This window comes from Prionailurus bengalensis, chromosome E3 (assembly GCF_016509475.1).
Source record: "Prionailurus bengalensis isolate Pbe53 chromosome E3, Fcat_Pben_1.1_paternal_pri, whole genome shotgun sequence".
Classification (NCBI taxonomy): domain Eukaryota; kingdom Metazoa; phylum Chordata; class Mammalia; order Carnivora; family Felidae; genus Prionailurus; species Prionailurus bengalensis.
In genome coordinates this window covers 18830204-18940037 of record NC_057357.1, presented here as the reverse complement: position 1 = coordinate 18940037, position 109834 = coordinate 18830204, and the positions used below count along the sequence as shown (strand labels likewise).

At 48.7% G+C, this 109834-nt stretch overlaps 7 protein-coding genes across 26 annotated transcripts; 3 read left to right on the top strand and 4 right to left on the bottom strand.

Annotated features, from left to right (window-relative positions):
- The first annotated feature begins 9403 nt into the window (after positions 1–9403).
- On the top strand, positions 9404–15799 carry TLCD3B (TLC domain containing 3B). The gene is made up of 5 exons (XM_043560136.1): positions 9404–10214; positions 11121–11204; positions 13749–13983; positions 14416–14511; positions 14675–15799. Exons 1-5 carry the CDS (start codon positions 10090–10092, stop codon positions 14960–14962), a joined length of 828 nt encoding a protein of 275 aa, XP_043416071.1. The 5' UTR covers positions 9404–10089; the 3' UTR covers positions 14963–15799.
- A 116-nt stretch (positions 15800–15915) lies between these two features.
- Positions 15916–16907, bottom strand: CE3H16orf92 (chromosome E3 C16orf92 homolog). Its single transcript, XM_043560137.1, has 4 exons — positions 16820–16907; positions 16361–16519; positions 16158–16245; positions 15916–16030 (listed from the first exon to the last, which is right to left on the bottom strand). The coding sequence occupies exons 1-4, from the start codon at positions 16881–16883 to the stop codon at positions 16009–16011; spliced, it is 333 nt and encodes a 110-aa protein (XP_043416072.1). The 5' UTR covers positions 16884–16907; the 3' UTR covers positions 15916–16008.
- Positions 16908–22571: 5664 nt separating this feature from the next.
- DOC2A (double C2 domain alpha) lies at positions 22572–28123 on the top strand. The gene is made up of 11 exons (XM_043560117.1): positions 22572–22776; positions 23492–23769; positions 24137–24216; positions 24440–24514; positions 24637–24746; positions 26280–26406; positions 26491–26550; positions 26627–26790; positions 26898–26979; positions 27070–27166; positions 27267–28123. Exons 2-11 carry the CDS (start codon positions 23505–23507, stop codon positions 27410–27412), a joined length of 1206 nt encoding a protein of 401 aa, XP_043416052.1. The 5' UTR covers positions 22572–22776; positions 23492–23504; the 3' UTR covers positions 27413–28123.
- INO80E (INO80 complex subunit E) lies at positions 27802–36183 on the bottom strand. 11 transcript variants are annotated; one of them, XM_043560134.1, is made up of 8 exons: positions 36073–36183; positions 35845–35915; positions 35563–35615; positions 32916–32994; positions 32703–32838; positions 32203–32319; positions 29002–29094; positions 28302–28413 (listed from the first exon to the last, which is right to left on the bottom strand). In XM_043560134.1, exons 1-7 carry the CDS (start codon positions 36151–36153, stop codon positions 29023–29025), a joined length of 609 nt encoding a protein of 202 aa, XP_043416069.1. In that variant the 5' UTR covers positions 36154–36183; the 3' UTR covers positions 28302–28413; positions 29002–29022. The 11 variants fall into 11 exon arrangements, with proteins under 11 accessions (XP_043416061.1, XP_043416065.1, XP_043416064.1 ...); XM_043560135.1 differs by having other exon boundaries at positions 32703–32814; XM_043560126.1 differs by lacking the exon at positions 29002–29094 and having other exon boundaries at positions 27802–28413.
- Positions 36184–36820: 637 nt separating this feature from the next.
- HIRIP3 (HIRA interacting protein 3) lies at positions 36821–39520 on the top strand. The gene is made up of 7 exons (XM_043560116.1): positions 36821–36931; positions 37009–37129; positions 37245–37359; positions 37594–38603; positions 38704–38872; positions 38955–39053; positions 39141–39520. Exons 1-7 carry the CDS (start codon positions 36867–36869, stop codon positions 39302–39304), a joined length of 1743 nt encoding a protein of 580 aa, XP_043416051.1. The 5' UTR covers positions 36821–36866; the 3' UTR covers positions 39305–39520.
- Positions 39521–40548: 1028 nt separating this feature from the next.
- TAOK2 (TAO kinase 2) lies at positions 40549–58854 on the bottom strand. Of its 6 annotated transcripts, none has more exons than XM_043560113.1 (19): positions 58064–58854; positions 54855–55021; positions 54593–54664; positions 54393–54494; positions 53852–53897; positions 53623–53719; positions 53360–53473; positions 53163–53254; positions 51031–51124; positions 50851–50932; positions 49881–50048; positions 49444–49704; positions 49115–49276; positions 47246–47611; positions 46960–47163; positions 46432–46671; positions 43078–43290; positions 41919–42101; positions 40549–41826 (listed from the first exon to the last, which is right to left on the bottom strand). In XM_043560113.1, the coding sequence occupies exons 2-19, from the start codon at positions 54984–54986 to the stop codon at positions 41365–41367; spliced, it is 3090 nt and encodes a 1029-aa protein (XP_043416048.1). In that variant the 5' UTR covers positions 54987–55021; positions 58064–58854; the 3' UTR covers positions 40549–41364. The 6 variants fall into 6 exon arrangements, with proteins under 6 accessions (XP_043416048.1, XP_043416047.1, XP_043416050.1 ...); XM_043560112.1 differs by having other exon boundaries at positions 49444–49722; positions 58064–58832; XM_043560115.1 differs by lacking the exon at positions 40549–41826 and adding an exon at positions 42239–42346 and having other exon boundaries at positions 42010–42101; positions 49444–49722; positions 58064–58832.
- An 805-nt stretch (positions 58855–59659) lies between these two features.
- On the bottom strand, positions 59660–70879 carry TMEM219 (transmembrane protein 219). 5 transcript variants are annotated; one of them, XM_043560121.1, is made up of 6 exons: positions 70752–70879; positions 69479–69680; positions 69212–69401; positions 62376–62605; positions 60798–60967; positions 59660–59759 (listed from the first exon to the last, which is right to left on the bottom strand). In XM_043560121.1, the coding sequence occupies exons 2-5, from the start codon at positions 69641–69643 to the stop codon at positions 60830–60832; spliced, it is 723 nt and encodes a 240-aa protein (XP_043416056.1). In that variant the 5' UTR covers positions 69644–69680; positions 70752–70879; the 3' UTR covers positions 59660–59759; positions 60798–60829. The 5 variants fall into 5 exon arrangements, with proteins under 5 accessions (XP_043416056.1, XP_043416057.1, XP_043416058.1 ...); XM_043560122.1 differs by having other exon boundaries at positions 69479–69677; XM_043560123.1 differs by having other exon boundaries at positions 69479–69677; positions 70706–70817.
- Positions 70880–109834: the final 38955 nt, after the last annotated feature.

Sequence of the window (109834 nt, the reverse complement as noted above, 5' to 3'; positions counted from 1 at the left end):
TCTCCTGACAGCTTGGAGCCTGCTTTGGGTTCTGTCTCAGGGTCTCTTTCTCTCTCTGCCCCTCCCCTGCCTGTGCTCTCTCTCTCTCTCACTCTCTCAAATATAAAAATAAACATTAAAAAAAATTAAAAAAAAAGGTCTTTTGTCTCTTTTTTAAAGTTTATTTATTCTGAGAAAGAGGGAGAGAGAGAATGAGTGGAGGAGGGACAAAGAGAGAGGGGACAGGATCCCAGCCGGGCTCCGTGCTAACAACAGAGAGCCTGATGCGTGGCTCAAACTCATGAGCGGTGACATCTTGACCTGCAGGGAAATCAACAGTTGGACGCTTAACTGACTGAGACACCCAGGCACCCCAGACCATGTCCCTTTTCTATTTTAAACCTCCGGAGGCTCCCCAGCCGACTCCAGGATAAAGCCCAAGTGCTTAGCTGACAACATCATCCACCCTGGGCCCCTTTTGTCTTCCGTTTGTTCATTCACAGCATATCTAGGCTCTGGGACTCTAGCAGAGAATAAAGCTGACAAATTTCCTGCCCTCATGTTGCTTACATTCTACTAGGGGAGGGGAATCAGATAATCTGTAAAACCATAACTAAATAACAATATGTAATCATTCTTCCAAATTTCTACCGTAGGACCTGTTCAAGTTTCCTGAACCAGTGCAGAGGGTCTCACAGCTCCACACATTTGCAGATGCTGTTCCCTCTGCCTAGAACACCCTTCCCCCGTTTCCCTCTGAAGAGTTCCCTCATCCTTCCAGCCTCTGCCTCAGGGAGGTCTTCTTGCCAACCTCACGGGGAGGTGGCTGCTTATAGCACCATATATAGACCGCTGTCCCAGCACTGATGACAAGCTATTTGAATTCTCCACTTTGCTCCCCGGTTAGACGGCGAGTGCCTGGGTCTGATTCATCCCCATATCCCAAGCCCTGGCAGTTCCTGTGGTCTTGGGGGCCTCGAGTGAGTACTCACTGATTCTGTGAATGAATCAAATCCAATGCCATCCACCAATGAAGTGTTGTTATCCAGATGCCCTACCTCCTTTGGCTCTCAAGCCACTCGGGCCTCCTACTTTTCATTCCCGACCTTTCTGGTTCTACGCAAACAATGCTTGCGCTCGTGGACACTCACGGAAGCACGCCTCCCCCATGGAGGCCACAGACTTCCTCCATGATTACTGTATCTGGGCATGTTCCCCTGAAAGCAGTGCCACCGTGTACCTACTTTTGTCCACGTTGTCCACCCCGAAGTACCTTGCCACACTGCTGCCCCTGGGGATCTCCTGCACCACAAGACAGCCACAGAAATCACCAGGGTCTGTGTCCCTGGTTCCCAAATCTCCCTTCTCACCTTCAACCACACTGACAGAGTCCCGCCCAGCACCACCCTCCCCCCCCCCCCGCCCTCCCCAGTCCTCTCAGTGGGAGCTTCAAGCCCAGAAGACAGGGGGTTAGCTGTCCCCAATGTCACATTGCTGATTCTAAGTCAGGGGCAGATTGCCTTCTTGGGACTGTCTTCTTGTCTGCCCCATCTTCTTTGCAAAACCCCAAGGCCCAAGATGAGGCCCGTCCCCACCCCAGCCCCAGGAAAGGTCTCAGGTGACACCCACTCCCGCCCTCTGTTCATTTCCTGCCAAGAGAGACGTCAGCCTTGGCAAGGCCTCTGGACACGTCCGTGGCCTGCAGTGGTCAGACTCACTGCCGATGGTATTCTGTTCCTACCGGGGGCTCATACATTATGCAGGATGGTGGACAGTGCACCGGGCCTGCTCGCCGTAAGACCAACCAATAAGATGGGTGATGTAGGCACCCCACTCTGCCAAGGCCACCTCTGCCCTCCCTATTGGAGGCAGGGAGAAAATGACTTCAGAATAGTCAAATAGCCATAAGGTCTCCTTCTCCCTGAAGTTCAAAGCTGGGGGTGTCAGATATGATCGCATGGAGTTTTGCTCTGCCCCTGGGAAGGAGACAAAAAGACGATGTACTCTCAGTGGTCATGGGCTGGGCGGGAGACCTGAGACCCACTGAACACCCAGGAGATGAAGGAAGCCTGGGCGGGCCTGGGCTCGGGCGTGGGAACGGAATCTGGCAGCTCTGATTCTGATCTTGGACTTTCAGCCCCTCCTATGGACATCAGGCAATATTGCCTCGCAGAGACTAAGAGGAGGTCCTCAGCCTCCTTCTCAGGAAAATTGAAGGCCTTTGCTCAAGTAGGTACCCTGGGGGAATAAGAAGTTGAGGTAACCAGAGCGAGAGCAGCCATTAGTCAAGGCCTCTTCCCAGACTTTATCTTCCTGAATCCTAACAGCAGACCTGAGTGGCAGCAATCATTATTTCCATTGTAGAGATAGAAAAGAATCCTGACCTGGTTGGAAAAGAATTTTAGGCCAGGCAAGATCTAGGTTTGAATTCTAGGTCTGCCACCGTGTGTCTCAGTGACCCTGGGCAAGTCAGTCGACCTCATTGTGCCTCAGTCTTCCTCATCTGGAAAGCGGGGATCACCTAACAGCCTCAGAGGGTTTGTGATGGTCGAAGGAAAGGTATGTAGACTACCTGGCATAGAATAAGGGCTCATGAGGGGTGCCTGAGTGGCTCAGTCAGTTAGGCCTCCGAACCCTTTGTGTGTGTACAACTGAGGCTCAGAGAGGTTCTGACACTTGACCACGGTCACACAGCCCATCTATGGGAGGAAAAAAAAAAAAAAAGCCTGGCTAGACTCTTGGTTTTCTCACTCCCAATGCCCCTGTTGTGCCCCTCAGCTTTTTCTATCGCACAGATAAAGGGGGGGGACTGGACTTGCTCAGAGCAGTACCTAGCCTGGGACAGGCACAATAAAAGCACTAAATAATAAATGTTCTGGCCCGCTGGGCGGGACTCTTTCCAGAGCACGGGTAGGGGGAATTGGACCCTTCCCTGGGTATCATGTGGGAAACAGGCCACTTCTGGCTGCTTATTGTTTACTTATTCACAGCCTTCGATGATATCACACCTGCACAGCTCCCAGGGCCGTCGCGGGAGCCTGAAGTAGCAGGAAACGGTAAACTCCAGGCCCCGGGTGAATTGTGTGACGGGTGTGTGAGGACCGCGCGGGGGCGAGAGACTCACCTGAGGAAGCACGCTGGGCCGGGAGAGCGGGTCCCGCGAGCCTGGCACCCGGGGAGCGCCACCCACGCCGTCCCTCTCGGCAGGCGCTGTCCGAGGAGGCGCGTGGGCAGGGGCCGCACCCCTGCGCGGAACTGGCGGGCGCTGTCCTCCTCGGGGAAGTTCAGGCACTCCTAGAAGGCCCAGGCGAAGGACCACGGTGTGTGGAATGCGTCCCATCTCGGGTTTACTTCCCACGCTGCACCCCTCGGCAAGAGAGCGAGCGCGCGAGCTCTTCTCTTTCCAACTCCTTTTCAACGCTTCTGATTATTCCAGGAGCAAGTCTCGTTTTGCTGCCAGAAGCCCTTTAACACCTCTCTCTCCGGGCTTATCTCGCCATGTCTTGTCTTTAACAGAGAGAGAGGGGTAGGCCTCCGGCTCAGAATTCCGAGCAGGTGAAAATATCGAGCTAGAAGGTTAGAATGAGTTTGTTTGTTTTTCATTTCATTTATTTTTTGTTACCTTCTATTTACAAGTGATATTGGTTTTCTATTTTCGGTAGTGAGAAGACGTTTCCCTTTAAAGTACATGGTTAAAAGCAGGTCCTCTGGAAATTAGACTAACTAGGTTCAAATCCCAGCTATGCCACTTAACTGCCGATGTGACCTTGAGCAAGTCTTGCAACCTCTCTGTGCCTCACTCAACTCCCTCCTCTGTAAAAGGAAGTGATAATGGCATCTCCTCCTTATGTTATTGCAAGGATTATATTAGTGTATGTAAAGGGCACCGATGGGTGCCTGATATGTAGGCTGTGTAAATGTTTGCTGTTAGGTTAAATAGGGCATAAACAAACAAACAGACAAACCGACAAAACCCCCAGGTTTAGACAAAATTTCTTTGCACCGACCCCACCATTTTCCATGTGAGGAAGCAAAGTTTTGGAGAAGATAATTAAGTGGCTAAGCTAGGATCTCCGCAGGTCTCTGGATTCCCCATCCACTTACCAGCCATTTCAAACTTCGATAATTAATATAGCTTCTCGCAGTATTCAGGTGTGCAATGAGACTAATACTATTTCACTGATGTTGAGATGGTGTGTGTAAAGGTGGCTCAGAACACGAGTTGGTGTGATGGCCCTAATGCATTTCAACAGGGGTAATATCGCCCCCAAGGGGACAGCAATAGGTTCTTGAGGGGGAAAAAAAAAAATTCTTAACTTTTTTTTTTTTAAGGGTTTTATTTTTAAGTAATCTCTACACCCACCGTGGGGCTCCAATTTACAACCCCCAGATCAGGAGTTGTACACTCCACCGACGGAGTAGCTAAGGAAGCAAGAACCATTAACAGAGATAAGTTCTGAAACTGTGACTGGCGTGAAGTTATTTTTTTTTAATCTTGCGGTTCCTTTAGGAAAATGAGTTTATGGGTTTTCTATATCGGCTTACCATTATAGAGACCAATGCATTCAGAAAATAAGGTTTTAAAAATCCTACTTTGTTCACGTCCTGTGTAACTCTGGACAAGGTACCAAACCTGTCTGTGCCTCTGTAAAGTAGACACAATAGAAAACAACTCATAAAGCTGTTCCTTTGTTAATGAGGAAATGAGCTGATATTTTTAAGAGCCCAGATCAGTGTCTGGCCCATAGTAAATGCCATATAAGTAGCATTTAACAAACTGGAATTATTATTATCCCACAAATGAAGAATTGACCCACAGAAATTGACCCACAATCATTCAGGGAATGGGAGAGCCTAAATTTGTTTAGCATTTTTAAAATTCCAGGGACGACTGGGTGGCTTGGTCAGTTAAGCGTGGAACTCTTGATTTCGGCTCAGGTCATAATCCCAGGGGCATGGGATCAAGCCCCGAGTCAGGGAGACTGCTTGGGGAGACTGCTTGGGATTCTCTCTCTTTTTCTCCCTCTCTCTCTCTCTCTCTCTCTCTCTCTCCCTCTACTCCTCTCCCTCTCACACGTGCTTGCACACACTCAAAATAAAAAAATAAAATAAAATAAAATAAAATAAAATAAAATAAAATAAAATAAAATTCCAGCTTAATTTAAATAAAGCGCACACCATTTTAAGGGTATGCCTTGGACGTGTTTATCCATGTATACACTCGTGATCAACATAAGGGTATTCCTAATCTCTCAGAAGGCCCGCTGGGGTCCCCTCTCATCAATACCTCCCACCAAGTTAAGTGCTGTTCTGATTTTTCACTGAAGATATTCTGCCTGTTTTGAATTTCATCCAAGTGGATTCATACAGTATGTTTCTTTTATTATACACGGAGCCTGAATGTGAAGCCCAGATGGTCCCAGCCTAGAAATTGCCATCTTAACTCTTATCCTATACTGTACTGCCTTTTAAAGCCACGACTACTTAGGGTGTTATCTTCTCCCTCCCCTTTCCTTACTTCTCTTTTAGCTCTGGGGGAAATGTAGCTGTCCACTGAGCCATGGCCAGTTCTAATTGGTCAGTTCTGCCTTAGAAGGCCCCACAGTCCACCCGCTGCCAGCAAGCATCTGATAGGGCACAGGTGTCAAGAGTGGGCCAATGGGAGGATAGCATGGTCTAAACCGCCCACCAGTCCACCAATGGGAGGGAAGTTCCCGCCCTCTGCAACTGACTCCCCAGAGCAGAGCCGCCTCAGCCTCGTGCCCTTGCAGTTTGACACTTTCCTTGTATCCTAAAAGAAGGTCCCCTCACTGCTGCCTAAGGGATGCAGGATGGCGGCCCCAACTCCCTGCATCCCCCCTGGGCTTTCTCCACCCCTCCCCTCCCTGGAGTGGACGGGAGGGGAGGCTTTTCCAGACAAAAATAACATATATGTAAATACGTCTGTTTTCAGGGATTCTGTTGTTTCTTGATTTTTTTCCCCCTTTGTCAATGGGATAATGCTTTGGCCTTCCTCTTTCTTTTTTTTTTAAAAGGTTAGTTTTAAAATTCCAATATCTTTACGATGTGAACACCCTCTTTCCTTTTTCTGAATTCCGGGCGCTGATGAGAATCATCAGCCTTCCTCCGTAGCCTCCACCTCGTCCCCTCAGAGGTGAGGACCTAGGAGAAGGGAGAGGTGACCCGAAGAGCTTGGGGATGGGGCAGAAGATGGGACGGGGTAGAGTTAAGAAAGAGCAGGCACATCCTTAGGGTTGAGGATGAAGAGAAGAAATTTTAAGGTGTGAGATGGACTGGGAGGTATAGACCAGCTTCGAGGGTGACAGGGAAACTGCTTGAAATTGTTGGAACAGGTTGATTAAAAAAAAAAAAAAATTAGGAAAAAAGGATGTCCAATTGTCCTGGATGAGGGACATTTAAAGAGCAGTAAAGGTCCCAAAGAGATTAGGGAAGAGAGATGCCTGGTGGTTTTTGGTGCTTACAGATGGGTGGATCCCATGGGCTGTTGAGTGATTGGGGTGAAAGGGGGGTCTGGGGCTGAGGGACGCCAACCGTGCTGAGGCGTTCTCATGGTCACCTTTTCTCACCTTCTCTACCCCCTCCCCCACAGGCATGCCCCTGCTCTTTGTACTGGGCTGCATTTTCTTCCCACTGAGCTTCACTGTCCTCTGCTGGGGCCTGCAGAACCACTCCCACCTGCGGATGGAGAGACCAGAGGCTGTTTTGGTGGCGTCCAAGTAAGAGGACAGAGTGAGGGCACCCTTCCTGGGGCCAGGGCTGGTGGAGCTGATCCCCTGCTTTCAGGAAGAGTCAGTGGTGAGAGCAGAAGCCCAGTATGCACGCGTGCGCACGTGCGTGTGCGTGCGTGTGCGTGTGCGTGCGTGCGTGTGCGCGTGCACGTGCACCAGGGGAGATGAGTCAAAAAAAAAAAAAAAACTGGCTCTGGGATCTTTTGCAAGTCATTTCACCTCTCTGAACTTCAGAGCCCTCACTTGTAAACGGGCTTACTAAGAACACCCACCATCCAGTCCTTGTGGAGATGTTGGGTTGAGTTGAGTCGGTTGAGTTCATATCTCCGAAGTCGGGGCTGCAGACTCCTGCAAATCACACGAAGGCCACAGGCTCCGTGAGGACTGGTGAGCTCATCAAATGGGGCAGCGGCTGCTCAGCTCCAGCCAGATAGTATGGACCTAGAACGTGGGCTCCATGTCGTCTGGCCTTTGGATTCTTTCCTAAAGGAAGTTGAGCTTTGGTGGGAAATCTCCTAATTTTCAAACACTGACACATAACTTGGAATTTCAGAAAATTCTGTATTGGCAACTCTATACTAGCTGAACAAAGCATGCCTGTGGGCTGGATTGGGGCCCTTACACTGCAAATTTATGACCTGTTTGCCACAGCTTAATGTACATGTGACCTATCATGGAAACTTAGGTAGGAGAGAGAGCCGGCAGAAGGCAGAATTCACTTGGGTGTCTAGGTGAATTCTTGGAGGACAGAAAAGTGTCTCTGCCTGCTGTAATTCATGTCATCTGCAGAGAAGCCACAACTTGGCCAAGTTTGCCGTGCTCAATCCAGTAGTTATGGTGCCCTACCATCCCCCAGGATGGTGCCCATCCTCCCCCAGACTCAGTGGCTTTACTCTTTGCCTTTGGAGCTATCCAGTTTTGCCAGTTTTCGTAGCTGTGTTATCTTGCTCAGGTTTTTTTGTCTTTTGTTTCTTAAATCTCTAAACCTGTTTCTTGTCTATCAAACATAAGAATGAACATAAATCACCTTGCCTCATGCCCAGCACACAGTGAACACTCAAGAAGTTGGGTTCTGGGGCATCTGGGTGGCTCGGTCGGTTAAGCCTCCGACCCTTGATTTCAGCTCAGGTCATGATCTCGCAGTTCATGGGATCGAGCCCCACATCTGTCTCTGTGCTGATAGTGCTGAGCCTGCTTAGGAATCTCTCTTCCCCTCTCTCTGACCCTCCCCCTGCTCTCTTTCCCTCTCTCAAGATAAATAAATAAACTTAAAAAAAAAGTTGGGTTCTTTTCCCCCTGAAGGGAAGCCCTGGAGTCAGGAAGCTGGGTCCACTATTGTCTCTAAATTGTCCCCAACTTCTGCCTAAGGCCAGAGACCTCTCAGGATCTGTTCCTTCCTCGTGCCACTAGAGGGCAGCATAAAATTGCAAATCCAGCCCTTTGCCTCTCTTTTGGGGAGGAAATGGAATGGTCTGAGGACAGGCAAAAGCAAATCGTAGGGCTGCTAATTGAGGTGCACCTTAGGGCAGGCCTGGAAACGAAAGTATGGTGTGGGTACAGGCCCCACATCGTGCAGAAGTCCGTAGGACAGTTGGGTGCAGGCCAGGAAGGCCAACTTCCAGGAAGGCAGCACGAAAGGGTGAGCAGCCGCTCAGAGGGTTCCAGCTGGGCTTTGGACACACAAACCACTGGGCTAATCCTTGAGGTCCTTTCCTGGGAAACTGGGCTGTTCTGTGAAGTCGCAGACGAAGGGGAGCCAGGAAGATGATAAACCTGAAGAAAAAGCACAGTGACCAGTGCTTAGGGGAGGCCAGGAGAGGCCAGGCAGCCTGAAGGACAGGGGCAGGGCGTCCTTGTGCTCCAGGTGGGTTTTCAGAGAGGCAGGTGTTCTTCTTCAAACCCTGCAGCCACTCTGACACCCAGCACGAGAAGGTTGCTGCCTCTTCTTAGCTATGGGACCTTGGGGAGGGCCACTGAAGGCTTCAGGACCATTTTTTGACCTGTAAAAAGGGGATAAGTGCTGTCACCTCGGTGCTATTACGATAGTTAGACAAGATTACAGGGCAGTCTTGCAGCAGTCAGGAGACACCTCATGTATACCTAGAATTTTCTTCTTCCCATTGGAATGAAGGATGTGTTGTTGGCGGGCGGGGGGGGGGGGTCTCAGAGCCTGAAAGGATGCTGTGTTGAGGTGTTTTTATTCCCATGCGTCCTTAAACTCATCCTTCAGAGACAGCAAGATGCACCACTTTGTCTTGCTCCCTCCTCCAGGGAATCCTCTTTTTCTCTTTGCTGGAGGGACACCCCTAAACTGGGACCCCAGGTGGTCACTGAGGGACAAGTGTCGGGAGGCATTGGCAGTGGAAGAAATGGTAGGCATTTGCAAATGTACTGGTGGGAAACAGTGTCGAGCCCCCATCTGACGGCTCAGAGCCCCCTCCCAGCTAGCCAGGGAGCCCAGGGCCACCTTCCTCCCCAAGAGGAGAGCTGACCCTCCCCTGGCCCTTGTCCCCAGCAGCCCCCTGCGCCGCAGCTGCTGTCTCTTTAAGGGCCTCCCCCTCCCTCTTTCTCTGCTCCCCCCATCTCTGTCGCAGCCGCTGCTGTGGCTCAGAGCTGCATGGGAGACGCGCTGCAGGTCCGGTTTCTTGGTGTCTGGTCGGTGCCATCATTCCCCACCCCTCCCCCGCCCTCCCCAAGCTGGTGACTCCCCCTCCCCCTCCCCCTCCCCTCCGAGGGGGCAGGGGGCTGGGCACGAACTCTCTATAATGCCCCGTGCAGCCTCCGGGGCCGGGCAGCGGGGACCGTGGCAGCAGCGAGAGGCGGGAGAGCAGTGCTGACCGCTGACCACTTGCCCGGCCACTCCTCTGTCTCCCTCCCTCCCACCTCCCTCCCTCCCTCCCTCTCCCTCCCTCTCAGGGCTGGCACCACAGTCCCACCCCGCCTTCTCGGGTCCTCCCAGCCTCTCCACGTAAGCCCCCCCTCCCCACCTGCCTCTTCTCTCCCTCCCCTCCCCCACCCGCATCCTCCTCCTCCGGTACCCTCTCCCTCTCTGTCCTCTGACCAAGTCCTCTCCTCCCGTCTCGCTTCCAGCCCTCTGGCCAGCTTCCTCCCGCTCCCTTTCCCAGATCCTCCTTCTCCCCAGCCTCTCCCCATTTCCCCAGTCTCATCTAACTCCCATTCTCCCTTCCTCTGGTCTGACTCGCCTGCCCCATCCCGTCCCCGCCCTGTCCCCTTTGTGCCCCTTTTTCTTTTTCTCTCTCCTTCCCTGGTTTGGTGTCCCTTCTCCACCTCGAACTCCCTTCAGCTCGGCCTCCCTGCCCCCTCACGGCCTCTCGCTTCCCTGCCTGAGGCCTGAGCCACCATGCTGACCCCAATGGTGGCTGGGGGGGTGGTGTTCCCCGGTCTCTTCCTCCTCTCCAAGAACACGCTCCAGCGGCTGCCCCAGCTGCGCTGGGAGGAGGCCGACGCGGTCATTGTCTCAGCCAGGTAAACTGCCTCCCTTCGTCTCAGCCCCTCTCCCCTCCTCAAGCATTATGGGGGTGGAAGGGATCCCATCCTTCCCTGGACCCTTGGCTCATGGGGGATTGGGGGTTCCTGAAGTGATTGGTGGGCTTTATCTCCAAGCTTCCTTCCTCCCTCACTGCCTTACTCGCCGTCCCAGGAGACCTCGTCCAAACCCAGCCATCTGGTCTACTAGTATCCAGACTGCTTTTCCTTCCTTTCCCCCACTCACCCTCCCAGCCTCCAAAACAGGGCCAGCGTGTGACTGAAACATTCCTCTAAGATATAGGGAAGGCGGCAAGGGGCAGAGAGCTGTGTATTTGTTGTTCAGGGCATATGTTTGAGGGCACAAGGGACAGAGGAGTGAATGGTTCAACTCAGTACAACCCCAGAATAAGGGCCCGAGTTGAGGAGGGGAGCACGGGGGCACTCAAAGAGTGAGTGGGAAAGTGGCCAGGGGGAACTTGAGGTCACTGAGGGGCCAGGTGATGAGTGGCATGACTGGGTGGCTGAATGTTGCAAGAACAGGCCCAGGGCTCCCCCTTGCCATCCAGTGCTGTCCCTTTCCTGCCTCTCCCTGGGAAGAGACCTTGTTATCAGCACCGTCTCACCTCAAGATGACCTCCCTGGTCATGAGAAGAGGGCGACTCAGTGTCCACAACTGAGGGAAGGAAGATGGCAGTGAGGAGTTGGGTGGACTGAGGAGTAGCAGCTGGGCAAGTCCCCTAGCCTGAGGCTGGGGGAAGCCCTGGGCAAGCCAGCCTCAGGCAGAGATGGGCAGAGAGTGGCCCGAGAGGTGACCTGAGTCCAAAGCGCAGTAAGTGGACAGTAAAGAGGAGAAACTGAGATCTGCGTCTCCTTTGTCTACCACGGCTCCCTCTTTCGCCCTAGGCTAGTGTCCTCTGTCCAAGCCGTCATGGCCTCCACAGCTGGCTACATCGTCTCCACCTCCTGCAAGCACATCATTGATGACCAGTAAGTGCCATGAGACCGCCTTTGCCCAAGTTTCCAGCAGCCTGTGTGTGTGTGTGACTCCCGAGTACCCCAGGTCTTCTACGGGACTCATTCAATGGTCCCCGAGCCCTTCACTTGGGACTGAGCAAGTTAACTGCGTTAGCTGCAACTCAACACCCAGGGATAAATTTATCCTTGTCCTGTCCTTAAAGGTCAGAACTAGGAGGAGAAGGAGTGGCGATCAGAAAGGATTGTCAAAGCAGCCCCTAGGCTTCCCGGCCTCTCATACCCTCATACTAGTAGGTCCTGTGTGTCCTTCCCTCCCGACTTCTTCCCACCCTTACATCCCTCAGACCCCTTTTCTAACCAGCACCCACATGGGGTGCCTTCCTCCTCATGCTGGGCTCACCCCTCACCTCCTCCCAGAACCCAGGTGTCCAGTCCAGAGGAGAGAGATGACAGAGACAAGGCCACTAATGGTTAGGCAGTGGGGGAGGGGGAGGAGAAGGGTGAAGAGGCCCAAATTTGGCACTGGTAGCTGCTGCAGTGCCCGGTGCTTGCCAAAAAAGCCCAGGCCTGAGGAGGTGGGGCGGCCAGAGGAAGGAGAGGGGCCCTGTCCGTGGTGCTGACGGGCCGGCTCCAGGCGACCCACGGGCTGCTGCAGAATTGCCTGGGAGGGCGCTGAAGACCCCCCACGCCTGACTTCTGGCCCTGACCCCCTTCTCTGGTGACTCTGGGGCCACAGGAACGTTGTCTGGATGACCCTGACCTGGCGTGCCCCTCTTTCTCTACAGACGAGTTCCCTTATCTGTGGGGTGAGGTACATCCCTTCCGGGAAGCGCTGCCATGAGGAGGAACTGAGCTGTGTGTCAAATGCCTAGAGCAATTCTGGCTGCCGCACAGTGGGTGCTTAACTCTTCCTTCACATCTTGGTGACTTGGGTTCCTCTTGCCCTCTTCGCTTCTTCCCCACCCCTGGGTCTAAGATGAGCCTGGATTCCCAGGCTTATCCTGCTCTCGCCTCCTCACACAGAGGTCACCTTTCGGCTCTTACGTTTCCTTCCCCCAACTCAGGTCTGTTCTCGTCCCTCCCCCTTTAATCCTCAGGTGGGTGTCCAAGATCAGGGTTAATGCAGGGACAACAGCTGTTCCTACTTCTGAGCACCTAACTGCTGAGAGGGTGGGGATGGGCTTAACTCTTCAGGGTGCAGCGCGGGTCCTGGCCCTCCCTCCCCACAAGCCACTCAGCTCCTGGGGCCAGCTCTCCCAGCCACTCCCACTGTAACTTCTCTTGGGACAGTTTGGGCTGCCTGTCCTCCTGCAGGCCAGTCTGGCCCAGGGCTTGCATTCTGTTTTCTGTTTTCATCTCACCCCATCCTTCGCTGCGCTACCGCCCCCCGTTCCCCGCCCCCCCCCCCCCCAGGCCTCATTCCCCTTCTCCCTTCAGCAGCTCTTCATATTTTGTCTCCACTCTCGTTCTGCATCACTCTGGCTGACTTTGCTTTCATCCCTCTGCCTTGCTGGGCGAGTTCCCAGGGCCCTACCTCCCTGATCTCCCACTCCCACCTCAGAGCTGCCACAGGGCTACAGGATTGAAGAGACAGTGTCCAACATGCTGAGTCAAGAAGAAAAATGCAATGTTGCACATTCATGCACTTTTCATTTTTGTTTACTCCCAAAGTACACAGAACTTTCTCTGCTCTTGGCTCCTTTCGCTCAGCGTGTTCGCCTTAGTGCTTGGCTGTACCTGAAAAAACAAGAGGTTGGACCACATTCAGGCGGAACAACCAGCACTGAAAGCACCACCAAATCCCTAGCAAAGGCCCGTCTGTGACACCTGTCTCGAATCTTCTAGAGACAGTGGGGCTGTAGGTGAAGGCTGTGAAACCAGACTTCTCTCATGGTTATTCCTTGGCCAAGTTACCTAATCTCTCAGTTTCGTCGTCTTTGAAATGGGGGTGATAACCATACCTACTTTGTATGAAGTTTTTTGTGGGGAGGGAGTAAGTCTGTGTATGTGAAGGGTTTTAGCTATTAGGACAGCGCCTGCTTGTAATAAGCAGTCAATGGATGTCGGCCACTATGATCCCTCTCCACTGCTCTTGCCTCTTCTGCCGTTATTCGTCCTAACCTCAGCTGTCTCTCATATCTTGCCGGAACTTGCTTTCTCACTCTCACACTGCCCTATGGTCTGTGGCTGTCTTTGGGTATCTTTTCCCTTTTCTTGCCTACCATATTGCAGAAAGAGAGAGAGAAGAATGAATGAATGAATGAATGAATGAATATGAAAAATGGGTGGGCTCTGAGATCAGACAGTCTGGGTTTGAATTCCAGCACTACTACCTACCAGCGGTGTGACGGTGTGACCTTGGGCCAGTTTCTTGCCCTCTACCCTTGGGTTCCGTCATGTAACTCGAGAGTCCACTCTCGCCTCAGGGTTGTTGTGAATATCACTTGAGATCTGACTCATGTGGCACGTCCAGTGCTGACTGTGGCACCTGGTGGCTGCTCTGTCCCTCTCCTTTCCTCTTTGATCTCTCTCTCTCTCTCTCTCTCTGCCCAACAGACACTGGCTTTCCTCTGCCTACACGCAATTTGCAGTGCCCTACTTCATCTATGACATCTACGCCATGTTCCTCTGTCACTGGCACAAGCACCAGGTCAAGGGGCACGGAGGGGACGAAGGGGGGGCCAGAGCCCCAGGCAGCACCTGGGCCGTGGCACGCGGCTACCTGCACAAGGAGTTCCTCATGGTGCTCCACCACGCCGTCATGGTGCTCGTATGCTTCCCGCTGTCGGTGGTGAGTCGGGGTGTAGAAAGCCAGGGTCTCCTGTCCTGCTCATGCCAGCGGGAACCGGGGAAGCCCTGTGGCCGGGTCTCAATAGCAGGACAGGTTCGGGAGAGTCTCCACAGAGGGTTTCCCGAGCACCAGACCGGCCCCAAACGGCGTGAGGGTATGGGGTCAGCCTGGCCTGGGCTGGACATGCCCAGCCGTGGTGCTTGGGACCTGTGGCTGCATGTCTATGAGCCTCAGTTTCCTTATCTGTGATATAAGGGTGAGCGATCTCACCTGCAGGATGACGGTTGGAGGGATACAGTGAGTGATGCTCGCAGCTTTGCCGCTATACGCACGTGTTCAGACTTTCAGGGTCAAGCATCTCCGCAAGTGGCCAAGAGGAGACAGGGAGGGAGTCTAGGGTGAGGCCAAGCTATTTCCTTCCTCTCCTCGCAGGTGTGGCGTCAGGGCAAGGGAGATTTCTTTCTAGGCTGCTTGCTGATGGCTGAGGTCAGCACCCCCTTCGTCTGCCTTGGCAAGATCCTCATCCAGGTGAGAGGGTACCTGAGGGTGTAGCGGGCCCCACGGGAGGGCAAACCTGGGAGGGGCTACAGGCTGGGGTCGGGGGAGGCAGGGCTCTGGGGAGCTGAGTGGGGGCAGTGGGCCGAGGGTGGAGCCCCTCGCCCCGCTCACTCTGCCCCCTGCCCGCCCGCAGTACAAGCGGCAGCACACTCTGCTGCACAAGGTGAACGGGGCCCTGATGCTGATCAGCTTTCTCTGCTGCCGGGTGCTGCTCTTCCCCTACCTGTACTGGGCCTACGGGCGGCACGCCGGCCTGCCGCTGCTCGCCGTGCCCCTCGCCATCCCAGCCCACGTCAACCTGGGCGCCGCGCTGCTGCTGGCCCCCCAGCTCTACTGGTTCTTCCTCATCTGCCGCGGGGCCTGCCGCCTCTTCAGGCCCCGGGGCTCCCCTCCGCCCTCCCCTTGTCAGACCCAAGACTGAGGGTGGGGCCGGGGGACCCTCCCCATCCCACCCCTTGGGGACGGGGCTCTGGGGCCGCTGGGCAAGGGGTGGGAGCCAGGGGCCTCTTGCCCTGACAGCCCGGGGACTGACAGATGGACTCTGAAGGGGCCGAGGGGCGGGACATCAGCCCTCAGGGGCAGAGGGTCAGGGACCAGGTGAAAAGGAAGGCAGGGAGGGGGACCTCTTCTCCCAGCAGTGCCTGAGCTGAGGGTAGCAAGCCCCTTCCTGCGCGGCCCCCCTTCTCCCGTCACCAACCCTGGGGCTCCGGGGGGAGCAAAGGACCAGAGGAAGGGGGCATCACTTCCTATCCACTGAGGGCTAGAGGGCCGTGGGGAGACTGACTCAAGGGGACCAGGACTCGGAGAATGTGGGGGAGGCCCTGCTGTCAAGGCCATCCCAGCCCCCCTGCTGCAGACTCCTCTCGGTTCCCCACCATCTGGGAGGGAGGGGACACCCTAACTATCCCCCCCACCCCCACCCCAGGCCTCGCTTGGGGCTAGCTGCCTCCACTGCTCCTCCCTAGGGAAGGCCAGCCTAAGGAAACTTATTTATTTTATTTATTCGCCCAAATTCATACTAGTTTGTAGGGATGGGGGGAGGGAGGTGGCTGCTACCCCCCAACCTTCCCAGTGCTGAGCAACCCCGGGGGCGGGCGAGGGGCACCCAGTCCCTTCCCCATTAGGCTGCACATCTTGCCCTCGGGCCCTGGCATGTCCCTGGTGCTACAGACCTCTCAAGGCTTCCTCCAGTCTGGGGTCAGGGGACCCTGGGAGGTGCTTTACAGACCGCTAATAAAGACGATCTGCGTGAACGCCACCAAGGCCCTCTTCACCCAGTTCTTTGGTGCTGGGAAGGGTGGGGGAGGGGTCTGGGGACAGAAAGCACAGATGACCACAGGACGGGGCAGGACCCCCTGGATGGCTACCGAGCAGTCAGGGAAGAAAAAAGCAGACTTTTATTCATCAGCGGGAAAGGAGGGCAGGTTTGGGCACTCAGGGCAGAGTGCAAGGCCCTTGTCCGGCTCCTTAGGCCCCTTTTTGGCAGCTCCTATGGGGTATGAGATCAGAAGTGGGAGGCCACGCCCTGCCTCCCTAGGCTTTGGGGTCCTTCAGCCTCTCCCAAGGAAAGCTGGGGTGGGGCGGGAGGCCGGTAGGGGCCGGGGGGGGGGGCTTACATGTGTGTGCAGAACTGGAAAAGGAGGAAGAGGAAGGCCACTACCAGAGCACCCACTAGGATGTGATAGAAGAACTCAGAGTTGTATCCTGTTAGACAAGAAGGGGGAGATGGGGACCCTGGACTCACCTCCAATTGGAGGGCCAAGGGCAGCTCTTCTCCAGACCCCGGCAAGGAAGGAGGCCGTCTCAAGCTGGTTCATACCTGAGTTAACAAAGATGACGGGTTTCTCTCCAATAAACCGGGCCACGGCCAGGAGCCTGGCTTGGTCTGAGTCCGGGTAATCAAAGAAGTCAGGTCTGTCCAGGAAGAGCACAGACTCTGCTCCCCGGGTCAAGGTGTTGGCCCTCTGTGGGCTGGGTGCTAGGGAGCAAAGTCTACCTCAAGAATCCAGCAGACCCATGCCCTCTACCCCAAGAAGCTGAAGCCAACCCAGGACCCTGTCAGGCCACACGGCCTTAGTGTGGCTATGGAGGGGCTTGATTTTGTTCCAGGAATCTCTCAAGGATCAACTGAGCTCTCCATGAGAAGGCCCATGCTGGATGGAGAGAAATGTGGAGGGCAAGAGGAAGGCCCAGCCTTGGCCACCCAGCTCCTCGGGCAGACTGGCCCTTTAACCCCCAAGACTTTCTCCTTCCCGCGGCTCCCGGGACAGCTTCCCACCTGTTTCTATGGCCCCCAGCCCCAGCAGCCACACCCACACCCAAGCCCACAGCCACAGCCTCATGACTCCTCTCCTCCTGTGACAGGGGTGGGGGCTCTGTGATGTCACAGCCTGGAGCCATTCTGATCAGGAACTCCGGGTTGAGGGGAGAAAGTACTGGAAGCTGGGACGAAGAAGAGGTGCATTTGTGTGTGGCAGCCAGTTCTTCCTGGAGGGAGGGCAGGGATAAACACCTCCAGTTACCCCTGGATCCACCGCTTAACACAGATGACTTACTTACCCATCACAGCAAGCCTGCCTGCATTATACAGAAAAGGGACAAAGAGGAGCAAAGAAAGCAATGTAGGCAATGCACACTTCCCGGGGGTGTGCATCTTTCTCTCGGACGCTCCCCTTTGCCTTGTGTCACCAAATTCAAGGGCCTAGGGATCTCTTAGGGGTCCGTTGAGGAAGACCCTGGGGTTGGCAGCCAAGAGAAATAACAGGCTTGTACCACTAGGTGGCAGCGGCGTCCACGTTTGTCTGTTTCCCTCCCACCCGGGATGGCCCGGCTCCAGCCCTTCCAAGCCCTCCTCCCGCCTCTTCCCGCAGGTGCTGCAGGAAAAGGTACTGCAGGCGCGAGGTTTGTCAGAGGAACCCCCCCGCCCCCCCTCCCCCCGCCCATCTCGACGCGGGTCTCTTGGTCACCCACAGAGCCCTCGCAGGCTCCGCTCTCTGGGTGGGCTCCCCCAAGGGCCCTCCCATTTCCCATTTCCAGTCCCTGCTTTTTATTTGTCACTTCCCAACAGCCACTTTCCGTCCTGCAGGCCCGTCTCAGCCTCTAAGAGTTAGCTCCCCTCGGATTGGCAGGTGGGCCTGTCTATCACAGATGTGTCCCGCCCCACCCAAGCCCAAGGACACTTCAGGGTCTCCTCAGTTCCGACTACACAATTGCCTGTTCAACAATCTCTGACAGTGGCAGTTCCAGGACTTACCCCCACACCAGGCATGGGTCTCTGGTGGGTTGGGACGTCCTCTGCCCTACGATGGAGGCACCCCCCTCCACTGGATCCCCACCCCTCATCTTTCTTGCCCTCAGGGTCTACCCATCTATTCTCCTCCCCTTAGTCTTGGGAGGTCCTTGCCGTGCTCAACTTCTATTTCCTAAACCATAAAGCCCAGAGAGAAGAAAATGGGGGGGGGGGGGGGGAGGGGGAAGAGGCAGACTAACATCTATGGGACCTCCTGTGGGACTGTTTCCCCTTCACTTCTCTCCCCAAAGTCACAAGCATGGGAGGAGCAGGGGGATGGCTGGGGGGAGGAGTGGGGGGGTGGAGCAGGGTTCCCACCCCAGGCCTGTGTGCAACTGCTCCCCATCCTTTCCCTCGTTTAGCTGGGAGAAGGGGTCCAGAGCCTTTGGCCATTGGCGTGGATCTTACAGTTTTCTCAATTGCCCCAAAAGGATACAGCTGTCCTCTCTACCAGGAAAGGCCCTTTAGACACAGGCAGTGAATTATCCGTTCATTTATTCATCCAGTCATTAGGTACATGTATTGAGCTCCTGCTATGTGCTGGGCTCCATGTATGGCTTCAATAGAAATCGCCAGGGGACGGTCTCTGACCTCAGGGATCACAGGGGCGAGAACTCAGAGTATAGACGGACAACCCCTCGGGGCTGTCTACACTCGCTGTCTCCATTCCCTCACCTTTAATGTATTCTTCAACCCCTCCCAACCTGGTTTGGTCCCCAACACTCCACTGAGGCCACTTTTGCCAAGTCTACAAATGACCCTTTAACTTGCCAAATCTAAAGGTTACTTCCTCTGTCCATTCTGTCTGTCTCTCAGCAGGGTGCACCTGTCCCTGCCTCACCAGTTTTCAGGGTTCCTCCTTCTCCAGCCAGCTCAGCCTTGGACCTTCTCCTTTCTGTCTATATTCTCTCTCCCTAGGTGATCTCATTCAGTCTCATGGCTTTAAATACCATCTATATGCTGGTGACTCACAAATGTATATTTCCAGCCTAGTCCTCTCCTCTGGGCTCCAGCCTCCTCTACCCAACTTCCTGCTTCGTGTCTCTGTACGTCCAAAACCATCTCGAACTCAATAGATCCCAAGTGGAGTTCTTGGTTCTCCTATCACAAACTGGCTCCTGTTTTCCAACGCTGTGAATGGTCTCATTGTTCATCTAGATGCTCTGCTCCACACAAACACCCAGGAGTCAGGTCAACCCCTCCCTCCCTCCCTCCCTCCCCCCCCCCCCACCTCCTGACAAAGCCATCATCAGGACCTGTTGGCTCAATTTTCCAACATGAATCTCAAGTTCGCCCACTTCCCTCCCCCTCCGCTGCTGCCCACTGTCAACCCCATGCCTCCTCTGGTATTTCAACAGCCTGTAGACTGGTTGACTTCTCTCTGTTCACTCTTCCCTCAGGGAGAACAAACCAGAACACTCAGACCCACCACTTAAAACCCTCCAATGGCTTCCCGTGATGCCTAGTGAATTATGAACTTCTTACCCTGACCTGCAAGGCTCTTGCCCAGCCCTGTCCACCTCCCCACCTCAGCTCTTGCCGCGACCTCCCTCCCTTGGCACATGCCACCCTTTGCACACGCCTGTGCCTACGACACGCTTGCCCTTGCACTTGAACCGGCCGACTTCTCCTATCTCCCGGGTCTCAGCTGAGAAAACACTTCCCCTGGGAAGGGAACTCCCACGGCCTTTTGACCATCTCCCGTCACCGCATCAATCTCACTGCACTGGAGGTGTCTCTTTGTCTGCCTCCCCTACAAGGCCGTGAAGCTAGAGATCATTGATCTTGGTCACAGTTGTCACCAGAGTATACAGTAGGTGTTCCATAAATATTTATTGGCTAAATGGATGGAAGAGAACCTTTCCACCTGTGAACATGCCGGGGCTCAGCACTGTCTGCCATTTCCCCTGCTATTGGCTTGAGCTCCAGCTTTATCCCTGTTTCCTCCAATAAGGCTTTGTGTAGCTGGGCTTCTGGGCCTGAGCTAAGCTGTGAAAAGGGGCCACAGTGGAGGAGGCAGGACCGCTGGCTTCTTGTCCAGCTTGCCCCTCCTCTCACGCAGACCCAGATCTGCCTCGCTCCAAACCTGCCGGCTCTGGTCCTGGACAGGGTCTCCGAGTCCTACTTCCTCTCTGATCCTGGACATCCCTGAAGGAAGCCTGATGGTTGCCTTTAAATACATATTATTTTAATATTTTTTTAACGTTTATTTATTTTTGAGACAGAGAGAGACAGAGCATGAATGGGGGAGGGTCAGAGAGAGGGAGACACAGAATCTGAAACAGGCTCCAGGCTCTGAGCTGTCAGCACAGAGCCCGACGCGGGGCTCGAACTCACGGAGTGTGAAATCATGACCTGAGCCGAAGTCGGCCGCTCAACCGACTGAGCCACCCAGGCGCCCCTAAATACATATTATTTTAATGTATTCTTTTGAATAGGCAGGATATGTGCACGGTACAAAATTCAAAAGGTACAAAGGATGGAAAGTAAGTCTTTCCTATTCCTGCCCAAACCTCCCTCGCAGCAATCTCAGAGGTCAATGTAGTTACCACTTTCTTGGGCAGCCTTCCAGAGATAAGTTAGGCACACATAAACAAACATATATGAACTCTCTTCTCCTCATTCTGTACGTGCTGCCTTGCACCTTACTTTAAGTTAACTTGAGACCGCATGATGACTCTACAAGTACAAGCACAGGGGCCTCTTTCTTTGTCCTGGCTGCATACTATTTCATCGTATGAAATTGTGTCATCCCTGATTGAATGAATCCCCTGCCTGTGGACACTTAGGTTGCTTCCAGTCTTTTGCTGTTGTAAACGCGCTGTGGTTAATAATCCTGAACTCCAACGGTTTTGCTCATGGGCCAGCATGAGGATAAATTCTAGGATTTATCTATAGGATAAAATTCTAGAAGCGGAATCTCTGGGTGGAAGAGTCTGTGTATTCGTCATCTTGGTATCCACCGTCAGAATGGCCTCCGCAGAGGGGGGTGCCCATTTACCCACAGCGTTGCACACGTTGTGTGTTAACAGATGCTTTGAGTTTTGTCATCTGGTAGGTGCTAAGTGCTATCTCAGTGTGGTTTGACTTTGCTTTTCTCTCATTAAAAAAAAAATCGTGCGTTAAAAAAATACACATAACGGTATTTCTTTCTTTCTTTCTTTCTTTTTTGAAGTAGACTCCATGCGCAGCATGGGGCTCAATCTCACGACCCCGAGATCAAGAGTTAGATGACCTACCGAGCCAGCCAGGCACCCCAACAATATTTCCGTCTTAAGCATTTGCAGGCATACGGTTGAGTACTGTTGAGTATATTCACATGACTGTGCAGCCACGTTTCTCTTACTTTAAAATCACAATACTTACGGAGGCCAATTTAGTGCTAGGCCTGCTTGGGGCGGCCTCCATGGCATTCCCTGGTGGGGGGTGGGGGAGACATGACAAACCAGGGTGGTGAGAACTGAGTCTAAGATAGCACATTGGGAGCTAGGGGGTGTGGTGGGGATGCTCCAGAAAGGCTCCAAGGAAGAGGTGACCCAGGGTGACCCCTGAAGGAAGGGAAGGTCTTCCAGGCAGTGGAGGTCCTGTGAGCAAAGGTCGAGAGACCTCAGGGATCCAGGTGTGTTCTAGGAACTGCAAGAACATTCCTGCCAGCCAGTCAAAGGTCATGGAGGTGACAAGATGGGAGAAGCCAGGGTCTTGGGCTGGAAGGCCTTGACGGCCACTGTGAGAACTCTGAGGACTCAGTCTTGGGCAGGGATGGCGCGGGTGGGGTTGGGGGATGGCGAGTTCAGGGCAAAGAAGAGCAAAGATCTCAGGCTGGAGTTTGACAGGCAGATGGCAGGGTTCAGGTGGGAAATGGCAGGCTGGTGTGGAGCTGAACTGCAAGGCTCAGGGGCATTCAGAGCGAAGCCGGACGGCCCTTCCCGCCTGACGGACAGAATCGGAGATGGCAGGGGGTGGGGTGAGGGAGGGTGGATCCCCAAGGGAGATGCCATCCCTGAGAAGGGGACCCCGGCCCTCAGAGGCTAGGGTGGGCCACAAGGAGAGACGCCTGAACGGCAACAGAGAAGAGGCTCGGACCTGTTTCCTCCCTCAGACGGTGAGGCTCCCCAAGCCTGGCTCGGGGACCCCCAGATCCCAGGCCAGAGACCGCGGGCGGATCAGATCCCCTCCCCCTGCCCACCCCTGGGTCACTGCGGAACTGTAAGCCCCGCCCCTACGGGTCTGGGGATGGGGAGGGCCTGATTACCTACTCCCTCCCCGACACGCTCTCCGTGGGGGAGGGGCGTGAAGCTACTGGGGGGGGGGGGAAGGGGGAGGAGGAGCGGGCGTCGCCATGGCAACCAGGCGGGTGGTCGGGCCCCGCAGACCCGGCCTGGAAACGAGGAGACCACAGGGCAGAGAGGGCCGCGGGCCCGGCGCGGGGGCGGGGGCGGGGGCGGAGGCCCGGGTCCCCGGGGAGTTGGGGAACACCGGGCAATTCTCGCTGCCGGTTCCCGGTGGCGCAGGGAGCCCGTGTGTCTCCGAGTGTGTGCATGCGAAGTTCTCCGGGGTGGGTTTGTGCATGTGTGCGAGCGTGCACACGTGGGCGCAGGCGTGTGCGCGGGAGTGCCCGTGTGTGTGTGTGTGTGTGTGTGTGTGTGTGCACTCGCGTGCTCCCCTAAGTGTGCCCGGCGGACGCCGGCGGGAGAGTCCCGCCCCCTCCCCAGCCTCCGGCCGCCCCTCCCCGCCCCCCGCCGCCTGCGCCGGCTGCTTCCTCGCCTCCACCTCGCTCACCCCCTCCTCCTCGCACTTTCTCCTGCTCTCCCTCCCTCCCTCTCGGCTCTCACCACCGGACTCCGCGCTCTTCTCGCTGGCCGCCCCGGGAATCGCCCGCTGCCACCGCCCAGCCTGTACCCGCCATCCCCCCAGTGCTTGGGCACCTGTTGGAGGCAGAGACACAGGTGCAGAGGGCTGGGCCGCCGGGGGGCGTGAGGGTGACAGCGAGCGTGTGTGTTAGCTTCTGTGCCGACGGGGTGTTTAGCTCCCCGGAGGCTGCAATTTCTGGCTCCTCTTTGGAGAGCCAGTCTCAGGAGGAGGCATCGGAGGCAGGGGTCCCGGGGTTGGGCTGCAGGGTTGGGGGGGGGGGGTGGTACCAAGCAGGCAGGCAGGCAGGTCCTGGGGCTGAATGAAGGGGCAGTGGGCAATGAAAGCCTAGAGGGAAGGTGACACCCGGTCCAGAGGAGCGCCTGGTGCAGAGGGATGGACAGAGCTTAAGAGAGATAGAGGAGGGGGCCTGTGGGGCTGCTTCCCAGCAGGCAGAGCCCAGGGGTGGGGTGGGGGGGCAGACGGCCGACCAGGAGGAGGGGCAGGAGCTGGGAAGATGACATAGGGACAATCCAAAGGCATGTGGGCATGGCTGAGGTGGCGCCAGGACTTATGGGGTGGGGGGGAGGGCTGGCAGGCCAGCCCCTGAAGAGCAAAGCTTGGGGTCTGGAGGGTCCAGGCCTCCTGCCTGCCCACCAGCTGGCACAGGCCACCCTCTCCCTGGACACCTGGGAAGGGAGGCCGGTGAGGGCCCCACCAACTGGGGAGGTTGCCGCCTGGCCCTCAGCCAGCAGCCAGCAGGTATGAGGAGTCCGTCTTGGGCTCATGCTCTCCTGGACCTCCCTCCCGCAGCCAAGGGTGCTGCATGAGGGGCCGCAGGGGCGACCGCATGACCATCAACATCCAGGAGCACATGGCCATCAACGTGTGCCCCGGGCCCATCCGGCCCATCCGGCAGATCTCTGACTACTTCCCCCGCCGGGGACCAGGACCCGAAGGCGGGGGCAGGGATTTCAGGGAGGCCCCTGCTCGTCTGGCCCCCCTGGCCCTGGCCCCCCCTGCAGCCCTCCTTGGGGCCACCACGCCCGAGGAGGGAGCCGAGGTGGACAGCTACGACTCGGATGATACCAGTGAGTCTGGGGGCTTGAAGGGCCCTGGGGCTAACGGGGGGTGGGGTGGGGTGGGGTGGGGGACCACCTCAGGGCTGTGGAAAGGGGCTGGGGCCCTGCTGGGCGCGTTGGGGGAGGCGGGCCCACCACGGCTGCAGTCAGTGTGGAGGCTACAGTTTCAGCAAGGCTCAATATTCAATATTTCTGCTGAGACACTCAACCACCCACACAGCCCCAGTCACGGCCCAGCCAGGGACCCAGATGCGCGCACACACTCGCAGGCTGACAGACACAGCCGGGCACACACCTTCACCGCCAGCACAACAGCCCGTCTGCCCACCGGTCTCACACACCTGTCTTCACACACTGACTCTTCCCTCTTCTGCAGCCGCCCTGGGCATGCTGGAGTTTGACCTTCTCTACGACCAGGCCTCCTGCGCTCTGCACTGTAGTATCCTCAGGGCCAGGGTGGGTTCTCCCCGCCCCCAAGCCCTGGCCCTGTTTGCCTCGCACCCTGGGAGGGGTGACTTTCCACCTTTCCTTCCCTGGGCTGGACCCCTTCTCCTTCCCCCTCCCCCTATCCCCCAGCACCCTTCTTCTTGACTCTCCACAACCACTCTGCAGAGGGAGGGAGGGAGGGAGAGAGGGAGGGCTGGGAGCCTACAGCCCTCTTCCCTCCGCCCCCCTGCAGGGCCTCAAGCCCATGGATTTCAATGGCCTGGCCGACCCCTACGTCAAGCTGCACCTGCTGCCTGGAGCCTGCAAGGTAACGTCCTCCTTCCTCCCCTAGCCTGACTCGGCCTGTGGGTCTGCCCCCAACCTTCCCCTACCTTCAGCCTCCACGGGTCAGGGGGACATGTCCTGAGAACATTTGCCCCCACACCTCAGGCCAATAAGCTAAAAACTAAGACTCAGAGGAACACGCTGAATCCCGTGTGGAATGAAGATCTGACGTACAGTGGGATCACGGATGATGACATCACCCACAAGGTGCTCAGGTGAGCGCTCCATTCTCCCTGTTACCAAGGATTCCATCTCAGTTGTCCTCTGGGACAGCTGTCATTGGCACCTTCTTTGGTTGATCTGCCTCCCATTAAGTGCCTCTCAGATGCTCAAGAACAATCACGGGCTCCCCATCCCCTTTGGCAGTAGGTCAGAGGTTTCCCTGGCATTCCTGTTCCCCAAATATCTCCTCCTACTGCTGCTCCAACAGAGGACTGCTGTCTTCGGAGTGGTCAGGTTCTATGCTCCTGACCTTTGCCTGTTGTGTCTCTTCCATGGAAAGTGCTCCCTGCTTCCTCTCTCTTGGCCAGACTAAATCCCACTCAAAATGTAGGCTGTGCCTCTTCCTGGAAGCTTTCTCTGGTCACCGAGACCCCTCCTCCTCCGAGCCCCTGACAAGTCAGACCTGTGTAGCAACCATGCTGTTGCCTGTGTCTCCCTAACATCCATCAGGACAGGAAACCTGCTCCATCAGCCCAGGAGAGGGAGCTGTGGGGGGTGTAGTCCCCGGCCTGAGTGAAGGGCAGCAAAACCCAGGCTTGGGAGACCTTTATCGGCGCTCTTGGCAAATTGGGAAACCAGGGAAAGGTTTGTACTGGGTCAGGCGCACAGTCAGGGTTGTGTTTTGGAGATCGCCCTGATGTTGGCTGTGAGGCAGACTGGAGTGAAGGACAGACCTGACTCCAGGAAGGCTGGCCCATCTTTCAGATGGGAGAGAATTAGGCCCAATAACTGAGTGCTCACTAGTGCTCCCAGCCCTGGGCTATGCGTCTTTACATTTATTTCCCTTGATCCCAATAGTTCTGGGAGGTAGGTACTCATTATGGGAGTGGGAATTGAGGTAGAGGGAGCTTAAGTGACTTGTCCAAAGTCACATAGGTGGCCAGCAAGTGGCAGAGCTGGGGTATAAATATCCCTACGTGACATAGCTCCTCAAGAGCATCAGGACAAAAGAAAGTGCAGGGGGCTGCAGAAGGGGACGCATGGAACTAAAAGCAACCATTGCTTCATGGCTGGGCTCCCGTATTCCTCCCAGGCTGGTTCCCCGGCTCCATGCAGAAAAGGACAGGAGCGTCAGAGGAGGTGTGGGATCCTTGTCCCGCTGCGCAAGGCTGCTCAAGGCCCTTCTAGCCCTCACATACTGAACCTGTGACCCACATCCACCAGTGCATGCCCTGGGCACATTCAGTTGGATCCTGTCCCCAGGCTCTTGAGTGGAGGCAGTGGAGGGTAGTGGGCCTCAAGATCCGGGAGGGCTTCCTACAGTGGCGGCGCAGGTCCTGATGGACCGGGGATGGCCTGGGCAGCTGGAAAGGGAGGGGTGGAGGAACAGGGCAAATCAAAGCACCCTTCTCAAGCTCCAGGCCTGGTGCTCACCACACGGCCCGTGAGACAGGCGAGGCGCAGAGTATTTAGGGTACAGCTAGCATTGGCTTCAGGTGCTCAGAGTTTGGTCGGAGGACCCTTCTCCCCACACTGGAGCAGGTTCAGGTATGCCAGGGGGCCCTGACCCTGCAGTTCCCTGCCAGGATCTCCGTCTGTGACGAGGACAAGCTGAGCCACAATGAATTCATTGGGGAGATCAGAGTACCCCTCCGCCGCCTCAAGCCTTCACAGAAGAAACATTTTAACATCTGCCTTGAGCGCCAGGTCCCGGTCTGTGTGGGGCTGTGGGGTGCCGGGTGGGGGGAGCGGGCCCTGGGGAGGCCGGTTTCCAGAACCTTCTCTCTGCCCCCTCAGCTGGCTTCACCCTCCTCCATGTCAGCAGCGCTGAGGGGCATCTCCTGTTACCTGAAGGAGGTGAGGCACCTCACAGGGACCACACCTGGGTGGGGGGTGGTGAGGATGCAGGCTGACCCCTGCGTCTGCCCCACAGCTGGAACAGGCAGAGCAGGGCCCCGGGCTGCTGGAAGAGCGTGGGCGCATCCTGCTGAGTCTCAGCTACAGCTCTCGGCGCCGGGGGCTGCTGGTGGGCATCGTGCGCTGCGCCCACTTGGCCGCCATGGACGTCAACGGCTACTCCGACCCCTACGTCAAGACGTGAGCCCACCCCTCCCTCCCCAGGGAGCCTGACCTCTGCCCCATCCTCCCCCGGGGCCTCACCTGCCCCTGACCTCCCCACTCCTCCGCCACCCCCTCCTCGGCAGGTACCTGAGGCCTGACGTGGATAAAAAATCCAAGCATAAAACGTGTGTGAAGAAGAAGACTCTCAATCCAGAATTTAACGAGGTAAGTGGGGCAGGGCTCAGAAATCAAGGGGGGCTGGGGCTCGGGACAGGGGCCAGGGCCTCAGGGAAGATGTGGCCTGCTCTGCCCCAGGACTTCTTCTACGAGATGGAGCTCTCTGCTCTGGCCAGCAAGACTCTGGAAGTCACAGTCTGGGACTATGACATCGGCAAATCCAACGACTTCATCGGTGAGGAGGGAAGCCTGCCGGGTGGCGCTGATGGGGGTGCGGGGGCGCAGACCCGCAGTGAGATGGGCCCTGCTTTTGCCTGCCTCTCCCTGCTTCCCAGGTGGCGTGTCCCTGGGGCCTGGGGCTCGGGGAGAGGCCCGGAAGCACTGGCGTGACTGTCTGCAGCAGCCGGACGCAGCCCTGGAACGCTGGCACACCCTCACCAGCGAGCTGCCCCCTGCGGCCGGGGCTCTGCCCTCGGCCTGAGCGGGACCACACCTGCCCAGCACAGGGCCCCCCCCTCCCCCGGGGCCAGGTCCAGTACCCAACCTTCGCACGAGTGTGTTGCACGTTTACACGGGGTGGAAGCCCCGCCCCCCACTACCTGTCTTATTTTGTGAGAGTCTGCGTGACTGTGGGTCTGTCTTCTCGTGAGGGACCGTGGAGATCTATATTCACATATGCAAACTTCCTCCTGCCTGACTCGCTACTACGCAAATATGCAAACACCCATCCTGTGCACACCTGCAGGGGGCTGCGCTCCTCTCTCCTGCCTCTCCAGGCTGCCCCGTCCCCCTCGGCCCGCAGGCAGGAGGTCGGATTAGGGGGGGGTTTGGAGGAGGAGAATGTTTCCAAAAAAGAGGACGAAAAACAAAAAAGAGCCACTCCTTTAATACAGAATCTTCATTAAAAACCAACCAACCAACCAACCAACCAACCAACCAACCTAGCCCTGTACAGCTGCCCTTTTAAGTGGGGGGCCACCGCAGGGTCTCTGCCTCTCGGAGAGGTGGCAGTGCTCCTGGCCACTCATTTAAATAACTGTCCCCTGGATGGGGCTGGGATGTGAGGGCAGGGCCTGTGCCCTCCCCAGTGGGGACCCACCTTCCAGGGGACGTTCGTGCATGTTTACGCCTTTTCTGATTGTGTCAGTGGCCGCAGCATGGCAACTGGGCGTCAATAAACGTCTCTGCGGAAGCCGGGGGCTCGTGTGTGCTGGCATTGGGCACGGGGCAAGGGCTTGGCCGGGGGTGGGGGTGGGGGTGTCACTCCGGGATGTCGATCACCAGGTCATCATCCCCGTCCAGGGCATCGTCCCCGCTGCCCGTGTCGCTGAACATCTGCCGAGGGACGGCGCTGAGGATCGTGGGGGGAGGCATCTTGGGGGGCGGCAGTGGGGCCAGGGCTGCCCCCACCCCAGCCCCAGAACCCCGGCCTGGGAAAGTCAGCGGCCCTCCCACAGGGCAGTCAGGGGGTCCCACGGCCATCTGCAGCAGGGGGAAGAAACACAGGGTGGGCTTGTCAGGGAGGCACTGGAATCCAGGGGGCTGGCAGTGCCTCCTAAGGCAGTTCTGGGGGATGGGGAAGGGGGCAAAGATTCATCCAAGGGGTAGTGGACACAGCCGGGCCAGCCAATGCTGGAATCAGGGGCCTGCCCCACCTCAGCCCCTTGAGCCTCGAACCAGCAAGTGCCTGGAGGTGAGGGGTGGTGATGGAGGCGGTGATGAGGGTGGTGGTGGTGAGGGGTCTTACAGAAACCAGGAGGGGAAGGCCTGGCCCTGCCCTCTCCAGGGAGGCACCTTGGCTGTCCCTGTGTCGGCACTCACAGCCGGTCAGAGTCAGCCTCCGGTACCTGCCTGCCCGCCCACCTCTGGGCACCCCAGACCCCACTTTGCCAGCACTGGCCTCCTCTCCTCCCTCTTACTTCGGGACTCACTGGTTAGGTGGAGGGTGTCCGAGGTCTCTGCACCCCCCCGCCCCCAGCGGGAGGTTTCTACCTCTTATATCTTGGATGGGCCCCTCCTTGGGATACCCGCAGCCGCTGGCCCAGGCCAGGCCCTCCTCTCACAGCTCACCTGGGCTACGGTCCCAGCCTCCTAACTGGACTCCCTGCCTTCAGCCTCTCCCAGAGCCAGCTCTTCCTCCACACTGCAGCCAGAGTGAGCTCTCTAAAACACAAACCTGAGCACGTCACTCCTCCACACAAGGGAAAGGCTCCTCGCTGCCCTTGGGACAGGTGGTAAGGTGTGCCTGAGAACAGGCCGGTCCCTCCACCTGGAGTGCCTTTTTCTATTTACCAAAAGTCCTGCTTTGTCCTCTGAGACTGAGAAGTGGCCTCTGTCCTGCCCGACCCTCCAGCCTCACCGTCGCCGGATGTCCTCCCCACAGAGAGCTCTGGGGCGGGGGGGGGGGGGGGGGGGGGGGGGGGGGAGGTGTCTCACCCTTTTCCTGTGGGCACAAACTGAGCACCTGCTCTGTGCCAGGTGATTTCCATTAACAGTCTCTGACCACTCCGAACACCCTCGAAGGGAGGGGAGGTCATGGGCCAGAGGAGGAATCTGAGACTTGCAAAGGGAGACTTTTAAGGCACAGGGCTCCTGGGACCCCAGTGGGCAGTGTGTCCCATCTGGCCCCAGGTCGGGGTGGCAAGAAGCGCTTATATGTGTCTTTACGGTGGTCCCTGGGATTGCTTTCACACCTTCAGCCCTCAGGCTGCTGTCCTTGGGGTGGCGGTGGCTTTTACCTCCTGGTCGGTGCCTCCAGGTACAAGAGTCTGCTGGGACCAGTGATAGACAGGAGGCCCAGCTCCATGAGGAAGCCTCCCTCCTCTGGCTGCCACCACTGGATCCCCACCCTCGTCCCCACAGCCCACACCTGCTTGGCCTTACTCAACGGCTGCCTCTGTGTGACCGAGAGCACTCCTGTTTACCCACAGCTTACCAGGGACCACGCACTGGGCTATGTGTTTTCTCTTCTTTAACTCATTTTATCCTACACTAACCCCACTGAACAGAGAAGAAAGTCGAGGCTCAGAGGGGCAAATGACTTGCTCAATGTCACAAGGTGGGTGCTTGGAGGACCTGGGACTCAAACCCACTCTGTCTGACTGAGGCCCAGGCTCCTAACTAACCTGTTCCTGTCTTTGTGCCTGTCTCTTGTCTCCTCAGACGAAGTCACCAGAAAGTTCAGTGACCCCCACCCCTTAATAGGACATCCTGGCTCTGGATACCCAGGCCTTCTGCGGCCCCACCTCACCCTGTCTTTCCTTCCGACGTCCTTCTCTCTTCTCACTCCTGCGTCAGCCCAAACAATATTTTCACCATGTCTCTCGTCTTCCTTCCACTCCTGCTCAGCCTGGAAATTTCCAAATCTCACTTTCCCTGGGCCCAAATATGACCTCTTCTTGGAGGCCTTCCCCGACTTATCCCTTCCTCCACCACAGCAACAGATCCCAGCCCCTCTCTCAACCAACCTTCTCGTGCTGGTATGATCAGAACTTAGCTCTTCAGGACCCAGCACTTTAGAAAGCGTCAAACCGCCATGCCACACCCCTACCCATCCGCTCCAGGCTTCGCTGATCCCTGCTTTCTCCACCATCCTGCCCTACAGACGAGAAGCAAAATCCCTGCCAAGGAGATCGAAGGGCCAGCATTATCACGCATTATCTACCCATTTCTCAGGCTCAAGACCCAAGGTCACCGAAGGAGTAAGAGACACAGCTGAGATGTGAACTCCAAAACCCACACTCCTAATCGCCACAAAGCGACCTTTCAGTTTGCTCCTGGCTCCAGGGCCTTGTGTCTACAGTCTACCCACTTTGAAAGCTGTCCTGCCCAGTCTGAATTCCACTTGGATTCAGAGCTGGGAGGGCACTGTGTCCTCTGTGCCCCATCTCTCCTGGGGCTCAGTGCTCAGGCCTCTTCTGTTCTCCATCCACGTTCTCACCCAATAATCGCGCCCGCCTCCACGCTGATGACTTCAAAACGCGCACCCACGAGCCCCAGGCTCACGTTCCTCTGTTGTCTGGCTGGCATTTCCAGCCAACATCTTGATGCATCCACAACCAAACTCGTTTTCCCTCCCAAAGCTGCTCCTCCCAGATCTCCTGGTCCCAGAGAAAGGCTAGCCCACTTCTTCCCTGGCTCGGGACCCACACCCTGGACTCGCCCTTGCCTTTGCTCTCTCCCACAGGCCGTGCTGGTCTTCCCATGGCTCAATCTTTGAAATCGATCCAGCAGCCACTTCTCAGCGGCTCTACCCGCTTCCCCGCAGGAGCCTCCCCGGAGGTCTCCCCACATCCATCCTGACCCAGCCCCTCCCCAGTCCACTCTCCACACAGCAGCGAACCACGTAAACTGGAGCAGATTCCTCTCTGCCCGACCTTCTACCATGGCTCCCCGCTTTATTCGCAGCACAAGTAAAATCTTTACGATACCCGGAAAGCTCTCCACAATCCTGCCCCTTGGTTATTTCTCTGATCTACTCACTCTCCCACCTACCCCTCCTTTGCCTCCGACCACACCGACCTCCTTCCTGGTCCCTGAACAAGCCAAACACCCACCCTCCACGGGGCCTTCGCGCTGCCTGTTCTCCCTGGAACACTTTCCCAGAGAGCTGCATGGCTGGTTCTCCTTTCTTTTAAGCCTCTGACCGAATACCGTCCCAGACCAGACCCCCATAAGTATCAGCTCCTATCTACCCTGGAGTTTCCCATGCTCTTCACCTGGGTCCATGTCTTAGCACTGGCACCGATTTATCGGGTCCATTTTCCCCCGCTCTTGCTAGAACAGGGATTTCTTGTCTCTTTTGTTTACTACTGTATCTGCAGCACCTAAGACAGTACCTGGTACATAGCTGGTGCTCCAGAAACCCTTGTTCATCACTCATTCATTTACAGACGCAAAACTGGAGATCTAGAGGGTCAGAGAGACCTGCTCACGGTCACGTGGTTTTTAACTGGTGCAGCCTTGACTTTGCCTGTCCCCTGGGACTGCCTGGCATCACAGAACAGCTATGAAAAACGAGACTGGCCTCCAGGAGTCTTCACTCTGAGTCCCACAAGGCTGGTCCTACCCCTCATTTTTCTCCTCACCAAGCCTATGGGCCAGCACTTCTCTGACCTGGCCCTCGGCGCCTGGCCCTGGGTTGGGCCCCCAGCAGCCCTAAATCAATCCCTGGAAGTTTTTGGACAGGCCCCAGCCCCTGTCTTGAGCCTCCCTCAGCTGGCTGTCCTGCTGCCATCCTGGCCCCTCCCTAACATTCCCCAATCAGGGTACCTTGAGTTTCCGGGGCAGGCGGGGCCGTTTCTCCCGCTTGGGCCTCAGGGGGCTGGGCTCGGGCAGCTGCAGGGCCAGGTAGTCGGAAGGGAATGGGGGGTAGGGGGGGGAAGCCAGCTGCAGGCAGGAGTCAGGGGGATGGAGATGGGAAATGGAGTGGATGGGGTGGGGGGTGAAGGGAAGAAACGCAAACAGGAGGAAGAATGGAAAAACAAGAGATGGTGATGAGTGTGGCTCCTGAGAACAGAAGGGGAGGGGACAGCAGCAGGACTTTGTCCTGAGCTCTGCTCTCCTCAGTCACGTCTGTCCCCCATTCCTACGCCAGAGAGAAGCGGGCAGCCCCGACTCACACCCCTCCAAGGAACGCTTGCTGGTCACACCCAGACAGACGCCCCCAGGGCTGGGCCGGCCTCACCCCTCATGAAGCCCATCTGCCCAAACGATGCCCACCTTCTTCCCAGGCATCTCACTTATACTTCCCACCCTTGACCCCAACTCACCGAGCTCAGGTATGGGGAGGGGGCCCCCGAGGCCTGAAGGGGAAACCCTGTTGAAGGAGGCAGGGAGAGGCTGGAGGGGGAGGGGACACCCCCCAGTGGAGGGCTTCTCTTCCTGGAGAAAGGACAGGGGAGGGGGCTGGTCAGAAGCAGCTAGGAAGCCCAGGAACCCCCCCTACCCTCCACCCCCAGAGAAGAACGATGGCTTCTTCTCACCTCTTGGGGGCTGGCGTGTCCGACAACTTGGGTGTTCCCTCTGTCTCGCTGTTATCTGAAGATGCAGTGGCATCTGAGTCTGTGAGGGGGGAGGGCTGATCAGTGGGGCAGCGGGGGGAGGGGGGTTCCAGTCTACCTCAGAGAGGTGTAATCTCAACTCTATGGAAGGGCCCCAGGGAACCTGACTCCCCAGATGGCACATACATGCTATGCTGGGAGGCCCACAGCCTCTCCAGCTTCCTGAAACGTCCTTGACAATGGACTTCCTGCCTGGACTCCATCATAACACATCTGTCAAGCACTTAACTGTGTGCCAGGCTCTGAAAGAGTGTTCTGGGTCACTGTTACTCCCTGTCTTCATAACCAACCAAGGAGGAAGTTGAGGGCATCACATCCATTTTCCATAGGAGGCCACTGTGGCTCAGAGAGCAAAGTGTAGAGCTGGGACTTGAACCCACATCTCTGACTCCTTGACCACTTTAGACCACTGGCCTTTATTAGGTCGGGCCACCATCAAAATCACCTCTAAGCGATCTCACCTCTCCCTCCACCCACTGAGTACTTCAATTCCAGAATGATCTAAAGGTAAAGTCGATCACGGCCTTCCTGGTGACGTTCCCCACTGCCTGCAAGCACTCGGAGTGCTTCTTAATCTGGTATCAACCTACCTTTCTGGTCTCCCAACCAAACTGTACTATCCACATCATGCCCACCTATGTTCTCAAAAAGAAATTCATCTCTCGGTTCTGTACTTCACCTCGAAGGCCCATGGTTCATTTCCAAATAACTGACAGGGGCACCTGTGTGGCTCAGTTGGTTAGGCGGACAACTTCAGCTTGGGTCATGATCTCAGTCTGTGAGTTCGAGCCCCCACATTGGGCTCTGCGCTAACAGTGTGGAACCTGCTTGGGGTTCTCTCTCTGTCCCTCCCCACCTCTCACACGAAATAAACTTAAGAAACAAAAAAACCCGAGGCCAGTGATCATATGCTGTTCCCAATTTCCCTGCTCAGAGAGATCCTTTAGGAAGCGGATTAAATGCTACCTCTCTGGGAAGAATCCTTCTGGAATCCTTCAGGCTCAGTTAATTGCGGGCTCTCCCACAACTCGCTACTCTCACTTGTCATGGTTTTCCTCACACTGTGCTAAGATGTGTCGTGTGTGGGTGTCTCCCTGACCAGACTGTGGGCTTTTCCCGGATAGGAGTGGTGGCTGACAGCTGTGGCTGTCACCCCTCAGATTCACTCCACTGTGACCGTGAACTTGCTGGTTTTCTCATAGCTCCTGTCCCGAAGTCCCCCCTCAAACAGCAAACTAACTGGAAGATCTCAGGAAAGGAGTAGATAGACAATGAGAAACAATAAAAAGCCAAACGTTTTGCCTTGACCTACACGAGCTGGCTCCTGCCTGTTTCTCTGATCTCACGCATCATCCGCCATCCTATCATACATAAACAAATGGGCGTCGTGTGTTCCAATAAAACGTTACTTAGAAAAGCAAACAGCCTCGTTGACTGTTGCTTGACCACCCCTGCTCCAGACCAGTGTTTAAAGGCACCATGGGGAAGAGGTGACCGTATTTCAAATGAGTTACATGGACCGGACCCTGGAACGGGACCACAAATGCCCACCTTTGTACTTTTTCAAACTGTGGGTCTCAATCCATTAGTGGGGTCATCAAGTCAATTGATTGGTTTGCAACCAGCATTAAGTTTTTAAAAAGAAAGAAAGAAAGAAAGAAAGAAAGAAAGAAAGAAAGAAAGAAAAAAGTCTACACACCAACAGAACAAATTGTATACAATGATCTTAACATTGTTTTTTCATTAAATTGTTTTATAAGTAAGTATGCACGGAGGGACCTGGTCTGATGTAATGAGTCCCACGCTCAAAACAAAGTCTGGAAACACTACATGCTTCAGCCCTGCTGCTCTCCAGACAGCCTGGTCTGTTCTTCCCTCTGCCTTTGTCATTTCTTCCACCTGAAAATCTCTCCCTTCTATCTTTCCAAGATTGATTTCTGCTTCTTATCTCGGTCTCAGCTCAAATATTACTTCCTGAAAAAGGCTTTTCTTGAGCACTGTTGACGCTCCCTGTCACCTGCTTTTACACGGTCTGCAAACTAAGAATGGCTTTTACATTTTCAAATGGCTGGGGGCAGGGATAAAAAAAATGCTATTTATGACATGTGAAAATTACATGAAATTCAAATTTCAGTGTCCATAAATACAGTTTTATTGAAACACATCCAAGCTCATTTATTTACAGATCACCTCTGGCTATTTTTGCACCAACACAGCAGAACTGGGTAGCTGCAACAGCTCTGCAAAACGTGAACTATTTATTACCTGGTCCTTTACAGAAAAAGCTTATCAACCCCTGCTCTGCTCCAATCACTACCATACAACCCTGATTTTATTCCTTTCACATCTGAGACCCTAGCTGCTTTGCTTTCCTATCACCCTCAACCAGAATGCGAATTCCACTGTATCCCCTGTGCAAAGCAATAAATGCTTGAGTGAAGGATAACCGATAGATTTAAGAACCACCGGAGGTTTTTACCAGCCTCCGCAGCCTAAAAGGAGGGGCCCAGGAGGCTTGCTGAAGTGCCAGGAGCCATGTCCTCCAACAATTTTTCATGACCTTGCTCACCAGAAGAATCTTCATCCACGTTCTCGTACTGCAGAAGTCGGTCTAGGAGGAAACTAAGGGAAGAGGCGGGGAGAACAAGAGTGTTTGTTGCCATCCCAGTAACATTCTCCCGGAACCCTGTCCTGTCCAGTCGGCCCGTTGGATCCTTGCAACAGCCCCAAGGAAGGCGCCATGCATTTGTGGCCTAATTCCATGGACAGGGTCCGAATGTAGATCCACAGGAGCCATATCACCCGCAGGCATTCCCCTTCCCCCCACTCCCCCACCCCCACCGTGTCCCACCTCTTATCCCGGGACACCTTCAGCAACTTCCTCTGCGCCTTCCTCAGTTCCTCCTGGAAGCACTCGTGTTCCTGTATCACAGGCAAGGTGGGGCGCTGAGCCAACGGCCACCCGTAAAGACGCCCGGGACCTGGGGACAGCTCACTCCACTCCCCTTTACACGTGGGTAAACTGAGGTCCTACAGACTCCAGGCCTCACCCCCCACAACCTCTCACGCCAGCACTCACGTAGATGAGGAACTTGAGCTTCCGCTTCAGGTTCCGGTACTTCTTCTTGTAGTCCACTTCGCCGTCCGCCGGCCCGTTCATGACCTGCCCCGGGAGCAGTGCCCCAGCAGTAGTCGGGCGTCCCGCTACCCGGAGCCTGCTCAGCCCGGCTTCTCACGCCTCCACTTCCGGAGACTCCGCAAGGCTGTGTCCGCTGGGACTACAACTCCCGGCGTACCCTGCGCCCAGGGATCTTAAACACAGGGGCTGCCCTCTTAGGGAACACCGGGAAAGGAACGTTGCTTCCAGGGACTACGCTGAAGATGGCGTCGCAGCGACGCGATGAGGTCATAAAGATGGCGGACGACGGAGGCACGTTTACTGGTTCCAGATGTGCTTAGCAATCAGAAGCCGCAAGACTTGCCTCCAGGGATTCTTAGTTTTCAGGCGAGGATATCCTTTTCCATCTGTCTTTCGAAATCACAGTCGCCTAGCTAGGGCCTGTGACCACGAGAGGAGGCAGTGTCGCAGGTTGATTACGTTACACCCAAAGGTTGCGGGCGCCCAGTCGGTTTCTAACGAGAACTTGAAAAAACGATTGGTCCTAAGAAAAGGAGCCGCGAGACCCTCCAACTACCCGAGGAAAACAAGTTTTGTCTGGCAAAGTTCTCGGTCCAAGCGACCCGCCACCGACCCCCAACCGTCCCTCCCCTCACCGCGTCACGACCCTCCCGAGTGCGCAAGCTCCTGTCAAACGCGGTGACGGAGGCCGAGAAGAAAAAAAGGCGGGAGCCACCAATCCCAGGTGGAGCAAAATGGCGCGGGAGAACGAGATGCAGGAGTTCATCCGTAGCTTCTTCCGAGGCCGCCCGGACCTCAGGTGCACTAGAGACTGGAATTGGGGTTGGAAAGGGCAGGGGCGGGACGGGGACTCCGTCTTGACACATGTCTCCGCAGCACGCTCACGCACTCCATAGTGCGGCGGAGGTTCTTGGCTCACGCGGGCCGCGACCACCTGGAACCCGACGAGAAGCAAGCACTAAAGCGGCTGGTGGAGAAGGAGCTGCTGAAAGTGCAGGTGTGGGCGCGAGCCTGGGCCGCGGGAGGCGGGGTTTGTTGCTGAGGAGGAGGGGCCTGGGATGGCGTAGGGAACACAACCTTCCTACACGTTTTGACCTCTTGCGCCCACGCAGGTGGATGAAGCAGGTGCCAGAGAAGAGAGGCCAGATCTTGCCAAGAAGGCTAAGAGGCCTCCCACCCCCAGCAGTGGCCCTGGGAGAAAAAGGTTCCGTTTCGATTCGGAGTCAGGTTAGTGACTTTTGTATAGTTGGTTCATTCAAAAAGTATCGTGCATGCATTATATCCCAAAGCATTAGATGAGGGTACGAGGCCAGTGAGTCAGGAACCAGGAATAGGGTGGACCGATTGATAGCTGTGTTTTCTGTTGCCCTTCCCTCCATCTGTCAGAGGTAACCAATCCCAAGTGGAGGGAGAAGGGACAGGAGGAACCCATCCCAACCTTCTTTTCTCTCCATATTCCAGAGCCCAGCTCTGCAGCCTCCAGTCCAGACTGTTTTGGCCTCTCAGCAAAGAATGGGATGGCAGCAGAAGTCAGTTCAGCAGAGGAGGAGAGTCCAAAGCGAGCCTCAAGGAAAGCAGTTGAGGAGAGCAGTGATGAGGAACAACAGAGGGACCTGGCTGCAAAGACTGGATTAGAGAGGGAGGTGAAGGAGAGCAGTGGGGAGGAGGAAGAGGGCTCTGCCAGAACAAGTAAGGTCTCAAAGGAAGAGAGCAGTGAGGAAGATGAGGAAGGGGACGAGGAGGAGTCCAGAGGCAGGATTGGGAAGAAACCTGTGACAAAGAATAAGCAGGCACCGGGCAAAACCTCAGCCAGTAGGAAGCTGGCCAGGGAAGAGAGTGAGGACAGTGAGGAGGAACCTGCCCAGAGGACAAGAAAGAAGGCGGAGGGAAAGAAAGTTGCTGAAAGCCACCAGGAAAGTGCAAAGGACAGTGAGGAGGAAGACACCATAGCCAAGAAGAAAGAGAACAGAGAGAAAGAGGAAAAGGATTGGAAAACTGGAGCCCGGGGCAGTGGAGGGAAAAAGTCAGCTTGGGAGGAGAGGAGCTGCGAGCAGAAAAGCAGGGCAGCCAGGCTACTAGGAGACTTGGGGGAAACAGAGGAAGAAGAGGAAAAAGCAGCAGCAGGCAGTGGGGATAACAGCGGGGGAGATGAAGAGCCCCTGGTGCAGAGAAAGAGCAAGGACAGGACCCCGCAGAAAGGTGGGAAAAGGCAGAGTGGAAGCAGCGAGGATGGGGAAGACAGTTGGAGAAAGGTGAAACCAACTGCTGAAGGTGCTGGAAAGACAGCCAAAGCGGGCGGTATCAGTGGTGAGGCGAGTGACTCAGAGAGGGAGGTGAGTGACAGTGAGGCAGAGGATAGCCCTAAGGGGGAGAGGGGGAACCGCTCTTCCAAGAAAAGCTCCAGGAAAGGCCGGGCACGAAGCTCCTCCTCCTCTTCCACAGATGGCAGTCCGCAGTCCAAAGGCAGGAAGGTGAGGGTGAAGATGGGCTGGGAGGCCACCTTTAGGGAAGACGGAGACCTCGTCTCAAACTCTGAAGGTTTGGCCTTCAGCTGCTGTTTTTCCTTGCCAGGCTGGCTCCGGTCGCCGTGGTGAGGACCACCCAGCCGTGATGAGGCTAAAGCGCTACATTCGGGCCTGTGGTGCCCATCGAAACTACAAGAAGCTTCTGGGCCCCTGCCGCTCACACAAGGAGCGCCTCAGCGTCCTCCGGGCAGAGCTGGAAGCCCTGGGCATGAAGGGTGAGGCCGGGTGTGCCCTGGAGGCTGTGGGAGAGGGCCTTGGCTGCTGGGGAAGAGAGGATCATGAGCCTCTTCTGCCCAGGCAATCCTTCCTTAGAGAAGTGTCGGGCCCTGAAGGAGCAGCGGGAGGAGGCGGCTGAGGTAGCCTCCTTGGACATTACCAACATCATCAGTGGTTCAGGTGAGGGATTGCCTCCCACTCCCCAAGAGGTGGGGCTAGGGTTTTCTCAGACAACTGATCTCCTGCTTTTCCTGCCCCCCAATCTAGGTCGGCCACGCAGACGCACAGCTTGGAACCCTTCAGGAGAAGCAGATCCCCCAGGGGAGCTATACCGCCGGACTTTGGGCTCAGAGGATGAACAGCCCCGCCCCCCACCCCCAGATTGGTCACATATGCGTGGCATCATCAGCAGTGATGGGGAGAGTAACTGAGCTCACCTTCCCCAGGAGGCTTTCCACTTGTAGAAAGCAGATATGCTGCCCGCCAACCCCCCACTCCAATCTGTGCCTGCAGAGCAGAAGCCGCTTTCTTCAGAGGACTTTCTTCAAGGACACAAATTGTTGGGATCCTACTTCTCAGCTTCACGTTCTCAGTTTAAGGTGTTTACAGGGATTATTTTTTAAGACTCAATAAAGGAGTTGTTTGAATCACTTGGTCAAAACTGGTCCCCACTCGGGGGGTGCCTGGCTTAGTTGGGAGGAGCAACTCTTGATCTCGGGGTCATTGAGTTCGAAGTGTAGAGATTACTTAAATAAGATTAAGTGACTAACTCTCGGTTTGGGCTCAGGTCATGATCTCATGATTCATGGGATTGAGCCCCATGTAGGGCTCTGTGCTGACAGAACAAAGCCTGCTTTAGATTCTTTCTCTCAAAATGAATAAATAAACTTAAAAAATAGTGAAACAAAAAACCGGTCCCCTCTCTTACCCCTATACCATGGGCCAGGAAGATGAGTAGCCATTGCCTCCCTACCCCACCCCATTCCCTTTCATTTCCCTCAGGTTCTCCAAAGGAAGTCCCAGCCTCCAGACCCTGCCATCCAATCTGCCACCAGGCTCTATCAGAGAAGAGGGTGGCTCCTACGCTTCTTCCTCCAGCCTGACCAGCAGGGCCCTCATTATCATCACGCTTTTAGCTATCAAACCTAATGCCTACTTGGGAGGAAGGTCTGAGTAACTGGCCTTAAGAAGAATGTGAGGAACATAATTTTAGAACTTGGGGACAGCTGGTGTATACGTCTTCCTTTTCCCCCTGGAAACAGCCATTTAGTCCCTGAGCCAATTCTTTTAGCCTTTAAGGGGTGGGTACAGGGCGTAGACCTGGTCAGGAGTACCCCAGGCCTCTGGCTACAGACTGAGCCAATGAAGTCACTTTAGGACTTTGGTGGCATTCTTGCTGTTGAGATTGCTATGAAGATACAGGCTTGGAGCTGCCAGGAGCCTGGTGTGAAGCGAACCTTTTGAAATCTTTGAAGTCAAAACAAAGGGAAGCAGAAGTCAGGAGATGGATGACCTCCTTTAAAGTTGTGGATCCAGTCCTACCCGAAGTCATTAAAATCACTGAAATTTTTAGTTACACATCCCAATAAATTCTCTTTTTAAATACAAATGACACTATCACCTCCCACGAACGGTCCTTAATACACACTTTAGACAGAAAGGGTGAGTCCCGGGGTCTGTTAGAATAACCAACAGTTTATTAAAAGCTTGCTGTGGGGCTCTGTGCCAACCCCATAGCTGGGAGGGGTTCCCACGACTGCCCCCAGGTCTGGAAGCAGCCCCTTCCAAGGTCCTTCCCTTGTTCCCCTGCCCCAGCTCTGATCTCAATAAAAAAAAAAAAAAAAAAAAAGAAAGAAAGAAAAAAAAGAAAAAGAAAAAAGATAAAGGACAAAACGGCACAGGACGTCAGACAGCAACAGGGGAATGGAGAGACCAGGCATCCTGACCCCAAGACAACATCCTGATCCTTTCCTAGGAAGGCCTTTTCCTTCTGTTCTCCCCACCCAGACCTGCTCTGCCACACCTCAGGTCTGGGGGGCCTGGCATCCCCAGTCCATGGCCCCATTACAGGGGGTAGTATAGTTCTCTGAATATAATATATCTAGACCCACCCTTCCCCTCCCCCAGGGGACCAGATGAATATTTGACACGCACATCTCCCTCCTTTCCCAAGGCTGTGATGGAGAGAGACCCTGGCACCATGGTGGGGAGGCAAGGGCTCCTGGTCAGCCTTGAGGCACCGAGGCCCAAGCTGGCCCTGGGCCACTGGCCAGCCCAAGAAGCTCATGAGATGAGGAGGTCTAAGGGGAGCTGGAGCCAACATCCTGTCCCCCACCTGTGGGTGGACCTCAAGCTTACAGCCCTCCAGGAACCGGCTCCACCCACCCCTGCCCCTGCCCCTGCCCCATTCATCTGCTCATCCACCCTGCACTTCAGGAATAGAAGTGGGAGGAACCATTGAGGATGTGGGAAGCGACACTGGTGCTACGGCTCAGAGGCCCAGGCACTGCAGCAGCAGGTGGGCCCACGTTGTCACTGCCACTGCCCCTGAGGCTGCCCGCCGCAGGGGCTGAGGGCTGTTTCTTAGCAGCAGCAGGGCTCCACCACGAGGTGTCCCACTCTGTGTGGGGGGCCCCAGCCAGTTTGGGGGACCCGGAGGAGCCAGCAGAGAGGGCTGACGCCAGGCTGGGGGGGGCATGCCCGGTGGAGGAGGGCCATGGCTCCAGTGTGCCCCTGACCGGGGAACAGGACGGGAGGGCCAGGCAGGGGCAGGAGGTGGAGCAGGATAGCCCTGTGCAGCAGCCTCGGCTGGGATGCCCCCCAGAGCCATACTGGAGAAGCCCAGCCTCATGCTCTCAGCATCGAAAGCCTCGATCTCACGGGCCTGCCGCTCGAGCAAACTCCGGATTCGCTCGGAGCGCCCTGTCTGCAAGGCCAGCAGCTCCTCTTCCACCTGGGACACCCAGAAAAGAGGTTAGCGCATCCGGGGGCAGGAGGTGGGGAGCCTGCCCTCCCCAGCGCCTCTTGGTGCCGGAGCCCCCTTACCCGCTGCTCCAGCAGCGCCCGCCTCAGAGCCACCCTCTGCTCCAGCTCCCGCAGCTCCCGCTCATGCTGGCTCTCGGTGCGGATCTTGATCTTGCTCTGGTAGGCGTTTAGCAGCTCCAGCTCCTGCTGCAGCTGCTGCCGAAGGGCCTGGAATTCTGCCTCCTGGGTCTCATCAAGCCGTAGCTGGCAAACAGGGAGAACTAATTTTAGGGGCCTCCTCCCCCACCCCCGCAATCCTCCCCTGCCCCAGGTAGGCCTGGGCCCTAAGGTTTCAAGAAGCAGCCAGTCTCAACATCTATCAAAATGAAAGGTCGCCATACCCTGTGACACAGCAATTACACTTCCAGGAATTTATCCCCCAGGTATACTTGCACATGTGCTCGAAGGTGTTCACTGAAGCGTTGTGATAGCAAAATACTGGAAACAACCTAAATGTCCACCAATAAGGGATGGGTTAAATAAATTATGGTACGTCCATACCATGGAAAATTCTACACTGTTTAAAAAATGAGATAGGTGTACTGACATGGAAAAATGTCCAAGAAATACTAGGTGGAAAAAGAAGAGAGCAGTATGTACAACACAATCCTACTTTTGTTTATAATTTTGTGTAATCTTTCAAATATGCATAGGGAAAAAACCTAAAATACAATTATTAACAGTTAACTGAGATTGGGTCAGAGAATGGGATTGGGTGAGAGAATGGCAATGAATAGGGGCACTGTCACTTTTTACGCTATGGGTATTTTTTAATTGGCCCATTCCAGTGTTGTTGTGTGATCACTTTTAGAACAGCAATCTTCAAAATCCTCAGAAGTCTGGGTAAATCGGCCCAAGGGCCACGATCATTTTGATTTGCTCCCTGTTCACACATTAAACTAACTCAGGCCCAGGAAACAATTATAGCCACTCTTTCCTTGGTGGTTCTTGGTAGAGTAGTCAGGCTGGCTTTGTCAAGACCTTAAGAAAATACTCAAGAGAGATAAAAAAAAAAAAAAACCATTGTGGAGAATACTAACAGTGGGAGAGTATCCAAGTTTCCCCCAAGAACAAAAGCCCCATCTTTCCCCGCACTCCCCCACTTCCAACTTCCCATAACCAAGGCGGGAGTACAAAGGCCAGCCTCCACCACGCTCCCTCCCTGGACCCCAGGCCTCACCGCCTGCGAGCTGAGCATCTCTGAGATGGACTGGTCATACTGCTCGGCTAGAATCGCCAGCTTGCGGGTCTGTTCTTCCTTGAGCCGCTTAAGGAGGCTCTTGTGCTGAGCTTTGGGTGTGGTCTCCAGCAAGTGTGCCCGCAGGGCCTTGTACTGCCGAGTCTGGATCTTACACGTCTCCTGGAACTGCTTCTTGATCTGCAGCTCCTTAGACTATGCAGTGGACGGACCAAGGGGAGATGGGGGCAAGGGAGAGGAGGAGGAGGAGGAGGAGGAGGAGGAGGAGGAGGAACAACCAGGGGAGAAGGGGAGAAGAGAGAGAGGAGGAGAGGAGACAGAAGCAGAGACAGGGAGAGGGAGAGAAACAGAAAACATGTTAGACAGAGGGGGCGGGGGGAGCTGTATACAGACAGACATGGAGAGATGGGATTGTGCTGAAGAGAGATCAGGAAGAGTCTCAATGGGCAAGAGATACAAGTAAACAAGAGCATGTTCCAAGAGCATGTTCAGGGTTGGGTAGAAAACACAAGAAACAGCAGGAGAATTCGTGGACAGAGAACTGAGAATCTTTAGGGTACGGAGTACACACAAGAAGCTCTGACCATGCAAAGACAGAGGAAATACAACCCAGAGACAGAAACCAAGTGAGCAGATACAGAACGTGCACAAGAGTGAGAAAACCAAGTCACATAACACACCCATGGAAGAGAGCGACACAGCTAAGGAAAGACAGAGAAAGTCCCAGGTTCAACACCTTAGGGTGGGAGGGAGGGAAGGAGGATAAGCTCCGAGCTGAGAAATGGATAAGATGGGGTAGCCCCATCTAGGGCCACGTAAGGGAAAGGGGCAAAGGAGGTGGCCAGAAAGGGCCTGACAGGTTCAATGGGCCAGCAGCTGCTACCCTGACCAGATCTCCAGGTCCCAGCCCAGCCCCTTAGACACTCAGCTCCCACTCCAAGCCCACAACCAACCCCATTTCCATGCCCCCACTCTCTGCCTGGCCCCCCAAACTCACCACCCCCTACTGTAGTTTGCAGTCCCTTCCCCAAGCCCTCTAGGGTAAAGCCTAATTAATGCCAGGGGAGATATTCAGTTCCCAGAAGGGAACCACATAGGGAAGGGGCTGGGACAAAAGGCAGGTTATAAGGACAAAAGGCCCCGGAACCTAAGGACACTCTCTGGAAAAGAACCCACCAACAGGGGAGCTGTGGGGCCAAGAAGTTCTGTGGAAGCTCAACAGGGGCCCAGACCTCTGAGCTGGTGGTGGTCATGGTGCAACGAAGCTATGAAGGCAGAGAGGATGAGGCTGAGGAGTGAAAGGGGTTAAGATAACGTAGATGGGGGTGAAGAGGTCATGGAACTGGGGGCCAAGGGTCCAGACTGGGGGCATACCGGGGAGGCTAGGCGGCAGGACAAAGCAGACAGAGGCAGCCTGGGCCAAAGGTACAGTTCCGCTCAGATATTTTATTTGTGTTTGTCTTTTTCTTTTTTTGGTGGGGGAAAGGGGACAGGTTGGAAGGGAGACAGAAAAACAAAATCAAAGAGAGAAAAAAAAAACATGACTTCCCACCCACTGCCACCCCTGGCCCCAGGCCTGAGTTGATGAGGGTGAGGATGAGCACACACACAGTGGGAGAACAGCAATAACTTAGGGTGGGGAGGAGTGTCAGGAGAACACAAAGTGTAACTTCCGGACTCCTGGTGGAGGAGGCTGCCTGTCTAGAGGTCCAAAGGACTGGGCTGAGGTGGGGAAGTGTACTAAGGAGGGAGGGGTGAAAGGGAGGAGAGGACTGGAACTGGAGAAACATCACTGAGTAGTGGGAAATAAAGTGCTCGATGCTCTAAGATTCAGGCAGGGGAAGAGCTAGTCGGTTACCTCCAAGGAGGCAGGGCCCGGGACTGGCGGGGTCGGGATCGCCGCCCAATTAGAGTCCCGGGCGCTGATTGGCGAGAGGCAGAGGGCACTAGCCGGCGTTGGCTACGGGGCAGCAGCCGGGGGATACGGCTGGGCCTCTCACCTCGGAGCAGGCCCCAGCTGGCCAGTGTGTGGATAGCCCAAGGGGGCAAGTGGGAGGCTAAACCCTGGCTGGCCCGTGCCAGGCGCCAGTTCCAGCCCTTGCACAGGGTCCAAAACCTCGCCAACAGGGCTAGCGGGTGTCGGGCAGTGCGGGGATTACCCCGCCGGGGCCCAGGAACGGGCAGACGGCTGCGGAAGCCATCCTTGTTGGTCTTGGGGTAGAGTGCAAATAGGCCTCGGTCCCCCACAGCTCCACAGCCCTGTAGGGCACAAAAGGCCACAGGCGACAGGCGCAGCAGAGCCCGCAGCCAGAGTCGAGAGATGCCCCGGCGCATCCGGGGGCCCTGCTGCCGCACCCATTTGCCCCCAGCTGCCAGAGCTGCCAGAGGTAGAGCCAGGCCTGGCCAGGCTAGGAGCCAGGCAGCCCCAAGGCCCAGAGGGACACCCATAAGGCCACGGCGCCAGCTCAAACCCAGGACAGCCCCCAGTGCAGTGCCCTGGGCCAGGAGGAGGAACAGACTGGGGGGCAGGTGCAGAGCTGTACAAAGAAGTAGGTAGGAGGCCCCCAGGCCCACCAGCCCGACCTCAAGGGCCAGGAGCGCTGCCTGCAGGCCACCCCCACCCTGGGCTGCCAGCAGTGGGAGCAGCAGCAGAAGTAGCAGGGGCAGGAGGCCAGAGGAGGATCCCACTGCAAAGGAGAGGCCAGCCAGGAGGCCATGGGACAGGAGTCCAGGGAGCTGGCTAATAGGGCCATGCCTCAGACGTGTTGGAGGGGGTTCAGGGGGGATGTCTGGTGAGGGACAGCCATCTCCAGGATCCCTCGGGGTCCTAATTGGCGCCCCCTCTTCCTCCTCCTCATCTTCCTCGGGGACTGGGGTCAGCGCTGGGCCCGGGATCCAGCCAAGCTCAAATTCCTCATCCAGGAGGCTCCCGTCCTGCTTCTCCCATAACCTCCATTCCCCAGCTGCCTCCTGGCCCACAATGCTCCTCTCTTGGGGCGCCAGGGATGGGACCCTAAGCTCTTCTATCTCCTCCTCAGGCAGACCCCAACCTTCCTCATCAATCAAACTATGTTTTTGTGGGTTGGGAATAGGGGTTCCTGATTCTTCCCCCAATATCCTCTGTTCCTCTGGCTCCAGGGTAGCCCCTTCCTTTCCCAGAATCCTTCTCTCTGGAACTGCTTCCTCCTCCTCCTCCTCTCCCAGAATTCTTTGGTTCAGGACTGCCTCCTGGCCAGATGAGCAGGGCTGCTCTTCTCTAGGGGTGCCTGTGCTGGGTGGTCCCAGAGCCCCAGGAATGGGGAGCGGGAGGCCCGGGGGACGCTGGCCTGCACGTACTTTGAGGCTCTTGGGCTGCTGGCGAACCTGGGCTGCATGCTTCTGCCGCAACTCTTGCTCACGCCGCTTGTTGTACTCCAGCTGGTTGCCCAGCTCTGTCTGGTGCTGCAGGCGGGTGAGTTCGGCCCGTGTGCGCTGGACAGCCTGGAGCTGCCGTAGCTCCAGCTCTCGCGTGGCCTCATGCTGCCGCAGCAGCAACGCACACTCCAAGTCCTTCTGGGTCTGCTTCTTGTTCAAATCCTGAGGCAGAAGGGAGGCAGGGCCCAGAGCTCAGTCAGGAAGCCTTGTTGGTGTCAAGAGAGCCCCAGAACTCCCTGGCAGAGGGAGCTGAGCATGGGGAGCTGAGGGGTGTAAAGGAGCCAAGCTGCTGGCTGGCCTGGGAATGGAAGCCCAGGGAGCTCTAGCAGGGTGACAGGCACGAGGAAACAAGGGGTGTGGAAGAGAAGCCAAACCACAGCACGAAAGAGGGTAGAGGGAAAAATAGGTGCCTGTGCTGTGGGGAGGGGGATGGAGGGTGGGGTGGCCTACCTCCCGCAGCAGGTCCTGGTCCAGGCTGTGACGGGCCAGCAGCATCTTGCGCTTATACTGGCGACACTGAAGCTCAAAGTACTGACGCTGTCGCCGCAGCAGCCCCGCCTCCTCCTCTGCCTGGCACTGCTGGAGTTGCTCCTTCTGCCGCAGAAGCCACTCGGCCTTCTCCCGCTTGGGTGTGCTGGGGTTCTCCTGGAGCTCCTGGGCAAGGCCATGGGGAGGGCAGGGAGTCAGGGCACCTCACCCACCACAGGCCCTGTCCGTTGCTGCAGCCCCACCTCACCTCCTTTAGCTGCTCCTTCCGAAGTTTGTAGGTTCGCTTCTGTGCCTCCAGCAGGGCCGCTAGCTCTTTCTTCTGCTGCCCAAGGATGTGCTGCTGGAACTTTCGCTCCTCGGCCTGGGCGGCTCGTGCTTCCTTCTCACCAATGGCCTGGTGCCGCCGGGACAGTTTTTCTGCCTCAGCCCCAAAGCCGGCCCGCTGTGCCTCAAGCTCCCGCTGTAGCCGTGCGCTATGCTCCTCACGTTCACCCCTCAGCCGTGACTCCAAGGCCAGCAGCTGTTTCTGGTGCTGTCGTCGCATCCGCTTATAGCCACTCAGCTGCTCCCGCAGGGCTGAGTCCTGCTCATGCTCCTGGATCTGACGGCTGACCTGGGGCAGGACAGAGGATGAGAAGTGGGGCTCAGTCCTGGCCTCATCTCATTACTCACACGGTTTTCATGCTCTATTGGTGAACACGGATTTCAGACTCATGGGTTCGGTTCTCATTTGGTGCCTTCATCACACGTAGCCCCTCTGAGTCTGCCACCTCCACTGGATGATGGAGATACAGTCTATTTCACACGCTGATATCACTGAATGAGTCGATAAAAGGTGCCGCGCGCAGGGCCCGATGCAAAAGTGGCAACAATTCAGGTTAGTTCAAAGTCAAACATACCTGGGCCCAACCCCCAGCTTGGTCACTTACTAACCAGGTAACCTCAAGCAAGTTAATGACACTAGCCTCAGTTCCCTTATCTGCTAAGGTGGGACAATACCACCTCCTTATAGAAAGCTGTGGAGATTACGCCTGATACATGCATAATAGCGTCTAGAACACTCTGAACTAACAAACACTGTTTTTCTTCCCCTTCAGCAAACACTGAGGACTCATTACAGCCCAGGTATGCAGCTGGGATCTGGGCCCTGAGATGTTGGGAGTATCAAGAACACTGGGCCTGGATGTCCACATCTGAGGTTTGGAGCTCAGGTCCCATTGTCAAGTGAGCACAACTCCAACTAGTCCAGGTGGCCAAGTCCCTGGAAATCAGGGACCGGAAATCAGGTCCAGGAAACCCTGGACCTCTCTACACAGTACAACAAAGCACTAAGCATCACAGGATCTGAAGAGCTGTCCCATAAGAATATACTAGACCAATCACTGGCCCATAACGGAATTAATGTTGGTGTTTGCAACTAAGCAAGAATGAAATCTAAAGGTTTACTCAAAGTATGGATGAAAGACTGTGTTTTATGAAAAGTCTACCCATCTTTTCCTGTGAACTGAGAAAAACATTACCATGACTTGATCTTAGGAAAACCAGTCTTGCTTAATTTGAGAATCTGAAAACCACCAAAGGTGTTTCGGCAAGTGCCTTGGACAAGCAGAATGTCTGAGTCACCACTGCCTCATCTCTCAACTGGGATCATACCCTCTCTCTCCAGAGGAGCTGGAAGGATGAAATACTCAGGCATGTGTGTGAGCCTGAGAGCCAATCATGGTATGAGGCAGACACTGGCCACTATTCCTGCCCTCCAGGAGCATAAAATCCAGCACACCTATCATAATGTCATTTAGAAGCACCACAGCACAGGGATGTGATACACCTGGCTGGTCAAGGGCCTGGGAAGGCACCCCAGGACATGCTACTTAAGCCTAGCCATGAAAATGGAGGAAGAGTTTATCAAACTAGGAATACCCACATCGGGCAATGTGACCAAAACAGTCCGTTGGGAGAAGAGAATGGAGAGGGTCAAGGAGAGGAGTAAGTGAAAGACGGCAACAAAAAGTGAGAGCGGAATCTGAACTTAATCCAGTGCCAGAGGGGAAAAACAAATCATCTCTGGACTTAAGAGTTTGGGGCATCCAGGCTGAGGGAGGATGGCTACACTTACCAGGGAGGCAGTACGGATGGTGGCAAAGTGATCCCTGTTGCGGCAGTAGGCCCGGCGGCGGGCAGAAGAGGTGGTAGAGGTGGGAGCTGGGGCTGCGGGTGGCTGGAGAGGACCTGGGGTCATCTCCGGCTGGTAGGGGTCATCATACAAGTTGTCAGAACCCTAGAGGAAGGGAAGGTGAAAGGGATGCCCAAGGTTCAGAGGCCACTGGGCCCAAGAGGAGATCCCTGGAGACCCAGTCTGACTTAGAGGAGGAGCAATCACACTTGGGAGGGAGAGCTGGGGCTCGGCCTTGTCACCATCAGGCCTCCTGAGGGTGAGCTGCGTACCGGCAGTCGGTGGATGATGGAACTATGGGAGGTAACTGTATGCTCCCCTTCTTGCATCATGGCCATCTCTCGGGCTTCAGGGCCTTCCTCTTCCTCCTCTTCCTCTTCCTCCTCCTCTTCTTCCTCCTCGTTGTCCGAGGCATCAGCTAGGCTATTGACTGAACTGCTCTGGCTGGAGGCGCTGATGGACATGCTTGGCACTGAGTGGCTACTCTCTAGACTGGTCAGCGTCCCAGCCCGGTGCATGTAGGGCTCGGCCTCCTGTGGACAGGGCGCAGGCTGTTGGGCAGGGAAGGGGAAGGATAAGGGGTATGTATATGGAGATAGCACAGGGAGACAGAGGGCAGGAGGAAGGAGAAGGAAGGTGAGCCAAGCAGCTGCTAGGAGGCAAGCAAAACACAGTGGGGAAAAAAGGGTGGCAGGGTAAGCTGGGTCACCTCCTCCTCCTCTGGGGCTTCAGCACCAGGGCCATTGGGTGCTTCTTGGAACAGTATCTTCTTCATCTTTCGGTACTGCAAATTGTCCAGCTCCCGCACGGCATCCTTGGTCCTCTGGATCAGGTCCATAATGACTGTGGGTGGCCGCTCCCGGAGCACAAAGCGGTGCTGAGGGGAGAGAACACTGAGGCCTGCTGCAGAGCACCTACCCCCACCCCAAATATCCCATGGGCCCTGACACTCCCTCTGGCCTGAGGAACTTCCCTGGGGCCCATGCCCACCAGGAGCTGATGCTGGCCTTGTGCTAGGTAAGCCCTGCCCCCACATTTTCACCACCCAATCACCCCTCCCCAGACAGGCTCCTGTTCCTCCAAGCACAGCTGACAGACAAGAACAGTCAGGAGATCTGGATTCTAGTCCAGGTCCTCTATCAACATGCTGTGTGCCCCTGGACATGTCATGAGGCCTCTCTGGATTTCATAAGGTATCCCACAATTACAAAACAAGTAGGTCAAACTAGACTGTCTACATCAGTTCCCAACTAGGGCTCCTTAGGCCCCACGGATCTGTGAAGGGAATGGGGGCCCCTCTACTTTTGATATCTCAAAACACACCTAAGGGAAATCATACATTTACCCATGACAAGGCTACCCAGGCTTTTGGCTTGAATTACATCAGATCAGTGTGGTAACCCTGGTTATCGCACGCAGACCAGAAGCTCTGGCTGGCAATTATATACGTCTTTGATTAACAAAAGATGGGAAAACAAATTATTACTTAATAAATAAAGACAGTCTGGTAGACAAAATCTTGCAAAACACAGAGTCCATTGGGCACTGGGAATGCAGGTGGGAATTCATACATGAAGTTCTTGGTGGAGGAAGAGCTGGGAATCACTAATTTCACTGAAGGGTTTTGTGGTTCTAACAGGCAACGGTTCTAGGAGAATGCTAGGCCAGTGAGCCCTTACCTTCAGAAGAACCTCTGAGGTTGGTCTGTCTTGAGGGATTTTCTGAAGACAGGAGTCAACAAAATTCCGGAAGTACTCAGACCTAGAAGTCATGGGAGGATGAGGAAGTGGGGGGAGGCCATAAGCCAGGCAGCCTTACCCTATGGCCTAACCCCTGGGCCCAGGAATCCCAGTCCTCACCAGTGTCCTGACTGGAGCACGGGGGACTCGTTCTGTGCAATGTGGTATAAGGCACTCATCGCATTCATGTTAAACAGCGGTGGTTTCCGTTCCGCTACAGAGAAAGGTGAACAGGGAGAAGGTGAGAGGTGGCAGATGGGCAGAGGAGTGGAATGGAAATCAGAGGATTTGGGTTCACACCCCAGCTCCCTGACTTCCTTGCTGTATGGCCCTGAGCAATTCTCATCATCTCAATTAATTTCCTCCATAAAATGTAACACCCATCCTCTCCCCTGTACACAATGGAATAGAGATCAAAGGCAGAAAGAAGCAGTTATCAGCCCAACTAACATTCTATTAGGTGCCAAGTAAGAGCAAAAAACTTGCTAAGTGTTAAGGGAAAGATAAGGAAAAACAAGAGACAGGCTCTGTCCTCAAGGAACCTCTAGCCTAACAGGAAAGATTAAGTAAAACTCAACAAGTACTATCAAGTTACAAGAGGGAGACAGAAAAATGGTTGGGAAGCTGGGAGTGCATGTGGGTTCTCAAGCTGGTAGGTGTGCAGGGGATTAAGGGCAGGTCTTTTGGAAAAAGGGATATTGGAGCTGGGCCTTAGATTAGAAGTTGCAAGCCAGGAGTTCCTCGAGGCCCAGACAAATGTTTTGTTATGTTTTTGGCCCAAATAGCAATTTTTAAATTACATTCCAACTTAGCAATTTAGTAATAATAACCTAAATGTCCGGTTTCTTCTAAAAACTTAGATGTGGTGAAAAGGAGCCGACACTCATGCATAACGATGGGCTAGAGCAAAGCAATAGCAGTCTCCAGTTTGCCGTAATCTTTTTCACATTACTTCTTTGATACGCACTATCTGCTTATAACCAGGACTGGTGGTTTCTTTTCAGTAACAGAGAAATATTTCTCGGCATCCACATCTCTACCAAAAAGTAGGAATAAAATGGACAGCTCTATATTTTTCTTCTACCTGGCTTGTTCCAATGTATTTGCATCACCTGCCCAGCTGTGGTCTCGAGTGACAAATGCACGTATGTATGTGGACATGGAGGGAAAGGGTGTGTCCAAATCTCGGACTTCGGGCAGAAGACAAAATACAAACCAAGTTAAGAAAGTGGAAAAGTTCATGACACACTCAGGGTGTGGAGCTTACAAAGGTGAGAGCCAACTTTCAGAAAGCGGGGCTTTTAGCTTGGTGGAAGGAAGCGCAGGGATGGCATAGGTCTTGAAGGGAATGGGGAGCACTGATGGCTCTGAGGAGGGGAGCGAAGCAACAGCACCCGGCTAGGGCAGATCTCTCTGACATAAGAGAGACTGGAGGGAAGAAGAGACTGGAGGTAGGAAAGATCATGGCAGGAAGTTGTTGATAAGAGAGACTAACAGCATCTCTTTTCTTGGGCAACTGTCTGTGCCGGGCACTGTGTTGGAGGCTTTACAAACATTACCTCACTAATAGTTAATTTCAGTAGCATAGGCTGGCAGAGACGAGAACCCGGACAGGCTTCAAGGCCTCATGAACTCACGTGAGCCTTACTCTCTGGCCTTATCATTCACTGCTCTTTACATGGCATTACCGGCAATATTTCAAACAACTGAAGCCAGTCTCAGCTCCGCATGCCTGCTCTTACCTATCTGGAATGCTCTTCCCTATAGTCTTTCAAACAGCTATTATCTACTTTATGGTTCTGCTTAGATATCTGCTGTAAGATATTCCTTAGCCCCTGAAATAGATCAAGTCTCTTGCTTTATGGTTGTACTGCTCCTGTAACCTCCATTCAGCTTCTGTCCCAGTAAAAGAAAACACATCTGTTTCCCCAACTGGAACGTAAGTTCCACAAGGCCAAGAACCTCATTCATTGCTATACCCCCAAAACCTGCTAGCATAGCGTGGTACAAAGCTAGCACTCAAAAAAAAAAAGTAAAACTAGAGTAGTGGACAGGAAAAGAATGCTCTGATATCCTTAGGTCTAAGAACTGGCAGGATTTGACAGCTGCCTGACTTGGGGGTCAAGGGTACAGTCAAAATGGACAGGAGCTTGGAGGCCTGAGGATGAAATGGTATGGGGATGGAAAGAGACAGAGAAAGAGAAAGCAGTGGAGAGAAAAGAGGATGAAGAAACAGAGGATGTCGTCCTTACCCAGCTCGATGCAGGTTATCCCCAAGGACCAGACATCCACTTTGCCATCGTACTGCCCCTCATCCATTGCGAGGATCACCTCTGGAGCCATCCTGGGAGAATGGTCAGGAGAAAGAGGCTTATCACCTGCCCAGACTCTGCCAACTATTGCTCCCAACATCCTAGGGGCTCCCTCCACTCACCACCATCCCACTCACCAGTACGGGGTGCCCACAAAGGAGTTGGCGGGTGCCATGATAGATGCAGAGCCGAAGTCCCCTAGCTTCACCAAGCCTGGCTCTGATAGCAAGATGTTTCCAGCCTTCACATCCCTGCCGGAGATGAAGCACAAGGATGAGGCATACATCTCAGGAAGGCTGGGCAAGGGGCTTTAGCACCAGGTTTCCAAGAAGGCTGCAGCCCAGCTGAATAAGTGGTGTAGAGCGCACCCCCTCCCAGCCATTGTCAATGTTCCTTGTACCTATGGATCATGTTGTGGGAGTGCAGGTAAGCCAGGCCCTGAAGGGCCCCATGGGTCACAGCTGCAATCTCCACCTCCTGAAGGGGCTTCTTGTGCACTGGGGAGTGAGGGAAAAACATCAAACTGAGGGAGCCCAAGGGTGGGGCTGGAACAAGCTCCCCTGATCCCTTTCCCTACAGCTTCTTTGCTCTTCTCACTTCTCCCACTTGTTGGCCAAAGAGCCACTTACCTTCTAGAAGGTCAGAAGCTGAGCCCAGGCAATACTCCATCACCAGCTAAGAAAGGGTGAAGGGTCAGAGATAAGCACATCTGGTCACCCCTGGCCCACTTCTCTTGGGCAGAGATCCAAACAGAGAGCTTCTCTGCCTATCCTTCACTCAGGCATTACCTCCAGGGTGAAGACAAAGAGGAAGGACAACTGAGAAAACATGGTGGTGGTGGTGGGAGAGTTCCTAGTCAGGGCCTCCCCTAGGAAGGGGAGACAAGATACCACAACTCCCATCTGAATCCTTTCAAAGCCCCATTATATCTCCATTTCCTCCAGCCCATATGCCCCTTTCCAACTACTAACAGTTTATGACTCTCTTCAAACCAGCCTCTCTTTCTGGAGACATTGTTGTCCATGGGTTTGCCTGAGGACTAAAGAGGTTGGGAGAGACTTCCTCCCTTCCAAGGTCCCCATAATGGCACCTGGAACAGGGCCCACTAAGAGACTGGACCAGGACAAGGATGGGGGCAAAGATCAGGCCAGATTCAGTGGGCTAGCTCACCCAAGCCGTGTGCTCCCTCAGGTAACAGCCCCGGTACTGAATGGTATTGGGGTGCCGGAGCTTCTGCAGGAACCGCACCTCCTTGATGATGTCCTGCCACTTCTGAGAGGAGGTCAGGGGAGAAGAGGTTTACTCAGCCCGCACATTGAGCCTGGGGTCCCCTGCTCTGTCCCTTACCATTCTTGTCAAACCTGACCCACCTCATTTGACTGCTTCCCACTATAGGACATCTTCTTGATGGCCACCACCTCACTATTCCGGACATCTCGGGCCTAGAAGACCAGACCAGAAGCTGGTGAAAGCCCTTGGTGAGAACTGGGCAGCAGGAAGATTTTTTGGCCCAAAAGGAGAGGGCGGGAAAGGCTGGTGTGGTACGGCAGCACAGAAGGAGGCTTGGAGGTCCACAGGGGGAAGAAGAATGCAGTGCCCATCCCTATCCCATTTTCCTAAGCCCCAACTTACAAAGTACACGGCTCCAAAGCTGCCATGGCCAATTTCCCGGAGATCAGAGAAGAGCTTTTCAGGGTCATCCTTGAAGAAGAGCTCAGCCACATCAGGGTCCTTCAGGCTCCCGGCCCGGCCCCCAGCTGGCATGATGGCCCCTGGGGGCCCTGAGAGTGGGGCCTGACCTGGAGAATGAAGAGGGGACCCTTACAGCGAAGATGAGACACTCAGAGAGAGGCAGGGACCCCTCAAATTTCTGCCTTCTCCTCCCCTAGTTCCCTGATGAGGGGGAGGCACCGCTGAGGAAGGGCAGGGGGGAGATTAGGAACAACATCAAAGCTCCAAAAAAATGAAGTTGCCCTAGCAACCAGAGCACGGGGGCCGGGTCCCTGGAGTCCCTAAAACTGCTAGGAAGACTGAGAGCTAAGCATCCTCACCACCCCCCTCAGCCAGATCCATTTCCCTACAACCCCCCTACTTCTCCCCTCAAGAATAAAAGATCCCACCTCCTAGACAGAACCCCAGATTCCCAAGTGTCCTGTCCCACAAGTCCCATACCCCAAATATTTCCAGGCACCTTCCTGTTCCCCTTGGCGTCGAGGCCCCCTCCTCCCTCAACCTCTCACACCCTGGAAGAGAGCAGGAAACGGCCAGGCCGGAGGTAGTGGAAATCCGGCCATTGTTAGAAGTGGGTATTGGCCCAGAAGGGCCAGAAGACTTGCTCTCAAAAAGAGCTAGGGACATTGTGGCAGGGAGGATGGGAAGGACAGGGACAGAAATGGTGGCTGGCTTTAGGGACCTCTCTGTGACCTGGGTTGTCTTACTTGACCAGTCCAATTGCATATGCATCACACACAGGTACAGGACATTTGTGGTGTACAAATAACATTTATTGACATGTACAGTAAGCACCTTACATGCATCTCTCTCATTCAACCCTTGCCACAACCTTGTGAGGTATTACTATTGGGGTACCCTTATCTTGCAATGAGGAAACAGGCTCAGAAAGGTTAAGTGACATCCAAAGCTGGTCCTCTACCACTGTTTTTAAAACAGCGATATGAAACAAGCAGGGCAGGATAGTGATCACCATTTCACAGATGAGGTGACTGAGGCATAGAAAGGAAGGAGGACTTCTTCAAGGTCAGAGAAGAGGACCTTCTCTCCAGTCAGGCCTGTGTGCTTATTACTCTCTTAGCCCCCTCCTGCAGGAAGCCTCCCTTGACCACTTCAGCCTTTGGGGAGAGCTCCTAGAGCACCCAGCCAAACACCCAGAGAAAGACCCTGCAGTACCTGGTAGCCAAGGACCCCGCCCCTTTTCCCCAGGGAATGCCAGGCCAAGCTCCTGGCTAAGCACTTGTTGGAATTTAGGCACAAAAGAGCCTTCAGCAGAGCTGGACTCCTAGGGCAGAGTTCTAGCTCCTTTAAAGCACCTAACAATTTAGCATGTAATTATATTCTGTCGGGCATTGTTTCCTGTTGTGTTGTTAATTTTGTCTCAGCCCAACTGGAAGCTGGAGGGCAAGAAGTAAGCTTGACTCTCCGGTGGGCCCCCAGGGTGCAGAGGGCTCAGAATAGCCTAGGAGATTGATTGATTGCCCTCAGCCAAGCCCTCAGCAGCTCCCAAGCTGCTCAGAATCGGCCCCCTTCTCCATTCTCCTGCCAGCAACCCTGCCAAGCACCCCTCACCCCCACCACACACCCACACACAAAGGCAGGTGCTCACAACTTGCCAAAGGAATCTTCTTGACCTCTTTACCAGCACCCAGCCCAGAATGTCAACCCAGGACCATAGGCCACATGTAAGGATGCCAACAAAATATCACACGGGGCCTCTTCCTCAAATAATGAACATTTGAGCAATTACCAAGGTCTGTGCTAAATCACAGCCACCTTCTCAAGGGACAATGTTATCACCATTCTGCAGATGGGGAAACCCAAGTCTGTCTGTCCCTAAACTACACTAACAGTACACCTCATCGGCAACATACAGCAACAGGGTTTTGAGTAAGTTCCTTATGCTTGGTCTTCTCTTCAGTAAAACGGATTACAGCATAGGACTGTTGTGAGATTTTTAATGACATCTCATCCTTAAGAACACTATGCAGACACTCAGCATATGGATTTTTCCTTCCCTGCCTCCAGGGTCACCACAAAAAGGACTTAAGACTTTGGGGATCATCCTACCCCAGCAGCTTGGCTTTAACTGTGAAGAGACACCACTATGGCTATCATTTGTCAAAAGACAGAACCCTCTCAGGAACCTAGACCAAAGACTGGAATCAGGGTAGAGATGAAGGTCACAGTAGGGAGAAAAATCCATGAGACAGAAGACAGGAGCCAGAGCTTCCCATCAGGGAAAGCTTCTGAGTACAGTCCTCCTAAAAAGGAAGCTCTTCTCCCCACCCCACCCCCCATTCTTCTATCTCACCCCAACTCATTCCCCTTTGGACCCCTGGCCAAGAAGAGACGGCAAGAGACAGGTATGGAGCAGGGGCAAAACTTCATCAAGAACCTGGGTTCAAATCCTGATTCTGCTACTGTGTGACCTTGAGCAACCTCTCTGAGCCTCAATATTCTCAACTGTAAAATGGGAAGACGGCAATAAAAGAGGCCCCCACAGGGTGAATGGGGGGGGTGTCACATGAGAGAACAGATATAAAACACTTGTAAATGACAGACCGCTTGACAAATGTATCACCATCAGCAGGAGGTTGGAAGGTAACAATACAGGTGGGGGAAAATATTGCCAGGCATCCCCAAACACAAATGCACACACACACTTCCTTCAAAGGACAAGAAATCCAACCAGATCATGCCTAAAAAAAAAAAGCTAAGTGGACCCATCATAGAGATCAGAGGCAAGGGAATCAACACCCCAGAGCAATCAGGAGAAAGAGGTATAATGGAGAACAGGTAGCTGTGAGGGACAAAGTGAACATGGGAGAAGAGCAAAAGAGTGCAAACCCATCTAATTAGCTCAAGCACCTTAGGGCGTGACCCCCATGACATCAAAGACCCTGTCACCTGAGGTCCCCCATGAAACAGATATTATGAAGGAAGAGGAACAAGGTGGCAGCAGAAGGCACGGCTAGCCAGAGGCTGACCACTGGCCCACTGGGCTTCATCCTGAGGAGAGGGCCTACCCAGGCCCAGTTCCTCAAAAAGGAGCACGCGTTCTTCTCAATGCTAGACACAGGGACCCGCGCCCCTGCACCCCGTCTCACCTGGTAGGGGTCACTATGGTGCCCCAGCGCTTCCGCCTCCTCCTGGGGTCCTCCAGCGGCTCTGCCAAGCAGGGAGAGGGGCAAGGAGACCTTTCCCCTTGCCACCTCTTCCTCGGCTTTCGCCCTTCCTGAGGGGCGGGCCCGGGAAGCCTCCCCTGGAGGGGAGGGGGTGACAACCTGATCTGACCTCGCGGTCCAGTCCTCCTCCTCCGCGAGGGCGACAGTTGCTGAATCCCGGATTTCTGATTGTGGGGTCTGAACCCCAGATATTTGAACGAACGGAGGCTGAATTTGATACCTGAACGCGTGGGGAATGAACCCCGGATACTGGTGCACGCAGGGACCTGAACCCGATATTTGAAATCCTATGAAACGGAGCCCCAGGTTTAGAGAGGTTAGGACCCGAGTCCTGGATATGTGGGATCTGAGGGGCTGATACCCGGATATTTGAGAAGCGAGGAGTCAAGCCCGGAAATTCACGACGGAAGGGCCTGAGCCCCAGGTCTTCGGCCACCGACAGGGGGCCCACCCCGAGGACGTCCGGCCGCACGGCCCCTCTCACGCCGGGGTCCGAGGGTGACAGCCCTCACTCCCGCCCCGGTCTCCTCCCTTTCCCCCTTCTTCTCCTGAGGGCAGCTGAAAGACTGTAGCTAAGGGCGGTCCCCGCGCCTTCTCTCCCTCTCCTCTTCTCAGCCTCAGCCTCTCTCCGCACCACAGCCCCGGTCTCGTCCCGGTCTCCCTCTCTCTCTTCCTCCCAATTCCAAGATGGAGACCGGGCGGGAGCGCGCAGGCGCGGTGGGGACGCCGGGCCAAAGGGGGCGGAGCCCTAAGTGAATAGCCCCGCCCCTCTATCCTTACTGCCGCGGCCAGGGAGATGTGCAGCCACCAAGCCGGAGTGCGCGCGCGCCCCGCCACGCGGACCCTGGGATGGAAGGAGGCGGGGAGAAGGGCTAGGCTTGAAGGGGGAGGAGCTCAGCGCGCAGTCCGACAACTGGCGGTGGAGAGGGCTTTGGCGCATGCGTTCGCTCCTCCTCAGCGCAGAGCCCGAGCTTGTTGCTAGGGGAAGCTTTGAGGGGGCGCGAGTGGAAGGAAAGAAGAAGCCGTGATCTGCGCCTGCGTGTAGGGTAGCTGTTGGGAGGGGCAAGGGAGGGAGGCTTGCTGGGCTCGGAAAAGGCGGGAAAATGGACTGCTCTGGTTAGTAACCATACAGCCAGGACGTGGGCTCCTAAGTTCGAGGAATCTGCTAGGAAAACTCAGTCTGTCAAATCCCTTCGGGAAGCAGGCATCTCACAATTGCATGACCTGCCCAAGGTCACAAAGCCTTTATGTCAGAGCATCTCCATGACCATACCCACCTAATTCTATCAACTAGTGGGAACTATCAACCTTATTTCATACAAGAAAACAAGACATAAAGTGGCAGAGCTGCGATCAAAAGGTGTTTTCCAAAGGCAAAAGGAGGATAGAGCTGCAGTAATCCACGCCCTTTGCCAGCCTCTATCCCAAACTGAAGATTCAACAAGGTAAAGTCCCCCAAACCTGTCTGCCCTGAAATTCCCACCTCCATCCAATCCCCAATAAACACCCTGGGCGACATTGGGCAAAAAAGCCTTTTATTTCCCCCCACATTCCAGCTCTCCATTTTTTGTAACATCTCTTCGAACTCAGAACAAAGGCCAGAGAAGTTGATTCACACCTGGAGAAAAAGAAAATTAAAAACCAGGGCAGATCACAGGGCCCTTGGGGGAAGCTCTGGGATGGCTGCAAAGTAAGGAGCAGAGGCAATGGCAGCTAGAGATAGGTACAAGCACTTATCTTGACTGGGGTGCATAACTTCAGGACCCCAGGATCTGCCAGGAGCCAGAGAGGCTTCCTTTCCCAGTCCACTCAGATCTAAGAAAGGCTAAGAGAGTTCCACCATCTCCCATCCCAGGCAGATGGATAGGGCAGTGAAGTCTAGCCCTGAGCAAAATAAGCAAGGTTGATTTTCAGCAATCCAGTTCCTTTGGCCAGAGCCCCTCCCTGGGCTTGGGCAGTTGCCGCTTCTCCCCAGGTTATTTCCTAGGGCACAGCAGCCAGTTGTTGAAGCTGAGAATAGTTTAAGAGTTGGCTGCACAATAGGTAACTTGCATATTATGTGAGATCCATCTGACAGAGTGAGACTTGTTTACAGAAAAAATTTTTTCTTTAATGAGCTGACACATGAAATGGTTAGCCAATATGTCCCCCACCCACTGCTACCTTTGTGAGGTGTGTTCCTCCAAAGATCCTGTTAGCAGAATCAACTTTTTCTAAATGCAGTGAAGGCTGATGGAAAAGAGGTGTATGTAAAATGCTCGGGCACAAAGTATGTGCCTAGTAAATGGGCATCACCAATCCTTTTGAGCTGTTCAATTTGAGTTTTACAAAAGCTGCATCATAAAAATGGGTATCAGGATGTCAGGACAAAAGCAAGACAACCCTAATTCGCATCCAGGATGCATCATCAAATTTGAACCCTCTTGACTCCCACTGTTACCAAAAAACTTGGATGTGAACTACAGCTATGCATGAAATCTTAAAAATCAGAATGTTAACTGAAAGAAGTCAGTCACAAAAGAATGCATGGGATTCCATCTACATAAAGTTCAAAAATAAAACCAAACAATATTATTAAGGAATGACTCTATCTCAGTTATAATTGCCACCCCTACTCCATCCCCTACTCCCACAGGACTGGGGCAAAGAACCTTACCTGAGAACAAGTTGGGAACTAGGCCAGCGCCCTCAGAGCCGGGTTCTAGACCAGTGGGATTCCCGGCGCGGGTGAAAGCACACAGCAGTGAGACAGCAGAGAAGGCCACAGAAGAGAAGCAGGAAGGAGCCCAAAACAAACAGTCTGGAGCCACACAGAGCCAGCTCCTCCTAGGGATGGGCACAGGAAGGGAAGGAGGCATGAATGAGAGAGGGAGGGTGGAGAATCTTCCCCTGGGAAGACATCTTATCCCCAGGCCAAGAACTACAGAGAGAAGCCCCCATGGGGGAGAGGGCTCTCTACATCCAGGAGAGAAGGAGAACCCAAAGAGAAAATGTAATTTCTGTATAAGCTAATTGTCTCGATGGTCTACAAACTGCTTTCTTGCCCAGCCATTTACGTGAAATCCCACAATGTCTCCAAGAGGTAGGCAAGTCCACTACTATCCACATTTTAAAGATGTTCAAGTAGGGCCAGGTCTGGAAACAAGTATTTTCTCTGGTTCTAAACTCCCAGGTGATGTTCCTCACCAGGGTCCTTGCAAGTGTGAGGAAGGAGTACACAGCAGCCTCCTAACTGGTCTCTCTCCTTCCACACAGCACCACTGGACCCCCTGGCCTACAGTGTCAAGTTGTAGCATTTTAGCCTGGCATCACGGTACCTCATAATCAGGCCTCTGCATCCCTTCTGTCTCTTCCCCTCAGTCATTCCTAAGCCCCTCAGCATGGAGTGCCCTCGAAGGCCGAGCACTTTTCAATCTCTAGGCCTGTGTTTGTGCCGGTCCTTTTGCCTGAAATGCGTTCCCCCTCTCCTGAATCCCCTCTATTGCATTCTCTATCCACATCTTCCTCCTCTTCAAGGGTCACCGTGAAAGGGCAGACAAAGCCTGGGACTACAGTCAGAAGGCAGGGGTTGCAATCCTGTGTCTGCCACTTAACCAGTTGTGTGGCCTTGGGCAATTCGCTCCCTCTAAGCCTGTTTACTCATCTGTAAAATGGGATAATAACAGCTACCTCAAAAGGCTATTTTAAGATCAAATGAGATAATGAACTTGAAAGCACTTGGTACATTATAAACTACTGTACACAATTCCCTTTCTTAAATGCCACCTTCTCTGTGAAGCACTCTCCATAAATGTTCAAGTTAGGGTTAATTGCTCCTTACTCCATGTCTGAATAACACTTTGCTCACATCTCTATGATAGCAATTAGCCCATTCTGCCCCTTCTTACAGCTTCCAAATTCCTTTATTCTGTTTAAAGACAAGTTAATAGTAATAGCTGTCGTTTATCCAAATCTCTGTTATGTACCAGGCATTGTCCTGAGCACTTGACATTAATTCTCATTCATCTTTATTTGTTGGAATCAGGAGATAATATTATGTTTTCCATTTTACAGATGATGTTTCCATTTTTACAACTCAGAGAGGCTCAGATGCTTGCTCAAGGTCACACCCCCTCTGAGGCAGAATTATAGGGCCCTATGCCTTTTTCTGTTAGGTAAAACTGCCTCCAGAAGCCTTCAAGACACAGCGTTCAGCACGGCAGTCTATGAAACCCCAACAACCTGAGGTTCTTACCGACGTGAGCAGCTTGGTGAGCACAAGGCCTTCGTGGCTCCAGACCCTGACACACTCCTCAGCCATCCTAGAATTCAAGGTGGCATTTCCTGCTCCCTCCTCTGAGCAGGATATGGGGGGCTGGCTGGCGGGCAGGATTCCTGGGGCAGCACTAAAATACAGGCAGGTTCCTGGGGTCCTCTCTGCGGTCACCCTGGCTGTAATGAGGACCAGCTCTGTTGCAGAGGATCCTATGAGAGACACAGGAGAGGGGTTGGAAGAAAATGGAGGGTGGGTTGGAAGCCATCCATCTTCAGACTTACATTCATTTCTAAGGCTTCCTACAGTACCAGGTGTTTTGGCATTGAGGCTATTCAATAAAGTACTCTATGTGCCATCATCATGTCATTGAGAAATGACAATAACTGTGTACCAATATAAACAAAAAATTAAGTTAGCTTACAATCAATAAAGTAATCATACCAGTACTCACAAAGCTGCAGTGAAACTGGGGCAGATACACATTGCCAATGTCAGTCTGTATAAACTAGTTTGTCCTTTTTAAGAAAGTAGCTTTCTACTAGGTACCAAAATCCATTGAAAGGTTCACACCCCATTTCAAATTAGCGGGAAAAGGATGGCCTATTTAGTCAGTGAATTTGGAACGATTTCCATTTGTGGAAAAAAAAAAAAAAAGTTAGACTCATCTCACACTATAAAATAAAGCCCAGATGTGCTAAAGACCTATACTAACAAACTAAACAAAACAAAACCCAAAGAAAATACAGAAGAATATTTTCTTATTTTATTTTATTTTATTTATTTTTAAACTTTCCAACTTTTTTTTTTTAATTTTTTTTAACGTTTTTTATTTATTTTTGAGACAGGGAGAGACAGAGCATGAATGGGGGAGGGGCAGAGAGAGAGGGAGACACAGAATCCGAAGCAGGCTCCAGGCTCTGAGCCATCAGCCCAGAGCCCGACGCGGGGCTCGAACTCACGGACCGCGAGATTGTGACCTGAGCTGAAGTCGGACGCTCAACCGACTAAGCCACCCAGGCGCCCCTATTTTCTAATTTTAAAGTGAGGAAGTCCTTCCTAAAAAAGACACAAGACCTAAAAGCCTGAGTAAAGAATGAGAGCAATAAACAACTCATAACAGTTAAAGACTTCTCTACAGTGAAAGAGAACTTAAAAAAAGTAACAGAATGGATGAAAATACCTATGTTTAACTGGCAAAAAGGTTTACTATACAGAATGTAAAAGGATCTTCTAAAAATCAAGAAGATAAAAGTAAACCATTTTTTTCTTTTTTTCCCCCCCCACAAAACCGCAAGACAAATAAAAGTAAAATGGGCAAAGGATATGAACAGGAAATTCACGGAGGCACAAACATGGCCAATAAACCAAAAGATGTTCAACCTCACTAATAATCAGGAGAAAGTAAATTAAAACAATCAGGTAATTCCTTTGCTCATTAAATTGGTAAAAATTAAAAAGACTGATAATAATAAGAATTGCTGAAGATGTGGGGAAATGGGCAGTTTTAATGAGTGACACCTTTCAGAAAAATACAATTTGGCTGTTTCTATCATAATTTCAAATGGGTACAGAGAGGGACTAGGAAGATGCCCATCAAACTGTGGACTGTGCAGGGGAGATGAGGAGGATTTTTTGTTTTGTTTTTCTGATAGAGAGAGAGTAGGGGGTGGGGGGACACAAGGGAGGAACAGAGAGAGAGGGAGATGGAGAATATGAAGCAGGCTCCATGCTGACAGCATACAGCCCGATGGGGGGCTCAAACCCACGATCTGTGAGATCATAACTTGAGCCGAAGTCAGTCACTTAACCAACTGAGCCATCAAGCACCCTGAGGCAAGGAAGATTTTTACACCTGCTTTGTATACTTCTATGTGCTCTAAATCCACAACAAAATGAATTTGTCCATTAAAAAAAGGTCCATACCCTTGGACTCAGTCATACCACTTGTAGAAACTAATCCTAAGGTAAGGATTCAAAAGAAAAATGCCACGTATACCAAGATGTTTATTGTGATTTCACAAAAAATGCCAAAAAATAAGAAACAGTAGAGATGTTTAACACTAGGAAAAGCATTACAAGTGATGGCCTAGCCACTTAATGGATCACCTTACATCCATTAAAATAATAACATTCAGGCTGGGCAGTAAGAAAAAAGAATGATGTCATAAGGAGAAAAAAGAGAAATAGAAACCAGTACATATATCATAATGAGAACTGAGAAATGTACATGTAAAATTTTCTAAGAGAATGCCCCTTTTTCAGTGTTTTCCAGATCAAATTAATTACTAAAGTCCTGTCAATCCCACACTGCCAATGTCTCTTAGATCAGTCCCGGTTTTTCACAGCATTGTTTTAGCTCAGTTTTTCTTATCATCTTCTTTTTTTTTTTTTCCAAAGATTTTATTTAGGGGTGCCTGGGTGGCTCAGTCGGTTAAGCATCTGACTTTGGCTAGGTCATGATCTCACGGTTCATGAGTTCGAGCCCCGCATCAGGGTCTGTGCTGACAGCTCAGAGTCTGGAGCCTGCTTTGGATTTTGTGTCTCCCCCTCTCTCTGCTTCTCTCTCGCTCTATCTCCCCAAAATAAATAAATGTTAAAAAAAAAGATTTTATTTAATTTTTTTTAAGTAATCTCTACACCCATCATGGGGCTTGAACGCACAACCCCTAGATCAAGAGCCGCAGACTCCACCAATTGAGCCAGCCAGGTGCCCCTTCTCATCATCTTTCTATTGCAACCACCTCCTAACTGGTCCTCCTCCATCTGGGCGCATTCCTACCAGACAATCAGCCAACAGACTGTGATCTTTTAAAAGAACAACAACAAAACCCTACTATTTTTCTGCCTAAAATTGTGAGTTTGCCCAACGTACTAAAGTTCAACTACCTGGGCTTGGCACATAAGACCTTCCATAGGATTCTGTCTGCTCTCTCCAGTCCATCTGTTGCCACGCACTCAACACTCCTTCCCCTGCACCAAAATGAACCCCTTGAAGTTCTCAAACATGCCATTACGGTCCCCATCTGCATACTTTTGTATGTGCTTGTCCCTCTGGCTGGAAGAGCAAAGCCCTAACCTCCCTCAAGCCAGCTCAGGCACTGAATCCTTGGAAAAGCCTGTTTTCACTATCCCTGCTTGGCAGGCTCCTAACTATTCCCACTGTATCTTGTGAGCTACTACATACATTGAAAGGTATTTACTTAGGGGAGCCTGGGTGGCTCAGTGGGTTGAGCATCTGACTCTTGATATCAGCTCAGGTCGTGATCCCAGGGTGGTGGGATTGAGCCCCAACTTGGCTCAGCAGGGAATCTGCTTGAGATTCTTTCTCTCCCTCTGCCCCTCCCCAACTTGTGCACATGCTTTAGCTCCTTCTCAAATAAAAATTAAAAGGAAAGAAAAGAAAGAAAGGTATTTACTTCTGTTCATGTCTGTATCCTTGCTAGACTGTAAGCAGCTTGGAGTGAGGACCCGGGTCTTATACATCTCTATATTCCCCATGCTTGCTACATAATAGGTGCTCAATAATTATTACTTAGGTGATGCAATCATAGGTGGGTTACATTTTATTTTTGTCCAGAGTAATCTCTCATGATATTATTCTGGTTCTAACCATTATAAAAAGAACAAGGGCTTGTTTGCAAAAACAGAACTGGAGAAGTTGATCCTAAAATTCATATAGTAATTAAAGGAATCTGGAATAATGACAATTTTTAAAAAGAAGAACAAAGTTAAGGACTCACATTTTCTTTTTTTTTTTAAGGTTTATTCATTTTTCAGAAACAGAGAGAGACAGAACTTGAGGCGGGGGGGGGGGGGGTGGGCAGAGATAGAGGGAGGCACAGAATCTGAAGCAGGCTCCAGGCTCTGAGCTGTCAGCACAGAGCCTCACATGGGGCTCGAACTCACAGACTGTGAGATCGTGACCTGAGCCGAAGTTGGATGCTCAACTGACTGAGCCACCCAGGCACCCTGAAGACTCACATTTTCAGATTTCAAACTTAATACAAAGCTACAGTAATTAAAAGAGTGTGGTGCTAGCATAAGGATAGACATATGGATCAATGGAATAGAACTCAGAGTCCAGCAATAAATTCATATATACATCCATGCTCAGCTGGTTTTCAATAAGGGTGCCAAAATTATTCAGTACGAAAGAATAGTCTTTTCAACAAAACATATTGGGACAACTGAATAGCCACTTGCAAACAATGAAGTTGGATCCCATCCTCACATCATTCACAAAAATTAACTCAAAAATGGATCATAGAGCTAAGTGTAAAGTCAAAACTACAAAATTTTAGTAGAAAATATACAAGTAAATCTTAGTGAGCTTGAGTTAGGCAAAGCCTGCTAAACCAACACACTAAAAGCACAAGCAACAAAAGAAAAAATTGATAAACTGGATTTCATCAAAATTAAAACCTTCGTGCTTCAAAGAACACCATCCACAAAATGAAAAGACAACCCAGAGAATGGGAGAAAATATTTGCAAATCATACCTCAGATAAGAGACTTGTATCCAGAAAATATAAAGAACTCTTATAGGGGCACCTGGGTGGCTCAGTCGGTTGAGCGTCCGACTTCGGCTCAGGTCACGATCTCACAGCTTGTGAGTTCGAGCCCCGCGTCGGGCTCTGTGCTGACAGCTCAGAGCCTGGAGCCTGCTTTGGATTCTGTGTCTCCCTCTCTCTCTGCCCCTAATCCACTCGCATTCTGTCTCTGTCTCTCTCAAAAATAAATAAACATTAAAAAAATTTAAAAAAAAGAACTCTTAGAAGTCAATAATTATAAGACAAATTATCCAATTATTTTTTCACAAACTCCAAATAAACATTTCTCCAAAGGAGATAGACAAATAAGTGCATGAAAAAAAGACGTTCAGTATCATTAGCCGTGCCAATCAGAACCACAGCGAGATACTATTTCCCACTGTCTAGGATGGTTGGAATAAAAAAGACCGACAATAACAAATGTTGGTGAGGACGTGGAGAAATTGGAATTCTCATTCACTGCTGTAAAACAGCCTGGAAGCTCCTCAAAAGATTTAATGGGAACACCTGGGTGGCTCAATCAGTTAAGTGTCTGACTCTTGATTTCAGCTAAGGTCATGATCACAGAGTCGTGAAATCAAGTCCTGTGTTGGCCTCCAAGCTGAGAATGGAACCTGCCTGGGATTCTCTCTCTCCCTCTCTCTTTGCCCCTCCCTTGCTCATGCGTGCGCGCTCTCTCTCTCTAATAAAAATTAACATTAAAAAAAAAAAAGATTAAACAGAGAGTTACCGTATGATCCAGCAACTCCACTCCTTAGTATTTCATTTTCCTCAAGAGAAATGAAAAGGTATGATCACACAAAATCTTGTATGAGAATGTTCATGGCGGCATTGTTCATAATAGTAAAAAAGTAGGAACAATCCAAATGTCAACGAACTGGCGAATGGATAAATGAAAGATGGACTATTCATACACTGAGCGCTATTCGGCAATAAAAACATGAAGCACTGGCAAGTGCTACGACATGGATGAACCTTGAAAACATGCTGGTTGAAAGAAGCAGTCACAAAAGACCACATATTGTATGAAATGTTCAGTACGCAAATCTACAGAAAAAGCAAGATTAGTAGTTGCCTGTCTGGGAGGTTAGGAGGAAAAGGGGAGTGACTGATAATGGGTTTAGGATTTCTTTTGGAGGCAATGAAAATGTTCTAAAATTGACAGTGGTGAGAGTTGCCCACTTTTGTGAGTATGTGAAAAGCCATTTAATTGTACATTTTAAATGTGTGAATTTTATGGTATGTGATCATATCTCAACAAAGCTCTCGTATATATATTTAGAAAATAAAAAGCACAGGAAAAATCACCCCAAGTCTGTATATATCAGCCACCTGCCTTTATTCTCATCCTTTGATCACACATATGTATACCTGGACATAAGAGACCTCCTCCTGCGACACACTCAGCTACATATGCAATTCACAAGAGATGCTTAGAATGATAGTGTCGAAAAGGACCTCAGAAGCCAGACAGTTCCACCTTTCCTCCCTTTTCATCTCCCCAGTTTCAGACAAGGAACTTGAGGCCAAATCTCATGCAGGAATAAACTGACACACTCTCTCTCGCTCTCGCTCTCTCTCTTATCATTTTCCCAGATAACTCTAAGCTCTGTGGGAATGGAGATGCCTAATTTTTTTCTGTATCGTCCATAGCACATAGAGCTGTGGTAAGAACAAAAGAGAAACTTAGGACACTTGCTTAATTGAAGGAGGACATGCTTCTTGAATATCCCCGAGGAGAAAGAAGGTAGCCTCCAATAGGAGAAAGCGGTAGAGATCAAGAAGGATGAGAAAAAACATTAGGTCAAATCTACCCCATCTCATTACACCTCCAAGGATGGAACCAAAAAACCTCAGGGGCACCTGGATGGCTTTGTCTGATTTGATTTCAGCTTAGGTCATGATCCCAAGGTCATGGGATTGAGCCCCATGTCATGCTCTGCACTCTCTGTGTCAGAGCCTACTTAGGAATTTCTTTCTCTTTCTCTCTCTCTCTCTCTCTCTCTCTCTCCCTCTCTCCCCCCCTCCCCCGCCCCCACTCATATTCACTCCCTTAAAAACAAACAAACAAACAAACAAACAAACCCACCTCAGAGCCGGAAGGGGAGAAAGAAAACACTTGTTCACTGAAAGTATCTAGCCCTTACTACAGCAGAAGTGACTAAGGCCAAGGGATATGCCCAAGGTCACCAGGTTGGGGAGGTCAGAGACAGGGCCCACCCCTAAGTGTTCTGATGCCCAACCCCTATTCCTCCTTGATCTCACCTTTCAATCCAATATGACTACCCAGGACCTGGGTTTCGAATGTCTGGGTCTTGTTCCTGTCTGGACCATCTCCGAAGCTCAAGGTGGTCAGTAAGCCTACAACGTGAGATCCACGCGACTTCCGTGCGGCTGTCCCATTCACGGGGCACAGGGTCAGCTGGCCAAAAGATCTCAGGAAAGAGACCCAGTCCTGTGTGCAAAAGAAAGGTGAGAGGTGAGACATTAGCAGCATGAGCAGACCTGTATGGAAAGGATGAAGGTACTCACCTGAGGGATGTCAGGGCTGCGCAGGCCAGTCCTGTGGGTGAGGAGGAAGCTGCCAAGGCCCAGGCCTGAAAGGCCAAGAAGCAGCAGGATCAAAGTGGCACAGACCAGAGGTGGGTGGTGGGTGAGACACAGATGCAGGTTGTGCCCTGCCTGGCAGCTGCCCATGGGGAGGAGAGGGGTCCGGGCCTCCACGGAGAGCCTGCTGGAGGACAGGAAGGAAGAACTGGACAAGAGCCTGAGAGTCAGAAGGCACTTACCCATTTTTATTCAAAGGGAAGCTAAAGCACTGAAAAGACAGGGGACTTGCTCAAGGCTCCACGGCCAATAGTGGCAGAGCCAGGACAAGAACCCAAGGCTCTTGACTCCAAGTATTCATCCCCCTGCACCACTCAAAAAATGTCTGCTGTATTTCATTTCTGATGTGATCAATGCAGAAGCAAAGTAGAGCACACTGTGCTCGAAAACGGAACCCAAATGGAGAGTTCTCAAGGGGAGAAATTGAGGAAGCAGCTGTTCTGGGGTTAGGGTTTGGCTGAAGAACAATTCCAGCCAATAGCCTAGAAAAAGGAAGTGTCTGATGAAAAGAACTCCACTTTGGAGCAAAAACTGTTCAGTCTGAAGCCTCCTCTGCCACTCACTGGCTATGTGAGAAAAATCTGTTAACCTTTGTGAGCTTAAGGATCTGTGAAGGGAAGGAGGGTGAAGGGTGGTTCTAAGAACACCAAATAATGAGGACTAAATGTGACAAATAAAGCAGTTTGCACAGTACTTGGGCCTTGCAGGGACGCAACAAATGTCCATTTTCTTTCTGTTTCTCTGTGTCATAATGATCTTTAAAACTAGGTGAAGCAAAGCAAAAAACACTGTGGTGGAAACTGAGGTTCGGGGACTTTAACAGAGGAGGGGCAGGGCCAAGGTCTGAAACCCGTTTTCTGCTTCCAGGTAGAGAGAGTGCCCTTTGCCAAGCAAGAAGCAACAGTATTATGAAAAGGAACATCTGGAAGACGGGATAAACATATTGGGTGGGGGGAGAAGGAAGGCTCCAGGGAAATACAGGTGTCCCAAATGCCCAGCCCCTGCCCTGCCTCCCGTCCCGACACATCTGGAAAGAGGGAGGAAGCGCGAAGGGGGAGGGCAGAGCCTGAGGTCAGCGGCTGGTGGTGCCCCTGGGCCTCCCCTCCCCCCGCCCCAAGCCCCTCCTGCATGAACTCAACACCCGCAACATCCCTTTCCCGGTCTTGCGGCGTCGGTTCCGCCTGCCGCTAGCTCTCACCGCTCGGAGCCGGGCGGAGGCCGGCGCCCCCCGCGACGTCACGCGTGGAGCAGCGAAGGGGCGGGGTCCGTGCTCCCACTCACCCACCCCCACCCTCGCCGTGGGATTCGCATGCGCAGTGGCCACGCGGGCGGCCGCCCGGCCTCTCCCAGACTGGGCGGGGGCGTACCAAGAGGAAAGGCAAGGAAGGGGCAACGGAGAAGAAACTACCCCGCGGTAGCTGAGTGACAGGGAGAGAGGCAAAGGTGCTGACTCCAGGGACGTTGTTAGAACTGGAAAGCCTCACTCCGGAGACACTGTGGGGCATTTCAACGACAATCCGGTCGCGGGCATTTTTCTGTTGTTGGTCCCCCACCCGCGCCAGTCGCACAGCCCAGCCGCGCCCAGGTTCCGGGTAAGAATTTGGGGTCCGCCCGGGGGCGGGACTCCAATCCTAGGACTCTGGCCTTCTGGGCTGTTTGGGTTCGGCTCTTCTCTGCGGACGTAACGTCTACACTTCACGCTTGGACTGTGGTTTTAGCGACTCCTTAATGCGTAGGATAGCTGCAGGGCTGCTCAATAGAGACCGTCTTATTTGACTTCTGCCCAGATTTTAGAGATGAGAACACCTGAAATAGCGAGACGCATGGAGCCAAGAACCGTGGGTTCAACGTTTATTTATTTTTGGGACAGAGAGAGACAGAGCATGAACAGGGGAGGGGCAGAGAGAGAGGGAGACACAGAATTGGAAACAGGCTCCAGGCTCTGAGCCATCAGCCCAGAGCCCGACGCGGGGCTCGAACCCACGGACCGCGAGATCGTGACCTGGCTGAAGTCGGACGCTTAACCGACTGCGCCACCCAGGCGCCCCAGAACCGTGGGTTCAAATCCTAACTTTGTGCCTGCCTCTGCATAAGCCATAACCGTGCTCTTTTGGGGAGCCGAATTTGTTAAAGGGGTTCATCCTGGGGTGCCTGGGTGGCTCAGTCGGTTAAGTGTCCGACTTCATGATCGCACGGTTTGTGAGTTCGAGCCCCACATCGGGCTCTGTGCCGACAGCTCAGAGCCTGGAGCCTGCTTCAGATCCTGTGTCTACTTCTCTCTCTACCCCTCCCCTGCTCGTACTGGGTCTCTCTCTCTCTCTCAAAAATAAATAAACATTAAAAAAAAGGGGGTGGGGGTTCATCCTACCTACCTCACTGGTTGGATGGGAAGCTGAAGAGGCAAAGTGTGGGAAAACATGGGCCCGGTATGCACGGAGTGCAACTGCACTCGACAAATAAATGCTCCGTGAAGCAAAATCTTAATATTCAACTCTCCTGACGCTCTGTTAAGACAGAGACCATGTCATTCCTGTACCACCCCGCTTCCCAAAAGTTTATAGCCCCAAACCCTTTCCTAAATCGTAAAATAATATTCAACAAGGGTGCAAAGACCATTCAATGAGGAAAAGCTAGTCTTCTCAACAAATGGTGTTGGGAAGACTAGAGACCCACATGGTAAACCCTTAACCTTACACCATATGTAAAAGTTAATTCAAAATGCACCAAAGAACTAAATGTAAGAGCTGAAACTATAAAACTCTTAGAAGAAAACATGAGGAAATCTTCGTGACCTTGGATTTGGCAACGATTTCTTGGATATGACACCAAAAGCACAGACAATGAAAGAAAAGATGAATCGGACTACATCAGAATTTAAAACTTCTGGGGGCGCCTGCATGGCTTAGCTGGTTAAGCATCCAGCTCTTGGTTTCAGCTCAGGTCATGATCTCATGGTTGATGAGTTCTCAGGCTCCACACTGTCAGCACAGAGCCTGCTTGGAATTCCAACCCCCCCCACCCCCCCCACCCCCCCACCCCCCCGCTCTCACTCTCTCTCTCTCAGAAGAAATAAACTTTAAAAATGTTTTTTAAACTTTTGTACATCAAAGGACACAAGAGAGTGAAAAGCAACCCACTGAATGGGAGGAAGTATTTGCAAATCACGTATTTGCTAAAGACTAAATAATATCCAGAATATATAAAGAGCTCTTACGGCTCAACACAACCACCACAAAAACCCTGGTTTAAAAAATAGGCAAAGGACTTGAAGATGTTTCTCCAACGATATACAAATGGCCAATAGGCCCATGAAAAAATACTAAACATTACTGATCATTAGGGAAATGCAAATGAAAACCACAATTAGATACACCTCACAGCAATTAGTATGGGCACTATTAAAAAAAAAAAGAGGAAGAAGGGAAAATAAGTGTTAGCAAGAGGAGAAATTGGAATGCTTTTGTGCTGTGGGTGGGAATTTAAAATGGTACAACCAGTACAGAAAACAGAATGGTGGCTCTTCAAAAAATTAAAAATAGGGGCGCCTGGGTGGCTCAGTCAGTTAAGCGTCCGACTTCAGCCCAGGTCATGATCTCACAGTTGGTGAGTTCAAGCGCTGTGTCACGCTCTGTGCTGACAGCTTGGAGCCTGGAGCCTGCTTCAGATTCTGTGTCTCCCTCTCTCTGCCCCTCCCCAGCTCATGCTGGTACTCTGTCTCTGTCAAAAGTAAATAAACTTGAAAAATGAAATTAACAATAGAATTACCAGAGGTGCCTGGCTGGCTCTTGATCTTGGGGTTGTGAGTTTGAGCCCCATGTTGGGTGTAGAGATTACTTAAAAAAAAAAAAAGCCTTGGGGTGCCTAGGTGTCTCAGTCAGTTAAGTGTTTGACTTCAGCTCAGGTCATGATCTCACGGTTTGTGAGTTTGAGCCCTACATTGGGCTCTGCACTGACAGGGAGGAGCCTGCTTCACATCCTTGGTCTCCCTCTCTCTCTGCCCCTCCCCTGCTCGAGCCGTCTCTCTCTCCAAAAGAAACATCTTAAATAAATAAATAAAAATAAAATCTTTAAAAAATAGAATTACCATATTATCCAGCAAGTCTAATTTTGGGGTATATACCCCCAAAGAATTGAAAGCAAAATCTCTAAGAGATATTTGTATACCCATGTTCATAGCAGCATTATTCACAAGGGCTAAAAGGTGGAAGCAACCCAAGGGTCCATCAACAGATGAATGGATAGATAAAATATGGTATATACATACAGTGAAATATTTTTCAGTCTTTAAAAGGAAGGAAGTTCTGATACATGCTACAACCTGGATGAACCTTGAGGGCATTATGCTGAGTGAAATAAGCCAGTCACAAAAAGGCAAATACTGTATGATTCCATCGATTTAAGGTAGTAGAGTAGTCAAATTCACAGAGAAAGAAAGTAGAATGGTGGTTACCGGGAGCTGGGGGGGAGGGGGTGGAAATGGGAATGGGGAGTTACTGTTTAATGGGTACAGAGTTTCAGTTTTGCAAGATGAAAAGAATTCTGGAGGTGGATGATAGTAATGAATATACTTCACACTACTGGATTTCTGCACTTAAAGATGCACAGAAATGGTTAAGATGGAGGGCCCCTGGGCAGCTCATTCAGTTGAGCATCTAACTCTTGATTTCCGCTCAAGTCACGATCCCAGGGTTGTGGAATTGAGCCCCTAGCATGGAGCCTGCTTAAGATTCTCTCTCTCTACCCCCACCTCTGTCTCTTCTTCCCCAACCCCCAGCTCATGCATGTGCTCTCTCTCTCTCTCTCTCAAAAAAAGAAAAAAAAGGTTAAGATGGTAAATATGTATGTTATGTATATTTTGCCACAAACATAATTAAAAAAAAAACAAACCTTGGGGTGTGTGTGTGTGTGTGTGTGTGTGAGTGAATTTATGGCACAGTCTCCTAGAGTATAGTGAGTGACGAATCCATTGATCAACTTAATTGAAATTCCAAGCATAGGAAGTATTTTCTTCTCACAGGAAAAAGAAGTGTGGCCGACAGAGAATTTTAAAATCTAAGAATCGGAAGGCACTCAATAACTGAGCAAGTTCCACAATAACCACCCCCACTTCCACTTTATTTTCCGGGTGCTAAACTGATGTCTGGAGAGGTTAAGGGACTTGCCCCAAGTCTCCCAACCAGTTAAACCTCAGCCAGAACTAGAGCCCAAGTGTCCCAACACCGAATCTAGTCCTTTCTCACCAAATCCTCCTTGCTAGATCCTGCCAAGGGATCTCTCCTGAAAACCTGTAAAAGTCTCTGCCCATCTGACTCTCAGCCACACCCAGCCCCGTTGGAGCCAGTGAGGTCACCTTTCCCTAGTCTCAGTTTTGTCTCCCCAGCCTCTACCACAGTTCTTCGAATTGTATGCTCTCACAAGCCCCAGTTTTCATAGTTTGAGTACAGTATTTACTCAATAAATATTTATTGACTAATGTATTGAAAACAGCTTCTTGGGTTTTTTAAAAATATTTTAATGTTTACTTATTACTTATTTTTGAGAGAGAGAGAATACAAGCAGAGGAGGGGCAGAGAGGGAGGGAGACCCAGAACCTGAAGCAGGCTCCAGGCTCTGAGCTGTCAGCACAGAGCCCGACGCGGGGCTCGAACTCATGAACTGTGAGATTGTGAGCCAGAGTCAGATGCTTAACCCACTGAACCACACAGGCACCCCTTGAAAACAGCTTCTTACAGGCCAATTTCACTGAGAACTCACCAATTTTTGGTTTCATTTTAAGGTTGGGAGCACATCTGCCCATGCTGAATGGTTGTGAAATTTAGGTTAAAAGATAAAAGAAAGTTTATTTAGTCAAGAATTATATTTTAGTGTCTACTGGGGTCCAGGCACAAAATTAGTATCCATATAGCAAAAACTTTGTCAATGTTTCTACTTAATGACAAGTCTAATTTGCAGGGTTATAATATAAGGCATGAAAGTGCCCAGGGTGGTACACAATAGGAAGTCAACAAATGTGAATTTCCCTTTATTATTCTTGTACTGCAGAGCAACAGGGCATGTTTGGACAGCAGTTCTTGTAAATGACCATAATTAATATTTACTTATGTAGTCCAATCAACCAATTCTACGGACCAGTAGAGGCAAACTGGTTAAAGCATTGAACTGCCTCAAGGCCTGAGAATCAGGGTAAATGGATGTAAACAAATGTCTTACACAGAAAAAAAAAAAAAAAAAAAAAGTTGGGGCGGGGGTAGCCCAAGAAGACACACAATTGGTTGTGCACTGTAATCCATCAGCATTATAGCTAAATTCTGGTTTGGTAATCCACTCATCAGGCCCTTAAGGTGAGTGTTACTGGGGAAAACTGGTCCTAGACAGCTTCAATAATTTAACCAGGGTCACACAGATAGTGGGAGGCAGAAGTTGGCTTATGATTCAAGCCTGAATACAAATTTAAGAATCTACAAATGTGAGAATCAGAAAGCCAATTGAGAAGGGAAACCACCCATTCCTTTGAAAGGAATCGAAGGAGGGGTTCCTCCATCACTCCATAATGATAGATTCCTCTCCGAGCTCTGGCCCAGGTAAAAGCTCTTAGGGATCTGTTTGATTTTTTTCCTTCCATATTATTGAGCTCTAAAACTTTATGGAGTCACAGGCCGCTTTGAAAATCTGATGCAAGCTTTCATTCAGTCAGATATTCATTCAGTAAACATCTCTGAGCGGCCAGGCACTATTCTCCAGGCGGGGAATACAATGGTGGATCCCTGACTTCCTAGAAAGTAAAATCCGCCAATGGAAGTTCTCCCTCGAAAAATGCGCTTTTACCTGAACATTTGCAGTTTCAATCAGCAGAAACTCAGTTCTCTTGGAGCCTATCCTCGGACAGGAGACCCTACAAATTTAATAAGTTTCCTTCTACCCTAGTTTGACTTCAGTTTAGTGTTTAGTTTCATATCAGGACTGCTTGATAAAATTAGCCCTTCTTTCTCTTTTACTTCTTGATTTTATCTTGTGTTATTCACCTATTCAATCAACTCATTCATTCATTCAACAAACATTTGAACACCTGTTAAATGCCAGGTACTTGGTTAGGCACTGAGGAAGCCACATTTCCTACCAACGAAAATCCTTACTAAAAGAGACAGATACACAAAGAATTATGCTAAAATGTTAAATACCATAATAGATAATACCATAATATAAAATAACAATAGCTACCCTTTTCTGAATAACTTCTAAGTGGGTCAAGCATTAATGGCCTTCAAAAGTTATCTAGTTCAAACTTATCAATAGCAAAAGCAAATCAGCATTATCCCTACTTTACGATGAGAAAGCCAAGGCTTAGCAATGTTAGGAAGCTTGCCCATGGTGTTCAGCTGGTCAACAGCTACATGTCATACATACATACAAGCACACACACACGTATGCATGATACACCTATTGGAAAAAAGAATATTTGCAAACTTGGAATGAGATACTTTCTACAGTAAGGCAAATACCGGAAACTATAAATGGAAAAATGGATCAACTTAGCTATTTTTTTTAGTTTTTTTTCCTTTTTTCTTTTCTTTTCTTTTCTTTCTTTTTTTTTTTTGAGAGAGAGAGAGAGAGGGCTGGTGGGAGTGGGGGGAGTGCAGCAGAGGGAGAGAGATAGAAAGAATCCTAATCTCCATGCTCAGCACAGAGCCTGATGAGGGGCTCAGTCCCATGACCCTGGGATCATGACCTGAACCAAAATCAAGAGTTGGATGCTCAATGGACTGAGCCACCCAGGCACCCCATGAATCAATTTAACTACTTAAAATTAAAAGCCTCTGCAGTAATCTCTTGGACATAGCAACATATTAGCCTTAGCAACATATTTATGGATATGTCTCCACAGGCAAGGGAAACAAAAACAAAAAAAAAAACTACTGGGACTACACCAAAATAAAAAGCTTTTGCACAGCAAAGGAAACCACTAACGAAACAGAAAGGGTACCTAGTGAATGGGAAAAAATATTTGCAAATGATATGTCTGATGAGGGGTTAATATGCAAAATATATAAAGACCTTACACAACTCAACACCAAAAAAAATTCAATTTAAAAATGAGCAGAGGGGGCGCCTGGGTGGCGCAGTCGGTTAAGCGTCCGACTTCAGCCAGGTCACCATCTTGCGGCCCCTGAGTTCGAGCCCCGCGTCGGGCTCTGGGCTGATGGCTCAGAGCCTGGAGCCTGTTTCCGATTCTGTGTCTCCCTCCCTCTCTGCCCCTGCCCCGTTCATGCTCTGTCTCTCTCTGTCCCAAAAATAAATAAATGTTGAAAAAAAAATTAAAAAATAAAAAAATAAAAAAAAAATAAAAAAAATAAAAATGAGCAGAGGACTTGAATAGACATTTTTCCAAAGAAGACATCAGATGGCCAACAGACACATGAAAAGATGCTCAACATCACTAATCATCAGGGAAATACAAGTCAAAACCACAAGGAGATATCACTCCACACCTGTCAGAAAGGCTAGTATCTTAAAGACAATAAATAACAAATGTTAGATGTGGAGAAGATCCAAAGGATGTGGAGAAGAGGGAACCCTCGTACATAGCTGGTTGGAATGTAAATTGGTGCGGCCATGTGGAAAACGGTATGAAGGCTCCTCAAAAAATTAAAAACAGAAATACTACACAATCCAGTAATTCTGCTACTGGGTATTTACCCAAAGGAAATGAAAAGGCTAATTTGAAAAGATACATGTACCCCTATGTTTATTGCAGCATTATTTACAATAGCAGCCATGATACAGAAGCAAGTGTCCATCAATAGCTGAATGGATAAAGAAGATGTGGTATATAAACACAGTGGAATATTAGCCTTAAAAAAGAATGAGATCTTGGGGCGCCTGGGTGGCTCAGTCGGTTAAGCATCCAACTCTTGGTTTTGGCTCATGATTTCATGGTTTCATGAGTTGGAGCCCCACCTTGGGCTCTGCACTGACAGTGCAGAGCCTGCTTGAGATTCTCCCTCTCTCCCTCTCTCTGCCTCTCCCCAACTCACGCTGTCTCTGTCTCTCTCAAAAATGAATTTAAAAAGGGGCACCTGGGTGGCTCAGTCGGTTAAGCGACCGATTTCGGCTCAGGTCATGATCTTGCGGTCTGTGGGTTCAGGCCCCACATCAGGCTCTGTGCTGGCAGCTCAGAGCCGGGAGTCTGCTTCATATTCTGTCTCTGTCTCTGCCTCTCTCTGTCTCTGTCTCTGTCTGTCTGTCTCTCTCTCTCTCTCTGCCCCTCCCCCACTCATGCTCCGTCTCTCTCAAAAATAAACATTAAAACAAATTTTAAAAAATGAATTAAAAAAAAAGAATGAGATATTGTCATTTGCGACAACATGGATGGGCCTAAGGGCATTATGCCAAGTGAAATAAATCAGAGAAAGAAATATCATATGATTTCACCTAAATGTGAAATTTAAAAAACCCTTCAAAAACCAGAGTCTTAAATACAGAGAAGAAACTGGGAGTTTCCACATGGGAAGTGGGTGGGGAGATGGGCAAAATAGATTAAGGGGATTAAGAGGTACAAAAAAAAGTTTAAAGCCTATATATGTTAAAGGACTTCATGCAAGTGAGAAATAGGAGAAACTGTATATATTAATGTCAAATGATTAGTAGCAGCTAATAGTGCCCCCCCCAGGTGAAATTTACATGAAGTGCACAGATCTTAAGTATGAAATTTCTAAGTTTTGACAAATGTAATGCCCATGTAAACACTCCAATCAAAACATAAAACATTTCCCATCACTCCAGGAACTTCTCTCATTCCCCTTTCCAGTTATTCCCCATCTCCTCTGTCCAAGGAAACCACTATTCTCACGCTATCATCAAATACTTAATGTTTTTTCCTTAAATGTCCAAATTATCTTACTAGATTGTAAGTTTTTTTGGTTTGGTTTTGTTTTTTTAGATTGCAAAATCTTTAAATGAGGACCTGCCTGATTTTTTTGCTTAGTTTTCCTGATTTTTTTTGCTTAGGGTTGTTTTTTGTTATTGTTGTTGTTGTTTGTTTGTTTGTTTTAGTGTAATAAATTACATATAATAAAATTTCCCAGTTTATTTTTTTAATTTTTATTTTTTTTCAATGTTTATTTTTGGGCAAGCACAAGGGGGTAAGGACAGAGAGAGGGGCACAGAAGATCTGTGCAGACAGGCTAACAGCAGTGTGTGGGGCTCGAACTCACGAACCATGAGATCATGACCTGAGCTGAAGTGGATGCTCAACTGACTGAGCTATCCAGGTGCCCATAAAATTAGCCATTTTAATCATTTTAAAGTATACAGTTCATTCACAGTGTTGTACAACCATCACCACTGTTTATTTCTAAAACTTTTCATCACCCTGAACAAAAATTCTGTAACCATTAAGCAATAGATCCCCACTTCCCCCTTGACCCAGATCCCCAAAACCGCTTTTCTACTTCCTATTTTTACAAGTTTGTCTATTCTAGATATTTCATATAAGTGGAATCATATGATATTTGTCATTTTGTGTCTGGCTAATTTTAATTAGCATAATGTCTTCAAGGTTCATCCATGTTATAGCATGTGTCAGAATTTCTTTACTTTTTTTTTTTTTAATAGAGTTCATTCCCAGCATGGGGCTTAAACTCATGACCCTGAGATTGAGAGTTGCATGCTGTACCAACTGAGCCAGCCAGGTACCCCAAGAATTTCTTTCCTTTTTAAGGCTGAATAATATTCCATCATACATACACATCACATATTGTTTATTCATTCATTTATAGATGGACACTTAGACTGTTTGCACATTTTGGCTATTGTAAATAATTCTGCTACAAACATTGGTGTATAAGTAACTGTTTGAGTCCTTGTTTTCAAATCTTTATATGCCTGGTAATGGAATTGCTTGGTCATAAGGTAATCCTGTGTTTTGTTTTGTTTTTAATTTTTTTTAATGTTTATTTATTTTTGACAGAGACAGAGACAGAATGTGAGTGGGTTAGGGGCAGAGAGGTTGGGAAGCAGAAGCAGGCTCCAGGCTCTGAGCTGTCAGCACAGAGCCCGATGCGGGGCTCGAGCTCACGAGCTGTGAGATCATGACCTGAGCCGAAGTCGGACGCTCAACCGACTGAGCCACCCAGGCGCCCCGGTAATCCTGTGTTTAACTCTTTGAGAAACTGCCAGACTGTTTTCCGCCATGGCTACACCATACTACATCTCCACCGGCAATGTGTAAGTGTTCCACTATTGCCACATTCTCACCGACACTTGTTACTATCTTTTTGATAATAGCCATCCTAGTGTGTTGGAAATAGTGTCTTATTGTGGTTTTTATTTGCATTTCCCTAACAACCAATGGTGTTGAGCATTTTCCATGTGCGTATTTATCATTTGTACATGTTCTCTGAAATAAATCAAATCCTTTGTCCGTTTTGGAATTAGGTTGTTTGCGGTTTTGTCATTTGAGTTGTAGGGTTCTGTATATGTTCTGGAAATGAATCTCTTAACAGATATGTGATTTGCAAATATTTTCTCCCTGTCTGTGTTTTGTCTTTTCACTCTCTTGATGGTGCCCTTTGATATACAAGTTTTTCATTCTAATTAAGTCCAATCTTTCTACTTTTTTTCTTTTGTTGCCTGTGCTTTGATGTGATGTTTAGGAAATCATTGCCAAGGTCATGAAGATTTATCCCTATATTTTCTTCTAAGAGTTTGGTAGTTTTCGTTTTTACATTTAGGTCTATTATCTACTTTTAATTAATTTGTGTATTTGGCATAAGGGTCCAGCTTCATTTTTCACCATGTGGATATCCAGTATTTATGGCACCATTTCTTTTTTTTTTTTTCAATATATGAAGTTTATTGTCAAATTGGTTTCCATACAACACTCAGTGCTCATCTCAAAAGGTGCTCTCCTCAATAGCCATCACCCACCCCCCCCCTCCCTCCCACCCCCCATCAACCCTCAGTTTGTTCTCAGTTTTTAAGAGTCTCTTATGCTTTGGCTCTCTTCCACTCTAACCTCTTTTTTTTTTTTTCCTTCTCCTCCCCCATGGGTTTCTGTTAAGTTTCTCAGGATCCACATAAGAGTGAAACCATATGGTATCTGTCTTTCTCTGTATGGCTTATTTCACTTAGCATAACACTTTCCAGTTCCATCCATGTTGCTACAAAGGGCCATATTTCATTCTTTCTCATTGCCACGTAGTACTCCATTGTGTATATAAACCACAGTTTTTTTTATCCATTCATCAGTTGATGGACATTTAGGCTCTTTCCATAATTTGGCTATTGTTGAGAGTGCTGCTATAAACATTGGGGTACAAGTGCCCCTATGCATCAGTACTCCTGTATCCCTTGGGTCAATTCCTAGCAGTGCTATTGCTGGGTCATAGGGTAGGTCTATTTTTAATTTTTTGAGGAACCTCCACACTGTTTTCCAGAGTGGCTGCATTTATGGCACCATTTCTTTTTTTTTTTTTTTTAATTTTTTTTTTCAACGTTTATTTATTTTTGGGACAGAGAGAGACAGAGCATGAACGGGGGAGGGGCAGAGAGAGAGAGGGAGACACAGAATTGGAAACAGGCTCCAGGCTCTGAGCCATCAGCCCAGAGCCTGATGCGGGGCTCGAACTCCCGGACCGCGAGATCGTGACCTGGCTGAAGTCGGACGCTTAACCGACTGCGCCACCCAGGCGCCCCATATGGCACCATTTCTTAAAGAGACTCTTATTTTCCCCATTGAATGATCTTAGCACTCTTGTAAAAAAAAAAAAAAAAAGTCAGTTAACCAGGGGTACCTGGGTGACTCAGTCAATTAAGCTTCCAACTTTGGCTCAGGTCATGATCTCACAGTTCATGGGTTCAAGCCTAGCATTGGGCTCTGTGCTGCTAGCTCAGAGCCTGGAGCTTGCTTTGGATTCTGTGTCTCCCTTTCTTTCTGCCCCTCCCTTGCTTGCACTCTGTCCCTCTCTCTCTCTCTCAGAAAATGAATAGACATTAAAAAAAATTTTTTTTTTAAATCAGTTAACCATACAGAGGCATGGCCACTAGCCAATTTTCAAGACTTGCAAAATACGGATCTAATCGTTTTTCACAACCTTTTTTTTTTTTTTTTTTTTACTACAAGAAAGTTTTTTGTCATCTACCTTCTCACTGGCTTCATTTAATTTACATACAAATATTTATCTCTATTCATTAACAATATAAAAACAAAGCAACCCTGAATTCCTTTTATGAAAACCACCCTGTCAACAACACCATTGTCTAAATCTTTTTTGATTGTACACTTCTATTAGGAAGAACTTTTGAGCCTATACCTTTAATACATATGCATTTGTTTACTTATAAAGTTTTTATGATATTGCTCTACTAATACATTATTTATTGTATAAAACATGCAAAAATAGATAATTCGATGGTGTGAAAAGTCAATTGACTATAGATGTGAAGGTTTACTTCTGAGTTCTCAATTTTATTCTATTCATCTATATGTCCATCCTTATGCCAACACCACACTGTCTTGATTACTGTAGCTTTATAAGAAGTTCTAAAATCAGGGAGTATGAGTCTTCTAACTTTGTTCTTTTTCAAGATTGTTTTGGCTATTTGGGGTCTCTTGTAATTCCAAATAAATTTGAGGGTTGACCTTTCCACTTCTGGAAAAAAAAATGCTATTGGGATTTGATAGAGATTGCATTGAATCTAGAGATCTCTTTGATTAGTACTGTCATCTTAACTATGTTAGGTCTTCCAATCCAAGACCTTCCAATCCAAGGATGTCTCTCTATTTATTTAGGTCTCCTTTCACCAATATTTTGTGGTTTTCAGTGTCAAAGTTTTGTGCTTCATTGGTTAAACTTATTCCTAATTGTTTTATTCTTTTTGATACTATTGTAAATGGCATTGTTTTCTTGACTTGCTTTTCAGATTGTTCATTCCAAATGGTCAACTTTTACTGAAAGTTTACCATACCAAACATGGTGCTATGGTCTTTCTATGGGATTGTTTCATTTAAATCTCAAATAAAAACTACACAAGAAATAAACTATTTATTATGAGCACTCCATTTTATAGATGAAGAAAGTAAGAGCAGTTTATAAAAGTTACACATTTAATAAGTGTTGGGGCAAATATTTGAACTGAAGCAGTCTAAATCTAGATCTGTGTTTTTAACATCTGTAGTATATTATGTCTAGAATAATATCTTGAATATATCATATAAACTTTGCTGATATCTTTCCAAGATAAATATTTAAAAAGCTATTGCCAAATATCTGTGTATATATAAGATATACTTTTTTTAAAGTTTATTTTTAGAGGGAGTGAGAGAGAGCAGGGGAGGGGCAGAGAGAGGTAGAGACAGAATCCCAAGAAGGCTCCTCACTGACAATGGGGATTGAACTCAAAAAACTGTAAGGTCATGACCTCAGCCGAGATCAAGAGTCAGATGCTTAACCAACTGAGCTACCCAGGTGCCTCAATATAAGTTATAGTTTTATATAAAATTATATATGTACATACATTTTATGTAAAAAAAAATATATATATATATATAAGTTATATACACATATAGTAAAAATAGATAGTACAGGGCACAGGACCAGTCATTAAATTTAGGGGGGCAGATGACAGTAGTAATTTTGTTTTGTCCTAAAAAAGAATTTATTTAATACTGATGTAATTTGAAAACAGCTTCTGTTTCATCAATGGCTTCAATCACCATCTATACATTGATGATTCAAAAATCCCTATCTTTAGGTCATTCAGAAGCCAAGTTTAAGGTTCATATTTTCAAATGTCTTCTTAAAATCCCCATTCATTCAACAAACATTTGTTGAGTGTCCCCTTGTGCAATGAACTTCTAAGTTCTGGGTATCTAATGGTGTGGACAGATATCTGGCTTCAAGAGTTCGTAACATTGTCTACTCTTGGTGTCAGACAGGCACTTCACTTAGTACATTTAAACTGAGCACATGGAACAACATCAGTGAGAAGGGCAGGGTAGAGACCTCTAGCAGCCCGTTCTCCCCAGAACTAGCAAAAATTGTCAGAATGAACATATCAGAAGTCTGGACGATAGCAAAGGTTTACAGCAACTATGTGAATGCTTAACCAAAAGAAAGGTCACAGAAACCAGGTAGGAGAACTTTGTGGTGCTTTAACGTTAATGTTACTCCATCCCCATCCTGCATAGTGACAGTCTTGAAGATTGTGTTTCTGGTGTGGGTACCTGGTCCCAAAGGGAAGAGAATGGATCTCATTCCTAAGGAATTATATTTGTGTTTTGACCTGCCTATGGGTTCCCTGAAGCACTGATGAACTTATTTTGTCTAATTCAGAACACTCTCAGGACAGAGAAGTGGCTATAGTGTAGGAGGACCTTCCCAGAACACAGTAAAAGCTAAATTAACAAGCCAGTGCCAACTAGGGGGAAAGATAATGGGAGAGGCAAACTATAGGTATACCAAAAGCCAGGGAGAGAAAAAAAAAAAACAAAAAACAGGAAGTGAGACTCTTTGGAATATAGGGCTTTGAAAAGTTCCCACCTCCAGGGCTCAGAAAATAACCTGAGAAGACCATAAGTTTCACTTCTGGCTGGTCTTTAGGTTCTGCACAAGCAGTAAGTGAAGCCTGAGGCAGAGTTGTGAGTGGCCTGGCTAAGTGTTGAAGGAGTGCTCTAACACAGAGACAATCTCCAAAGACCTGGAAAGTATTTTTAATTTTATTTTGCTCTCCTCTCTTCTTCCCCTCCTCTCCTTTTCCTCTTCCTTCCCTCTCTCCTGTCTCCACATCATATTTTCAAAATGTTCAGTTTTCAGAAAAAATTACAAAGCATGCAAAAAAAAAAAAAAAAAAAGCCCACAGTAAAATATGGCCCACTCACAGGAAAAAGAAAGTAATAGAAACTGTCCCTGAGGAAGCACAGACTTTGGATTTATTAAACAAAGACTTTAAATCAACTGTCTATAATGCATTCAATAAGCTAAAGAAAACCATGGACAAAGAACTAAAGGAAACCAGAATGATATCTCAACAATAGAGAGTATCAATAAAGAGATAGAAATTATAAAAAAGAACCAAATAGAAATTTAGTAACTGAAAAGTACAATAATTCTTAAAATTTTTTGGGGCGCCTGGGTGGCGCAGTCGGTTAAGCGTCCGACTTCAGCCAGGTCACGATCTCGCGGTCCGGGAGTTCGAGCCCTGCGTCAGGCTCTGGGCTGATGGCTCAGAGCCTGGAGCCTGTTTCCGATTCTGTGTCTCCCTCTCTCTCTGCCCCTCCCCCGTTCATGCTCTGTCTCTCTCTGTCCCAAAAATAAATAAACGTTGAAAAAAAAAATTTTTTTTTAAGTTTATTTATTTCGAGAGAGATGGAGACAGAGAGAGTAGGGGAGGGGCAAAGAGAGAGGGAGAGAGGAAGCCCAAGCAGGCTCTGCACAGAGCCCGATGAGGGGCTCCAAGCCACAAAATCACAAGATTATGACCTGAGCTGAAACCAAGAGTCAGATGCTTAACCAACTGAGCCACCCAGGTGCCCCAATTTTTTTTAAGTACAATGATATTTTAAAATGTACACAGAATTTGTTTTTATCAGGTATGATAAGATATTGAAATTAAAGTCATGAAGGAAGAAGTTTCTACACTCAGAGATACCTAGAAGCAGGAGGCACAGTACAATATACAGGTCAACATGGAGAAGTACCAGGACAAGTGCCTTTATTGTGGTTTTACCATGGGTTTTACCAATGGGTAAGACAGGGTAAGCATGCTTAGGATTGGCTAGTTTGGATAATTTCAGTGGGCCCTGGAGTGTTGAAACTGTCTCTAGTTGTATCTAGCCCTGGGGTGATTAGGGCAGGGGCATAATGGCCTGAAATGTAGGAGGTTGGTAAAGGAGGTGGTTGGGGATATGGGCTTTGGGTTGTTTGGTTTGCATATGAAAAGCACACTTGCAGATGAATCCTTTACTATTCCTAGGAATTGACTAGCCCTGGGAAGAGCGGTCTCTCTCAGGTTAGCAAGTCTCCATATATAAAAGCATCAGGAAAAACAGAAAAAACAATTTTTTAATGATTAATAAAATGAAAAAGAAAAACTTTCTAGAGGGGTTCAACAGCAGATTTGAGCAGACAGAAGAAAGAGTAAGTGAACTTGATGATAGGTCAAATAAAATGATCCCAATCTGAGGAGCAGACTGAAGGAAAATAAGAAGAGCCTGAGAAACTTGTGGGACACCATCCATTGTACCAACATAAAAATAATAGGAGTCTTAGAAGGAGAAGAGAGAGAAGGGAGAAGAAAGAATATTTGAAGAAATAATGGTTGAAAACTGCCCAAATTTGATTAAAAAGAAAAAAAAAGATATGAATCTACACATCCAAGAAGCTTGATGAACTCCACATAGGATGAACTCCAAGTAAAATAAACTGAAAGAGATCAACACTAACACATTGTAATCAAACTGTCAAAAGCAAAAGCTAAAGAGAAAATCTAGAAAGCAGCAAAAGAGAAGCCACTTGTAGTGTATGAGGGATCTTCAATAAGATTAACAGCCATTTTCTCATCCGAAAACTTGGTGGTCCATGGAATAACGTGCTTAAAGTGCAAAAAGAAAAACAATTGTCAAACAAGAATTCTATATCTCACAAAACTGTTCTTCAAGAATGGAGGTGAAATTAAGACTCACACGTAAACAAAAGCTGAGGGAGTTCACCACTGGCAGACTTGCCTTACAAGCAGTGCCAAAGAGAATCCTTCAGGCTGCAATGAAAGGACATGAAACAGTAACTTGAAGCTATCTGAAGAAATGAAGAATACTGGGAAAGGTAACTACATAGGTAAATATCAAAGTCAGTATTATTGTATTTTTTATTTTGTAACTCCCATTTTTTCCTATATGGTTTAAAAGGCAAATGCATAAAACAGTAATTGTAAATCTACATTAATCAACACAATGTATAAAGATAGAATCTGTGACAATAACAACATAAAAGGGAGGGGGAGAGCTGTATAGGAGCAGAGTTTTTGCACATTATTGAAGCTACATTGGTATTCACACTAGGTTGTTCTTAGTTTAAGATGCTAATTGTAATTCTGAAGGCAACCACTAAGAAAATAATCATAAAAAAATAGAAAAGGAAGTGAGAAAGGAACCAAAAGTTTACATTACTTTTTAAAAAATCAAATAAACTTAAAAAGAAGTTAGGAGAAGAATGAAGGAATTGAGAAACCAAAAAGATATGACATACAGTGCACAAATAACAAAGTGGCACAGGTAAGTCCTTCCCTATCAGTAATCACTTTAAATGTAAATTAATTGAACTCTACAGTTAAAAGGAAGAGATGGGCAGAATGAATAAAAAAAGGAAAACATCTATGTGTTATTTACAAAAGACTCACATTAGATCCAAAGACACAAAGAGGTTGAAAGTAAAAGGATAGAAAAAGATATTCCAAGGGTGCTTGGGTGGCTCAGTTCGTTGAGCATCCAACTTTTTATTTTGGCTCAGGTCTTGATCTCACAAGCCCCACATTTGAGCCCCACGTCAGGCTCTGCACTGACAACGTGGAGTCTGCTTGAGATTCTCCCTCTCTGCCACCCACCACTCTCACTCTCTTTGTGTCTCTCAAAATAAATAAATAAATAAATGTAAAAAAAAGATATTCCATGCAAATAGTAATCAAAAGAGAGCAGGGTGGCTCTGCTAATATCAGACATAAAACTTTAAGTAAAAAATTGTTTCAAGAGACAAAGGGCATTACATATTGATGAAAGGGTCAATTCATCATGAAGACACAACAATTACAAAGATTATACACACCTAACAACAGAGTCCCAAAATATGAGAAGCGAAAATTGGTAAAATGGAACGGAGAAAGAAACGGCGTTTAAATAATAGTTGGAAATCTCTGTATTTTCAATAATGGCTAGAACAAATTGAAGATCAATAAGGACGTAGAGAATTTGAACAGCGTTTTAATTTAACAATTAAATCCAACACACATTGAGACATTCTACCCAACAATAGTAGAATACATTCTCCTCAAGTGCACGTGTAAGATTCTCCAGGATAGACTGTATATTAGGTCACAAAACGAATCTCAACAAATGTAAAAGATTAGGATCATACAAAGTATATCCTCCAACCACAGTGGAATAAAACGAGAAATCAATAACAAGAAGAAAACTGGAAAATTCGCAAATGTGTGGAAATTAAACAACACACACAAATAACCAATGATTCAAAGAAGAAATGACAAGAGAAATTAGAATACTTTCAGATGAATGAAAATGAAAAAATATATGGAAATATATTCCCAAATATATATGGAAAAAAAATATATATATATGGAAATATATATATGGAGATATATATATGGAGATATATACATGGAAATATATATATGGAAATATATATATATATGGAAATATATATATATGTATTTCAAAATTTAAGTTTTACATCTCCCATAAGGGATGCAGAGAAAGCAGTGCTCAGAGGAAAATTTATAGTTGTAAACACCTACCTACAGTAAAAAAAAAAAAAAAAGTTCTCAAATTAATGACCTATTTTAATACCTAAAGAAACTAGAAAAAGGAAAGCAAACCAAGCACAAATCTAAAGAAAAGAAGGAGTTAATAAATTTTAGAGTGGAGATAAAATAGAGAATAGAAAACAATAGAGAAAAATAATGAATACATAAGTTGGTTCTTTGAAAAGTTTAACAAAATTGACAAACCTTTAGCTAAATTGACTAAGGGGGAAAAAAAGAGAGACACGACTCAAATTACTAACAAAAAATGACAGTGGGGACATTATTGGCAATCTTACAGAAAGAAAAAAGGGGCACCTGGTTGCTTGGTCAGAAGAACATGCGACTCTTGATCTTGGGGTTGTGAGTTCGAGCCCCATGTTGTGTATAGAGATCATTTAAACAAACTTTTAAAAAATAAAGAAAAAAGATTATGAGAATACTACAAACAATTGTACAGTAACAAATTAGAAAACCTAGATGAAATGGATTAATTACTGGAAATACAAATTATCAAAATCGATGAAAAAGAAATAGAAAATCTGAACAGAACTATAACAAACAGACTGAATTGGTAATTTAAAAAAAAGTAAAACCTCCCCACAAAGAAAATCCCAGGACCAGATGGCCTCGCTGGTGAATGTTACCAAACATTTAATGAAGAATGAACACCAATCCTTCAGAAAGAGAAGAGGAGAGAACACTTCCTAACTCTTTCTGTGAGGCCAGCTTTACCCTGATACCAAAACCAGACAAAGGCATCACAAGAAAACTACAGACTAATATTACTTTTGAATAATGATGCAAATACCCTCAACAAAACACTAGCAAATCGAATCCAGCAGCATATTAAAAGGATTATATACCAAAACCAATTTGGATTTATCCCAGGAATGTAAGGGTGGTTCAACATACAAAAATTGATCAATGTAATATACCACATTAAATAAATAGATACAAATATACAAATATAAAGTATAAATAGGATGGAACTAGAGTGTATTATGCTAAGCAAAGTAAGTCAGTCAGAGAAAGACAAATATATGATTTCACTTATATGTGGAATTTAAGAAACAAAACAGATGAACATAGGGGAAGAGATGGAAAAATAAAATAAGATAAAAACAAAAAGGGAGGCAAACCATAAGAGACTCTTAAATACAGAGAAGAAACTAAGGGTTGCTGGAGGGGAAGTGGGTAGAGAGAGGGGCTAAATGGGTGATGGGCATTAAGGAAGGCACTTGTGATGAGCACTGGGTGTTATATGTAAGTGATGAATCATTAAATTCTACTCCTGAAACCAATACTACACTATATGTTAACTAGAATTTAAATTAAAAAAAAAAAAAAAGAACGGGGCATCTGGGTAGCTCAGTTGGTTAAGCCTCCGACTTCAGCTCAGGTCATGATCTCATGCTTCATGAGTTCGAGCCCCAAGTCAGGCTCTGTGCTGACAGCTCAGAGCCCGGAGCCTGCTTCGGATTCTGTGTCTCTTTCTCTTTCTGTCCCTCCCCCCCCCTCAAAAATAAATAAACATCAAAAAAATTATAAAGGTCATAGAAGAATAACCCACAGCTAACAATATGCTCAGTGGTAAAAGACTGAAAGATTTCCCCTAAGATCAGGAACAAGACAAGGATGCTTACTTTGGCTACTACTTTTCAACACACACTGGAAGCCCTAGCCAGAGCAATTAAGCAAGAAAAAGAAGCAAAATACTTCCATGTTGGAATGTAAAAAGTAAATTTATGTCTTCCTACAGATGACTACAAAAAATTTTAGGAGCTAATAAATGAATTCAGCAAAGTTGCAGTATATAAAAACACATAAAAATCAGTTGTATTTCTACATATTTGCAACAAACAATCTGAAAAAGAAATTAAAAAAAAATGATTCCACTTGAAATAGCATCCAAAAAATTCTTAGGAATAAATTTAACCAAGGAGGTCAAAGACCATATACTGAAAACTACAAAATATTTCTGAAAGAATTTAAGGAGACCTAAGAACATCCCCTGTTCATAGATTGGAAGACTTAATATTGTGAAGATGACAATATTACCCAAAGCAACCCCCAGATTCAGTCCCTACCAAATCCCAATGGCATTCTTTAGAGAAATAGAAAAACCTATCTTAAAATTCATATGGACGCTCAATGGACCCCAAATAGCCAAAACTGTCTTGAAAAAAAAAAAAGGAAAGAACAAAGTTGAAGGATTCGCTGTCCTGGTTTCCAAACATACTACAAAGGTACAGTCATCAAAACAGTGTGGTACTGGCATAAGGATAGACAGATAAACCAGCGGAATAGAATAAAGAACCCAGAAACCTTTACATACATGTTCAATTGATTTGCAACAAGGGAGCCAAGGCCATTCAATGGACAAAGGACCAACTTTTGGTAAGTGGGGAGAGGAAAACTTGATCTCCACATGCAAAAGAATAATGTTGGACCCTTATTTTACACCATGCACAAAAGTTAACTCAAATGGATCAAAGATCTAAATTTAAGTGCTAAAATTATAAAAATCTCAGAAAAAAATAGGAGGGAATCTTTGTGGTATTATATTTGTCAATGATTTCTTGAGTATAACACCAACAGCAAAGCAACACATTTTTTTTTAAAGATAAATTGGGCTTCATCAAAATTTGAATATTTTGTGGGGCACCTGGGTGGCTCAGTCAGTTAAACACCTGACTCCAGATTTCGGCTCAGGTCATGATCTTGTGGTTGTGGGATTGAGGCCCACATCAAGATCTGCACTGACAACATGGAAACTGCTTGGGATTTTCCCTTTCCCTCCCTCCCTCCCTCCCTCCCTCCCTCCCTCTCTCTCTGCACCTCCCCCACTCACGTGCACATGTGCATGCTCTCTCTCTTTCTCAAAATAAACTTTTTTTTTTTTTTTTTTTTTTTTGGGACAGAGAGAGACAGAGCATGAACGGGGGAGGGGCAGAGAGAGAGGGAGACACAGAACCGGAAACAGGCTCCAGGCTCCGAGCCATCAGCCCAGAGCCCGACGCGGGGCTCGAACTCACGGACCGCGAGATCGTGACCTGGCTGAAGTCGGACGCTTAACCGACTGCGCCACCCCGGCGCCCCAATAAACTTTTTTTTAATTTAAAAGTTTTGTGTATTCAAGAACACCACCAAGAGAGTGCAAAGAAAACCCACAGGAGAAAATATTTGCAAATCATGTATCTGATAAGGGGTTAATATAGGATATATAAAGAACTCCTAACAACTCAACAACAGCAAAAAACAGCCCAACTTTTAAAATGGGCAAAGGGTTTGAATAGACATTTCTCCAGAGGAGATATACAAATGACCAATAAGCATGTGAAAAGATGCTCAGCATCATTAGTCATTAGGGAGATGCAAATCAAAATCACAATGAGATAATACTTCACATTCACTAGGATGGCCATAATAATAATAATAATAATAGTAATAATAAAAGGGAAATAACACATGTTGGTGAGGATGTAGAGATTTTGGAACCTTGTACATGGCTAGTAGGAATGTAAAACGGTGAAGCCACTGAGGAAGTTACTCAACAAATTAAACATACAACTACCATATGACCCAGCAAATCCACTCCTAAGCATATAGCCCCCAAGGTTGAAAACAGGTGTTCAGACAAAAATCTGTACACTAATGTTCACAGTGTTTCTATTCATAATGGCCAAAAGGTGGAAATAACCCACATGTCTATCAGCCGATGAATGGATAAACAAAATATGATGGATATAGAAAATGGGATACTATTTAGCCTTAAAAAGGAAGGGTATTCTGCCGCAGACTGCAACATGGATGCACCCCGAGAACATTATGCTAAGTGAAATGAGCTAGTCACAAAAAGACGCATACTGTATGGTTCCACGTATATGAGGTACTAGAGTAGCCAAATTCATAGAGACAGAAAGTAGAATGGTGTTGCTAGGGGCTCGAGGGAAAGGAGAATGGGGAGTCATTTTCAATGGGTACAGTTTCCGTTTGGGAAAATGAAAAAAGTTCTGGAGGTGGACAGTGGTGGTGGTTACACAATGTGAATGTACATAATGCCACTGAACCTTGCCCTTAAAGATGGATAAAATGGTAAACTTTATGTTACATATCTTTTAACACAATAAAAAAGATGGGGAAATAAAGAATGAAGTACTGACATCTGACACAACATGGATGAACCCTGAAAACGTTATGCTGAGTGAAAGAGGCCAGGCACAAAAGGTCACATATTGTATGATTCCATTTATATGAAATGTCCAGAAGAGGCAAAGCCATAGAGACAGAAAGTAGACAAGTGGTTGCCAGAGGCTAGGCAGAAGGGGTCTAGGGAATAACAGTTTAATGGATATGGGATTTCCCCTAGGGTGATGAAAATATGTTGGAATTAGATAGAGGTAATGATTGCACAACATTGTAAATGTACTTAATGCCACAGATTATGCCCTTTAAAATGGTTAAAATTGTATGTTATATGTATTTTACCATAATTTTTTAAAAAACTGAGCTTATTACTTTTGCTCTCTTACTGTATCTTCATCTCAAGTAACAGTATCATTATCTACCCAGTCTCCAAAGCAAGAAACCTCTGAGTCAACCTTGACGCCACCCTCCCCCTCACCCCCCACACTCCATCCATCATCAAAACTGGAATCCCTCCCCTTCTCTCCATGCCTACTGCCTTTGATTTCTTGAGGCTGTCATTAGCTCTCATTGGGACTACAGCAGCCAGGTGTCTCCTCACCCTTCTCCCTGCCTCCAGTTTCTCCTCCCTTCAAACAATCAGCCACATTGCCTACTGGGTTAGCTTCCTAAAAGAACAATCCCAAGATTCCACTGCTCTGCTAAAGACCTTTGCTGACTCCAGGAGAAAGTTCTAATTCCTGGTACATATAAGATCCTTTACAACCTAGCCTCAACCCTGCTTTCCAACAACGCCTTCCATTTTCCACTCCAGCCACATAAACGTCTTGCAGTTCTGCTATTCCCCACCACCATACTTTTGGCCAGCACTGTTCTGTCTTCCTGGAACACACTTACTTACTTCTACCTGGTACACACTTTCTTTCTTCAAGACCAACCTCTAAGGGCACAACCTCTGTAATGTTTTTTTCCTACTCTCAAGAGTCCCCACCCTCATCATGCCTCTCTGCAACACTCCATCCATTACAATACACAGCATCCTGCATTCCAACTTTCTTGTAGAAAGTCTCCTTTGAGTTGCAAATTCCTGAAAGCAAAGACTGTTTCACATCCTCCTTATCTCTTATACTTCAACACTCATCTGGTAGCTGGCATGTGGTAGTCTCAAAATGTTGGGGAGTTCCCTCTCCCATTCTCCTCAGTAACTGTTCCAAGGCTCTCCCACTCTCCTTCAGATCCTTTACCCAACCTCTGAAACTTCCATCTGAGTTGTCAACAGGTGACCAGAAAGAAGCCATCAACCATGAAACCCTTGGACTCCATGCCCTTGCCACACACCCACCATACCCCACAAACACACTTGCCTGCATACCCACCTAAGCTTTTCTCCTTGACTCTGTCACAGAGGAGCATGTATGTGTCCCTCATCCAGCCCAAGGCCAATCCCCTCATTGTGCTCCAGATCCCCTCTCAACTCCTCAGTGCTTTCTCCAACATCTTTCTCTCCTTTTCCACCTGCATTCATTCTACAAAAATTTACAGAGCAACCCTATGTGCCTGGATGCTAGGATTATAGTGGGGAACAAGTTCGATAATGCTCCAGACCTCATAAAGCTTCCATTGTAGTGAGAAAGATAGACCATTAACAAGTAATTTTGAAATGGATGTGAAGGAAATGAATATGAAGATACAGGGAATAAGAGATGGGTCACTTTAAATAAGGGAGTCAGATAGGTGTTTTTTTGGGGGGGTGTTTTTTGGTGTGTGTGTGTGTGTGTGTGTGTGTGTAAGTGACATTTGAGCTGATACCTGAAGTTTTATGTGTGAAAGTCTGGCAGATGATCATTCCAAGTAGAAGGAATAGCAGTGATAAACCCAGAGAGGAAAGGACTGGCTTGTAGGGAGTCAGGGTGACCAGAACATGAAGGAGGGGAGGGTGGTATGAAAAGAAGTTGGAGAGCTACTCCAGGGCTGGGGCCTTGTAAACCATTGTAAAGAGACTGGAGTTTATTATAAAGAGAAATGGGAAGCCAATGGGGATTTTAAAGGAGAATAATATGATAATATATGCATTTGTAAGTGATCACTCTGGCCTCTGGAAGGAGAATAGACTGAAAGGAGGAAATAGAGGGAAAAGGGAAATTAGGAAAAATTCCCAAAGTGTGAAGAAGATATGATGAGCTAGTACCAAGGTCATCACATGGGGTTGGAGAAAAGTGGTTGAATTGAAGATACCAGAAGCAATAGGATTTGGTGATGGAGGGAAAGAGAGAAATCTAAGACTATCCTCTGCTGGTTCCCCTCCCTCACCCAAACACACTCATACCCATGGTTTTAACTATCCTTTGATAACAATTAGTTATCAAAGGAAACTATCCTTTGATAACAATTAGTTATCAAAGGATCCAAAACCCTAAGAACAAACCTTTTGGCTAATATATCTAACATCCAACTGTCACCTCCAACTCAGCATATCTAAAAGGACTCATGATGAGCTCGTGTTCTATCTGCAACTGCTCCCCTCTACCTCCACTGTTCCCTGTCTGATTGACACCACCACCTGTACTCTTATCAAACCCAAAATCTTGGAATCCATCCTTGCCTCTTCCTGACTCCTGAACCCCCCTATCCAATCAATCTGAAACTCTACCGCCCTATAGGTATTTCTCAAATTCACTCTTCCCTCTACCTTTCCACTGCCACTGCCTTGGTGCCGGCCCTCAACACCTCTCTTGCCTGGTCGAAACCATTTCCAGACTTGTTCCCCAGAATCCTTTCTCTCAGATGAAGAATGATCATTCTGAAATACCAGTTTCAGAAGATGAAGTTGAAGTTGAAGTTTAAAGAAGGTAAAGTTGGGGCGCCTGGGTGGCTCAGTCAGTTAAGCGGCCGACTTCGGCTCAGGTCACGATCTTGCGGTCGGTGACTTTGAGCCCCGCGTCGGGCTCTGTGCTGATAGCTCAGAGCCTGGAGCCTGTTTCAGATTCTGTGTCTCCCTCTCTCTGACCCTCCCCTGTTCATGCTCTGTCTCTCCCTGTCTCAAAAATAAATAAAACGTTAAAAAAAATTTTTTTTAAATGAAGGTAAAGTTGAAGTTTCTTGGTTTGTCCCATACCCTTGGCAGTCATGCTCCTGCTGACCTCTGCAGGGCTATCCTCTGCTGCTGTAACCCCCCTTGTACTTTAAACCCCAGTGAAAACTGAACACTTATGGTTCCCCAGACATAAGTTGCTAATTCAAATATTTATGCCTGTGCTCAAGCTGTTTCTTTCACTAGATCATTCCACACCCTTATCTGCCTCAAAACCCCCCATTAATCATGTGGAATTTATATTTCTTGTCTAGACCTTTCTCTCAAAGTCCACATTCATATTGTTCACTGCCTATGTGAGATCTCCACTTACATGTCTAATAGGTCTCAGAAACTTAAAATATCCAAAACTGAATACTCCATCTTACCCCCTGAAACTTCTCTTACCTTCAGCCTGCATGTCTCCTTTGAGGGTAACTCCATTTTTTTTTTTTCAGTAGCTCAGGCCAAAACCCTGGAGGTCATTTTTAACTCCTTTCTTCCTCTCTCATGCCACTTCCAGTTCTGTGGCTCTACTTAAATACATGTCAGAATCCAACCACTTCTTAGAATCTCCACAACCATCATGTTGGTCCAAGCCTCCATCATCTCACAACTGACTTACTGGTCTCTCTGTCTCTACCTATACCCCACCACAGTCTGCTCTAAATACATCTAGAATTATCTTTTTCTTTTAATTTTTTAAAGTTTGTTTATTTAGAGAGAGAGTGCATGCACATGCGAGGACATACATAGAGGAGGGGCAGAGAGAAAGAGAGACAGAATCCCAAGCAGGCTCCACGCCATCAATGCAGAGCCCCATGCGGGCTCGAACCATGAGATCATGACCTTGGCAGAGATCAAGAGCTGGACGCTTAACTGACTGCACCACTCAGTCACCCTACATCCAGAATAATCTTTAAAAAAATTATTTTAGGGGTGCCTGGGTGGCTCAGTTGATTGAGTGTCCAACTTCAGCTCAGGTCATGATCTCATGGTTGGAGTTTGAGCCCCTTATGGGGCTCCCAGCTGGCAGTGCAGAACCTGCTTGGGATTCTCTCTCTCTCCCTCTCTCTGCCCCTCCCCCAATGGTGCACTCGTGTGCACTCACTCTTCCTCTCTATCTCAAATAAAAAAATTATTTTATTTTATTTTTTCTTTTAATTTTTTATATTTCATTTATTTATTTATTTTTAAGTAGGCCTCAGGCCCAGCATGGAGCCCAGTGTGGGGTCGGAACTGACAGGCCCAAGATCAAGACCTGAACTGAGGTCAAGAGTCAGGTGCTTAACTGACTGAGCCACTAAAGGGAAAAAAAATTTTTTTAAGGAAGATCATGTTACTCTTCTGCTTAAAACCATGTAGTGACTCTCATTTTACCTAGAGGAAAAACCAAAGTTGTCTCAGTGGCCTATAAGGCCCTACAAGCTGTGGACCATATCATCTCTCTGACCTCCCTCTCCTACCATCCTTCCCCTCCCTCAGTTCACTGGCCTTATTGCTTCTTTTCAAATATGTCAGGCCCACACTCACCCGAGAGCCTTTGTGCTGGCTGTTCTGACTACCTGGAAAGGTTTTCCTTAGATATTTCCTAACCAACTCCCTTTTGACAGATCTTCGCTCAAAAATCACCTCCTTGATGGGGGTGCCTGGATGGCTCAGTTAAGTGTCTGACTTCACCTCAGGTCATGATCTCACAGCTTGTGGGTTTGAGCCCCGCATCAGGCTCTGTGCTGACAGCTCAGAGCCTGGAGCCTGCCTCAAATTCTGTGTCTCCCTCTCTCTGCCCCTCTCTGCTCACGCTCTGTCTCTCTCTCTCTCTCTCAAAAATAAATAAAAACATTAAAAAAAATCACCTCCCTGACAGGGTCTACCTGACTATCTTACTTAATGTTGCTATTCACATCCCCCTCTACCAAAGATACTCCTTATTCCCCTTACCGGATTTTGCTTTTTTATCTTTTCATAATGCGCATCACCTTGTAACATGTGATGTAATGTACTTATTTATTATATCTACTAGTTATTGACTCACTAGGATGTAAGTTTCATGAAGCAGGAATCTTTGACACTAATACAGCCTAAGAATCCAGAACAGTGCCTGGCGCATAGCAGGCACTTAACACATATTTGTTAAATAAATGAATTCTTCACAAATTATCTCAGATATCTGGTTCTTCACCAAGTTTTCCCTGACTGTGAACAAACCCCACTGTCCCTCAAACAGATGAAATTAACCTCTCCCTTTGTTTTGCTACCTTTGTACCTTATACCGTTGTTGCATTTTCCAGATAACACTGTAGTTTGCATGTCTCAATTATGAGGGCAAAGTTCAGGACTTGTCCTTTTCATTTTTACATTCTTGTGCTGAACTCAGGGCCTGACAATAATATGCATCATTTTGATGAATAAACTAATAAAGCTGCACCAAGATCGAATGTCTGGAAATATCCTATTGGTGGGGGGATGGGAAAATAGGCCCACCCTCAGTGTAGATGAAAATATCTGTCAAGATGAACATAACCTTTGACCTTTACCCTTAGGAATTTATCTGACAAACTTATTTATGTATTTCAAGAAGTATTACAAATATATTCATTGCAGCATTGTTTATACTATCAAAACAAAGAACACCACTGGAATTGTCCCCTCAGTAGGGCCAAAATAGAATATGGTGCAGCTGCTGAGACATATCTATATGTACAGACCTGAAATAAGTCCCAAGTGGAGCTTATTCAGGTGAAAACAGTATAATATAAGAAAACATATAGTATGTTAATTAGTGTCTTTCACAAAAAGGAGATTAGATACACGCGTGCTTATACATGTATAGTGTGGTTTGTAAAGATAAAGAAGAAACTCTAAACAGGGCTGCCTCTAGAGAAGAGAACTAGAGGTCAGGGTTAGGGGTGGGGGAGGAAATGAATTTTATACTGCATACTCTATTACTGTTTGAATTTTTTATCATGTGTATCATATTTTCAATAGGAATTAAAAATTTCCTAACTACTAAATAAGACCCAAAGGTGCATATTGGACAAGGATGGAGAAGAGATGTAGCCCTCCATTATGCCTTGGGTGATTGATTGATCGACTGAAAAATGACAGATCTTTTTTAGGGGCCTCTGTCCCCAACACATCTCTCTCCTCTCCTTTTCTCTCTTTATCTCATCTTTTTTTTTTTTTTTTGTCATCTCTTTCAAAATGAGCAGCTTGGCCAGAAAGACATCTTGTCAGTAGCATGGTCGGGGTGAGAAAGAGGACAAGACTGGGGCTGGAGACCTGGGCTGGGAACCTGGTCCTGCACAGAGCCACTCCTTGATAGATGTGGCCATGAGCCACAGGACTGTGTCCAAGGCATCTTGATTCAGGCTGTTCAGATCCATATAGTACACGAGAGGCAGTCAAATACTCTCTGTAGTGGCTATATTCAGAATGTGGTTCTGAGTAATCAGTTTCTTACATCAAGGCTCAGCCTGACATTATGAGCATAGGAAGACGGTCTTGACTCCAAGGGCCAGCATTGGCCAGGGGAGCTAGAGCCAGTCCTGGGGAAACTGTTTTGTCATTCGGGGAAATTGAGGCAGAAACGTTGGCCCACATAGCAGAGAAAAGGGGAAAGGCAGGGGTTTTATGGGCTTAAGACTCCCAGGGCTCACCTTAGGTAGTCAAAGGAAGACATAGGTCCCTGGGATTTTTGGAGAATAGAGTGAAGGACATATGGTGTGGGAAATGGCAAGGATACAGAAAGGGAAGTGAGTTAGTGGGAGCACTTAGCCTAAAGCTTTTTCTGTTTTCTCCCATCTTCACAAACCAAAGATGTCATAGAATTGGGTCCCTTGCTCCTATGATTCCAGTGCTGGAAGGATCCTTAAAGATTCTAGCCAATGCCCCGGGTGATGGTAGAATCCTTCTATACTCTAGGCACAATTCATACACTCAGAGATCTGGTAAAGCCCTCAGAGACCATGCTACCTGGTATACAAGCCCCTTTCTCCTGCTTTCTCCTCCGGAGAAGCATGCCCAAAGGATTTTTCCCCATAGCCTTTTTCTGCCTGCCCCAGACCTAGCTCCCAATAAGAAGCCCATACCTGAGACAGCTCCACTTTCTCTTCCTCCAAAGCCAGCTGGAAGTTAGGAGGTGGCACACTGCTGAGAAGCCCAGGAAGCCCCTCAGATTGCTCTCCAGTCAGACCAGCGTCATTAAAATGAACTTTGTTCCCCAGGGACTTGATCACGGAGATGTTATTGTGTACTTGATCACAGTTCCTATGGCTACAGGCTCACAGTGGGAAGGGAACAGGTATACATTAGCATTTTCCTGTAAAATAGGGATTTGACCTCATTTATAGTCAAACATGCAGCAGGCGACCTTGCAAATGGCACAGCATGAATAGAATTCAGGGAGTTCTGAATGACTTATGCAGAAAAGAACATTAAATAAAACAGTACATGTGAAAGTATGTGTTCAGTCCCTGGTTCAGCTTAGGTACTTAATGGCTGTTAACTATTCATAATATTAATCTTTACATCCAGAAGGGAGATCTTCCAACTGAAAGGTTGCAAATTGGCAGCCCTCAGACCAAATCAAGCCATAGACCTGTTGTGTATGATTTCAGACTTCTTAAAACTTATTTTGAGTTAACTTAAAAAAAAAATCAGTATCTTTCAGTGAAAACAAACAAACAAAGCCAATTTCCAGTGGCAATGTCCTCCTGTCAAAGGCAACCAAGAACACACCTATAATTGAACAAAGTTGGGTTTATTGACTCATTGCAATGAGGGAGACCACACAAGATGGGAAATTGTAGAGCATTTCAGTATAAGAAGATGTTAGAAATGACTTCGTATAGGACTTGAGCTTGGGTTAAGTTTCTGGAGAAGACCCAGGGAAAGGGGCTTTGCTCTGGTTTGAATGCTATGAGGAAATGGGGATAGTTCCATGATTGGGTATCTTAAAATTTTTTATATAAAAGGTGGGAAGAAGGGTGCCTGGGTGGCTCAGTTGGTTAAACATCCGACTCTTGATTTGGGCTGAGGTCATCACCTTGCAGGTCACAAGATTAAGCCCTGCAGAGAGCTCTGTGCCAACAGTGCCCAGCCTGCTTGGGATTCTCTCCCTCTCTCTCTGCCCCTCCCTCGCTCTCCCTCTCTCAAAATAAATTTAAAGGTAAACTTTAAAAAATAAATTAAAGGTGGGAAGAAAGGAGCAAGACTAAAGCTATAATTGATAAAGGAGCATAATTCTCATTAGCCAGGATGGAGAATATTTGGTCATTTCTGTTTGGCTAATGCTTGTTTTTGTCGGTGTTCAGTCATGACAGAATGGTCATGTTTTTGCCTTGATCCATCACGGTGGTAGCCTTGTCATGTTAGTGTTTTGTGAAATTGTTTATGTTTATTAAGGGAAACCCACAGTCTAGCTGTGAGTGTCATACGAATTCCGATCAACACCAAAGCCTAGATGATAGTGTCAGGCAGGCTCCAGGCTGTCAGAGGATGCTTTCTCTTTCTCAGTCTCCCTCTTGGCCAAGGGCAGATGGAATCAGGCCTTAGGATTTTAGTCTACTACTCAGCTCTTTGCCATTGCCAAGATTTTTCTCATTAGGAGATTGCCAAGAGAACATCTATAGTTCAGCTTAGGTCAGTCTCACCTTCTCCTTTTGTTACAGCAAGAGTTGTTGAATCCTCTGACATGATTTTGGTTACATAGTAACATTTAAGACTCTGAAGACAAGGGGCACCTTGCTGGCTCAGTTGGTTGGGCATCCAATTTTTTTTTTTAATGTTTATTTATTTCTGAGACAAAGAGAGACAGGGCATGAGTGGGGGAGGGGCAGAGAGAGAGGGAGACACAGAATCAGAAGCAGGCTCCAGGCTCTGAGCTGTCAGCACAGAGCCTGATGCAGGGCTCGAACTCATGAAGCATGAGATCATGACCTGAGCTGAAGTCGGACGCTCAACCGACTGAGCCGCCCAGGCACCCTGGGTGTCCAACTCTTGATTCCGGCTTAGGTCATGATCTCACAGTTCGTGTGTTCGAGCCTCACGTCAGGCCCTGCACTGTCAGCATGGAGCCTGCTTGGGATTCTCTTTCTCCCTCTCTCTGCCCCTACCCCACTCACTCTTGCTCTGTCTCACAAAATAAATAAATAAATATTTTTAAGAAAGACTCTGAAAATGGTACATCAGCCAACTACATTACAGGAAATTACCAAAAACAAACTAGTTTCTATTGAACTATTACTTCTTGTAATAGGTCCTCAAGACAGTGGCCCAGGTTATCAAACCCAGGCAATGAAACCATGTCCAAAAGCCCAGCTTGTCTTTTTTAGAGATTCAAGTGACTTCTTCTTTATTTTAATATTTATTTATTTTGAGAGAAAGAGAGAGAGAGAGAGAGAGAGAGAGAGAGAGACAGAAGAAGAAGAAGAAGAAGAAGAAGAAGAAGAAGAAGAAGAAGGTGGTGGTGGGGCAGAGAGAGAGGGAGAGAGAGATTCCCAAGCAGGCTCCATGCCCAGCACTGAGACCCACACAGGGCTCGATCCCACAACTGTGAGATCATGACCTGGGCCAAAATCAAGAGTCTGATGCTTAACCGACTGTGCCACCCAGGTGCCCTTCAAGTGACTTCTTTTAGCACAGTTGCAGACTGTTCTACTTGACCTGTATTTTGCAGGTGCAGCAACAAGTGTTTACAGAAGCATAACTTTCACCTTGGTTAACAAATTTAAGTTTAAGTTGGTTGTTGAGCTTCTGAGTAGATGTATTGCTTATGATGTCTGGTGAGGTTACGGACAAGTTTTGCATCCTCTTTTCCAGTAGTCTTTTCCCTCTCTGGGAAGTGAAGCTCGTATCACATGCATGATTAGGGAGTAGGTTATCCCTCCTGGGAGTTTATCTGAGTAGCCTATTCTTGTCTCATTTCAGAGATTTCTAGGTACCATTCTCAGGAAAACATGATCCACTGGAAAGGTGGTTGTTGAAAATACCAGAAAGGCTCTAACAGTTACCCTGAATCTGTAGGATAAGTTAGTGTGTAGCAGCAAGTAAGAGCTTGATGTCTGAACAAGAAGTATGACCCCAGCAAGGCATAGGTTGTACTGGGAGATAAATATCATGTATCAAAATAAGTGTATCCAACTTTTGAACTCCTGAGGTAGACAGATTCCTTGAGTGCGATTACATAATTACTATAAGTAGGCTAGAGTGTCTGTAGCAAGAATAGCCCCAATATTAGTTCCCATTCCTGATAACCTAGGTTTTACTAGTAGGGTTATAATGACCTCAGCAAAAGCATTTTGTTCAGGTCCAATTTCTACAGGACTAAATTTTGGAATTAATTATGTAAGGAGAACTCAAGACTGGAAAGGACTTGTGGAAGGAATTCTACCTTCTGGAAGTTTTTTGTTTTTTGTTTTTGCTTTTGTTTTTTTTTGTCAGCAAGATTAGCTGGAGAGGCGACAGGTCCAGCAATGAGTTAAATTCAGAGCAATACAAATAACAAGTGTTGGTGTGGATATGAAAAAAAGGGGAATCCTCATGCACTGTTGGTGGGAATGTGAATTGGAAATGTGCTTTCTACTGTGGAAAGCAGGATGGCAGTTCCTCAAAAAATTAAGAATAGAAATACCATATGATCCAGTAGCTCCACTGCTGGACATTTACCCAAACAAGATGAAAACACTGAGGCGCCTGGGTGGCTCCGTTGGTTAAGCATCCGACTTTGGCTCAGGTCACGATCTCACAGTTCATGGGTTTGAGCCCCACATTGGGCTCTGTGTTGACAGCTCAGAGCCTGGAGCCTGCTTCAGATTCTGTGTCTCCCTGACTCTGCCCCTCCCCTGCTCATGCTCTGTCTCTCAAAAATAAAAATAAACAAATAGATAAATAGATAAGTAAATAAATAGAAAATGAAAATGAAAACAGTAATTCGAAAAGATATATGTACCCCTATGTTCATTGCAGCATTGCACTAGCCAAGATATAGAACCTAAATGTCCATCAATAGATGAATGGATAAAGATGTGGTATATATACATAATGAAATATTACTTAGCCATATAAAAGAATGAGATCTTGTTATTTGCAACAACATAGATGGACCTAGAGGGTATTATACTAAGTAAAATAAGTCAGACAGAGAAAGACAAATACCACATAACTTCACTTATATGTCGAATTTAAAAAGCAGAGTAAATGGACAAACAAAAAAAACAGAAGAAGATTCATAAATACAGAGAATAAGCTGGTGGAGGCAAAATAGGTGAAGGAGATTAAGAGGCACCAATTTTCCAGTTATGACATAAATAAGCCATGCAGTTGAAAAGAACAGCATAGGGAATGTAGTCAGTAATTATGCAGTTAATAATACTGTTATACTGTTGGGTGGTGACTACACCATATTATAGTGATGAGCATTGAGTAATGTATAGAATTGTCCAATCACTATGTTGTACACCTGCAACTAATGTAATAACATTGTGTGTCATTTCTATTTCAAAAATAGAAAAAAAATTTAATGGAATGTTGTACTTTACTTAGATTAGTGATAGATAACATTTAAAATGTGATTTTAATGTTTTTGTAATGTGCACATTGTAAAATAATTAAACACTGCCTACCTATCTGTGAAAGAAAATTCAGAGCAGTAGCTAAGGTCTGAGAAATATGCACCAGCATTTTTTTTCCTTAAGTAACAAAAAGAAACCACTGGGGTTCAAAAGTAACAGAATGAAGATACAGAAGATCATATTAAGAAAATATTATTCAATTAAAGAGGGGATGTTAAAGACAATAATAGGTAGAATTACTAGTAGAACAAAGGGTATGGAAAAGGGTACAGAAGAAATAAAAAATTAATCTTGTCTTCTGTAGAAGCTGTTCCATTAGCATCCTGTTCCATCATCTGGGACAGAAGCTGCCCACAGTCAGCAATTTCTAGAGAAATGCCAAGAATCCTCATTTTGAGGTCCCCTATTGGACTAGATGCCAGTATTCAGGAGAAAGTGATATATGTCTTTTTAGTTGGGAAATATGAGCCTCAGGGTCAACAATTTGGAGTTTATTATCGTATCAGTTATTTGTTAAAGGTAATTTGTTTAGAGGATCAAGGGCAGTTGTTGTGGTTGTTGTTTTTCATTCTTTTCCACAAGACCAAATCTCTAGGTATCAGATCATGCAGAGCTGCTTAGGTGGATGTTTTGCAAATACTTATCAGTGGTAAGTCTGGAGGTATTATACGAGTCCCTGCAGAAATTAGTCATGTAAGTTTATAACAGGATCAGTCTAGGATTAGAAGTAATTCCCAAATGCATGGGGCCGTTAACTCAGTAGGAAATAACTTGTGAATCCTGGAGGGAATTGATCTTGTGGTACCAAGTGCAGTGGCAAAGCTTGGGGTTTCTGAGAGTTTTGATAATTATGAGCTTTCAAATTCCTTTAGTTCTCTTATTTTTGTTGAAGATAGTGGATGATGTAGAGAGTTTATTTTCTGAGTAAAAGAAATTAAGAAAATAATGGTACCAGTGCATGTGTTTCTGTTATCAGAGAGATAAATTGAGACACCCCCCGCCCCAGCACCACCAACCTCGGGAATTTTAAAATCAAGTAATTTTTTCTCCACTAGTACGTACATAGCTCTCCAGCGAGAGAAAAACTTAATCCATCGTGATTAAGTTAAACCACAATAACCAGAACACTCATAGTTCATCTGGAGGTGTTCACAGGGCCTGGGAGGCTTTGGTTCCTGTTCATGTCCTACCTTTATAGATAGTCTTGCAGGGAATATGTCCTTGGCAATTAGGGCATGCATTGGAAGCATCCTCTGCAAGACCCTGAAAGTTACCCCCACCCATGTTGGTTCAGTGTTGTTAATTTATCTCTGCTATATGGGCAGTATCAGGAAGCATTTATGCTAAACTCCATTTTGACTATGTTTACCTCTTAGATAACAGCAAAACATCTAAAAGTTCTTTTTTTTTTTTTTTAGTTTTTTTAAATGTTTATTTATTTTTGAAGGAGAGAGAGAGCATGAGCGGTGGAGGGGCAGAGAAAGAGGGAGACACAGAATCCAAAGCAGGCTCCAGGCTCTGAGCTGTCAGCACAGAGCCCAACATGGGGCTTGAACTCAAACCGTGAGATCATGACCCAAGCCAAAGTCGGATGCTTAACCGACTGAGCCATCCAGGCACCCCAAACATCTAAAAGTTCTTAATTTGCTGTCCATTTTAGAGGGATATGTCAGGAAATCTGTTTCTTTTTTAAAATTAGTAAGTTTTTATTTGGAAATAATAACATATCCACAAGTAATTCCAGTAATTCTACTTCTGGGCATTCACCCAAAGAAATGGTAGCAATCCCAATGGTAACATCTTACATAACAGTAGTGCAGTGTCACAATCAGGAAATTGATACTGGTACAATCCACAGACTATTCAGACTTCATCAGTTTTACATGCATTCATTTGTGTCTGTGTATATACAGTTCTGTGTACATACTGAATTTTATCATGTGTAGAATTATGTAACCACCACCACCATCAAGATACAGGAGCCTGCTTGAGATTCTCTCTCTCACCCTCTGCTCCCCCCGCTCAAGTTCCCCCCCCACACACACAAATTTTTAAATAATTTTATGTAAGTGACCTTGAGGTCTAAGTCGTTGTATGTTTCAATAGTTTGTTCCTTTTTATTGCTGAGTAGTATGATAACCAATGGCCGAGAACCCTAACAGGAGGTGGTAAGCTTCTCCAAAAATTAACAATAGCTGAAAGCTGTTAACCACTCTTAGGATGGAGGGACAAAGTTTAGTGTTACCAGATCCTAGGGTCAGGGTCACCTGTAGAAGTTGGAATTATGGCCAGCCTCTCCCATGGGAGATGTGATAGCTACAGCCATCATAGGGTATACTATGGGAATAGGAAGTGAGGGTGGGGGAGGGTGCTGGTAGAGAAATACCCTGGCTCCTCCCTTCCTTCTGCTTTACATTCTCCTTCCATTGCCTTCCATTGCTTGAACCCAACTGGAAGCCAGCTGACATGGCTGCTTGAGATGGGTAGCCTGTAGCAGTCACCCAGCCATAAAACTGAGCACAGCAGGGGACTATGAAGAGTGGCTCCAAGAGCAAATAGGCCCAGAACCTGCACAATAGCATATATGAGTGTTCAATTTTATGAGATGAAGCCACACCGTTTTTCTAAGTTAGAATGTCTGTTTCCGATGCATTTTGAAGTCAGGAATTGACCTAAAAGTGTAAACCCAGTCGGTATGAATATTTGTTTTATTATCTTTCATCAGTTTGCAGGCCTGGGTGAAGGTAATTTATTTACCATCTGAACTGATTTAACATCTGGAACAAGCTTACAAGGATAAATCCAAGATTGTGATAACATAGGCTGCTTGGATTTTTTTTTTTTTAATTTTTTTTTTCAACGTTTATTTATTTTTGGGACAGAGAGAGACAGAGCATGAACGGGGGAGGGGCAGAGAGAGGGGGAGACACAGAATCGGAAACAGGCTCCAGGCTCTGAGCCATCAGCCCAGAGCCTGACGCGGGGCTCGAACTCACGGACCGCGAGATCATGACCTGGCTGAAGTCGGACGCTCAACCGACTGCGCCACCCAGGCGCCCCGGATTTTTTTTTTTTAATTTTTCTTTCTTTTTTTTTAAAGTTTATTTATTTATTGGGGCACCTGGGTGGCTCATTGGTTGAGTGTGCAACTTCGGCTCAGGTCATGATCTCACAGCCCTGTGTTGAGCTCTGTACTGACAGCTCAGAGCCTGGAGCCTGCTTGAGATTCTGTGTCTTCCTCGCTGTCTGCCCCTCCCCCACTCACACTTTGTCTCTCGAAAACGAATAAATCTTTTAAAAATTTTAAGTTTATTTCTTTATCATGACAGAGAGCAAGAGAGCACAAGCTGGGGGGGGGGGGGGAGAGAGATAGAGAGAGAGAGATAGAGAGAGAGAGAGAGAGAGAGAGAGAGAGAGAGAGGATCCCAAGCAGGCTCCGCACCACCAGCGCCTAACCCAGTAGGGAGCTCAAACCCACAAACTGTGAGATCATGACCTGAGCCAAAACCAACCGATGACCAACCGACTGAGCCACCCAGGTGTCTCATATATTTCTCTCTTTTCTAAATTGTTAGTTGTGGTAAAATACACATAAAGTAAATCTCATTTTATGGCTTAGCATCTTAGCCATTTTTAGCTGTACAGTTCAGTACATTTTTAAGGTACATTTTAAGAGTACATTCACATTGTGCAACCATCACAACCATCCATCTCCAGAACTTTTTTCATCTTGCAAAACTGAAACTCTGTTCTCGTTAAATAATGACTCCCCTTCCCCTTTTCCCCAAGCCCTAGCAACCACCATTCTACTTTCTGTCTCTATGAATTTGACTACTCTAGTACCTCATATCAGTGGAATCATACAGTATTTGTCTTTTTGTGACTGGCTTATTTCGCTTAGCATAATGTCTTCAAGGTTCACCATATTAGAGCATATGTCAGAATTTCCTTCCTTTTTAAGGCTAAATAATATTTCATTGTATGCAGATACCATATTTGGTCTATTCATTCATCTGTTGATGGGCCCTTGGATTTTTTCTACTTTTTGGCTCTTGTGAATATGCTGTATACATATGGGTGTACAAATATCTCTTTGATACTCTGCTTTCAGTTCTTTTGGGTATACATCCAGAAGTGGAATTGCTGGATCATATGGTAGATATGAAGTGGTAACTAACTGTGGTTTTGATTTGCATTCCCCTAATGATTAGTAATGTTGACCATCTTTTCATGTGTTTTTGGTCATTTGTATATGTTCTTTGGAAAAATATCTATTCAAGTGCTTTGCCCATTTTTTAGTCAGGTTAATTTTTTTGTTGTTGCTGTTGTTGAATTGTAGGAGTTCTTTACGTGTTCCTGATATTAAGTCTTTAGCAGATACTGGATTGGCAAATATTTCCTCTCATTCCACAGGTTCCCTCTTCACTCTGTTGATTGTGTCCTTTGATACGCAGAATTTTAAATTTTTATGTAGTTCCCGTTTATCTATTTTCTTCTTCTTTTTTTTTTTTTTGTCTGTGATTTTGGTGTCTTATTTAAAAAAACATTGCCAAATCCAACATCATGAAGCTTTTCCCCTATGTTTTCTTCTAAGAGTATAATTTCAGGTCTTACATTTAGTTCTAAATGCATTTTGAATTAATTTTTGTATATGGTGTAAGAAAAAGGCTCGACTTCATTCTTTTGCATGTGGATATCCAGTTTTCTCAACCATTTGTTGAAAAGACTAGCTTTTCCCCATTGAATGATGTTGGTATCCTTGCTGAAAATCATTTAACCATATGTTTGAGAGTTTATTTCTGGACTGTCTATTTTATTCCATTGGTCTATATATCTATCCTTATGTCAGTGCCCCACTGTTCTAATTGCTATAGCTTTGTGGTACATTTTGAAATCAGTAACTGTGAGATCTCCAATTTTGTTACTTTTCAAAACAATTTTGGCTATTCAGGGTCCATTGGG

What these genes read in the sequence shown, in the direction of transcription:
- TLCD3B (XM_043560136.1), top strand. Translation starts at nt 10,090, where the DNA reads ATGCTGACCCCAATGGTGGCTGGGGGGGTGGTGTTCCCCGGTCTCTTC. An exon ending in GCGGTCATTGTCTCAGCCAG is followed by an intron (nt 10,215 to 11,120) that starts GTAAACTGCCTC and finishes CTTTCGCCCTAG; the next exon opens with GCTAGTGTCCTCTGTCCAAG. An exon ending in TATGCTTCCCGCTGTCGGTG is followed by an intron (nt 13,984 to 14,415) that starts GTGAGTCGGGGT and finishes CTCTCCTCGCAG; the next exon opens with GTGTGGCGTCAGGGCAAGGG.
- CE3H16orf92 (XM_043560137.1), bottom strand. Translation starts at nt 16,883, where the DNA reads ATGAGGCTGTGGCTGTGGGCTTGGGTGTGGGTGTGGCTGCTGGGGCTG. An exon ending in GCTGGGGGCCATAGAAACAG is followed by an intron (nt 16,520 to 16,819) that starts GTGGGAAGCTGT and finishes TTTGCTCCCTAG; the next exon opens with CACCCAGCCCACAGAGGGCC. An exon ending in CGTCATCTTTGTTAACTCAG is followed by an intron (nt 16,246 to 16,360) that starts GTATGAACCAGC and finishes CTTGTCTAACAG; the next exon opens with GATACAACTCTGAGTTCTTC.
- DOC2A (XM_043560117.1), top strand. Translation starts at nt 23,505, where the DNA reads ATGAGGGGCCGCAGGGGCGACCGCATGACCATCAACATCCAGGAGCAC. An exon ending in GCCTTGAGCGCCAGGTCCCG is followed by an intron (nt 26,407 to 26,490) that starts GTCTGTGTGGGG and finishes CTGCCCCCTCAG; the next exon opens with CTGGCTTCACCCTCCTCCAT. An exon ending in TCAATCCAGAATTTAACGAG is followed by an intron (nt 26,980 to 27,069) that starts GTAAGTGGGGCA and finishes GCTCTGCCCCAG; the next exon opens with GACTTCTTCTACGAGATGGA.
- INO80E (XM_043560124.1), bottom strand. Translation starts at nt 36,153, where the DNA reads ATGAACGGGCCGGCGGACGGCGAAGTGGACTACAAGAAGAAGTACCGG. An exon ending in CGTGGATGAAGATTCTTCTG is followed by an intron (nt 32,995 to 35,562) that starts GTGAGCAAGGTC and finishes CCCCCCTCACAG; the next exon opens with ACTCAGATGCCACTGCATCT. An exon ending in GACACGCCAGCCCCCAAGAG is followed by an intron (nt 32,839 to 32,915) that starts GTGAGAAGAAGC and finishes GCTTCTGACCAG; the next exon opens with CCCCCTCCCCTGTCCTTTCT.
- HIRIP3 (XM_043560116.1), top strand. Translation starts at nt 36,867, where the DNA reads ATGGCGCGGGAGAACGAGATGCAGGAGTTCATCCGTAGCTTCTTCCGA. An exon ending in CGAGGCCGCCCGGACCTCAG is followed by an intron (nt 36,932 to 37,008) that starts GTGCACTAGAGA and finishes ATGTCTCCGCAG; the next exon opens with CACGCTCACGCACTCCATAG. An exon ending in AGGAGCTGCTGAAAGTGCAG is followed by an intron (nt 37,130 to 37,244) that starts GTGTGGGCGCGA and finishes GCGCCCACGCAG; the next exon opens with GTGGATGAAGCAGGTGCCAG.
- TAOK2 (XM_043560110.1), bottom strand. Translation starts at nt 54,986, where the DNA reads ATGCCAGCTGGGGGCCGGGCCGGGAGCCTGAAGGACCCTGATGTGGCT. An exon ending in TTTGTGGGCACCCCGTACTG is followed by an intron (nt 53,255 to 53,359) that starts GTGAGTGGGATG and finishes CCATTCTCCCAG; the next exon opens with GATGGCTCCAGAGGTGATCC. An exon ending in ACCAGGACCTGCTGCGGGAG is followed by an intron (nt 46,672 to 46,959) that starts GTAGGCCACCCC and finishes CTTCTGCCTCAG; the next exon opens with GATTTGAACAAGAAGCAGAC.
- TMEM219 (XM_043560120.1), bottom strand. Translation starts at nt 69,739, where the DNA reads ATGGGTAAGTGCCTTCTGACTCTCAGGCTCTTGTCCAGTTCTTCCTTC. An exon ending in GCAGCCCTGACATCCCTCAG is followed by an intron (nt 69,402 to 69,478) that starts GTGAGTACCTTC and finishes TTTTGCACACAG; the next exon opens with GACTGGGTCTCTTTCCTGAG. An exon ending in TAGTCATATTGGATTGAAAG is followed by an intron (nt 62,606 to 69,211) that starts GTGAGATCAAGG and finishes TGTCTCTCATAG; the next exon opens with GATCCTCTGCAACAGAGCTG.